This window comes from Ambystoma mexicanum, chromosome 3q (assembly GCF_040938575.1).
Source record: "Ambystoma mexicanum isolate Mex_15411 chromosome 3q, UKY_AmexF1_1, whole genome shotgun sequence".
Taxonomy (NCBI): domain Eukaryota; kingdom Metazoa; phylum Chordata; class Amphibia; order Caudata; family Ambystomatidae; genus Ambystoma; species Ambystoma mexicanum.
This window is the reverse complement of record NC_090926.1, coordinates 1,119,557,080-1,119,678,975: the sequence shown is the minus strand read 5'-3', so window position 1 is coordinate 1,119,678,975 and position 121,896 is coordinate 1,119,557,080. Positions and strand designations below refer to the sequence as shown.

The following is a 121,896-nucleotide window of genomic DNA, read 5'->3' as shown; positions in this document are numbered from 1 at the left end:
GCCGGCTCAATGATGTCTTGTTCAAGCAGCTTGTGCAATTCTTCCACCTGCCTGTGACTATTTACGGGGCTGCCCCTGTAGTGTTGCCCTACCAGGTGTACCTGGGCGTCGATGTGCAGACTAATTTTTCTGTTCCTCATTTTTCCTAGTCATTTAAACAGTTTGTAAAACAACTGTTCCATTTTGTCTGTTGCATCAATGTACTTATCTGCCAGGCGGTGATATAGTATGTGGATGAGGCCCATGTCTAGAGCACCCTGAAGCTTAGGATGTATCCGCTTTCTGATGCAGCTTCGAGCACATGGCTAGGCTGCAGCTTGGATTGTCCTTTGTATGTACATTCAGCAATTAAATACGGTAAAGGTGCTCTGGTTCTGTTTACCTGTGCAGGCTTGAATCTGAGAGCTCTTGGAATCTTGCCATACACTTCTTCCGTGATCACGTTTACGGTTGCCCCCATATGCACTAGGAATTCTGCCAGCAGTCTTTGCATTTGTAGTAACAAAATAGAGCTATGTTCTTTGGCTGTAGGGTTTCCCAGGGCGTATAAGTATCCTTTCCGCTTTGGTTATTTTGAGTCTAGTTGCATGGCTCTGTGGCTTCTCCTGGCTTCTTCAGCCGAGGAACAGCTGGAGTCGCTGTCCGAGGCAAATTGTTCTATCAGGCATCTAACATGGCATTTGGGCCTTCGATGGGGCCTTAAGCTGTAAACACAACGAGTGCACCATTCTGGTACTGGTTTGTTGTGTGGACGGCCATAATTTCCTCTGTCTTTGTGGCGTCTGTGTGGGGGTTCATATGGTGCTGATGCCCCCATCTAGAGCATGGTCAATCTGTCTCTGATTCGGTATGTCCTCACTTGTGTGAATTTTCCTCTTGCCTGGCTGCGGGACATTCGGCATACTGCTTTGAAATTGCCTTCTCAGTTGCATGCCGCAAATTGCTGGCCCAGGTCAGGGCACACACCTTTGTGCGAAAATTCATATCTGCACCTGTAGCAGAAAGGGTCACTGTTCTATTGATGTGTTGAAGTTGTGGTCATCTTGTGAATTAACTCTGACGCTGGGGCCGATACTTTGATGTTACCCATTGCCTCCACCTGATGCTCCAGAGCTGTGTCAGACCTACCCAGCTTCAAGATCTCATCGAGCAACTGTTGCTTTTGAAGGAGGTGTTTTTGGAACATGGGGGACTCACATCGGCAATGATTTGTGATCTCAGGGATTCTTTGTTGGAGTAATTGAGTCACATTACAAGTGTGTCCACTGACTTATCCTTTTTTTGTTTCATCATGTGGAACACGTGGCGGTCATAGTCCACGTTGGTATGAGGGGTAAAGTAAACCATAAGCGTCGCCATGAGGCCCGCGTAGGAGTCTGTGGTGTCAGCAGGGAGCTTGTCCATGATGTCCCTCGCAATTGGTCCCATCATTAGCGACAGCAGGCTGTGTTTCTTGTCATCATACAACGAGCCTATGGCCATAATGTAAACATCAAAGTCTCTGACCCACCTTTTCCACCTAGGCACCATGGTGCTGGTCTCCATGATGTCAAAATGGTCAGGTAATTGCATGGCAAGTTGTCCTGTAATCTCAAAGGTAGGTCTCCCTGCGGCGTGGGTGGTGGTGTGGCAGGTATGTCTATGTGATCTTGATCGGACATAGTGTGGCTGCTGTTTGCCCCCAATTTCCACTAATATCTTGATTGGCTGTTCTGCAGATGGTGTGTTGCTAAAACTTCACAGGCTGTAATGCTGCTGGGCACTTTAAAACAAAATGGTGATGCTGTGCACTGGTGGTCTAGTGATGTCTCCCTGCGAGTATGGTACTGTTAGGCCTCAGCGTGTTCCGTTTTCACCTCTCTCTCAGTATTCAGCAACAAAGGAGGTCCCACCATGAAGAATACAGCATGATTGTCACTCACACGCAGCACTAGCGTGCTCTCCCTGTTCCTGCAGTGCTGTTATTGCCAGAGACTATAAATACGTGTTATAAATGGCATATCATATAATTTTCTTTGGTGAGCGTGTGCACTTCTACTTGCGCGACCTTGAGGGTCACCATACCTGAAGGTGCAGTCCGTGATGACTGCTCCTGCTTTTCTGCTGTCACGCATTTCCGCGCACTTCCGCGCAGCCCATAAATCAGCCACTCGCTGACAGGGCTCTGGCACGTTGCACTCCTGCACACCTCCTCCAGTGCTGTATGAGCGGGTCTGCTGCACTTCAGGCCTTCCTCACTGCGCCATTCACATGAAATACGGCACATACACAGGGCAGGGGAGAAACACTACTTTATTCATCACCTGCTAACTTGAATGCCCCGACCCCTCCCTTTTCCGCCCACCCCACCCTCTGTGCCTTCAGGCTCCCTCCCTGCATCAGGTGATCTCACACGTGATCAATGAGGACACTATAACTTCCTGTATTCACACCGCTCCAGTAGCTCATACAAAGTGTTCCGAGTTTGTGTGACTTCTCCCATACAAATGGAATGGCTCTGCCCGCAAGATACAATGGTAGCTGTGATTTTACCATTGAATCCAATGTCAGGTAAGAGTGTGCATCATCACATTAGGCTCCCAACATCTCTGCTGTTGACACCTGACAAACATGACAACGTTTTCTACAATTAGTTAGAAACAGACCAGATGCTTTAAGATTATCAGCTTTCGACAAACATCAGTGTCATACTTGTTAGCAGTGCTACATAAATGCAAATTATGCCCCACCCTCCCCCACTCTAACGCAAAGTGCAATGTGCATAGATTACAATCATGTGGAAAAACCAAATAGTATTATGAATATAATTTAATATGATTATTACATTGAATTACATATTTATAAAGGTTACATTACAGAAATGTACAAAGGAGGCATTCCATGATTATACATCGTTTCTAAAACTGTAGTAGGACTGTTCTGATCTTAAAGCTGCAGCTTAAATCTAGGCACCTTAGGGCAATGTGTGTGTATGGATCTGATAGGTCTTGCCGATGTGTTTTTAACAAATTTGTCTGCTAAGTATTTGGGGACTGAATTAGAAAGGCATTTGTGGGTGAGAGTTAAGGATTTGAAGTTGATTCTGTCCTTAACTGATAGCCATTTAATGTAGCATCTGACAATTGAGATGTGCTGCGTTCTAGGAATGTTTAGCACAGTTCTTTAGTTACCATCAGGAAATGCACATTTATTTCATAAAGTGCAAAAAAAAAACACACAAGTTAATCTCAGTGTATGATTCTGTGACTTACGTTGCTGTAGAAAGAGTGAACAGAAGTCTAAAGGATGCTGTGCGCACAGCAAGAGAGTCTAGAAAAAGCAATGATGCAAATAGTGGCAGCTAGGAGGTTTTCACTCTGTGGCACTCCTGAAAGACACCAACCACCAGGGTATGCCATGCCTAGTTGGACAGGGCATGGCGTACAGCATAGGATGATGCAACACCGGGCCTCATTACACGGAAGGCGGTGAGCCATGGCGCTATTCGCGCCATGGCTCATGCCGGTAAAATACCGGCACCGCCTTGGCGGAAAGGGGATTTACCGCCCCATTCCAAGGTTGGTGGGCCGGTAAATCCCCCTTCCGCCATTGTCCTTCCCCATTCCCATTTCTGCCCCATAGGGCTCTATGGGAATGGGGAAGGCGCTAATTACGGCACCGCAATTTTGCGTTGCCGTAATTAGCTCCGAGGTCCCTTAGCGGGTTGGTTTTTAACGCCTGCAAAAAGCAGGCGTTAAAGCACCAACCCGCTAAGGGACCTCGTAGTAAGGCGGTAATGGTTAACGGTCACCGTTACTATTAACGGTGGCCGTTAACCATTACCGCCTTCCGTGTAATGAGGCCCCTAGACTGAGGGTGGAAGAGATGTATGAAAAGACCAAAAGAGCTGTGACTAGAGGAAATCTTTAGCAACAACATTTGCAAGTGGGTAATCCTGTATATATAAGCGTAAGCAAACCAATATGGAAAGGAAGAACCTGTACCAGGGGTCCTCCCTATCTTGTACTAAATAATTACCACAGGTAGTCCAAAAAAGAGCACACACCAGGCAAGAAGTAACGCTGTTTATTACAGCTGGGCGAGCACACTTTTAAAAAAAATAATAATTTTTGTTTATTTCTAAAGTAATAGAACAAAGCCCATAGGCATAGAAGCACGGGGACAAAGAGAAACACAAAGAGAACAAATAAGCAAGTCAGACAGTTGAGATCAGGGAGTCAAACAGAAAAGTGGATCGGAACTGATTGATGAGGGCTGACAAACTGGCATACAGTGAACATAATTTTTATACCCTTAATACAATGGTTACAAAGTAAAAAATGGTTGCACTTCAAGCTTTGTGTTTTTGCAGTTCTCACGTATACTACTGGTTATGATATGTCATTCCCTTATAGCTAAACGTACGTTAGTCTAATGTAATTGGAGAAAACATATCTGCCCTCTCTTAGTTCATGTCCTCCCCATGTGGAGCCACATTGCTTTCCCACTCCTCCTGCAAACAGTTTCCAATTAGTAAAAACATTTCTGCTGACCTCCGGTTCTTTAATAGCCTGCCATTGGTCAGCACCACAGTGGATAGAACACGAGACACTCTGAACTAGTGGGAAGGGAGAACTAGTACCTGCATGATAGCAACCTTCATAAGCTTTGTGATGTACTCGAGGACTAGATACTTCCCAGGGACGTCTATTTGGCTCTCTGAGGCTTGGGACTCCAGCCCACCTCCCTGTTCCCATGCCTGCTAGCTAATGGGCAATGTGAAACAATCTGGTGTTTTATGTATGAATTGGGCCAAACTTCCACAGCTCCCGTTTGCAGCCGTGAGACTGGTTTGCCGGCCTTAATCACATCTCTCTTATGCTGTCTCAGCGACTCTGGTCCATCTTACATCCTCCCTTGGCTGTAGTGCACGGGATATATGTGTGGGGCAGGCCTTCAGGACGAAGCCCAACATGGAGTCTTCCATAATGTGTATTTACCTGTGGTTTCCCTTCCCATATGCTGGTACATACAGGTGCCCTCCTTCCGTAGTTGTACACGAGGTATCCCTCTCCAGGTTAAATGCAGGGTGAGAGCGAGAGAGAAAGAGAGTGAGAGAAGGAGAGAGAGGGAGAGAGAGAGAGACAGACAGAGGGAGAGAGAGGTACAGATGGAGAGGGAGAGGGAGAGAGAGAGAGAGAGAGAGAGAGGTACAGATAGAGAGAGAGAGGTACAGATAGAGAAAGAGAGAGAGAGAGAGAGACAGAGAGAGAAAGAAGGAGAGACTATCCCTCATGTTCTCCCCCCTATGAGGTGTCTGCCCGCCCCAGTTATTCCCTCAGTTGGTAGGTGCCCATCCCTGTCTGGTGCTGAATCAGCACCTTCATTACAAACATTATTTTCTGACCCAATGAATCACTGAATGTGGTTCTCATTCTGTAAACAGACAGCAGGAAAATCCTGGACAAAAACAAGTTTGCCAAATGAATGTAGCATTCATGGAATCTTTATGAAGGGCACATTATTATGATTTTTTTGTTTTATTTCAGGAAAAAAGGGGTTTGCTGCATCCTCGTACTGTGTATTCCTTGTGCTAAAACATTCCATATTGCGATATAAGGGTGGTATGTGGCACCCTGATTATGTATATCTTCTCCTAGTGGTTTTAATAGTTTCAATGGATTTCCATTGTATCTTTATGCTTTTTTCCACATTGCTGCATTACATGATATTATGCTCTACTTTTTTAATGCCATGAATTAACAAGACTGATGTGCAAACAGATAAGTCTACTCTGTGAAGGGTGCAGTGAACTAAAACGTGGTTGTAGACCCTCCTGAGTCGAAGAGATTCCATATACCAGGGTATTTGACCCATGTTCATCCTCAGTAGAGGGGCTCCCACACTCCTTTGTAATTTTGTAAAACTTGGGGTTTCATCCTTAGTAACCCAGGGCAATCCAGACGTGGACCCCTTGCTCACTGTGCTTTAGAGAGACTCAGGTTCAGCTCATTGAGGAGGACCAACAAGGCCGAAACACATGTCTGGATTTGTTGATGGTACTCTTGTTCAGAGGAAAATTGCCTAGCATTTTGGTGCTGGACTGCCCTTTTGGGTGGAACAAAGACTGATATGCAAATGGCTATTTCTCCTCTGTGAAGGGTGCAGTGAGCTTAAACATGGTGGAAGACCCTCCTGAGTGGAGGAAATTCCATAGAACAGGGTACTTGACACATGTTTGTTCTCAGCAGAGGGGCGGCTCCCACACTCCTTTGTAATTTTGAAAAACTTGGGGTTTCACTCCAAGTAAAACAGGGTAATCCAGATGTGTCTCTTGCTTACTGTGCTTTAGAGAGGCTCAGTGTCTCAGTTTGCAAAAGCTCCGTGAAAAGCGAGTAAACAAATTTACTTTTGCGGGGCGCTGGCGAGACCAGCCAAGATGGCTGCAAGCCTGAAAGGTCCAGGGCATCCCGATCACTGCGGGCAAAACACTGACGATCCCAGGCCCAACACCACAGCAATCATCGATGCATTTGCTGTAGGAACACTTGCGGGCCATTCTGAGGGAGTTTGGCGTGTTATAGTGGAGGTCGCAGTGACAGCACAGGAGCAGTGCTTTAATTATGGTGGCAGCTTGATAAATACACACCTGTGATGATGAGGGCTCTGGAGGGGCCTTGGAAAGGTGATGCAGTGTACACACCTGCCCAAGCCTCTACCCTTGCTGCCATCTGGTGATGAGCCAGACCTGCATGCCTGGAGAACATAGATCACACTGCTCGAGCAGGGGAGTAGCTGCCTGCGGTAGGGAGCAGCATGGCTGGACTTGGTAGGCCACGGACGAGGAGCTGGTGCCACCTGGGGTGGCGGAGATGCAGCACTGCAGAACGCAGTGGGTGTCTGGGTCGGCAGGCGACATAGGGGCACCAGCTAGTGAGGTGTCACAGCTCGCCCTGAGGTGACGGAAGGTCACAGAGGAGCTCGGAGCCCCCCCCGAGTGCACGTCTGAGTCACGTCTGCAGTATCGTCTAAATAAATATATACCAACACATGAGCCTCTATATTCTTATATTGTCAATATGTTTTACCATTAATGCATGCAACGTCAATTACCTTAAACGGCTTAGTGTGTTCTAAATGTCCCGCGATCTCAGAAAAAATGTTGTCTGCATCCACAGCGGTCAAAAACGACCCAAAATGTGCTACTCAACGCGTTCGATTCCCACTGACTAAACGGAAGAGAGTTAAGACTACGTATTAGCTCTATGCGCCGATTCATGAAGGGCTTAGTCAACCTACTATATTTAAATCCGCATGGTCCAGGTCACTTGAATGGTTCTGTACCTGAAAAACAAAGCAGGCGTTCATTCCTAGTGGCGTCTGTAACTAGAGAACCCAGGGTGTGGGATAGCGGCGCGCCATCTTATGTGTAACCATGGTAATCGTAATGTGCCCGACAGAGAGAAAGGACTAAATTCATAAGCGCCAACCTACCTGGCATCCATCTTGGAGTGTCTAAGCCCGTAATAACATGACTCTCTGCTAAAACAAGCCCAATCACTAGGTGCGAATTGATGAAAATGACACATTTGTTTATATGCAATCTATTAGAAAAATGAATTCTTTCTATATCAAATGAGGAGATAGAATGCAGGGTCGGGATTTCAGCAAAGATAGTTAGAACATTGCAATGATTCAAACAAACATTCTCATCACATGGCAAATGACAGGTGAAACATAACTTCCTACCTCAGGGCTAAACCAGCCAAACCACACACTACTAGCACATCAGCTAGGGACCCTCTTACCTCCACCGTGAAAGACTCCAACCCTAAACTTACTCCACCTGACTCTGGCTCTCCCCCACACATAAAATCAGCTGGCACCCAAGTGCCCAACAACATCAACACAATTAGGCCAGGGATCCAGGGAGCACTCATCAATGGCAGGTCTCTCCCAGCACATGCCCTAGACATTGTGTACATCATTAAGACAAATAATCTTGACTTCATTGCGATAACCGTATCGTGCCTACACACTGCTTCAGACCCCGCCCTTGCGCTAGCAATCCCAGAAAGTTACTATATTTTCCGAACTGATAGACCTACCGCCAAAGGAGGAGGAGTAGTTATCATCGCCAAAAATACTATCCACATTACAGAAATTCCAAACATTCCAACATTAGAGAAGTGCTCGGGCCTTGATTCACGGCGCAGACCATGCACTGTTCTCCCCATAGACAGGGAATGGATGCAAGAACGGCCTGCATAGGGGTCTGGCATAGTACTGCAGAGACGGTGGACAAGAGAACACCATTTGTAAGCCTCAGCTGAATACGTTTACGGATAAGTAGTACATGTGTACTGCTTGGGGTTGGATTGATGGAGCCATGACCCTGGCTGTGAATTAACACACCCCTGTGGGATAGCAGGGGAATCAGGAAAATTCTGCTGTAACCGCTGCAGAGACTGAGATTGCGCAAAACTGTGATGGTCGATATGAAATAATCCATCAGTCGATATCGGTCACTGCTGTGAGACCCGAGGGAGAACCTGTGTGTGGCGCTATTGTCGACTAGGAAAGGGAAACAAGAAGCAGGGCTGCCTGCAATTTACTCAAAAGGAGGGCTGGCGCTGCACATGGGCACAATGACTTCACACAGAATGGCTGAGATTGTTCCCGACTCGCACAAACCTTTGTCTGAAAACGTTGAGCTGAGTCTAGTGCTGGCCGAAATGAAGAACAGATTTGCTGCTGGTAAAACTAAATTGCAAGGTATGGAGTATAAAATGGACCGAATGCAGGAGCGAATAGAAAAAGAGAGCGGCCGCCTTAGAGAAGCTGAGCATAGGGTCGGTGTGCTTGAAGATGCAAGTGGCAAGGTCATGGCTGCGATTCTGGGTCTAGAAAAGGAGGTGAAGGAAATAAGAGATACAGAATGAAGATTTGTAGGTGCGATCTAGACGTAATAATGTCATGGCTACCGTGATTCCAGAGTCAATACCAACACGTTACCCCGAACAGTTTATGAAATCTTTCTTCAAAAAGGTGCTTCAAGATCCTCAGCTATCTCCCCAATTTATAGTGGAAAGAGCACACAGAATATCGGGACAGATGCCGAGACCAGGGTAAAACCCACGCCTGGTTATTGTGAGACTTTTAAACCACAGTGACAGGGATGCCATTCTACTGAGAGCACGGGAGCTGGGTGACTTGCAGTATGAGGGGGCGAGAGTGTCCTTTTATCAAGAATTCACCCCGTCAGTGGAAAGAGCTCAAGTTCTTTTCTGGCAGTGAAGAGACTACTACGAGATCAACAAATACAGTATGCAATGCTATATTCTTCTAAACTACGAGTTGTACATGACAATAAGACCCTCTTCTTCACTGACACAGCTGAGTTTCCAGCTTTTTAGGAATCATTGCCCTAGCGTTGAGGGGTTATGCTCTTATGGTGTGGTCGATCAATACATGGTATGCCTGTAACTTTCTTACGAGATGAGTTGAAATTTCATCCAGGTATATTGGGAATGCTTGGCCCTACAACAGGGTGAGGTGCCATAAAGTAACAAACAGGCCATTTGCTTAATTTCCTTTTGGGATAGGCCTTCTCCTCCCTGAAGGGGGGCTGATGTGGGTGTATTGGAAGTGGTTGCTGTGTCCGATGCCCCCGGGTAGGCACCCTAGTTCAGAAAGTTTGTTGGGGAAGTTGGGGATGGGTGGGAGTTTGCCACTGCTAGTTGGGGTTCAGCAATGGGAGTGGGGATGGTGTCAGTTGATGGGAGGGAACCGATAAGGGAATGGACAGGAGTTTTTATGATGGTGATGTGGTGGTGGAATGTTAACAAGGTTCATGGAAAAAAGGTTCATGTGTCTGGCAAGGAGAGCGTCATGTGCACGAGAAGATTATGCTGCTGTGGGTTATTTCTGAATGATGGCGGGCTTGTCAACAAGACTAATGGTAAGAAATGCGCAAAACTGTTGCATAATGTGAGCAACATAGTGCAAGAATATTGTTTCGCCAAGAAACACACTTGCTGGGAAGCTTGTATGCGGGCCTTGCGAGATCATGGGGAGACACCAGATATTATATATCTTTTTCCACTTACCCGCGAGGAGTGTCAATAATTATTCATAAATCCTTAGGGTTTAAGCTTTTAGAGCAAGACCGTGATCCTGAGGGGAGATATGTTGTAATTTCTGGAGAACTAGATGGGTGTCTGATCACACTAGTTAATGTGTACGGGCCAAACGTGGAAGATCCAGGATTCTATACGGCCTTGTGGTCAAAATGTATGAAGTATGTGCATATCCACTTAGTTGTGGCTGGGAACCTGAATGCAGTGCTGCAAGTGAAGTTGGATAGATTTTATGCGAGTGTGCGATTGGACTTGTCAGTTGCTAAAGCTATTCAAGGGGGATGTCTGAGTTGGGATTGGTTGATGTGTGGAGGGCTTTACATCCAGATGAGAGGGGTTATTCTTTTTATCCCTCTATGCATGACACAAGCACGCGCATTGACTACATCTTAGCTAGACCAGAGCTGGCTTGCAGCAGTTCAGGGTGGCTGAACTAACAATTGTTCGACCACACTGGCATTTTACCGGATGTGGTTCATCACAGTGAAGTACAAGAGATGATCACATCGTATTTCACATGTGGGCTCTGTAACGTCTGCTTGTAGCCTGTGGGAGGCGTTTAAAGTTACTCTGAGGGATCGTCGCATTTTAATCGAATGTGGTGTATTGAAAGGGATTTGTCATAGATTGGATGAGTTAGAGCACACTCTTGCCGATATGGATGGTGGCAGTAGGGAGGGCAGTCCCTCTGAATCCTTAGCGGAAACTTGCCAGGTTCTGAATAAGAATAATAAAAGAATTATTTAAAATATTAAAGCAACACGAAAACAGGCCTGCTCCATTGGGCCTAGCAGAGTCTAATGACAAAGAATGGTGTTGGCTAATACAAAACGGACTCCAAAATAAGCTACTTAATATCCAATTAACAATGCTTGAAAAAAGAAGCAGATTCTGCTACTTTGGATACTGTCCACCCCAAGGTTTTTGTAATGAATACAGACATTCCCATTTTCATCTTTCACTCAATAAGTGAACCGGAATTAGAAAAAATCATTGGACAGATGAAACCATCACATTGCAGAGGAGATGCTTGTGCTTCTATACTAATTAGGACCTGCGCACCTTCTATAGTTAAAGCAGTTTGCACGTTCGTCAACGCCTCACTTTAAAAGGGGATAGTTCCAGCGGAATTAAAGCAAACTATGGTTACCCCAATAATTAAGAAACCTGGGCTACCAAGGGACAATCCATTGAACTTTCGTCCGATTTCGAATATGTCTTTCTTCTTAAAAATATTGGATCGGGTTGTGAATCATCAAATCGCTGAACATTTGAACCAGTTCCCCATCCTGCACTCACATCAATCTAGGTTCACAACATTATTTGGTACCGAGACTTCACTCTTAGAGCTTAAGTCCAGATTATTAACACAAATGGACAAGAGGGGGCTCTCATTGATTTTTTATTTGGATCAATCCGCAGCCTTTGATTTAATAGAACTTTCTATACTAAACACAAGGCTCAAGGAAGTCGCTAACTTCTCAGACCAGGCCGCAGCCTGGATCGCCTTTTTTTTGGAACATAGACATAGAAGTGTCTGCTCGGACATGGCAGAAGCAGCCCCAACTCCAGTTCATTATGGGGTACCACAGGGGCTAGCACCTCGCCATGTATTTATAATCTCTTTATGGCACCTTTCTTTTACATGCTAGAGCATGAGGGGGTGATCTTTTCAAACTACGCTGATGACATCCAATGTGTAATTCCTCTAACAGGCGTTCATGATCAGGATGAGCTTGAAGTTAACAGAGTTTTCAGCTTGATTGAGAAATAGATGCTGGAAAATGATCTTGCATTAAATAGGAGCAAGACAGAGCTAATGATCGTCAGTAGCCCACATGATTTTAAGACTCTAAATGGCTCCTATAGCTCTTCCAAGCTGGAGGACGACATCATAAGTCCACTCCCAAAAACAAAAATTTTGGGTGTAACCCTTAATCAGTCTCTCAATATGAAAGCGCATATTACTTCAGTTGTGTCCTCCTCAATCTACTATGTCAAACTACTGTCATATCTGAGGCCACTTACATCACAGAAAAGCGCAGAAACCATTGCGAGGGCGATAACGAGGGCTAAGTTGGACTATTGTTGTAGTCTATTATTGGGAGCTGGTAGGCGGGTACTACAGAGACTTCAAGTGGTACAGAATTGGGCTGTCAGTGTGGTGGTAGGACTCTCGCGGCGGGAACACATTTCAGAAGCCAGGCAACCACTTCATTGGCTTCCAGTGGAATCAAGAATTATCTTCAGAACCCTGGTGATAACCTTCAAGTGTAGAATGCAGATGATGCCTCCATATCTTCAGTGCTATATTAAAGATAAAGTAAACACTAGGGGCCTCATTACAAGTGAGGCGGAAAGGGTTAACGGGCTCCGCTAATGGTGGCGGGCCTATTAACACCATTCTGCCTCATTAGGAGGTCCCCTCGCGGGACCCGGTAAGGACGCCTGGTAAAACCAGGCGTCCTTACCGGGTCCCGCGAAGGCAAGAGGGAGCTAACAACGAGCCAGTCGTAATCGGCCCATTATTAGCTCCCTCTCCCATTCCCATTGAGCCCTATGGGGGCTCAGATGGGAATGGGGAAGGTACGGGCCCGGGTTCCCAGAGGGAGGAATTACCGGGCCCTCCGAACTCGGAATGGCCCTGTAATTCCACATTCTGGGAACCCAGTAAAGGAGCCCGGTTTGGCGGCAGCAATGGAGCTAATGGCTCCATGGCTACCGCCAAACTCGCAGTGAGACCCTAGATCTCTAAGGTCTGGACGTCAACATTTTCTGGAGCAACTGAGACCAAGGACCTCCAGGGCAGAGAACGGGGCCTTCGCTTTCAAAGCGCCCAGTTTGTGGAACCAACTACCGGAACACTTGCGTAATCACAACATTCTCACTCAGTTTAAGAAAGACCTTAAAACCTTTCTTTTCACATGAGAGTAGCCTTGGGGTTACTGCCACATTGGGCATTTTCCTCTTTTGCCCAGCTCTCTCTTTGGCTTAATGGCTCGCTAGATTAATTTAAGCTGATTTATAGGTTGCACTGTTCCTTGTTCATCTTTTTTCTGTTGTCCACGCCTTTATGCCTGCGGGTCCACAGTGCGCTATATAAATTCTGTGTAGTGTAATGTAATAAATGTAATGCATAGGCAGACAGAGCAGTGCGCTTCTTGGCCATGCCACTGCTGGCACCCAGGTATGGAGAAGAAGGCAGACCAGGCAGGTTTTAGCGAGAATGCTGAGTAGTGTCAAAGGTTAGACTGATATACTAGTTATACGCTGTTCAGACGGATCTCTGGTGACGCACCCGGGAGGTATACTGGTGTAATTCTGTGGTTTTTATAAGAATTTTTATGCCACAAGAGGGCATCTGGATACTCTACGAAACTTTGTGGGAGAAGCCACTCTGAAATTGCTCAGTGAACAGGTGGTGGAGGCTCTGTGCTGTAATAACGGTTGAGGATATCATGGATCAGATGGGCTATTTTCTGATTTTTAAAGGAATTTGGGCCTGGAGTTGCAAAATATCTATTAGAAACGTGGGGTGAAAGCTTAGAGGTGGGATTCTTGCCTCTTACAACACGGGAAGGGATAATAACTTTGATATTGAATTCAGATAAGGACCCCCTGGCTTCTCTTATTAATGTAGATACAAAATGTTTAAAAAAATGTTAGCGGATAGATTGCTGCCATTCCTCCCTTCCATAATACATGTAGACCAGGCTGGTATTATTCCGGGGAGAAGCATGGCCCTTAATTTAAGAAGGCTCTTTGGAGTGCTGGCGCAGGTTGACCCCTCAGTCCAGGAACACTTTTAGATATGGAAAAAGCTTTTGATTCGGTTGCATGGAATTACTTTTTTGCAGTACTTGAGAAGATTGGAGTCCCACCTTATTTTATGTCCTGTGTTAAGACACTGTACTCAGGGGTGACAGCGAGGATTGGGTTATTTGGTAGACACTCTGAGGCTTTTGATCTTGGCGGGGGACGCCATAGGGGTGCCCACTGTCTCCACTTCTATTCGCTATAGCAAAGGAGCCACTGGCCGAGAGACTGAGTCGACTCCATGTGTGGCATTGGGGGGTACCCGCGAACTGATATCACTTTATGCGCATTATATAATTTTATATACTAGAGATCGCGGTAGTAACCTGATCCCCCGTTCTCAGGAAATTGAAGTGTTTGGGGACATATCGAGGCTGAGAGTGAACTGGTCCCAATCAATCCTTTTTCCGTTAAAAGAGAATGCGCAGCATCCTGCTGGTTCGGAAAGATTCAGATGTGAGCAAGTTTCTGCAAAATACATATTAGCAGGTCCAGGACACAACTTTTTGAGGATAACTATGGGGTCTATATTGAGGATCTTGGAAGCCGAGTTGACCCCTGGATATTGCTCCTGATCTCCCTTCTTAGGAAAGTAGCATAATGATGATTATCCTCCCGAAGCTGCTGTATCTATTTCTTAATGTACCAATATGGCTGTGCTCCCAATTGTTTGCAGAATTAAAGTTGTTAATGGTTAAGTTGGTGTGGAGCCTGAACACGCCTAGCATAGGGTGGGAGTACCTTATCAGAACTTGGGATAAGGGAGGAGTCGGTTTCCTGGATTTTGAGTTGTACTATCTGGCAGCGCAGACGTCTTTTGTTTCCTACTGGATGCCGAATTCTGGACAATTCCAGCATATTAAGCTAGAAAGGGGGTCAGCATTTCCATACTCTTTACAGAGCTCTCTGCTCTCGTTTAAGATAAATGATAGATGCCCCTTTGATCCGGATATGTTGTCAGCTGCAGGTGTCCTTTCCTTACACTCAAGAGCTCAGTGTTTGGAGCATTCAGGCACTGACCCCAACATGTGATGATAGAATAAGAGGAGAATGTTTGCAGCATAGAGTACAAACTTTGGCAGATTTTTACCCTGGGGATCATTTGTTTCTTGGGAACAAGTTAAGGTTGAGTTAAAGGACTCATTTGGGTTAGTATTTCAACTTCACAGACTTAAAGAAGCCTTCAGGGTGTGGTCGCCATCATTCCCAGAAGAGCCCCGTACGCTCACACTGTGAAATTCTTAGTAAACTGCGAATTGTAAACGAATAGTGGCTACAATCTATGGTATGGCCTTAGGGTAGAAATGGCTAGCAAATCAAAATTGGAACCTGATATAGGCGAAGAATTGGGGGACGCATGATGCAAATTCATGTGTGTACATACTAAGAAAGTGGCAATTATATCCCGTTTTAAACTGATCCATCTTAAAATCCTTCACCGGGCATATTTTTCTCCAGCGGTCCAAACAAAGTTTGATAGTAAATGTGATGGAAAATGTCATAGATGTAAAATCGTTAATGCTGATTTCATTCATGTTTTATGGAATTGTCTGCATTTTTTCACTTTTTTGAGCCAGGTTGCAGAATCAACAGATAGTATGATTAAATGCAGGGTTCTGTTAAATATTCTATGTTGCATGTTTCGGTGGCTGCCGGGTATCTCAAAGAGCAGAACGAAATTCCTGCCTATTTGTATCTTTTAGGCAAAGCGTTGAATGTTAATCATTTGGTCATTCCCTGGAGCTCCAACAGTGTCCAAATGGTTATGAGACTTAGCTTGGTGCAAGCTGCAAGCGAGAGGAAAGCGGAAAGAGATAGAGAGATGGAACCGCAGAGCGGAACCCAGAGGTAAGCGAAGAGTAATGGCAGAGAGAAAGAGAGAGTCCGTAAACAGGGAAAGAGACAGAACGGACACAGAGAGATAGCAAAAGCGAAACAAGGAGAAAGGGAGGAAATTAAAAGAAAGCGAGGCAGAGGCCGCGCAAAGTCAAAGGCTGAAGAAAAAGTCAGGAAAGGCAGCAAAATGCCCAAGAGGAAAGCCTTGCAGCATGCACAACAAAGCGGAACAAAAACACACACAGTTGCAACGCGGTGGCCGTTGGGAATGGGAGGGCTAAGAGCTACCGGCGGCAGCCATGTTGGAAAAGACTAGACCAGTGACAGATACAAGCTGACAAAAACAATGGAACATTCTAATGGCGCCGGAGCCTCCATCAATCCCAGGTCCTCCAAAGGGGTGAGCGCATGACATTAAGAGAGCAATGCTTCCCAAATTCGAAGAAGAAACAGAGAAGGAAAGCACTGACCGGGGAACTCAGGGATCTGGGGAGGCTGATGAGTCACCTGGTGTGCCTTCCAACCTTGAATCCCAAAAAGATTGGAATGTTATGTTATGTTATGTTATTTGGCATTTATATAGCGCTCTATATATCATTGGTATGACCCCAAAGCGCTGGTAGGTTGAACGCCCTCAGGAACCGTAGTTATGGTCAGTTGAGAGAGGTAGAGACGTAGGGTGCGTGCGTGCACCAGTTATGTGCGCAGCTGATGTAATTGCCTGATGGTAGCTGCATCCTAGCATTAGGTGTGGTGCTGAAGGTATCGGATGAATGTGTGCAGTCTGGTGGTTGGACACCCACACTGGGTTCTGGCTGCGTTAGACCTGAAAGCCGCATATGTGAGCAACAAGGCCGGAATGTGCTCGGCTAGCTGCTTTTTATTAGGGTGATGAGGTGTTCATGGGGTCATATTCATATGTGAACAGCTAGGCTGAATTAGTCAGGGGTATAGCTGTGTTCTAGTTGTATGATGGAGAGTAAGCATAGTGATGTGATAAGATGGTTATCTTTAAAGCGCCCGAGACTAGGCACATGAACAGGATGGCAGCGAGTGCAGCAACACACGGATACATAGAGACAGAGGAAACAGGAAAGCGGGTACACAGTGATACAGGGAGGCGTGTTAGCGTTTACATTCGCATTTCAATCTAGATGCGATTCAGGATAATGTTTGCGACTCCTCCTAACTGTGGGGCATGCTAACACCCACAACTCTTACAAGAATCGACTCAGGACAAAACTCGCGACTACATCCCATTGTGTTACATGTTATCATTTACAATTCTATCCAAGTGAGGGATATGCTACCAATTGTATTTCAATCTAAGTGTGGCACATGTTATCATTTGCAATTCCATCCGAGTGTGGCACATGCTAACACTCACAAATTCATCTAATTGATTGATATGTCACCAATCCTAATTCCATATAAGTGTGGGACATGTTATCATTCACAGTTCATTCCACGAGTGGCACATGCTAACACTCGCATTTCCATTTAAGTGTGGCACATGCTAACATTCGCAATTCCATCCAAGTGAGGCATGTGCTATCATTCACAGTTCCATCTAGGAGTGGCAAATGCTATCATTTACAATTCCAACTAAGTGAGGGATATGCCACCAATCACATTTCTATCTAGATGAGGCACATGCTATCATTCACAACTCGATCTAAGGGTAGCACATGCCACTATTAGGAATTCCATCTATGTGTGGTACATGCTATCATTTACAATTCCATCTAAGTGAATAGCGGCGCATGCCAACATTCACAATTTCATCCAAGTGCGGCCCCTGTCATCAGCCACACCTCCACCCAGATGCGACGCAGGCCGATGATCATGATTCCACTTGAGTGGGGCACATGCTAACACTTGCAATGCTATCAAGATGGGACGCAGGCTAGTTTTCATGATTCCATCTAAGTGTGGCGCATGCCAATGTTTATACTTTCATCCACATGTCATCACTCACATTTCTATTTAGATGCGGCGCAGGCTAATGTGTATGATTCCATCTAAGTGGGGCGCATGCTAACATTCACAATTCCATCGAGATGGGACGCAGGCTAAAGTTCACGCTTCAATCTAAGTGTGGCAGATGTTATCTTTCGCATTTCAGTCTAGGTGTGGCGCGGGCTCAAAGGTCACGGTTCCATCTAAGTGTGGCACAGGTTAAAGTTCATAGTTTCATCTAACTGTGACGCATGGTGCCATTCATTGTTTCATCTAAGTGTGGGACATGCTATCATTCACATTTCCATCTAGATGTGATGCAGGCTAAAGTTCACCCTTCCATCTAAGTGTGGCACATGCTATTATTCACATTTCTTTTCTATCAAGATGTGACACAGGCAAAGTTCACGATTCCGCCTAAGTGTGGCACATGCTATTATTCACATTTCTATCAGGATGCAACGCAGGCTAAAGTTCATGATTCCATCTAAGTGTGGCACATGCTATTATTCACATTTCTATCAATATGCGATGCAGGCTAAAGTTCACGATTCTATCTAAGTGTGGCACATGCTATTATTCGCATTTCTATCAAGATGCGGCGCAGGCTAAAGTTCATGATTCCATCTAAGTGTGGCACATGCTATTATTCACATTTCTATCAAGATGCGACGCTGGCTAAAGTTCATGATTCCATCTAAGTGTGGCACATGCCATTATTCACATTTCTATCAAGATACGACGCAGGTTAAAGTTCTTGATTCCATCTAAGTGTGGCATATGCTAAAGTATACAATTCTCGCTAGGTGTGGCATTTGTTAAGATTGACAAGTATGTTATGTTGTGAAAGGCAACATTTGCAATCTTGTCATGAATAGATTCGGCTGATAGTCACAGATCTTTCTAAGTATGCCTTGTGTAGGTTTTAGCAGTCTATGTTAAGGAAAGGTAAGGTAGAGTGGCGAGGGCTTCAGGAGTAGAGTAATTGCTCTACACCCCACCCATGCCACACTTACAGTTTTTGTTGGTGTCTGTTAGCTGTTGGCTTCAATGGCTTCCCCTGCTGACACCGGCAGACACATCTTGGAGCCACCACTTTAGGAGCTATTCTTTGCCTCTGGGCCCTTAGCCGCAGGGCTGCCGGGCAGATGACTGCCCGTAAGGGGCAGTTATGACCAGGGGAGTGGGGGGGCGGGCGCACAAACAAGGAAGGGGAGCGGGGAAGGGGAACGTGGCACACAGAGCAAAAATGTAAACAAAATGGGGTTGCGGGACCCAGTGGGGCTCCCCTGCTGCATGGATGGAAAGAGGCAGCAGTGGGGGCAATGAGTTGCTTGACTCGAGTAAAGGAGGAACATTAGCCAATAAGAGCAGTGGGTTGGGTGCACAAACCAGGAAGGGGAGCAGGGAAGGGGAACGCGTCACACAGAGTTTGGGGGCTCAAATTTAAACAAAATGGGCCAAGATGGGGTTGCAGGACCCAGTGAGGCTCACCTGCTGCATGGATGGAAAGAGGCAGCAGTTGGGGGCAACCATCTATACTTCTAGATTTAGACGCAGGCCAAAGAAACAACTCCTTTCTGACTAAGGCCGTTTCAGAAACAGAGGGCTGTGAGATAGGGGAACCTTTCTTCCTTCTGAAACAATGGTTTCTCTATAGGGGAGACAATTCTCCAGAGGGTAGAGTAAAACTACAGTTGGTGATCCCAGAAAGTCATAAAAAGGTGATCCTGGAGAGAGCTTGGTGACATTTGACGGGAGATCACCCAGAACATTTGAAACTCCAAACTGATTTGATAGAAAGGTTTTTCTGGTCGGGAATGGACGCCGACATTAAAACTATAATGCAGGCATATATGACTTGCCAGAAAACTAGCACTCCTATACTATTTGCCTGTTCCAGCAATGGACTAAAATCCCAATAAACAGAGGCTGGCCTAAATTATTTTTGTGAGGCAGCTCCACAAAGTAAGAATCCTTGGGAAAACATTAACTTTTCACACCACGTCGATCATCATGTAGGCATAGTCTTTCAGGCTTTGAACTCACAGGCCATCCTCCCCATCAGGAAGTCCATAGAAGGGAATGATTTCCATCTTTTATGTCCCCATGACTGTCAAGTGCCAGAGAGGGACATCATCTCTTTGGGTTTACAGCTTAATTTTCCTTATAGTTTGGGCATCTACATATTACAACCGAAAGGAAAAGGATTAAGAATACAGCCTATACTTTAATGGGGAGAGGAGTTGAAATGTGTTTTTTTAAATTTTTCTGACAACCCCACTGGGATCAAACAGGGTCAGTTGGTAGGAATTTTAAGGTATGCAATATTATGGGAATTTTCTTCCTATGCAGCGTTGAGAGAAAGTTATCGGGAGAAAATGTCTGGTAAGGAGAGGAGTCGAGGTCTTGTCCTTGATCTTTTAGAAACCGAAAGACAATGCTCTCGTGGGGAAGTTATGTTACCAGAATCAGCCACTTCCCCAGAAAGTTTGGGAATCCATAAAGCCAGGGAAAGTGGGAATTAATTTAATATCAGTAAATACTTATGAGGAGACCCCACATAGCCCTGATAAATCGCCATTTGATGTTCTATCTTCCTCGCAAGGTTTACTCGATATCCATATTCCCCAGATAACGACAACCTTAGAACAAGGGGCCACAAGATCCGAAACCCTAGGGGAACAAACAGGAAGGGTGCTACCCTTCAGTAATAAACCCATTTCTTGATCCCTATTGGAAGTGTTACTCCTGTAAAGGGTATGGACATGTTTGCAGATGTTGTCCATTTAACATAGTTGACCTTCCTAATCTTCTATCATCCAGAAAACCTGACAAGACAAAAGAGAACAAAGGAAAAAGGTGGGAACCATCATATAACAATAAGTTATCCTTGTAACCTTGGGATGGGATGTTAGAAAGAAAGAAGAACTTTAAGAAATCTGAAAGAAAGGGAAAGACTATAGGAATTAAAGAAAACCTTATCCCTTTTTATACACTTTAGGTAAAACCTCATTCAAAATCGCAGTTATCTTAGAAGAAAAGCTTGTTTGGGCAGTATTGGATACCGGAAGTAGGGAAAGTGCCATACGAGCAGGGTTACTTCCTCAAGGGTGGAAAGAGGTTGGAAAAGAGAATGTGACCTTTGTACATGGCCATACAAAAAAATACTAATTAACCCAAATCTCTATTACTATTTTGGAAAAGAAAGATATGATGACTAAAGAGTAACCTGTGATAATACTTTGAACAATTAAATAGGCATGACAGTGTATATGTAAATTAGTACTATACTATTGAATATGTGTGGTAAGGCTTCGGGAACTAATGTATATGTATACAATGTTCCTTGAGTGGAAAAATGTTCCACATATAAAAAATGAGTTAGATGTGTATACAGGAATGTATCAATAACTGTCACCACCAACAAATTACCCAGGCTTTATTTTGATCCAGAGTTGTGGATGAACAGCAATGAATGGGTTCTAACCAATCAGGTTCGAAGTAGGAGAGTGATTCCATTCAGGAATATCCATGATATTTTGTTTTAACAGAAAGGAAATAGGTTTAAAAATATGCTGACTCTCGTTCGGTGGTTAGTCATGGTTGACAGGAATAGAGGTGTGTCACTTCTGCTACCCAGGTGTATAATTGTGTGGTGATGAAAACTGATGTCAGGTACTAACCTGGATAAGAGATCAGATAACCTAAGAATGGGCGGGTTTAACATCCGTGTTGGAATCCTTGGAGGTGAATGCTGTAAAATTGGACTTAAAATGCATATGGCAATACTGAGTGAAGGAAGATATACAATATTCTATATGGTATACTATGTTTGGAGAATAGCTCATTTTAGATTGTTCTAAATGAAGTTGGGATTGTATGGCACAAGGGACCTTCATTCACTGTTGGAATAATAAAAAAGGTTTGGCATTCTTAAATGTTTTAACATATCGCATTAATAGTTTCACTTGTATCCATAGAGGATTTTATTAATAGTTTGGCCATTCTGAGGTTTGATAGCGGCAACACACGACGGTGCGTATGCATTGTTGTCAAATGTTAATGAGCTATGACGGCAAAGGCAATGCGTATGATGCATATGACGCAATATGTATACAAATAGTACCGGGAATCAAAATAGCAGTCGTTTGTATACGCAGAACGCCGCGTATAGATTCAGCAGGATCTGACAATCACTAATAAAGTAAGTAGATAATGCGAACAAGGGAAAATAGTGAATTTGAAAACTAGAGCAAATGGTACCAAGTTTTACCTTGAAACAGATTATGACACAATAATGGGAGGTATCTTGTGTTCTAGATTATAGAAAAGGATGGAATAAAGGATAAATTGTCATTAACAAACAAATATGGAATAGGAGGAAACTTTACCTGAAGAGCATGCAATACGTTTATTTACCATCACGGGTGGTATTTTAGTGAAGGGTATGCTAATGAGTGACACAATAGAGTGCTGATTAAAGGTTTTCTTGTTTGTAATTATTTTTGGCTTTAGGCTAATTTGGAGAGAGTTTAGAACCCATAGGAGGACGATATAAGAAGAAGTTTATAAAGACTTTATAAGGAATTATTCGAGCAGCAGAACCTAGTAAGGTACACAAGAGATATAATATAAGATATGGGCGACAATATGAATTGATATGCAGTATTAGTGTCTCCTCAATGGTTATTTCTGCCCACAGGGTGGTGACCCTGTAGGAATGTGTCACCACTTGGAAGCCGCGCTGGGAGGAGAGGGCAGGAGCCTTCCCTCCCCCTACCAACACCCCAGACGAGAGATGACCCCGCCGACACCCACAATCTGCTTATCTAGCAGGATGTGAGTTCCACCTGATTTCTCAGCCTGCGCCACTATTATTATTCTAGTGTGCCACTTTCCACAGGAAAATTATTTTATTTGCCTCCCGGAGCCCAGATCCTGCCCAGGCACCTATCTGGCAACCCACCGCCATTGTCGCCAATGTGGTCAATGGCCGCTCCTCCTGAGCATAGCTGAGCTGCCTGTCGTTCCTCCATTGCAGCCCTTGCCTCGGATTGGCCACCGCCCACTATAACCGCCCCAGCTTCACCGTCAGGCATAAGCCGAAGGGCGAGCCAAAGGGCCTGTCTGCTCCTGTTCGCGGCCGGATGTGCGGCTAACCTGTAAGTACTGTTTGGCCGATTGCCGCCCATACCCACAACCTTGCATATCTCATTGGCTAAGTGGCCCAGCGACCGACTCTTTGTCTCGCCTCCTCACTCTGTCCCAAACTGCTGCTAACTTTTGTTTATTGTCATCCACTCATTACATCTTTGCACGTACTGCCAGCAACATATGCAGCCTACCTCAAACCTCGAGGCAGCCCGCTCCTGCAGTGCTTACTGCCACTTTACCATTACAAATGCATGACTATATCCCTTTACACTAGCCTAAGTGCCCGATTTACGGTCTCAGCTTCTCTTCCTGTGCATTATGTGTGTGTTACCACTGCCTACCACCACTGCCGTACTTCATGTAAATTATGCCCACCTGATTCCCGGCAACCCATTGCTACTGCCTTACCATCTGTGCATTGTGCCTTACCTGTTCCTGCCTAATTAGCCATTATTACTGGCTCACTATTTGAGCCCTGTGCCTGCATTGTGCCTTACCTGAGTCTGCATATCGTCATCCTATTGTTATTGCCTACTATCTGCGCACTGTGCCTACCTGATCCTGCCTAATTACCCTATTGTTACTGCCTTACTATTTGAGCCTTGTGCCTGCATTGTGCCCTACCTGATTCTGTATATCGTAAGCCCATTGTTATCGCCTGACCATCTGTGCATTGTGCCTACCTGATCCTGCCTAATTAGCCTATTGTTACTGGCTTACTATTTGAGCATTGTGCCTGCATTCTGCCCTACCTGATTCTGCATATCGTCAGTCCATTGTTATCGCCTGACTATCTGTGTATTGTGCCTACCTGATCCTGCCTAATTAGCCTGTTGTCACTGCCTTACTATTTGAGCCCTGTGCCTGCATTGTGCCTTACCTGATTCTGCATATCGTCAGCCCATTGTTATCGCCTGACTATCTGTGCATTGTGCCATACCTGATTCGACCTATCTGCAGCCCATTGTTATTGCCTCACTATTTGTAAAGCGTGCCCTAGCTGACCATTGTTATTGCCTCACTATTTGTGCAGCGTGCCCTAGCCGGCTTCAAACACATGGCAGTCCTCTGGAGATCTATCCCAATTGTAGCAACGTTACGTCCCCTTTCTATTACCGCCTCACTACTCCGTCCATCCCTCTCGCTCACTATGACTACTCCCATTAAAAAGCCCAACCAGGCACAGATGCCTTGCCAGCCACTCAACCCTCTAGACTGGATTCAAAAATATGTGGCTCCACCTACACCCTGGAGCCCTTGTCCAGTGAAGGACAGAAACATAAGACTTGGCTCCCGGTTCCTATCCCCTAGGACACTTAACACTAAACACCTCACCTCATCCCTGTCCCAACCTACCACAAGTTAGCCAAAAAAACACCCAGCTTAGTTGATCACATACAGATTAGAGGTGCTTTCATCAATGCTCGGTCGCTGGTCGCCCACGCGATAGACATTGCAGACCTCATCGCCTCTAATTACCTCCACTATCTGGCTATTAATGAAACCTGGCTGCATCAGGCAGCAGGCCCAGCCTTGTCTCTGGCCATCCCTGATGGCTACTCTATATTAAGGAACAACAGAGATTCAGGTAAAGGAGGAGGAGTAGCTTTCATCGCCAAAACCTCCCTTGGCCTTAGAGCAATCCCCTCGTCCAACTTCCGGTCCGCTGAAGTCCTTTCAGTAAAACTCCAACTCTCCCTAACACAAACCATCCTTATGCACCTCATATACAGGCCCCCAGGGCTCACCTCCTCATTTGAGGAAGAAATCTCCGACTTCCTTACCAACAACACCAAAATAGGATCGCAAATCATCCTACTCGGGGACTCCGACGTGATCCCAATGACGCTAATGCGTTATCCCTGGAAAACATGATCTCACAACTAGGATTCAAGCTCAGGGTCACAGCTCCAACCCATATCAAAGGTAGAACCCTGGACTGGCTTGCAGGCTACAACTGCTCCACTTCCATCCTGTATAATGAACCTAATGCCTGGTCAGACCATCATGTCATCACCTTCTCCATCCTGGGGAAGGTGCAGCCAAACACCCCACCGGCCACCATCCCGCAAACCCTTGCCAGGAATAACCGTAATATCACCCTTCAAAACCTTTGCACTCTAATCCAAAACATCCTTGCCCCGGTAAACCTTTCCAACCTAGATGTGGGTAAACTCACCAACATCTATAACAAAACACTTGACGCAGCAGTTGATACTATTCCCCCCCATCAGACTCACTAAAGCCGGCAGCCCACCTGAACAAATGGTTCACGCCGGAGCTTAAAATCTTAAGGCATGCCAAACGGGTGGCAGAAGCCGCTTGGAGAAAAGCGCCCAATCCAACTAATAAAGCACTTTTCAAGGCAGCGGCCTCCACATACAAAACCTCCACCCTCAGGGCTAAGAAAGAGACCTATGACAATAGAATTACCAATGCCAAATCAAGAACAAAAGAGCTTTTCACTATCCTCAGGGAACTCGAGTCCCCCTCTACACCATCAGAAACTTCCGTAAAAGATGCAGACTGGTGTGAGAGAATTCAGAAAGCTCTAGCAGACAAGATCACCATGCTACAGTCTAAAATTGAACTGAAAAAGACCAACCTAGCCAAAAAGGCCAACTCCCCTCCCTCATCCACACCCAAAACCCCTACCCCCACCTCCCCTCCATTCCCCTTCACCCCTGTCACTACAAAAGAAGGGGAAAGCATCAACAAAGGCCTAAGACTTCAAGGTGCCAAGGGGATTCCTGTCCAGCCTCCATCATCCAGGAAGGCGCCAGCGATTTCGCCCCCTTCATAACAACCCTAATTAATGCCTCTTTCCAAACTAGCTCAGTTCCCAGCAGCCTCAAGGAGGTGTGGGTCATGCCCCTTCTAAAAAAACCTAATCTAGACCTCAACAATCCCAGCAATTACAGGCCAATCACAACGGTCCCCTATATCCTTAAGATCCTAGACAGGGTGGCCTACCTACAAATCCAAAAGCATTTGGAAGATAAAACCTCTTAGGCCTCAGACAATCGGGCTTCAGGCCAAGACATCGAATGGAGACAGCACTTCTGGACTTAAAAATCCAGATGGATGAGGCAAAGGACAAAGGCAAGCCCGCCATCCTCCTGCTTCTCGACCTATCAGCAGTGTCTGACCTCGTCGACCATCAGATCCTTTCAGATCATCTGATGACGTCCCCTGCATTCTCCAGTCAAGCGACCGCTTGGGTCCAATCATTCCCCGCCAACCGAACCACTAGAGTCTTCTCATCTAGTGCTTCAGCCCACCCAATCCCCATCCTCTGTGGCATCCCCCAAGGCTTGTGCGTCTCGCCGACCTTATAAAATATCTTCACTAAGCTATTGTTCGACCGCCTAGATAACCTGGGTGTCACATACACAAACTATGCTGACGATACCCAGGTTCTCATCACCTTATCAGGCTGCTATGAAGAGGATTCCACACGGATTAACAACCTCTACCTGGAGATCCAAGCTTGGATGGCAGAACATGGCCTATGCCTCAATGATGAGAAAACTGAGCTCCTTCTCGTCGGCTCCCAGCCACGGCTAAACAAACTGGACCCTTGATACACCGCTATCAATATAGATGGTAACCTAATCACAGTAGCCAAAGAAATCAAAACCCTAGGGGTTTACTATGACTCCACACTCTCACTCAAAAACCAAGTAAAAGCCACAGCCTCCACCACGGCCTACACAAATAAGCTCATTAACGCCTGCAAAGCTTTCCTCTCACCATCCAGCTGCATTACCCTAGCCAGCGAGCTAGTACTTTAAAAAATAGATTACTGCAACACGCTCTTCCTTGGCACCTCAGAACACAACTTGAACAAGTTGCAAGTGCTACAGAATATTGTCCTCAGAGCCACCTTGAGTATCCCGAGGCACTCTCACATTTCCAGCTCCAGACAAGAAGCTCACTGGCTCCCGATATGAGATATCATTTCCCTCTGATCTCTAGTCATCGTCCACAAATGTCTCTCCAACAACGCCCCCAAGTACCTGGCAGACAAGTTTAACAAACACATCTCCGCCAGACCAATCAGAACGCCATACGCTTACTCTCTATCCATTCCTAAATTCTCCCTAATAAAAGCAGTAGGCTCCAGCTTCTCGGTACTAGCTGCCAAACAGTGGAACGCTATTCCTGTGAACCTCAGAGCAGATCCCTCCTTTTGGACCTTCAGGGCAAAAACCAAGGCCTGGCTTGCCAACAAGAATACTACCTTTGCCTGACTTACTAAACTCTCTCCGACCGCTGTATTCCGGTCCTTGCTCTCCCTTTGACCACTTTGTAACCCGGTCATGTGCACTTAATCTTAAACTTTGTATGTCTATGATATTCTCTAAGTCTCCGGCGCTCAGTAACCTCAGGGTTCGGCACGCGGTATAAATAAATAAACTAAACTAAACTATGAGGGGAGGTGTTCGGTGTAAATACGCCAGGTGGGTTGAGTGAAGACTTGACCCACTCCCAGCAAAATTAGATATACGGTAATTAGAGTAATTTCATTTGTCACTAGGGTATTATTCAGCATGGTAGATTTGCACATTTTAGAGGTTTGGTATATGAATGTTCACTAAGGTTTTGGCATATTAATTTTTACTAAGGGATCGGTCCCAGGTGTTTATGTAAGAGATAAGCAGTGGATGACTTGGTGGTGGGTAACATGTATGTAACGATGAAGGTGTTTTTAATGAAAAAAGAGGAATCTTTTGAATCACCGGATGGTGAGGTGGTAAATAATTTGGTGAATACCGATTTGTCCTAGTAGTAATCAGGTTGCATATATTTGTCTTTTTTCTCCTTTAACCCCAACCCAATCATGGTGTGGTGTCTGGTTCGTATTGATTTATTATTTGTTGTAATTTTTGTGTTTATAAAATGATCATGATTATGGTTTATTGCACCTGGTTGTTGTACCATTGAATAATTGTTAATGGTCACACATTTATTTTAGAATTTTGCCATAAATATATATATTGTTGATAACATACAATTTTTCAAAACATATTTTACAATATGTTAATGTTAATGTTAAAGGATATTTGTACGGCGCACTATCACCGCTGAAGTGGTCCCCTGGCACTCTGGCAGATCTGAAAAGGAATGGGGTCTGGGGGTGAGTTAGTGGTAACAAGCGGGATAAGTGCAAGAGAGCAGTGATGTGCTGTTGGCAGCTTCAGTTCGGTTAACACCGTTCGCTGAGCGTGGGCGTGCCCTCCGGTCAATAGCCATCGTGTGCTATTGTGTGGGGCTATGTGTGGTTTGTTTTGTTGTTGCGGTGTAGTGAAGTTTGTGCGGTTTGCTGTGCTTTAGGATTATGGCTGTGTTTGGTTAGAGTATGAGAGGTGTCTGCAGAGGGGTGAAATTGTTAGTGGGTTGGTTGTTGGCCTCGCTATCTAGAAGTGATGTATGCTGAATAGGGCCGGTCTTTGTGTCAGGCAGTGCAGGCAGCTGCCTGACGTGTCAGCCTCTAGGGGGCGCTGCACCGGCAATCCGACAAGATTCTATCAATTTAGTAACTCCTAAAAAAAGAAAGTTTGTGAAAAAATAAATTACTACTTTTCCAAAATCACTTGTTGTTGTATACGTTTTTATTAGTTGACAATGCTGCGTCAGACCCAGTCTGACTGAGCGCAAGTCTCTATATTCCAATTTCGAGCTCGAGGTGCTCCTGCAAAGCCAGGCACCGTGCATCACGTTGATTTCTATTATGCTAGGAGGGAGCAGACTCAGGGCAGCAAATAGCAACATGTGTTGCTTTCACTACCCTGGGTGGCGCCAGCCAGGCCCAGGACTGGCCACACGTGAAATCCTTCAGCGCATGCACTGCACTGACACAGGGGGTTGATTTATGGGCAGCCTGCCCTGCTGTGACCCTGTGTCAGTTGGCGCTGAAATTGCCGAAGGAATCGGGCTGGATCAAGGCCCAGCAGGACGTCTGCAGGGGCCCAGCCAGGAGGAGTCCAGATCCCAGAAGCCACCCTTGAGCCTCGCCGGCTGCCACTGACAGATTGGCCCAACGGTGTTAACCGTTATAATTATGGTATGTAACTGTACCATTAATGTATATCTTTACCATAAATCTGCAGAAACTTCATATGTCTCAGTGAGCGCAGGCAGGGCCGGTCTTACACCAGATTGCACCCAAGGCGGGAAGCATTGTTGGTGCCCCTTTCCCCCGCCCCCAAAAATGACAACCCAAAAAAATGGTATGTTACAAATGTTGTAAATAGGGCACGTGATAAAGAACTAGATGGAAATACAAATGCAATAGAAATTTCAAAGGCATATTTTATTGTCTACCTGATCTCCTCTCACAAACACACCACCACAACCTTTGCGCAATGTATTAGTCGTGAGCACTATCTTCCATCCTATATCCCACAACCTTTGTTGCACAGCAGCTCCCTGATGGGGTCTGTTGACACCTTCCTAGAACTATCCATCCACATACCTTTCACCTTTCTCCGACCCCATAAATGCTCACATCCAAACAGACACACCATTTTCCATCCCCTGACATTACAGAGCTCTGACAGGTCTGTGTTCCCCATACCTTTCCATTCTATCCTCCTCCCTTCCTTCACCCTCCTACCTCCATCCTTTCTCTACTTCACTAATTTGTATCTGTCCCACGTTTACCTACTTCACTGCACAGCCACTCCAATATATCTTTGTTTAAATGCATACTACTTCAGGTGTGTTTTGTGGTGAAATAGGTTAGGCAACCTTTGTCTGGCTGCGCTGCTGTGTAAACATGAATAGAGCCGCTAGAGGAGTTTTGGGATGGGTGCGCCCACTCACAGTAGCGTATAAAGCAATGTTAAAAATGAGTACATATAATGATTGCAGTTTGATGTAGCTTGTTTTATTATTTTAAGTATTGCTTTGCGAAAACGTAACAGCCATTTTCATTCTCGTTTCTGCACATTTTTAGATTCCCCCCTCATTTTTTCACTGCCATTTCCATAGATTTTCTCATATTATTTGGCAAAATTGGCCAGCTTCTAGTAACTTAAGTGTATGGGAAATAAATATTTGTCGCATACAAGGCTGGCATGTGCCAGGAGTGACTCATTTCATTTTGCTCAAACCTTCCTCCATCTCACTTGATCTCCCCTATCCCAAATCCATCTGGTTCAACACATGGAAGGAAAGTCACCTATTCCTTTATACGCTACTGTGGGTGGGAGCACCCATCCCAAAACTCCTCTAGCGGCTCTATTCATGTTTACACAGCAGCACAGCCAGACAAAGGTTGCCTAACCTATTTCACCACAAAACACACCTGAAGTAGTATGCATTTAAACAAAGATATATTGGAGTGGCTGTGCAGTGAAGTAGGTAAACGTGGGACAGATACAAATTAGTGAAGTAGAGAAAGGATTGAGGTAGGAGGGTGAAGGAAGGGAGGAGGATAGGATGGAAAGGTATGGGGAACACAGACCTGTTAGAGCTCTGTAATGTCAGGGGATGGAAAATGGTGCGTCTGTTTGGATGTGAGCATTTATGGGGTCGGGGAAAGGTGAAAGGTATGTGGATGGATAGTTCTAGGAAGGTGTCAACAGACCCCTTCAGGGAGCTGCTGTGCAACAAAGGTTGTGGGATATAGGATGGAAGATAGTGCTCACGACGAATACATTACGCAAAGGTTGTGGTGGTGTGTTTGCGAGAGGAGATCAGGTAGACAATAAAATATGCCTTTGAAATTTCTATTGCATTTGTATTTCCATCTAGTTCTTTATCACGTGCCCTATTTACAACATTTGTAACATACCATTTTTTTGGGTTGTCATTTTTGGGGGCGGGGGAAAGGGGCACCAACAATGCTTCCCGCCTTGGGTGCAATCTGGTGTAAGACCGGCCCTGATGCTGAATTTTGACATTCTTTCTGGATGTGGCGTGTGAATATCTCTGCATTTTAATCTAGATCTGGCACTGGCTAATATTCACAATCCTGTCTGTATATGACGCGTGGCAATATTTACAATTATATCCAAATGTGGCACTGGCCACCTTCAAAATCCTGGTTCGGTGCGAAGCAAGCTAGCTTTCATAATAATATCTAAATGTGGCATTGGTAATATTCCAATACAGTTTAGATGTGGCAATGGCTAATATTCACTATTCTGTCTAGATGTGGCACAGGCCGAGATTCACAGTCCTGTCTAGATGTGATGTATGCTAACGTTCGCATTGCTATATAAGTGTGGCACTTGCTGACATTCGCAGTTTTATCCAAGTGTGGTACTTGCTAACATTTGCAATCCTATCTAGATACGACGCAGGCTCACAGGCTAATGTACACAATTCTAACTGAATGTGGTATTACTATCCTTCACAATTCTGTCTGGATCTGGCGCAACCTCATGTTCACAATTCTATCCTAGCGCGGCACTTGCTAACATTCACAGTTCTAAGTGTGGCAATTGCTGTAATGCTAGTGTGAAAAATGCGAGCCAGAGTAACATGGCTTCGATGCACAGCTATTTTAACCACTCATCTTCCATTACAGAAATAAAGACTGCATTTCCACGGGCTTCACAGAATGAGCAAGTAGCAGGGAAAACGGAGCAAGGAAACGAAAACAGTATTCGAGTGGGTAACTGCGGAGAATAGTTATTGTATGGTCCATTGAAGGACGAATACAGAAAGGGAGTCAGAGTGCACTGCAGGTGCACAATAGGAGGTCTGGGAATTCATGTGAGAGAGAGGGGCGCTGGGTTTTTCCACTTCTACTGGGATTTTTCCGCCCCCTGTCCCCTCGACTTGTGCTCTGCTTTTCGGCCGAGAGCAGAGTGCAGTTGAGAGGGGCGGGGGATGCCCCATAAAGGAGAGGACATTATATGGAGAAATTTGGTTGGATGTTGAAACCCCAGGTGATGCAGTCTCGCTGGAAGGGAGGACGCTCCACTTCAAACCCTGTTGGATGCAGTGATCACTTTGCCAACCAGCTGAGGGACTAAGCAATGTTGCTAGTGGCCAAGATGAAGTTTTCCTCTGCCTCTTCCCTAACGGTGAAGTTCCCCATATTCTAATTTCTATCTATATATATATGTTTAAATGTATAGGTTTATTGGTGTCTATATATTTATATGGTATAAATAAAGGGCCTGTAACGAGCCGTTTCATAACTTCATATAAAGTCCAATTACTTGTTTTTGCGAGAGGGGTTGGGAATACATAAGTATTAGTGATTTCCCCATAGGGCCAAAACAACGCAACACATTTTGGCGCTATGAGCAGGGTCTTTGTGCTGGTATGGATGCCAAAGAATCCTGTAGATAAACTTACATTCAAAGTTTTTGGACTCGGAACGGTAGGAAAAAAAAGGGGGGGGGGGATTTATTTTTCTCTCCCCACTTGGAGATAAAATTATTGATTTATTATTTATTTTTTACTTTGTTGCACAAATGTGTATGGCCCTCATTACGACCCTGGCGGAAAGCGACTGACCGGAGCGCCACAGCGTAAATAGCGTTTCCGCCATTGCACGAAGGAGCAAAGTGCGGCCCATTCCGACCCATCGGGCACGAGCACCATGCCACGGCGGAAGTGCAAAGTCCGCGATGGCGGAAATGACCCCAAAACGGCCCACACCGCCGCCGTACGGCGCCCTAGGTGCAATACCGCCACCCCTCTTAGCGGTCACCGCAGTGTGCGCCTACCGGAAAGTACGGTGACCGGAAATATACGGAAACGGAAGTTAAAACATGGGCCCGGAACGGGAAACATCCCGGCGTACACCTATAAAAACACTAAAACCACACAACCACTAAAATCACTACCCTGAAACACACCCCAACCCGTCAACCACCCTAGCGAAACCAAGAAAAATGGGAAAAGTAGCGAAGAAAGCGTGCGACCGCAAGCGGCAGGTCCACTTCTCCCGTGAGGAACTCACCGTGCTAACAGAGACCCTCCAGGAGAATGCTGCCGTCGTCTTCTGCACGCAAATGACCAGGACGGCACTTGCAAACAAGAAGGCCATATGGGCTCTGGTGGCACAGCGGGTAAGTGCGGTGGGGACCGCACCCCGCACCCCACAGCAATGCCGCAAGCGATGGGACGACCTGCGGATACGCGTCCGCAGCATACTCTCTGCCAACCGCAACATTGCCACAGCCACCGGGGGAGGTCCTGAATCACCCATCAAGTTGACCCCCTGGGAAGAAATCTGTGCCTCCACCATCGGAATGGAGAGCATAGAGGGAGTCGGAGGGATGGAGAAAGGAGTGCAGACATCCGAAGATTCAGGTAGGTGGGCCAGATAAAACAATGCCAAATCCACACAGTCCATCCATGTGAAGTACCATGCGTCCACATAGTGCAACAGAAACACATGTCCAGGCGAACGTCCACACACATCGGCCTGATAGCGCACGTTAAAACCCACAATAAATACATAAATAATTAAAAACCCCTAATACACGCACTACACGTGCAGCAGGCACACCCTAACTGCAGGCTGCCAAACAACTGCACCCTCACTCCACACACAAATCAAAGCACCTCCAAGGCCCCGACCCAAATCACCCTCAGGTACCACCCCAAAGCATGTGATACAATGCCATTCCAATTCCCACAGACCCATCAATAACCCTCGCCCTCCTTTACTCCACCACAGGGTCCGATCCAAACGACGAGCTACAGGACACCCCTACCAGCACACCTGCAAAGAGGGCCAAGACCAACGGCCAGAGACCCTCCACCTCAGCTGCACGCATCAAGACACGGCAGCAGCACAAATCAGGTGGCAGCACAGAGGAGGGAACATCAACAGGCACCCCAGCAGCCAGCATGCCCACAACACCACCACCACAGGTCCCCCCAATGGATGCCACAGAAGGCACTGCCTCTGGTGGCAGCAGCACCATAGGTGACACCCCATTGATGGCAGCATGCTCGGACACAGAAAACGGGGATGCCGAAGTCAGATCCATCCATGACCTGTCCCAATCCCCCTGTCTGTCCCATCCCGTACAACATGAGGATACCACGCAGGGGCACCCACAAGACGACGACTGGCCATCCCCCACAAGCCCTGTGGCAAGGCAACATGAGGACAACAGCCCCTCTGTGACACCCCCGCAAATGGCCATGGCCCAGCAGAGGCAACAGTCCCTCGACCAGTTGATCGAACAACAGCAGCAACTGGCCACACTCCTCAAGGACCATGCCGATGAATGTGGGGGCACTAAGGCAGACATAGAAACATCAACTGAGACACTTAGGGCAGAAATGGAGAGAGGTACAGAGACGCTAAGGGCACAAATTGAGAGAAGCACCGAGAGCCTGAGGGGGGAACTGCATGCGACGTCCAAAGACGTATGTGCCGAACTTGCCGCAGTGCGCCGTGTGCTCACTGAGCTCTCGCAAACCCTTAGGGACATGCATGGACGTGAGCAGGCAGACACATCATCCGTTGCAAGTTCCGTCCAGGGCAGCCCCCAACGTAGATCTGGAAGGAACCTGCGCTCCACAGGCAGGGGTGCCCCTGATACCCGCAGAGGGGGCTTGCAATAGCGACAGCCCACTGACAATGAGCATCTTTGGACACTGGTGTTCGGGGGGGAGGTAGGAGGGTGGAGGGGGTGTGTTGGGCTCACTTGGGTGGCGGGTCGATAGGGTGTTCAACATGACATCACATATGCCATAAAAAGTGCACGATAAACCAATGAGATGTGTGGACATTGATCTTTGTGTACTAGGCCATCATAGGCGTACAGTCCATATTGTGCATGTCCCAGACACACGCAGTGCCACGAGTCCCGTGTCCATGTATCAGCCACCAGGCGTGAGTGCTAGAAGCATACATCAATGAGATGCTGACGAATGTCACGGGCCTCCGGTGCCTCGCAGACTCCATGAGGTGCTGCCACATCCCCACCCTCATCATGACCATCATCAGGTGCTTGCAGTTCTGCGTCAGGGGGCATGGGCACATTTCTACGTACGCACATGTTGTGGAGCATGACACATGCCATGACCATCTTTGCAACCTTCTCATGGCGGTACAGGAGTGCCCCGCCAGACCTGCTGAGGCAGCGGAAACGGCCCTTCAGTAGGCCGAATGCCTGTTCTATGACTACACGGGTACGTGAGTGGGCATGGTTGTAGTCCTCCTCATGCTGGTCCCGTGGGTTCCGGACTGGTGTGAGGAGCCATCTCTTCAGTGGATATCCAGCATCACCTGTATGTGGACGAGAAACGTATGATGTGGAATGCCATTGATACGTACGCACACCCCCCCCCCCTTCCTGCCAGGTCATTGCCAATTTACATACCCCACATCATCATGCATGTAATGAGACTCACCGAGTAGCCAGGATCTGTTCCCTGCGTGTCGCTCCATGTAGCGTGGTATTGTAGAGTTCCTCAAGACCATAGAATCATGGGTTGATCCAGGGAATCGGGCACAACAATGTGTAATGATCCTGTTGGAGTCACACACCATTTGTACATTCAGGGAATGAAATTGTTTTCGGTTGCGGTACTGGGCCTCCATGGCATGTGGGACGACCAATTCCACATGGGTGCAGTCGATGGCACCAATGCAACCCGGTATGCCGGCAAGTGCATGGAATCCCACTTTTGTGTTGGTAATTTCCTGCTCCGAGCGTGGTAGAGAGATGTAGTCGTCTGCGTGCTGCAGGAGGGCATCGAGCACTTGCAATAGTGTCCGTGAGAACAGTGGCTGAGAAATGCCATGCAACTGTCCGACTGTGTGCTGGTAGGTGCCTGTGGCCAGGAAGTGTAGTACAGACACCACCTTCAGTAGGGGTGGGATGGCGGTTGGGCTATCTATCATGCTGACAAGGTCAGCCTGTGTCATGTCCACAATGGCGGCTATGGTGTCCCGGTCCAGACGGTAGAGGGTGTGGATCTGCTCATCAGTGAGGTTGAACGGATGTGCTCGGAGGCGTGGTATTGCGGGCTGCCTGCGTGGTGGTAGTGGCTGTGCTGGTGGGCCTTGCTGGCCCTGCCTTGGCCTCCTCCTCCTCCTGCGTCTCCTCCGTGCGGCTGGTTGTAGTTGGTGTTCGTCTTCTTCTTGGAGTCGGAGCACTTGCAGTGCTATCAGGTCCCCCAGGGCCAACATCGCGAGTCCTGCCGGTAGCATTTCGGTGTGGTTGTGGGAGGAGACTGGCTGTGCAATTTATGTGTTTCCAGGCTGTATGGCCTCCACCTGTGGTGATTAATTCCACCTGTGCAAACTGCTCTCCCCTTTGGCCGAGCACGTCCCGCGCACAACGCTGCAATTCGGGGAATGGTATCTTGCTATTGCAATCATGTATTTGTACCCGATGGCCGTGTAAGATTGGTTTATATGTTCATTCTGCTGTGGTCCCATTGTTTCCCATACTATCTGTGCAGTCGCGAACAGACTTGTGAAGGGTCAGTGGAACGTAGTACTCGAGTAACGGTGGGCCCTCATGCATCACTGTACCGAGTTGCAACGACGGGCGGGGCGTCTCATTTGTGGGTGAAGGCAGTTGCCATTTTCACACACAGCCGCACTCGATGGAATAGTTAGTGATTTCAAACGGCCACAGATGCCTTTTCGACGTGATGTTGCAAATGAGGAATTCGAAGGGCGGCGCTTTCGGTTTCCAGCTAGCGGCGAGGAGATGCCCACAGGTCTGACTGCAAATATAACGTTCTATTGTTCAATGTCCTTGAGACAGGGCCCATGGCGAGGGAGCAATGATTGATATGAATAGTTTGGGATGCGCAATAGCTACGTGGGCGATGAGGCCAGCCGTTCCCAAATACATGTTACTTCACAACACTGGAATTACGGGCTGGGGCACTGTGGATTTAGCAGGCTGCATAACGCACAGACTCAATGGATGTTTCTAATGTTATGTGAGTAATTATTCAGGCGTTTTGATCCCGGGATGAGGGAATGATGAATGGATGCATGGGCAGGTGATTTGATACAGAGTTTGCCATGTACAGGGCTTCTTGGGATCTATCCGCCTCCCCTACGCTATGTGATGCAGGGCTGCCATAGTGGGACCATCGTCTATCTGGCCTTGTTGAGCCCTCCCTGTCTCGAGGCGCCCTCAGACACTTGTGTCCATGCACGTGAACATTCCCATCTGATGGATTCTGTTTTGACAGACGCATGCACAGGTACACTCGTTTGTGATGGTGTTTGCACCTCGATATAGATGGTTATGAGTCGCAAGTGGTTTTGGGGTGGTGATGATCCTTTTGAGTGGGCTAGCATGCATATGGCTGTGGATTTCGTGTGATCATTGAAGTGAGTTGTTCGAATGTAGTTCTGATGGCCATTCTGTTCTTGTTCTTTTCTTTTGGTGACAGGTATCTCCTCCCCTTTTGCCACTGCCATCTGTATGCCACTCCTGCAGATGGATTTTACTCCCGACACCTGCTGCTTCGTGTTAATCAGTGGAGCAGCATTACGATTTTATGGGACGATCGCCAATGGCTCACATGCCCTTACGCAGTACTGGTGGCTCGGAGCAACATTTCGGCCTTTCAGCTGGACTAGTGCCTCCCCATTGGGTCGGCCCTGCGGTTCTGTGCGCTTCCATGTTGCCTTTTCGTACGTGAATGTGGCTCTGTGTACCATGGGGGAACAGGGCGACACACAGGTAGTGGCTGGTCATTTCTTGCGGATGCAGCCCACAATGGTGATTAGTGTTTTGGAGTTCATGGCCTGATGGCTGTATGGGCTTGGTGACTTTGATGTGCATAAAATTTCTATTCTGATTTGGCCCGTGTAGCGTTTTTCTTTGCAAGTGATGTGGCATATGCCTATTTGGGGGGCGATGTATTGTGAGGAGATCTGCATTGGGTTCCAGCTTCGGGGTTTAGTTGCGTGGTACTGTGCTGGGCGCGTTTGCCTACGAAGCCCAGTGAGGTCAGGGATGGGGGCTGCCAATATGAGTGTTTGAATGTTGTCATGCTCAGGGGCGGGGGATTGGGTTTTGTGTAACAGATGCCGGTCAGCCAGGTGGACTGGTGGAATGATGTGATTTTCGGAATATTGCTGGTCACAGGTGCCTGTGTTTGCGTGCGTTTCTTGGTGGGGGACTGTGGTCATGTCCATTGGGATGGCTTCTGTATTCGTGCCATCTGTGCCCTGCAGCTCCCATTGGCCCCTCTTGTGTTTCTTTTGTTCGTTGCCATGCATGGGTGACTTGTACATTTCAATGGTTGCATTGTGACTTCATTGCACCTACGGGGAGTTGTACTTTGTGGGCAGGGAGCGGTGTACAGGCACTCAGTGGGGCCGTTTACGGTTGATTCGCGATGCCGTACTTCTCGCCATGGCGGAATGGTACATTACGCCATGCCTGATGGCGTTAGGTACATGTCCGCTAGGGTCGGAATTGGCGTACCCTTGCGCCATGGTGGTGTTTGCGGTTTGGCATGGCGCGCGCGCGCGTGCTTGGTGCAGTTAGCGTTGGCGTTCACTACGGTGTCGCTAATGGCTTCGTACTTTGCGGTGACGGGTCATAGTCGCACCGAGCGCTATTCGATGGCGGTATTGCATTTCCGCCATCGTTTTTCGATTTCCGCCAGGGTCGTAATGAGGGCCTATGTGTTGTTATTGAGATAGGGGAGTTGACAAATCCATTCTTTTATAATATCTTCCTTATTTAAGTTAGAAGTTGTGCCCAATAGCCTCTCTGAGGAAAGTTGCATTTAGAAGTTGTGCCCAATAGCCTCTCTGAGGAAAAGTTGCATTTAGAAGTTGTGCCCAATAGCCTCTCTGAGGAAAAGTTGCATTTAGAAGTTGTGCCCAATAGCCTCTCTGAGGAAAGTTGCATTTAGAAGTGTACCCTATAGCCTCTCTGAGGAAAAGTTGCATTTTGACGTTGTGCCCAATAGCCTCTCTGAAGAAAGTTGCATTTAGAAGTGTACCCTATAGCCGCTCTGAGGAAAAGCTGCATTCAGAAGTTGTGCCCAATATCCTCTCTGAGGAAAGTTGCATTTAGAAGTGTACCCTTTAGCCTCTCTGAGGAAAAGTTGCATTTAGTAGTGTACCCTATAACATATCTGAGGAAAAGTTGCATTTAAAAGTTTTGCCCGCTCTGCCAGGGGGCGCGGAACATGACGGACCTGTGAGCTCGTGCTCTGTCAGCACCGCGGGGCCTATTGTGCTTCAAGGATCCCCGGCCGGGATTTTAAAGCGGCCCCAGAGGAGACCACTGTCCCCGAATTAAGTGGGAAGCCCCACTCGCCCAGCAGCCCGAGACGCCAGCCTCCCTAGGCGCAACCACAGAGAGAGTCGCTGGGAGCGGGAAAGACACAGCCCGCCAAACGCGAGCGGCGCCTACAGCACGGGAGATACCTCCCAGCTTTCGCCGAGCGGGCCCCTTAGAGGCACACGGGAACCGCCAGCGGGGCGGGGAACTAACCCCCCCCACAATCACCACAATATCAGGGAAGCCGGGGCGCTGGGGGAGGCACCCCCTCGTCCACAGCCCGGAGCGAGACACCAGGGGCCAGCTACCAGAACGGAGGGGGGAGAAAGACGAGGCCGCTCCAGACCCGTCCCTGGCCAGAGAGGACGGGACTCCCCCGCGCCGATCCAGGCGCTCCTCGGCCGCGCCCCGCGTGAAAGCCTGGGTGCCTGGACCACAGAGGACCCGGAGAAAGTTGGGCCCTGAGGGCCGCACACGTGAGGGACCTCGCTCCCGCTGCTCTCGGGCCCCACGGAGGCGCTCGGCCCGAAATCAGCTGCCGATACAAGGTGAGGAGCCGAAGGGGGGAAAGCAGGTTGGCATTGTGGCCGCAGCACCCTACAACAAGAAGGGGCCGTGATCCCCGACCTGAGCTTCTAGAACGTTCCAGAGGGACCCTGCACAGCGGCGCCACCTCCCAGGTGCCCACCCTACCCCCGATCCTGGAGCAGACCCCACTCTCCGGCGCTATCAGTTCTCTCCAGCGGTTTCGCCGCCAGTCCCCAACCCAGCCCGAGGGGCCCGGGGTCATCATGCCGGCTGTGGGGGACCCCCCCCCCCCGCCGACAGCACTGACCAGGAATGACCTCAAGGATAAAGACATACAAGCCTCCATTGTAGACCTCAAGGGGAGAGTGGACACCCTGGAAGAAACAATGGAGGGGATGGAAAACAACCACCTACAGGCGGACCTCCTCGACATGAAATATGAGGCCAGGTTAACAGACTTGGAAATGAGAGAAGAGGACATGATCCTTAAGATGGACGATCTAGAGAACAGGGAACGTCGAAACAACCTGCGCATTATGGGGGTGTCTCAGGAGAGAGGGGAGACGCCCGCGGATGTGGGGAGAAAAGTCCAGGGCCTAATCAATCAACTCTTCGCACTGGAGGGGGGCAAAGAGGTCCAGCTGGAAAGGGCGCACCGAGGTGGAGGCGGTGCGGGGGGAGGCCCAAGATCCATTGTGGTGAGGTTTCTCCGCTGGTTTATAGTGAAAAAACCGAATCACAAAATCTCGAAAACAAAAATATCGAATCCAAAATCTCGAAAACAAAAATCTCGATTTTTTTTTTTTAATACGTTTTTATTTCGAAATGGGGGGGTTCCCCCCCCAACCCCCCTTTTTTCTTTTTTTTTTTATTTTACCCTTTTTTTATACTTACCTGAACCCACAAATACATATAAATAAATAAATAAATAATTCGAGAGATTTTTTTTCGAGATTTTGGTTTCGATATTTTTGTTATTCGAGATTTTGTTTTCGGTTTTTTGACTGACTACCTTCTCCGCTACAGGGAGAAAATGGAAGTACTGGAGAAGGCAAAGAGGCTGGGGAGCTTCATCTTTGAAGGGGACACCATTAAGATTTATCAGGACCTTTCAACCCTCACGCTCACCCGTAGGAGAGAGTGCCGTCCACTCACACAATGGCTGACAAGCCAGGACATGAGATACAGATGGTCCTTCCCGTTCGCCCTATCCTTCGAACGGGCGGGGGTGGACTACAGGGTGATCAGTGGTAAGGAGGCTACGCAAGTTTTACAGGCACTCAAGGGAGACCCTCCGGAGGAGAGAGGAGGAGCGGGAAGTCAGCCAGACCGGAGATGGAGAGGGGACCGTTGGGTCCCTGGTCGACAAAGAAGAAAACAAAGGGCAGGAGGAAATTTAAAAAACCCAACACCCCACCGTCGGAGGCTGGAGGAGACTAATGAAACGACTATGAACTCCTGGGATACATCAGGTCCCTAGTGGCACAACCCCGGCCGGGGACAGGATTTTCTTTTGACCAAGAGAACTGCGGTGCACAATCATGTTTTGGCTTTGGCGGCTTGCCCGTTGGCAGGCGTCACAAACAGGGGAGGGAGGGAGGAGGGGGGAAAACGGGCTAGGGGAGGAAGGAACTCTCGGGATCTCCTCGATCCAGCCATAACGGGGGACAGGGCAGCTCCCGCCGAATCGGAAAGCCGATGAACACCATGCTTGGGAGTAATGGCAGACCATGAGAGAAAGGGCCGGGTCGAGATGATCAGAATTGGCTCACTCAACGTCAAAGGGCTTAACTCCCCAACTAAGCGCTCTCTTCTGGGGCGAGAAATGAAGAACGCGGGGACAGACATCCTCTTCGTGCAGGAGAGCAGATTGGTGAAGGGTGAGGAGAGGCCCATCCCCAGATCGCATGTGGGCCAGGTATTTTGGACGTCCAGCGCCACTAAAAAGGCGGGGGTTGGGATCCTGATCCACAGGCACCAAAAACTAACAGAGGTTTCCCATTGGGAGAGGGAGGATGGGAGGGTCCTGATGGTATCCGGTAATCTCCACAACTCCAGAGTCTCTTTGGTATCCATTTACTGCCCCAATGTAGGCCAGAAGGAATTCATCCACGAGGCCATGGGAGAGGTGATGCGCAGGGCGGAAGGTCTCCTGGTACTGGGTGGGGACCTCAACATGTGGGCGGACCGGGATTTAGACCATAGCGAGGGGGCCACCCAACCAGGCGGCGTGGGGGGAGGCCCGGAATGGGGGCTCAGAGACCTGATGTGGGAAAAGGGGACTTGTGGACATTTGGAGGGAACGTCACCCAAGAGCAAAGCGGTAAACCTTTCACTCAGCAGCCCATGGGACAAGGACAAGAATAGATTATCTGTTCACAGGTCACCAGTTCATGAGTAGAATAGATGCGTGTGATATTTGCCCTGTCAGTTGGTCAGACCATGATATGTTCTGGTCGGATCTAAGCATCTCTGGCTTAAAGGCCAGGGAATCTTTGTGGAAATGCAACGACTTCCTGCTCAGGGACGCAGTCTTTAGAGAAGAAATGTCCTCGGCTATCAGAGAATATTTTGAGCTAAATGACACGGGCGAAGTGGATCGGGATATCGTATGGGAGGCGGCGAAGGCAACTTGGAGGGGTAGGCTGATAAGTGAAGGAGCCTCCAAGAAAAGAGAAAGGACCCTTCTAGCTCACAGTTTGAGGTCAGATATACTCTCCCTAGAAAGATCTGAGGGGAAGGGGGAAGGAGAAAAAGAGAGGGACCTAGGCCTGGCGAGGGAAAAGAGACAGGAACTCAGGGATCTAGAATTGGGCAAAATAGTAGCGGGACTCCAACACCTGCGTCAGAGGTACTACGAGAAGGGGGACAAGGCCGATGCTATGCTGGCGGCCAAACTCAGAGGTCAGAGAGCGGACAAGTGGGTCCAACAAATCGGGGATGATGTAGAGGGGGAATGTACGAATCCGGAAGGCATAGTAGAGAAATTTGCTAGTTTTTACGAGACCCTATATGGAAGAGAGGGCGTAGTGGAGAGGGAAGCACGGGAGGCATACCTCAAAGGGGCTCACTCCCGACCGTTGGAATGCTGGAATCCGCGGCCCTAGATGCCCCAATAACAGAGGAGGAGGTGCTGAAAGCAATTTCAGGGCTGAAGCTGGGTAGGGCCCCGGGGGAGGATGGATTCACTGCAGGCTTCTACAAGGCTTTTTCGGGTTTACTGGCGGGCTTCCTAGCGGGTCTATTTTCAAACATAATGCAGACAGGGAAGGCACCACCGTCATTTGGCAAGGCACTAATCACGGTGATCCCGAAGGAGGGGAAGGACCCTCTGGACTGCCGCTTCTATAGACCTATCTCCCTCCTTAACGTGGACGCGAAGCTGTTCACGAGAATTATTGCCACGAGGCTGGACGGCCATATGCCGAACCTAATTCACTCAGACCAGGTGCGGTTTATACAGGGAAGAAAAGGAGCCGACACCCTGCGTAAAACTATGCATCTCATGCGGGTTGCGGCTCCGATGGGTGAGAACCCAGTCTTTGTGTCCATAGATGCCGAGAAAGCATTTGATCGGGTCGACTGGGGGTTCCTACATGGTGTCCTAGAAAAGCTGGGCTTTGGAATGGGGATGAGACGGGCCGTCAAAGCCCTATATATGTCACCTTCGGCCAGAGTGACTGTCAATGGTCGCCTGTCTCGCATTTTTGGCCTCCAGAGGGGGACGAGGCAGGGCTGTCCCCTTTCCCCCCTTCTCTTTGCCATGACCATGGAGATTCTCGCAGAATACCTCAGAGGTTCTCCCATGGTGCGGGGCATAGCGGTGGGAGACCGTACCTTTAAACTCGGCCTGTACGCGGACGACATCCTGCTCCACCTGAGGGAACCCATGCGTTCAGTCCCGGCGGCCCTTCAGATCATCGACCAGTTTGGCAGGTTCTCAGGTTTTCAAGTTAATGTCGGCAAGTCCATGATCTTCCCATTTGCTTCGGATGCCGATAGGTGCTTACCTGAATTGCCCCTTTTGGGCCTTCAGGTCTGCGTCGATGGGATAAAATACCTGGGGATCAACATTGTAAGACCCAATGAGGATATGAGCCTGGCAAACTACCCCCCTCTGTTTGAGAAATTGTTCAGGGAGATGGAGGGTTGGGGGAAGGGACAAATCTCATGGATGGGTAGAATAAATGCGATTAAAAATGAACCTGCTCCCCAGAGTGCTCTACCTCTTCCAGATGCTCCCACTGGAGGCCCCGGTGGCATACCTCGGAGAGGCCAAGAGGCGCATACTGAAGTTTATATGGCAAGGCCAGAAGCCCAGAATAGGGTATGAGACCCTCACCCTTCCCAAAGAAAGAGGAGGTGTGGCCCTCCCAGATCTCGACACATACCACAGGGCCGCCAAGCTCAGGGTTTTGGCCCCCCACCTTAGAGAAGACCCCAACAAACAGTGGGTCTACATTGAAAACTCCTTCCTGAGACCAGTTACGGTGGGTGAATCGTTGTGGGTCCCACTTAAGAAACTTCTGAGAAGAATTAAAGACCACCCCATTATAGGAACCATGTGGAAGGCACTAGCAGGGAAGGGACATAAGGATGGAGTCACCACATGGCCCTCCCCCCTCAGTCACATATGGTCCACACCAGTACTGGAACAGATTCCGGGACACGAACATTACCAGTCCTGGTTCGAAGCAGGGCTTTGTAGGGTAGGCCAGCTGGTGAGGGTTAACTCTTTCATACCGATCCAGGAACTAGAGGAGGCGCTGGGTATCGGCAGACGTTCGCCACTCCTATAGCTTAGACTGAAGGGCATTCTAATGAACCCAAAACTGAAGGAATTCTTACAGAGGGGGCTCACCCCAGTGGAAAAAATACTGGACTCCCATACGGAAATGAAGGGCCTCATTTCACTCCTGTACACGGCCCTCCTGGCTCCCTGAGAGGGAACCACTGGGAGCCTAAGAAGAAAATGGGAGAGGGATCTAGGCTGCACCATAGGGGATGGTCTCTGGGGGAAACTCTGCACTAGGGCCTTCAAGACGTCGATTTCATGCCAATATAAGTCCCACACGGTCAAGCTCCTCCACAGGTGGCAGTACGACCCGATTACTCTTTCCAGGATGTTCCCAGACGTAGCCCCAGTGTGCTGGCATGGGTGTGGGGAAAAAGCCAGTTACTGGCATATGTGGTGGACCTGTCACAAAGTCCAGACTTATTGGTCCGAGGTGCTTAGTTGGATCAGGGATGCGGGGGAGGGGGACTACCCGTTGGACCCCATACTGGTGATTTGTGGCCTGCAACATAGAGATGAGCACTGGGAAAAGGTACCGGCCTTGACACACGCCCTATTGCTGGCCGCTAGAGCGGCTCGGGCCAGGACCTGGAACAGACAAACACTTCCAACGAAGAGGGAATGGGTGACAGTGGCCAAGGACATTTACTTCATGGATAAACTAATGGCCGCAATACATGGCTCTAGTGTACAGATTGAAACCGACTGGCTGCGTTTCATGGAGGTGGTTGTCAACTCAGAGGACAAGTCTCCAGGGTTATTGGACGTCTCCACCCGACCCATAACTACCTTGTGCATGGATCCCTGTGCATGGGAATCTGGAGAGTCGATTATACATAGTTGGCCCCGGGCCCGGCTGGTGCTGCCCAAAGAGAAGAATCACAAATTGCGGACTCTGAGTTCCCGAGAGGGGGGGGGGCAGAGGGGTGGGGTTAAAAGCGTTAAAGCCTTGTGTTTCTATTAAGTTTTGAAGTCATTATGGGCATGTGCCCAATGTATACTACATGCATAAATTTGCTTTTTCTGGCTCTTGAAAAATGGGTGCCCAATAGCCTCTCTGAGGAAAGTTGCATTTAGAAGTGTACCCTATAGCCACTCTGAGGAAAAGTTGCATTTAGAAGTTGTGCCCAATAACCTCTCTGAGGTAAAGCTGCATTTAGAAGTTGTGCCCAATAGCCTCTCTGAGGAAAAGTTGCATTTAGAAGTTGTGCCCAATAGCCTCTCTGAGGAAAAGCTGCATTTAGAAGTTGTGGCCAATAGCCTCTCTGAGGAAAGTTGCAATTAGAAGTCGTGTCCAAAAGCCTCTCTGAGGAAAAGCTGCATTTAGAAGTGTACCCTATGGCCTATGTATGTATTAAGAAGTTGTGCCTAATAACCTGCTGAGAAAGTGTACCCTATAGCCTATGTGTGTATTAAGAAGTTGTGCCTAATAGCCTTGCTGAGAAAGTGTACCCTGTTGCATATAGAAGTGTACCCTATAGCCTATGTGTGCATCTAGAAGTTGTACCCAATAGCCTCCCTGAGGAAAAGTTGCATTTAGAAGTGTACCCTATAGCCTCTCTGAGGAAAGTTGCATTTAGAAGTTGTGGCCAATAGCCTCTCTGAGGAAAGCTGCATTTAGAAGTTGTGCCCATTAGCCCCTCTGAGGAAAGTTGCATTTAGAAGTTGTGGCCAATAGCCTCTCTGAGGAAAGTTGCAATTAAAAGTCGTGTCCAAAAGCCTCTCTGAGGAAAAGCTGCATTTAGAAGTGTACCCTATGGCCTATGTATGTATTAAGAAGTTGTGCCTAATAACCTGCTGAGAAAGTGTACCCTATAGCCTATGTGTGTATTAAGAAGTTGTGCCTAATAAACTTGTTGAGAAAGTGTACCCTGGTGCATATTGAAGTGTACCCTACAGCCTAGGTATATTAAGAAGTTGTGCCTAATAGCCTTGCTGAGAAAGTGTACCCTGTTGCATATAGAAGTGTACCCTGTAGCCTATGTGTGCATCTAGAAGTTGTACCCAATAGCCTCTCTGAGGAAAAGTTGCATTTAGAAGTGTACCCTATAGCCTCTCTGAGGAAAGTTGCATTTAGAAGTTGTGCCCAATAGCCTCTCTGAGGAAAGCTGCATTTAGAAGTTGTGCCCATTAGCACCTCTGAGGAAAGTTGCATTTAGAAGTCGTGTCCAAAAGCCTCTCTGAGGAAAAGTTGCATTTAGAAGTATACCCTATAGTCTCTCTTAGAGGAAAAACTGCATTTAGAAGTGTACCCTATAGCCTATGTGTGTATTTAGAAGTTGTGCCCAATAGCCTCACTGAGAATGTGTACCCTGTTGCACCTGAAGTGTACCCTATTGCCTCTCTGAGGAAAAGTTGCATTTAAAAGTTGTGCCCAATAGCCTCTCTGAGGAAAAATTGCATTTAGAAGTGTGCCCAATAGCCTCTCTGAGGAAAGCTGCATTTAGAAGTTGTGCCCATTAGCCTCTCTGAGGAAAGTTGCATTTAGAAGTGCGCCCAACAGCCTATCTGTGGAAAGTTGCATTTAGAAATGTGCCCAATAGCCTCTCTGTGAAAGTTGCATTTGAATTGTGCCCAATAACCTCTCTCTGAATTTAGAAATATGCCTGTGAAACGGTGACTAATAATGCATGCTTAACACCCTCCCAGTATAATGGTGAATTGAAGAAGTCCACCAACCAACATGCCCTAATCAATCCTATTAGTATAACTAACAATATAACTGTGTAATGTAGAATCCAAAACGGCGACTAATAATATAATGCCCCCTCTAAGCAAAGTGAATCTAGAGGCTGACTGAATATCTTCTCTCTGGACAGGCGAACTCAGAAGTGCTCCGAATAAACTCCTCTAACCAAACTGAATCTAGAGGCTGACTGAATATCCCCTCTGTGGACAGGCGAAACTAGAAGTGTCCCCAATAAACTAATATCATCCCTGTCTACAATTGTATCTAGAAAGCTCCAAATTGTCTACTATCGTCTTTGAGCAGTTGAACCTGGAATTGTGCCTAAAAGCGTGTCACCTCCTATCTTAGAACTACAATCAGAAAGCCCTCCTAAATCAACCGAAAGCTCACACCAATCATGAGTGCACACACTCCACCAGAGTCTGTCAGGAAGGACCCCCGTGGACCCCTCCACTCTCCGATCTGCCTTCCCTCCCCTCCCCCCTCCCAAACCACCTCACCCTCCTTCGCACTCCCTGCCATTGCCCTCTCCAAACACCAAGCAAGGGGGGCACGATGGCGAGCCACTCACCCAAAGACCACTCATCCCCTGAACCCCTCCCCCGACCCACCAGCATTACCCATCCCCGCTCCCCCCACTATCATACCTGGCACACCCCACCCTGCAATCACCCACCCCCTGCCTTGCCCCCATACCCCTGCCACCTTCCCCCCCGACCCCACCTTTTTCCCTCCCTAAAAGGGACTACCGCCCCATCTCTAACACCAGGTTCCTTGCCAAACTCATTGACCGAACCGCCTATTCTCAACTAAATGCCTTCGTCGAAGCCAACAATCTCCTAGATCCCGTCCAATCAGGTTTCAGAACTCGTCACGGAACTGAAACCACCCTAACCTCGATCTGGGATGAACTTAAAATGACAGCAGATTCCGCGGGATGCGCCGCACCAATCCTTCTCGACCTATCGGCCACCTTTGACACGATCAATCACTCAATCCTCCTTGACCGCCTCCACTCCCTAGGAATTCGTGGAACCGCTCTTAAATGGATAGCTTCATTCCTCAAAGACCAGCACCAAATAACGACACTTTCCAGCTTTACCTCCCAAGCCCGACCAGTCGACACGGGAGTTCCACAAGGAGCATGTCTATCTGCCCTCTTGTTCAATCTCTACCTGATCACCCTCCCACCAATAATTCGTTCACACAACATCCTGTGTTACAACTACGCCGACGACACTCCACTAATCCTAAAGTTCCTGAACTCAAAATCCAACTCTGGACCTGACCTGGCATCCTGCCTCCTTAACATAGAACGCTGGATGACCCAAAGCCACCTCTTGTTAAACCCCTCCAAAACAGAAATCATGTTTTGCGGCAACTCCGATCTTCTTCCGCACCCGCTACCCTGGCCACCCGCCATGGGCAACTCACCGACACCCTCCGACACAGTGAAAAATCTTGGATGCACCCTGGACTTTGACCTAACACTCTCGCGCCAAGTCAACAATGTCTCAAAGTCCTGCCACTACCACCTTAAAAACCTTAGGCGCATCTTTCCGTATCTCTCATTTCCCAACAGACGCTCCGCGGTCCAATCAATCGTTATATCAAGACTTGACTACGCAAACCCCCTATACCTCGAAATACATGCCTACCAACTGAATAAACTCCAAAGGGCACAAAACGCAGCGGCCAAACTGCTACTTGCGCTCGGTCCTAGAGACCACATATCCCCAGCCCTTAAGACACTGCACTGGCTTCCAGTAGCCCATAGGGTGGCCTTCAAAACCTTATGCCTCTCCCATCGAGCACTGCATAAGATCAAGCTCAGCCGGCCTCCTAATAATTCCTAAGACAAACTCAGTCAGGTTAGGCGGTTCCTGTCATGATGCCTACCCCCGGAGCACCAGGCCAGGCCCAGCACCCCCGGGAGCAGGCATCATGCCCCCGGGTAAAAGCCCAGCGGCCCCTTATAGGGGCTCTTTGGACTCTGTTATGTTGGACATCAGTCCTGGCGCCATAGGCGCCAGGCTCATAAAGGAAGGTGTTTTGTGCACTTACCTGATGCAGACCATGCTGCAAGATTCAGGCCTCCCTGAGACCTGAAAGGGACTATTTTTTCATTGGGACTATTTTGCCACTCGGGCGTGGCCAGGGAAGGATACTTACCTGGAACTACTTTGGGGGATATTTAAGCCACGCCCAGACAGTAGCTCACGCTTCGCGTTGTTCTGCATCCAAGCAGCAGAACGCTCACCGTGTCTGCTCCTGCATCGGGTCTCCAGCCACGCCCGCCTCGATCCTGGAAAACCTGTAAGGAAAGAAGAGAAGAGAACGGTGAAAACCAAGAATTTTATCAAACTTCTTACCTGCATCCGGAACCTTCACGCCAGCGTTCCTGTGAAAAGATTTTCATTTAAAAGCACAGCGTTGCTCGCTGCAGCGCCGCGCTTCACTCACCTGTCCTCGGGAATTCTTCTGTCTCCACTGCGACTGTCTGAACCGGGCGCCACATCTCTGCGCCTAGGGGAGAGAAGAAGAGACAAAAGGTGAGCAGAAGGAACATATGAGGAAACCCTAATTTTCCGCCATAACATTTACCGGTCTTCTGTTGGTGGATCATTCCTCATTTCGGGTCGGCGCCGCTTCGTTGGCAGGTACCGCACCCCGGCCCCTATGGGGAAAGGACAAAAGACATTACTGGAGGAATATAAAGACATTAAGAGGGATCGCCCCCATCGCTAACTCACCTGAGTTTACCATCGGCAAGTCAATCCCTCAACGCATCGCCTTCATTCTGCACCTGAAATAAAGGACAGATTACAGGTTAGGAAGGCAACAGAAAAGGAGGCTCAACACTTGAACTTTTGTAATCTTCATACTTACGGCAATCCGCTCGGAAAAGTCAAGTGGATTTTGCCAGCGCCATTTTGAAAACCAGTGAAGTAACTGGACAAACACGCGCCCCTGCACCAGAAGCAGGATGGAGAGTTCATCCTTTCAAACCATAAGGTGAGCTTCAACCGGGGATTTCGGAGGAAGTTAGAGAAGAACGAAGGAGGGAAGGGGGGAGCAAGCACACTATTCCGCAGACTGTTAATCCCCTTTCTCATCTGCAGAAGGATATTCCTACGGGCCAGACAAGCAAGATTTGAGGGTCCTGTTCAGTCGGTGTTCCGAGTTCTGCGCATCACGCTCGAAGAGGCCACAGCAACCCAGACTAGACCATCGCCTCCGTGGGAGTCAGGTGAGCGTTACAGTTCCTCATTCTCAGCCCTAGCCCCAACCCTATGGAACTCGCTCCCACCCCACATCCGCCTAACTGAGGATTTAACGTCCTTCCGCAAACTACTGAAAACCTGGCTCTTCCCCTAAAACCAACCGGTTTCCAAACCAGCATGAGGATTAACATCCTTCCGCAAACTACTGAAAACCTGGCTCCTCCCCTAAATCCAACCGGGTTCCGAACCAGCATCATCACAATAACACCGGCCCAACAAACTACCTGAAGCGAGAAACTGACAGCTAATAAACTCGAATGACAACTAGAAAACAAACAGAACTAAACGAATTATGTAGATCAAAACAGTGAAGTGGATAATAGGAATAAATCATTGTGAAAGTAATGAGATCTAAACTGATGAAATGGACGTAATGAATGAGGAGGGATCGTAGTGAATAAGATAGATGAAATAGTTAGAATGGATAAAGTGTATAGAACAGATGAATGGACTAAGTGTATGAGTGCATGAATGAAAAGACAGACGACTTGATAGATCAAATGAGTATGGAGATTGGATAGAATAGATGAACATGCTAAAGACAATGAGTGTGTAGAGTGATTGGGTGTGTAGAGTGGACGAGCGTGTAGAGTTGATGAGTACGCGTAGAGTCGATAAGTACGTAAGCACAGAGAAGCCAATAGAACGCTAAAGGGCGTTAGTGTGTGGAGCGGACGAGTGTGTGGAGCGGACGGGTGTGGGAGCGGACGGGTGTGGGAGCGGACGAGTGTATGTGGAGCAGACAACTGTATGTAGCAGATGACTGAATGTAGAGCGGATGAGTATATGTGGTGCGGAACGGGGTGTAGAGCAGACGAGTGTGTGGAGCGGATGAGTGTGTGGAGCGGATGAGTGTGTGGAGCGGATGAGTGTGTGGAGCGGATGAGTGTGTGGAGCGGATGAGTGTGTGGAGCGGATGAGTGTGTTGAGCGGATGAGTGTGTGGAGCTGTTGAGTATGTGGACCGGACGAGTGTGTGGAGCGGACGAGTGTATGTGGAGCAGACAACTGTATGTAGCGGATGACTGAATGTAGAGCGGATGAGTATATGTGGTGCGGAACGGGGTGTAGAGCAGACGAGTGTGTGGAGCGGATGAGTGTGCGGACCGGATGAATATGTAGATCGGATGAGCATACAGTGCAGATGAGTGTGTAGGCAGAGATGAGTACATGCACGGGGTAGACTGGAGTGCATGAGCGGGGAGGTCAGGAGTGCATGCGTATGGAATACATGAGAGGATGCGTGGGGCACACTGGAGAATGAGGGATTGTCTAGAGCACGCAAGGTGAACTAGAATGCGTGAGTAGGTCGAGCAGGCAGGAGTGTGTAGGACAATCTTGGACGCCTGAAATGAATAAAATGTATAGAACGGACCAGATTGCTTAAAATTGCGTGACGTACATAATATGCATTAGAATGCAGGGAACAGTTGAAAGAATGTATAACATACCACACCCCACGCCTACTCTCTTCTTTGCACCACCACTCAAATAGAACACAGGGATACTATGACACCATTCGGTATAACTGTTCTCATATCAACATCTACCGCTCACTCCCCATCACTCTAATTAAACACCGCTGGTTTAACACCCCCCAGCCAGGCGTTCTCCTCAGGCCTAATGCAGCCACACTCGATCTGGATAAATTCTGCTAGAGCGAACACATACTCCTGACCTCTCAACCACCACACCTACCGCTAAGAAGCAGCTACCACATGAACACCACACCAGCTGCACACATACCTGGTGCGCACACGCACCTTTTGACTCTCTTCACTCTCTCTACTGACCAGAATTTCGGTTCCCAAAGGCGTTCAACCTACCAGCGCCTTCAGACCATACCAATGGTATATAAGGCGCTATATAAATGCAAGATAACAATAACAATTTAAAAAGAAGGGTGGCTCTGCTGGCAGAGATGCCCAAAAGTAACTATTCTGGGTTTGTCCAAAAGCCCTTACAATAAAATCGCACAGACTTGGGCATGTGGTGCAGGACTAAGTGAAACCTGGGATACTAGCATAGGAGGAGCAAGTCCAGATGAATCGATTAAGGGGTTCATTACGAGGTTGGAGGTAGCCATGGCGCTATTAGCGCCATGGTTACCCCCTTACCGCATACCGGGTCCGGGTTCCCTGAATGGGGAATTAGCGGGCCATTCCAACCTTGGAGGACCCAGTATTTCCCCATTCAGGGAACCCATCTCCATTCCCATTCGAGCCACCATAGGGCTCAAAGGGAATGGGGACCATGCTAACAACGGGCCCGTTGTTAGCATTTAGCGGCTATTACCGGGGCCCACTGCCCAACTCGGAATGACCCCCCTTATTCCCAGTGAAGAAGGGAAAGTATGTTCATCCCTGGGGAGAAGAGGTTGGATCTTATTGCATGCGTTTCCAAAAATGCATCAATTGAATACAGAATTACACAGTTCTGTTCAGAAATTGGAAAAAGAGTTGGCTGCTGAGAAACAAATTGCATTAATGCAACAACTTCAGATGAAACTGTATCACGACAAAGCGAATAGATATCAAGTAGTAGCGGAGCGAGTTGCAATAAGAGTCGCTCGATATAAATATCGAATAAGAAGAGGTAGGGTAATTCACGTAAGGTAGGGACGGTAATTGCTGCCACAGGTGTCGATTGGGATCCTGACCGATGGGATGGCGATGTTTTTGATAGTACTTCCAATGGTAGCAATTCTAATGCATCAGATCCCGTGACTAAACTGAAACCTGCATGTAAAGAAGTGACGGTTGACCCTGTCATTCGCAGGAAATTGGCTCGCCATCCATTAATTCCAGGAGGCAGGGTCGTAGACATGACGGCCCTTGAGGAATATTTACAACAAGAAGTTGGGGAAATAATCAATCGGTTAAAAGAGAGGGCAGGTGAATCTGTACTGGCTTGGATGGTTAGAATGTTTGATGGTGGGGCTGCAGGTCTTCTTGTTGATTTGACGGATGTTGCTAGGTTTCTACCATTATCAAATGATGTTCAAATACAGGAGACCCTGCGTGCTGGTCCTCCTCGTGATGGTAATGGTGATAATGGACAATTGTCCCTCTTTTGTCTGCACAAGGGTGTAATCATAAATATCAATTACGTCAGATTGGCCGACTGATGACAGAATTTGTATACATTGAAGGAGGCGACTCAAAAGATTAGAGAACATGCTATGAAGGAGGCTATTCATTTATTTATTTAGTTAGTTATTTGTTAACATTTATAAAGCGCCCACAGCCCAAGGGCATTATGGCGGTGTTACAGGCATCGTAAAAAACATGAAATACAGAGGAGAGGCACTGCACATACTTGTTGCAAACAGGGAGATGGTGAATGGTGAGGGGATGGGCAGGGTGGACAAAGGAAGCTCTGTTAGTTAAAGAGTGTTTTGTGCTTTTTGCGGAAGGCTGTGAGGGAAGTCTCGGCTCTAAGTGTGTTAGGTAAGGTGCTCCACAGTTTGGGTGCTAAGTGTGGGAAGCCGATTCCGCCTGCTTTAGCTCTTTTGATAGGAGGGATGCACAGTTTATTGGCGTGGTAGGTTCTTTTAGGGCGAGTGGAGGTGTCTCTGCATAATATTTCAGATAGTTATGGAGGGGCCGAGTGGCTTAAACATGTGTTTGTTAGAGTGAGAGTCTTGAAAGTGATTCTCTCCTTTACAGGAAGCCAATGGGCATCTCGTCTGGCCTGCGTGATGTGGTCTCTTTTGGGTATCGTGAGGGCTGCTCTGAGAGCATTATTCTTGACTATTTAGAGTCTATTCAGATTTTTGGCAGTTGTTCCAGCTAGCAGAGCGTTGCAGTAATCTAATTTAGCTCCAATGGTAGCTTTCACGATTGTTAGGCAATGCTGGTCGGAGAGGAAGGGTTTGACTGCGTTTATGAGCTTGGTGGAATGGGCGGATGCAGAGCGATGGCACTGACCTGGCGAGTCATAGACAATGTAGAGTCTAGGAAGACCCCTAGTGTCTTGACTGCTGATGAAACTGAGATGATGGAGCTATCAATAGTGAAGTTGCAATATTGTTGGCTGAGTTTAGCTAGTGTTTCTTTAGGTCCCAAGATGATAATCGCGGTTTTATCGCCGTTGACACAGCCCATTTGCTGCCATTCAAGCCTGGATGGTAGTGTAGATTTGGAGAAGGGTTGCGGCACTGCCTGCGAGTGGGAGGAGGACCTGTGTATCATCAGCATAGTTGGTATAAGCTATGCCGAGCGAGTCTAGTCTATCAAAGAGCGGTTTTGTGAACAGATTGTATAAAATAGGGGCTGTGCATGAACCTTGGGGAACTCTACATGGTAGAGGGAGCTGCATTTGCCCGGTCTGAGAAGACCTTCATGACTCTGCCTTTCATGAAGGATGTGATCCATGAAGAGGCTTTGTTGGAGAAATGAACAGCATGGGTGAGGCGGGAGGTGAGGGTTTTGTGATGCACAAAGTCGAAAGTGGCCGAGAGGTCCAGGAGTAGGAGGAGTGTTGGTTTGCCTTTGTCCGTGATAGTGGTTATTTGATTTTTAAGGTCCAGAAGGGCAGTTTCTGTGCCGTGGCCTTTACGGAACCCTGATTGCCTTTTACCGAGGATGGTGTTGGGTTCTAGGAAGTGTTGGATCTGATTGTAGGTTGCTTTATCAAGGATTTTGAGGAGAAATGGAACAGTGGTAATGGGGCGGTAGTTGTTGGGGGGGCCGGATCTAGGGAGTTCTTTTTAAAAGAGGGCGGACCTAGGCTACTTTGAGGTTAGAGGGAACAGTACAGGTTTTGAAGGAGGCATTAATGAATGCCGTAATGAGAGAAGCCAGGGAGTCGGCACATTCTTTGATGATGTTGGGGAGACAAATGTCTCCTTTGCACGTCAATGGTCTGAGCTGTTGAAGGAGCGCTAGGACTTCAGATTCTGAGACGTCACGAAATGAGAAGAGAGGGTAGAGGGGAATTTGGGATGGGGAGCTGAGCTGTGGGGTGGTCAATCTTAGGTAGGGCTTTGAATTGAGCTTGTATTTTCTCTTGGAGTAATTCAATGTTATTAAGCATAGCAGCCTGTATGCTGGTGCACCATGCTTCATTCTTAATGATTTCATTGGGGGTGGCGGATGGGGTGATGAGGTCTTTAAAGATTGAGAACATTTCCTTAGATTGTGAGGTGGTCTTGGAGATCCTAAGGTTGAGGGATTTGGACTTGGCTTTGTATATGGCTTCTTTGTATTCCAAGGATAGTTTTTAAATTATTCCTTGGAGGAAACGTTGGGCTTGGATTGCCAATTAGTTAGAGCGTAACTTTTACATGTACATAGGGCAAGTAGTTCATCCGTGAAGCAAGAGTTGGTGTGTATGGATAATTTTTCTTTTTTGGATTCGATTGGGGATATGGTGTTGATAGCTCTGGTGAGGGTGTTGGTCTAGATGTCTGCAAGTGTGTTCGGGTCACTCGAGAATGGGGGCTTAAATTCAGAAACTTCCAGGAAGGGAAAAAGGTTGTCTTTTGTTAGTTTTTTGAGCTTCTGACCCGTGTTAGGTGGGGGGGCGTAGGTGAGAGCTTTAGTGATGGGATAGGTGGGAATGGTGAATTGGATGCCGTTATGGTCTGTCCATGGCTAGGTAGAGTTGGAGGTGAGGGAGATTGAGCAGTTGTGGTCTGCCACCCAGTCAAGGGTACGACCTTTGCAGTGGGTAGGGCTGGTAATTTTTTGTAGGAATCCTAGATCTTTTAGTTCTTTGGATAAGGCTGAGGCTGTTTTGGCCTTCGGATCATTCAAGCCTAGATTGGGGTTGCACAGTGGAATGGATTTGGAGGAGCCTTTGAGGTCGTTTCCAAGTACGTGTAGGAGTTATCCTTGGAACTCTGGTGGTGGGCCAGAGGGCCGGTACAATAGGTGGATATTGATGGTACAGTTAGGGGACAGTGATTGTTTGGCTGAGAGTAGGTCAGTGTTACCTTCCCAAGGGTGGTTTCAGAGTCTGATAGACAATGCGTCCTTAGTGATGAGGACTACGCCTCCTCCTTTAGACATCAGTCTATCTTGATATCTATCTTGATTTAGATACTCCTGAGCATATGGGAATGGTAAATGTATCTCTTTCCGCTAGGAACACATTAGTTCGTACAGCCCCTCCCGCATATAAAAACATCATAATGACCTTATTTATGGGAATGACCAGAAAAGTCACTGATGAAGTTGTCGATGCAATTAGACAACTAGCAGATTTGGGTGAATGGGAATAAGCCTCAGGAACAATTGCGAGAAAGGGAGGGGTGAAATGAAAAACACACTCCTGGCAAAAGATTTGATAGTCGAGATTCCAACGTATCCAGAAAGGTTATGTTCCTAGCTTTGCTAAAAGATGGTGTCCCACGGGAAGAAATTGATGGGATTGCAATGCGTGATATGTATTTCGTTGTATAGAAAACGAGGTTTGGATGGTAAAGAGCGATATAAACAGGTGAAACGGCAGGATTTGCATAAACCAAAAAACGAGGTGGATCCTTTTGGATTATCCCCGGATGGGGTTGATGAGGAATCTTCTACTATATCAATACCCTCTCAGCTGACTTATTCTGATTTGAGAAAAATGGTTAGTGCCATGGTGGAGAGTGAGTCAAAAGGTATACGCTCTAAAGATTAATAGGATATTGATCAAACTCTGGAAACTACAGCTCATGTTAAGGTAGACAGACCCCATGTAAAAGTGAAGTTATTTTGGCATTCAGGTAACTGTAATAACTAGTAATATCTTCGTCTTGACAAGGTTCAAACCATAATCCAGATTCACCCACCTGTATTCTTCTCCTATGCAGATGTCTTTGAAGCCAGAAGAAAATGGGGAAATACCTGAAAATCCCTCCGCTGACCCGAACCAAAGGATTCAGCCTGCGGTGAGACCTCCAGGGAAAACCCCCTGAAAGGGGAAAAACCGTGTGCAGGGAAGAGCTGCTAGAGTTCGAGGAATCCAGTCAATCTCCCTTTTCTTCTGATCTGAAATGTTTTGCTCTCCAGAAGGACTGGTTGGTATGTGCTACGTAGGAGTCAAAGAACAAGATTATAAGTGAGTAATAGAAATCACTAAAGAGGGCTATTCCCGGACGAAGAAGGAATGGTGATGGTTTAAACTAAGACTCGTAGCTTACCCTGAAATGCTATTCAAAATGCTCCAAATGACGGAGGATATGGTCAGGGAAAAAGGTGCAAGAAGAAATATGGCACCAGACTGCAATAAGAAATAATGAACCGATAGCTTATAGACACAGAATAAAAGAAAGGCACAGAGATGAAAATCTATCGGGATTAGTTAGAAACACTTTTTACCCTGAGAGAGAGAAGGAGGTAAGGTAGTGTTGTTCCAGAAGTCTGCCGGAGCTTGAAATGAAGAGGGCACTATTCTTATAGACTGGACGTAGCTCTGACAGCTGGAAGCATAAAGGAAATGAGAATCAGAACGAAATATCCCAACTGCCCTGAATACTAAGAGAGAGAGCTTGGCTCCTGAACTCCCAGAGGTACCTACCCGATTACTGTGCGCTGATTGCCAAACGCGGCGTCTCCGTGACACGGAGAAAATGAAAGGGAAAACAGTCGTGATTGATCCTTTGTTTCCCCGGGCTCGTACTAAGGAGAGAATAGAATTCACAATAGATGAGGGCTGGAAATTCAGAATCCCTACCTATTCCCCAAGTAGCTCTGAAAAGTAATTCAGGAAGAGTAGAGACAAACTCACGGAGCGTGGCTGGAGAGTAGCAACGATTTGAAGGACTTTCCGTGTATCCAGATAAGCGGTGTGCATGGCGGGGGGCAGGACTCCCGGCACATCAATGGACGTCGAGAACACTAGACTGCTGCGGTCAGACTGAGCCTCCTCCATGTTGTAGGGAGGATGAAAAGGACCAGTTTCCGTGTTATCCTCGTGTTGCACTCTTGGATAAATTCCATTTATCACAGTATGCCCCCTTCCAAGAACACCCCCCCCCCCCCTGGTTTAGTCGGATGCTTTAAATGAAGCTTTCAAACTAACCGTGGGGCATGGACTGCATTGTGCGATTCCCAAGTGCGATCGGAAGGGGAGTATCCCTTCCAGTCCACCAGATATTGGACTCTCCCATGGTGGAGTCTGGAATCACAAATACCAGACACCTCGTATTCAGATCCTGAAGGTCCTTGTACTGGAGGAGGACGTAATGAAACCTTGGGATGAAATGTATTTCGCACATCTGGTTTTAATTGAGAGATGTGGAACACAGGATGAATTTGGGACCATGTCATGGGGAGTTTGATTTTGAAAGATGCTGGACCAATGGGTGCAATTACTCGAAACGGGCACAGATATCTCGGGGATAGCTTAGAAGGTCGGAGATGTCTAGGGAGGAATCGAGAAGACAACCATACCCAATCCCCGGGATTAATGGATGGAGCGGTTGTACGCTGCCGATCTGCAAATCTTTTCACTCTTTCCTGGGATTCAGTAAGAGCCTTCGTGGCTGCTACATGCCCAAGATGTAACTGTCTCATCAGCTGCTCCATGTCCGGAAATTTGACCTCAGAGTGTTTACTCGTGGGAAAGATGGTAGGATGGAAGCCGTAGGAACAAAAAAACGGAGATGTTTTGAGTGAGGAATGGTAAGAGTTATTGTATGCAAATTCTGCCAGTGGTAACAAATCGGACCAGTTATCATGTGCTGCTGAAATGTAATTCCTTAAGTACCCTTCCAGGGTCTGGTTAAGCCTTTCCATTTGCCCATTGGTTTGGGGATAATAACCCGAACTTAAGGCTTGTGAGATTCCCAACATTTTACAGATTTGCAGTTTGTAGGTACCGGCCAACCTTTGACCACGGAAACCTTCTCAGGGTCGATCGAAATCCCTTGAGCCGATAAAATGTACCCCAAATAGGTTACTTGGGGCTGGTGAAATGAACATTTCTCCACGTTACAATATAAATGGTTTTGATGTAATCGGCTCAAAACTTCTTGGACATGGATCCTGTGTTCCGAGAGATTGAAGGAGAATACTAGAATGTCATCTAAATAGATTACTGAATGAAGAAGGAGGTTCGAGAAAAGATGGTCCATGAACCTCTGAAATATGGCGGGGGCCTTAGATAATCCAAAAGGCATCACTTGATATTGGAAGTGGCCGAAAGGAGTTCTAAATGCCGTCTTCCATTCACCTCCTTGTCTGATTCGTATCAGATGATACGCCCCCTTAAGATCCAATTTGGTGTAAAGGTTAGCCCCTTTGACGGCTTCCAAAATATCAGGGATTAGTGGCATTGGGTACTTGTCTGAAACTGTGATTTTATGTAGGCCCCTGTAATCTATACAGGGTCTAAGCTCCAAGGAATTATTTTTAAGAATAAAAAACAATGAGGCAGCTGCCGGGGATGTTGACTCCGTAATCAGGCCGTTCTTTAAATGAGTGTTCAAATACTCCCGGAGAACCTCTCTCTCGGATTTCGAAGGAATGTACATTCTGCCGAAAGGTAGAGGCTGTGCCGGAATTAGTTCTATTGCACAGTCATCCCAATGATGTGGCGGGAGATGCAGATATTCCGAAGTAGAGAAAACCTCTTCACAATCCTTATATTCTTTGGGGAGTCCTGGGACATAATTCACCATTCTTGGGACTCGGGTTTCCTGGATGGAGCCTTCAGGAGCCTCAATATTCTGTTCTGGGCCCCCAATACAGTGATCCACACACTACTCTGACCCCAAAAATAGTGATCCGGCTCTCCAATTAATAAAAAGATTGTGCCTTTGTAACCATGGCAGCCCCAGAATAATAGGATAATGGGCTGTCCGGATTATGTCCATCGTGATTACCTCATGATGTGAATCTATTGACAGGGTTAGAAGGTCTGTTTGGCTCATAATTGGACCAGATATCAACGGACTCCCGTCCACACTTTCGATTGGGATAGCTACTGGCTTTGATGAGCGTGGAATATTCTTTTGTCTGGCCCAAAGATCGTCTACGAAATTGCCAGCCACTCCACAGTCGACCAATGCCGAAACCTCGGTAACCAGATGTTCTCCAAATCTTAAGGTAACCCTCAAAACCAACATAAAAGTCTGAGGGGAATTAAGACACAGAGAATTTTGCAATTTATGTGAGGAACATGAAACTAAAGAGGGTTCCCGAACCGTGGTTCCTCCTACGGTCGGGCGCTTGCGTTTCCCAATTTTCTTGGTGGGGCGATCGGACATTCTTGCACAGAATGTGTATGTGCCCCGCAATACATGCATAAATTATTGGTTCTCCTTCGGGTACGCTCTTCAGTAGACAGAGGACCTCGGGGGGGTCGTAGTCTCTAGTTGCATAGGGTTCCTCCATACTGGACTTAGATGTAGAGGGTAAGGATGGAGACGGAAAAGGACGTAGAACTCTTCCCTTTCTTCTTTCACTGTTTCGTTCTCGGATACGATAGTCCAACTGCATAACTAGTGTTACTAATTCTGCTAAGGATGAAGAACGAGGTACCCTGGAGACCTCATCTTTTAACTCTTCAGAAAGACCTCTATGAAATAATGTAACCTGGGCATCGTCCGACCAAGTGGTCTCACTAGCCATTTGTTTAAATCGGGTGATATAGGTTAAAATGTCTTGATTCCCCTGTTTTAGATCCAGCAAATGCTCTTGAGAGGCTATCCTTATCTCTTGTCTAGCAAACATCGTGCGAATGCTATTACTGAATGCCGTATACGAATCAAGGATAGGGTCATTGGATGTGACTAAAGGTGTGGCCCAAGCTAACACAGGTCCTGACATTTGAGAGATCATGTAACCAACACAGTCTCTATCCGTATGAAAATACGCCTGCTTGAAAGAAAACTGCACAGTGCAAGCATCTAGAAATTCCTTCACCCAATGAGGATTTCCATCAAACTGCCCTCTGGGTAATACCCCGGGAGGAACTTCCGAGAATCGAGGAATCCTGACACCTGCTACCTGTTGTGCAGCCTGCTGTTGAGCCGCTTGTAGTTGAGCGGTTTCTGTTGAGCATTTTGTTGTTGGGCAGCTTGATGTTGTGCAGCCTGCTGCTGATTCTGTAAAAGTGCTGCATTCTCTTGCTTGAGAGTTTGTACTTCTGACGTTAGAGATTGGACGGCAGCTATAAGCTGCTGAATTTGTTGATCCATCCTATCCTACCAGGTGAACCTAAACTGTTTGTTTGAACCCAGCAAAAACGACCTATCAGAATTCTCTTCTTTTTTGGCCGTTGCTATCTGTAATAACTAGTAATATCTTCGTCTTGACAAGGCTCAAACAACAATCCAGATTCACCCACCTGTATTCTTCTCCTGCGCAGATCTCTTCGAACCCAGAAGAAAATGGGGAAATACCTGAAAATCCCTCCGCTGACCCGAACCAAAGGATTCAGCCCGCGGTGAGACCTCTACGGAAAACCCCACGAAAGGGGAAAAACCCTGGGCAGGGAAGAGAGAGTTTGAGGAATCCAGTCAATCTCCCTCTTCTTCTGATCTGAAATGTTCTGCTCTCCAGTAGGACTGGTTGGTATGTGCTACGTAGGAGTCAAAGAACAAGATTATAAGTGAGTAATAGAAATCACTAAAGAGGGCTATTCCCGGACGAAGAAGGAATAGTGATGGTTTAAACTAAGACTCGTAGCTTACCCTGAAATGCTACTCAAAATGCTCCAAACGACAGAGGATGTGGTCAGGGGAAAAGATGCAAGAAGAAATATGGCACCAGACTGCAATAAGAAATAATGAACCGATAGCTTATAGACACAGAATAAAAAAAAGGCACAGAGATGAAAATCTATCGGGATTAGTTAGAAACACTTGTTACCCTTAGAGAGAGAAGGAGGTAAGGTAGTGTTGTTCCAGAAGTCTGCTGGAACTTGAAATGAAGAGGGCACTATTCTTATAGACTGGACGTAGCTCTGACAGCTGGAAGCATAAAGGAAATGAGAATCAGAACGAAATATCCCAACTGCCCTGAATACTAAGAGAGAGAGCTTGGCTCCTGAACTCCCAGAAGCACCTACCCGATTACTGTGCGCTGATTGCCAAATGCGGCGTCTCTGTGACATGGAGAAAATGAAAGGGAAAACAGTCGTGATTGATCCTTCGTTTCCCCGGGCTCGTACTAAGGAGAGAATCGAATTCACAATAGAGGAGGGCTGGAAATTCAGAATCCCTACCTATTCCCCAAGTAGCTCTGAAAAGTAATTCAGGAAGAGTAGAGAGGAACTCACGGAGCGTGGTTGGAGAGTAGTAACGCAATGAAGGACGTTCCGTGTATCCAGATAAGCGTTGTGCATGGCCGGGGGCGGGGCTCCCGGTACGTCAATGGACGTCGGGAACACTAGACTGCTGCGGTGAGACTGAGCCTCCTCCATGTTGTAGGGAGCATGAAAAGGACCAGTTTCCGTGTTATCCTTGTGTTGCACTCTTGGATAAATTCCATTTATCACAGTAACACACAGGAGGTTCGAGCCTTAATAGATACCAGGGCGGAGGACGCTTTAATTCATGGTGTCCCTTCCAGATTTAAAGGTAAACATTTTATGATTTCTGGATTGGGTGGCAAGGAAACTTCCGCTGTACAAACAGAAATTGACATAAAGATTGGGCAATTAAAAAGAAACACTTACCAGGTATTGATTTTTCCCTTAGCTGAATACATTATTGGATTTGATATTTTTAGAAGGAGTGACCCTTGGAGTGGGGAGTAAAACGGATCCGTTTGGTGTCTGTGCTTTCACTTGTACACCAGTGGTGGTTGGTCAACTAAAAATGCCCCCTGTACAGGTTCCAATTGCTACAAAGAGAGTCTCCATGAAACAATATCAGATACCCGGTGGACAAAAAGACATTTCGGAAACGATTAAGGGATATGTTGAGGCAGGTGTATTATGTTCTGTTACTACGGCTTGGAAAAAAGTAAACCCAACTGGCCTGTCAAAAAACCGGATGGTATTTTCATAATGACTATTGATTATCGTGAATTTGAATATACTCCCCCTTTAGTACCAGCGGTACCTGATGCCATAACGTTGATTGAGAATATACAGAAATTAGAAGGCAGCTAGTATGCTGTGTTGGATTTGGATAACGCCTTTTTTACCATGCCTGTTGCGGCTGAATGTCAAGAACAATTTGCATTTTCTTGGAATGGGTGGCAGTATGATAAGAAATGATTTGATATGATAGTTTATTTATATAGCGCCTATACACAATGTGTTTCAAAGCGCTCCAAGACAAGGGAAAATACAATGACATTCGTACAGGCCATGAACAGTAAGGATGTGAAATTAGCTATCGTACTTGGCCTGACGAAATTTCAGATAGTGCAAGAGCTAAGTAGAAAAAGTAGATAAAGAAAGGGAGGGGCAGAGTGGAAAGGAAATGGAAACAGACAGGCGACTACCATACTAGGCCTGACGACATTTCTGGTAGAGCCGGAGAAAACAAAAGGTGAGGGAGAGGGGTGCAGAAACGGATGGGAGGAACAAAACAAGCGACTATCATACTAGGCATGACAACATTTCAGATAGTGCTGGAGTGGGGGGTGGGTAGGAAAAAAAACAGTAATGGGAGGTTGGAGGAAACAGACGAAGTTGCTATCATAATAGGTCCAGGGACAATTCTGATAGAGTAAGTGCATAAAAGAAAGTAAGGGAGGAGATAGGAAAAGGGTGGGTGGGGCTTGCTAAGTGGTGAAAAAGAGCGGCAGGCAGAAGGCATCAGGTGCGCAGGAGTTAGGCCAGGTGACCTAGATCCACTTGCACATGCTCCCCATCTGCAAAGGAAAAGAGGCTGGAGGGCTACGATTAATCGTCTGCCTATGGGCTATATGCATAGTCCAACGATTTGTCACCGGGTGGTGGCTGTGCATTTGGATATAATTCTGTGTAAACCTGATGTGCAAATTGTACATTACATTGATGACATTTTAATTCAAGGCAAAACTGAACAGAGTGTACAAATGCATTTAGACCTCATTACTGAAGGTTTGCCTAGGGAAGGATATAAATGATGCTAAAACACAGGGTCCAGCAGAAACGGTTAATTTTCTAGTAATTCAAAGGCACAATGGACATTGTGAGATGGTGCCTAAAGCTAAACAAAAGAGTCTTGAATTTCAGACTCAGAAAACTAAAAAGCAAGCACAACAATTTATTTGTTTATTCGGATTCTGGAGACAGCACATCCCACATTTGGGACAGATTTTAGCACCCCTTTACAAGATTACACATAAGAAGTTTGAATTCCTATTGGGTGAAGAACAAGAAATGTCATTTCAATTGGATAAGAGTACCATCCAAAGAGTGCTTGATTTATGGCCCCTGAGGGATGGTGACGTTGAGTTGAATGTATCTACTCAAGATGCATATGCAAATTAATAGACTGTGGCAAAAACAGGACCGAAAACGTGTTCCATTGGGGTTTTGGAGTAGGAAGCTGATTGATGCAGGTGATAGATACACCCCTTTTGAGAAACAATTGCTGTCCTGTTTTTGGGCCCTAGTAGATACTGAACAGATGACTATCGGCCATGATATGATAATTCGACCAGACATACCTATCATGCAGGGGGTGCTTAATTCCCCTAAAACGCACAGGATTGGACATGCTCAAGAAGCCAGTATTATTAAATGGAAATCGTACATACAAGATCGTGCTAAACGTGGCGTAGCAAAACTGCATGAACACGGATAGTGAGAGAACCATGGAGAATTCTCTGGTTACGTGGGGGATCCCATGTGGAGAATTGACTAATGAACAAGCAGTACATGCTTGGTTTACAGATGGCGCAGCAAAATATGTATGGATTGAATGTTATTGGAAAGCAGTTGCATACAATCCCAAGACAAAGAAGGTGCTTACTACTTCAGGTAAAGGGAGAAGCAGCCAGTTTGCTGAATTATATGCTGTATATCAAGCATTCAAACAGAAATCTCCTGGTACATGTCATATTTATACAGATTCATGGTCTGTTTCTAATGGTTTGGTTGTTTGGCTACCAACTTGGAAAAAGAATGAATGGATGGAAAATTAATTCTAAGGAAGTGTGGGGAAAGAAAATATGGTACGATATTGCTGACATGCTGATGCATACTTCTGTGACTGTGTATCACGTGAATGTGCATTGTGCGACAGACTAATTTGAACAGTGGTTCAATTCTTTTGCAGATGAACATGCAACGATTGAAGTTATGGACTCCAGGGCTGAAGAAGATGAGTTGGAGGGGATTGCTAAATGGGCCCACCAAAAGTGTGGTCATCTTGGAGAGATGGAGAGAAGGCTACTATCAGGTGGGCACAAGACAGAGGTATTTGTATTTATTGAGTTTTATATAGCGCTTTTAACTAAAGCGCTTTACAGAGAACAATATGCAATACATAACATAAGCAATGTGAGTTCATTTTTAGAATCATGTATCAAAGAACAATTTGCAGAACAATGTTCAGAATCAGCTGTTGACAGGCAGGTGACTGAAGTAGGTGCGTTTTCAAAGAAGAGGTGAAGGAGGAGTAGGAAGTAATGGAGCGAAGAGAGAGAGGGAGCGGGTTCCAATGAAGAGGAGCAAGAAGTTGGAAGGATTGAAAACGGGATTGTGCACAAAGGGCGCGCAGTACAGTAAGTCGGAAGTGATCAGCAGAGCGGAGAGAACGAGAGGGAGAATAGAAGGAGAGGAGAGAAGCAAGATAGGAGGGGGCGAGTCCGTAGAGAGATTTGAAGACAAGACAGAGGAAGTTGTACTTGAGTTGAGAATGAAAGGGGAGCCATCCCAGTGAGGTAAGGGATGAAGAGATAGAGTCATGAAGGAAAAGAAGACAGAGAGAACGGATGGAAGAATGGTAGATTGATTTAAGAGGGGCTAGGCATGAGGAAGGAAGGCAAAAGAAGAGAACGGAGCAATAGAAACATCGACAGAAGATTAAGGAAGATATTAGAAGTTTAGTGGCGTGGAAATTAAGGAAGGGGCGAATTGTGCATAAATTGTACAGATGGAAGCGACAGGCCCGGGAAGTAAGAGAGATGTGGTGAGCGAAGGAGATATTAGTGTAAAAATGGGGACCAAGATTGCGGGTAGAGGAGAAGATAGGGAGATGGGAGGGAGGAAAGAGAATGGAAGGAGGAGGAGAAGGAGGGGGGAGGACATCAGCGGGGAAAAATAGAACTTCTGTTTCCCCGGCGTTCAGGGTAAGAAAGTGGGAGGTCATACAGGATTTGATGGCAGTGAGGCAGGATGAGATTTTGTGATGAATGTCGGGGTGAAGGATGAGAAAGAGAGGAAAAGTTGAGTGTCGTCAGCACAGAAGTGGTGAGATACTCCAAAGGAAGAGATGATGGGAGCAAGAAGGGAGGTGTACAAAGAGAAGAGAAATGGGGCCAAGTATGGAGCCTTGGGTGACGTCGTGGGCGAGAGGGAAGGAAGGGGAGGAGCAGTCGCCCCAAGAAACAGCAAAGGTGCGGTTAGATAGATAGGAAGTGAACCAGGCAAGGACGGAACCACTGAAGCCAAAGGAGGAGAGAGCCAAGAAGTAAAGAGTGATCTACTGTGTCAAAGGCAACAGATAAGTCAATTAGAATAAGGACAGAAGAGTGTTTAGTGTACCAGGCTGTGAGGAGGGAGTTAAGGACGGAGATAAGAGCTGTTTCAGTGGAGTGGTGGAATCCTCATTGAGTAGGAGGGAGAAGAGATAGATTAGAGATGTGTGCTGAGAGTTGGCCGTAAACAAGGCGTTCAAGGAGCTTGGATAGGAAGGGTAGGAGGGAAATGGGGTGAACGTTTGATACCAGGAAGGGGTTTGCTGTGGGTTTTTTCAAGATGGGAATAATGTTTGCCTGCTTGAAGGCAGATGGAAAGGTAGAGGTGGCAAGATATATGTTGAAAAAGGAGGTAAGGAAAGGGACCAGGAGTGGATAGACTTTAAGAATGAGAGAGGTGGGAAGAGGATCGGCAGGGGCAGCGGTAGGGTGAGTTTTGGACAGGAGAAGGGAGACTTCAGAGGCTGAGACAAGAGCGAAGTTAGAAACGGTGGTGGAGGGTGCTGGGAAAGATGGAGAGGGGGAATATATGAGGGTGATTGTAGAATGTCTTGACATAGAGAGTGTACCTTAGATGAGAAGAAGTTAGCGAGATCAGTAGCTAATAGAGGTGAAGCAATAGAAGGGTCAGGAGTGGGAGGAGAGAGAAGGCGAGTCAGGGTTTGAAAGATGCAACGAGGGTGAGTAGATTGAGTGTGGAGAAGGTCTGAAAAGTATGTTTTTTTGGCAGATTTAATACAGTTGTCACAGAGAGTTTGGTAGGAGAGCGGTGCTTGTTCTAGCGTCTTTCAAGGCGGCGGTCAAGGCGGCGCATAGAAGAGAGATGAGGAGAGAGCCAGAGTTGGGCGGGTTTGTGGGTGGGGCAGAAGGTGGTGAGAGGGTAGAGTTGGTCAAGACTACAGGTGTGGGATGAGGAAAGAGTGGATGTAGCCTCATTCGCGGAGAGAGTGGAAAAATGAGTGAGAGGGGGGGGAGTTGGCGCAGATGTCGTAGAAAAGTGAAGAATTAAAGTCTGGTAGAGGTACTGGACTGGAACAGATAGGTTATTTGGGTGATATAGTAGTCCAATGCCGCTGCCACGTCTGGTGGTACAGGGACATGGGCGAATGAAGAAAGGGAGGAAGTAAGTGATGCAGGAACTGTAGTATTGTGGGGAGGAATCCATGTTTCAGTAACGAAGAGGAAGTGAAGATTTAGACGTAGAAATAGGTCCAAAACAGCAGCGGTCGTGTTGCATAGAGACCTAGCGTTCCATACGGCAAGGGCAATGATGTTGGAAGTGTCAACAAGCTGGGGGATAGATGAGGTTGTAGTGACGAGTTGGAGCGGTGGGGCGGTGGACTGACTGGGGGCTGGGGGTTGTAGGACTGTTGAGTGTGGAGACGATCATGGTGATTAAGCATAGTACCTTGAGGGAAGGCCAAGCGGCGGGACGGTTTACTGTGGAGGAAAACAGAAGGAGCAGGCCAGTGGGACGCCGCATGCCTGAGAGCCCTTTAGGTGCAGAACTGCCGCAGACAGCTGCAGACAGCTATGTCACACTTTGCCTCACTTCAGTGTGGGTCACTTCAAGGTGGACCTTACAAGCCGCAGCGAGCGGGATGACAGCGAGACTGGTGGGTGTGGCCTCCAACTGTCAGGCGTTGCTTGCCGATCTGATGCTGCTCCTAGTGGTGGGCGGGCAGTAGGGCGTCAGGTGGTGTGGGGGCCTGGATTGAAATGGCCCAAGGGCAGCTAGGGAGGAGCTGGAACACTCCCCAGCTGCGGGCTGGTATCTCCACACTTGTTCCCCTTCACTGCAGCTTCACTTGGAGGCGGATCTTAAAAGCCGCAGCGAGTGGGATGACAGTGAGGCTGGTGGGTGTGGCCTTCAACTGTCAGGCGTTGCCTGGTGATCTGATGCTGCTCTTGGTGGTGGGCAGGCAGAAGGGCGTCAGGTGGTGTGGGGGCCTGGATTGAAATGGCCCAAGGGCATTAGTATTACTATTACTATTAAAGAAACATAGTAACAAAGGTAATAGTATCCCAGTGGAAATGGTGAAAACTGTTATATTGCAATGACCTATATGTCAACATCAGAAACATCGAGCAGTGCCACATATAATTCATGGTACATTAAAACGAGGAAAGTTGACTGGTCAGATGTGGCAAATTGACTCTATTAGTCCTATGCCCACAAGTAAAGGTTGTCAATATGCATGCACTATTGTAGACACATATTCCGGCTAGCTAATGGTTCTGCTGTGCAAGAGAGCTTCTCAACTGAACACAATTAAATTACTGGACCAAGTAGCCGTGTACTATAGTGTCCCATTGCAAATTCATTTTAAAGGCAAAATGGTTAATGATTACTGTAATGATAAGGGAATAGAATGGATCTTTCATGTCCCTTATCACCCGGAAGCATCTGGTCTTATTGAACACATGAATGGTTCATTGAAGCAACAGTTACGCAAAATTGGAGATGGTACTTTGCAAAGCTGGCGAGAACACATATTTGAGGCTGTTTGAATAACCGTCCCATTGCGAATGGTGACACACTATTGATGCGTATGTTATCGCCAGCCTTGCAAATGAAACCAAACGTGCAAGTGAAACTCTGTTATATTGGTTAATTTCTCTTGGTGCCTTAGCTCCTTACTGAGCCACTCAGGAATCTGCAGGGGTGGATATACATGGAAGAGAGGAGATTCGGCTACAGCCAAAAGGCACAGTTGTAATTGACACTGGGATTGGTGTACATATTCCTTCTGCACATATGGGTTTGATTGCACCAAGATCGGGCCTGACCCTTAAAGGCATACAAATATTAGGTGGTATTGTTGACGCTGACTATCAAGGCGTCATTAAAGTAATTGGGCTTCATTACAAGTTTGGTGCCAATTACCAATTACCGGGTCATTACAGGCTTGCCGGACCCAGTAATCGCCCTGGGCGCTGGAAAATATGCTTCCCCATTCCCATTGAGCCCAACATGGCTCAATGGGATTGGGGAAGCCGGATGCACCGGCACCATTCGTGTATGGTGCCGGTGCATCCGTCATGCACTGCTCGCGGGTACCAGAAAGCCCGCCAGGTCAGTCCTGGCGGGTGCAAAGGCACCCGTGAGCAGAACTCATAGTTTGCTGGTCCAGTAACTACGGTACCGGCAAGCTTACCAGTACCGTAGTTATCGGACCGGCAAACTTGTAATGAGGGTCATTCTCTTAAATAGCGGTGAAAAAGTACTGCCTATTCATAACGGTGACAGAGTTGCACAATTAATTTTGCTACCTGTTAAAATATCCACTGTAATGAAGGGTGAGCCTACCACAGTGTTAACTATTTGTGGGGGTAAAATATATGGCTCATCGGATACAATGGTCCCCGGTGCAAAGGTATGGATTGAAAAGCCTACTGGTCCGCCTGTGCTGGCTGATGTAATTGCGACAGGAGATTATGAAATTATATTGGTGATGGAACCTGGAAAGAAGAAATGGGTGCATATCCCAGCTGACAAATGTTATTTGCATGAGTGACGTACCTCACTGATATTTTCTTTTTTTGAAATGTTGTCTTAGATCCTGAGTGTGTTGAGTGCCTGTGTCACGTTGGAGTCCATTCGGGAGAGTCCGGTTCATATCCGAGGATGTGGCATACTTCTCATTCTTCAAGTGGAGCAGGGCATATGGATGAAGACTAACGCTCCACCCGTTACTTTTGCGCCTGAGGATGCATCTGTTGCTGCCTATCATGTTGCATTTAGGAAACGGTGCAAACACAAAAATAAAGTACTGCCTTTATCTCCTCCTGGAATTACAGCTTATTTTTCCCCATCATGGATATTCAGCGTTAGTTAGGCAAACTGAAAATGTTTGGGTCTTTTTTGCCCAACAAGTTTTGAACATTTTGCATTTCAGTTTGACGGATGTCCACAGTTCTGCAGATTTGATCTCTACTTGTCTGGTGTGGATTCCAACGCCTACTCTAACTTTGAAGAATCTATTTGGTATTTTACACAATGATTCTATGGTACAGCATTGGGATATTCAAAGTTCATTCTCTGTATATGAATACTGCAGGATCTACGATGACAGTGCTAACAAATGGAAAAATATGACCCGCACTATGACACATGATATTGCTCCTGCTGATGTCTGCTACCGCATGACGTGCAATCTTGTTTATATCTAAAAGTGTCAACAATTGAATCTCGATAAACACCTCAAGAGGACTGATTTTGAGAACCAACTATGTACTAGAGCTGTAAAAGTATGTGCTGATGTTTCAAACAGTATGATGTGCAATTTTACAATTGTCACTGCTAGCCACCTGAACCATATAAAACTTCCACCTGGTTGCTTATTTTCTTGTGGTAATTTTACTTATTCCTATATTCCTGCTAATATTTGGTTTGATGATGTATCCATTGAAATCTGCTATTTCGCGTTCTACACGTGCTGCTTCATATACTACTTTGACTCCATATTGTAATTCTGAGGTGCATTTGCTTTTTGAAGCTGAAGTAATAGCCTTTGCTGTTTCTATTATTGGAGTTTGGGGTTTATCTGCTGGTGGTTATAAAACCATGATTAAGCTTGTTTGTTTAGTGGTTAAAGGGCTTAATGAAACCTCTCAAGCATTAACAGAATTATTATTAGACAGTAGAAATTTTGAAAGGCTATTTTGCAGAACAGGGTAGCTATTGATTATTTGTTCTTGAAACATAATTTGGGTTTTGAAGGAATGGAAGGTGGGTGTTGTTTTGACTTAGGTGATCATTCCCTCTCTATTGAAAAGCATATTAAAAACATTAAAGGCCTTGTAGCACAAGTAATGCAAGATTGATATGAAAATTAGTGGGAATACTTATTATCATGGATTCTTGAAGCACTGCGTTCTGCTTTGCTTTGGCTTTTTGGTATCGCTATAGTTTTAATTGGTCTTTGCTGTTGTGCTTCTTGTATTCCTAATGTATGGAGATTGATTCGTAGATTTTGGACTTCATCTGAACGACCTTCTGGGTATGGAAGTTGAGTGTTCAAGGGGTGGAGTGTAATGCTAGTGTGGAAAATGCGAGCCAGAATAACATGGCGTCGATGCGCAGCCATTTTGAACACACATCTCCCATTACAGTAATAAAGTCTGCGTTTCCGCGGGCTTCACAGAATGAGCAAGTAGCAGGGAAAACAGAGCAAGGTCACGAAAACAGTATTTGAGTGGGCTAACTGTGGAGAATAGTAATTGTATTGTCCATTGTAGGACGAATACAGAAAGGGAGTCGGAGTGCACTGCAGGTGCATGATAAGGGGGTCTGGGAATGCATGTGAGAGAGAGGGGCGCTGGGTTTTTCCACTTCTAACAGGATTTTTCCACCCCCTGTCTCCTCGACTTGTGAGACTTGCCGAGAGCAGAGTGCAGTTGGGAGGGGCAAGGGGATGCCCCCATAAAGGAGAGAGCATTATATGGAAAACGTTGGTTGGATGTTGAAACACCGGGTGATGCAGTCTCGCTGAAAGGGAGGACTCATGCTTCAGACCCCGGTGGATGCAGTGATCTCTTTGCCTACCTGCTGAGGGACTAAGCAATGTTGCTAGTGGCCATGATGAAGTTTTCCTCTGCCTCTTTCCTAACGCTGAAGTTCCCCATATTCTAATTTCTATCTACATATATGTGTGTGTAAATGTGTAGGTTTATTGTTGTCTATATATTTACATGGTATAAATAAAGGGCCTGTAACAAGCCATTTAATAACTTCATTTGATGTATGTGTGTGTTTTCTGCTAGGCTGAGTCCAATTACTTGTTTTTGCGAGAGGGGCTAGAGAGGCATAAGTATTAGTGTTTTCCCCATAGGGCCAAAACGATGCAGAACAATTACTAAGATTCACAATCCCATCTAGATGCGGTGCAGGCTAATGTTCACATTTCTATCCAAGTGTGCAAATTGCTAACATTCACAATCCTATCCAGATGCGACACAGGCCAATTTACACAATTCTAACCAAATGTGGTACTTGCTATCCTTCACAATTCTGTCTTGGTCCGGCGCAGGCAAATGTTTACAATTGTATCTAAGTGTGGCACTTGCTAACATTCACAGGTCTAAGTGTGGCAATTGCTAGCATTCACAATCCTATCTAGATGCGACGCAGGCTAATGTTCACAATTCTATCTAAGTGTGGTAATTGCTAACATTCACAATCCCATCTAGATGCAACGCAGGCTAATGTTCACAATTCTATCTAAGTGTAGCACTTGCTAAAGTTTATAATTCTGTTCGGTGTGATGCAGAGAAAGTGGTGTATTAACCAGGTATAGAGGCGGAGGTTATGGCTAGATTGAGAGTCATGTACGAGGGAAGTCCCAAGTTTCTCAATGCAGCAGGTTTCAGGATATGGTATAGTAAGTTTAGTTTATAGCAGACACAGAGGGTTTGATATACCTATGCTTGAGAGTAGGGTTGTAATGGGAGATTGCTAGTTTTGTGTGTTCCCTAAGAGAGTGATGCGGGTGACATTTGTCTGTCAATCTGTATTGTGAGGTATGGTAATGAAGCATGGCAGGGCTTTCGGGAGTAGAGTAATTGCTCTACTCCCAACCCATGCCACACTTACTTTTGGTGGTTGCTGCTGGTTGATGGCTGGTCGCTGGCTACACTGGCTTCCCATGCGGACACCTGCAGACACGACATGGAGCCGCCACAGTTGGAGCCGCCCTTCACCGCAGGGCTGCATGGGCAGAGGGCTGCCCTGGGATGGTGAGTTATGAACAGTGATATGACCAATCAGGGACCGGGGGGAGGGCTGGGAGGCAGGTGGAGGAAGGAAAGGGAAGCAAGGAAGCAGAGGTGCAGGCCGGGGCAGGGGACCCCAACCACGTGCAAAAATGGTGTGCACAGGGGTCCAAGAGGGTCTTCTGTTGCCCCAACTAACCTGCAGTACCTGGTGGAATGGCGGCTGCAGAGAGTGGAGCTCGATACAGTCCTTGCAAAAGGCTGATATTTGTTAGCCAATCAGTGACCGAGGTGCGGGCTGGGAGGCGGGTGGACGGAGGAAAGGGAAGTGAGGAAGCAGGGTTGCAGGCCCGGGGCAGAGGGCCTCAACCACGCATAGAATGGTGCACACAGAGTCCCAAGAGGGTCTTCTGTTGCCCCAACTCAACCTGCAGCGCCTGGTGGAATGGCTGCTGCAGGGAGTTGGGCTTCATACATGCCTTGCAAAAGGCTGATCTTTGTTACCAATCAGGGATCGAGTGGGCGGGCTGGGAGGTGGGTGGAGGGAGGAAAGGGAAGCAAAGAAGCAGGGGTGAAGGTCGGGGCAGGAGGCCCCAACCACACGCAAAAATGGTGCGCACAGAGGCCCAAGAGGGTCTTCTGTTGCCCCAACTCACCTGCAGCACCTAGTGGAATGGCGGCTGCAGGGAGTGGGGTTCGCTACATGCCTTGCAAAAGGCTGCTCTTTGTTAGCCAATCAGGGACGGGGGGGCAGGCTGGGAGGTGGGTGGAGGGAGGGAAGGGAAGTGAGGAAGCAGGGGTGCAGGCCGGGACAGGGGGGCCCAACCACATGCAAAAATGATGCGCACAGAGGCCCAAGAGGGTCTTCTGTTGCCCGAACAGACCTGCAGCGTCTGGTGGAATGGCGGCTGGCGGGAGTGGGGCTTGATACATGCCTTTCAAAAGGCGGATCTTTGTTAGCCAATCAGGCACCGAGGGGCGGGGGCTGGGAGGTGGGTGGAGGGAGGAAAGGGAAGCGAGGAAGCAGGGGTGCAGGCTGGGGCAGGGGGCCTCAAGCAGACACAAAAATGGTGCGCACAGAGGCCCAAGAGGGTCTTCTGTTACCCTAACTCACCTGCAGCGCCTGATGGAATGGCGTCTGTAGGGTGTGGGGCTCGATACACACCTTGAAAAAAGGCTGCTCTTTGTTAGCCAATCAGGGACGGGGGGCAGGCTGGGAGGTGGGTGGAGGGAGGAAAGGGAAGCAAAGAAGCAGGGGTGCAGGTCGGGGCAGGAGGCCCCAACCACACGCAAAAATGGTGCGCACAGAGGCCCAAGAGGGTCTTCTGTTGCCCCAACTCACCTGCAGCGCCTGGTGGAATGGCGGCTGCAGGGAGTGCGGTTCGATAAATGTCTTGTAAAAGGCTGATCTTTGTAAGCCAAATATGTTCAAAAATGGTGTGCACAGAGGCCCAAGAGGGTCTTCTGTTACCCCAACTCGCACTTGGCACTGTAGCCCTGCAGAAGACTTCCGTGAAGAGATGAAACACGTGTTGTCGAGACCAGTAAAAGAATATATGCAAAAACATAATTATTTTATTAGTATGCATTTATAATACAATGGTAATTTAATAGGGTTTGGCACAACTGGTCTGGAGTCTTATATAAACCCCAATTTGATCAATAGGTTTCACGAGTAGCCCAAATAAACTCCAAGACCCCTATCGTTGGACCTCCTCGCCTAATGAAACTAGACCCCCCCCCCAATTTAAAACAAGAGCTAGTGTGGAGAAAAGTGGTCATTTTTTGGAAATAAACCCAATATTCCAACAAAGAGCTTCCAACTTTGAGTTGAACACTATTTCTTTTGACTTTGACAGGCCTACATATTTGTTAGTTGTAATTGTAAGGGCAAGGATAGGTCTTGGACACAGACAGACGTTTCCATTCTACTATTTGACTCAGACTTTCCTTAGTTTTGTTCAGGTTGGGAAATCCTACCTTACTATAGGGCAAGTCAGGCCTTTAACCATCCTGACATTTAAGTTAATAAATATCTTTCATTTGAATTTTAAGTCTGTTATCTGTGTCTTACTTTGTGATGCTTTCACAATATGCATAAGTGTCTTCTACATGATGTTTACATTCTGATAATTAGTGGTTTGAGCTGGAGTAGGGTCACACCCTATCAGCTGTCAGACTTAGCTGCCCTGCCTTCAAAGGTATTGTGATTGCCACTTAACCCAACACGAATTCCCAAGAGACTGGATTAGGTATGATCCAGTGGGACTCAGTGGGACTCAGTCGGATTAGCTTGATTGAACCCTTGAATTGGGGGGCAAGACTACTCCTGCTGGTACATTCAAACCTCTCAGTCCGGCTGCATGGAATGTTATCTGAATGGAGTGGAGAATCTCTATTAGTTCTGAAAACTGTGTGTAACCCTAGTCCCCTGTCCCTGTTAGAACCTTGTTGTGTCTTAATGGTATCCAGGAAGTAGTTGGCAGCAGTCATCCAAGAGGTCTTGAGTTGTTGGTAAGAACGCTTGTGGACAGAAGAATTAAAGCAGTAGTTAAATAATTATCAAGAATGTTCCAAAAAATGGCCAGAGGTTAATAGTCCAAACAATGTCTCTTCTCCTTTAGAGTGTTTTCTCTATATGTCCCTTTTTAATGCACAAGCGGGTCAGATGATGCCTCTTTCCTCATGTGACTTAGAGCAGTGTATCTTGTTACTGTATAAGCGGATACAAAAATAATTATCTTTCCTCACGTTCAGATCTGAGTAAGACTCTGGCCTTTTGGCACTATGGCTGTGGTGGGTTTGATGGTGGGTGTATGGTGAGTTTGCACCACTGATGGGGCAGTTGTAAGCAGTAGCGTAAGAGCTTTGCAGGTGCAAGCGAGCTGCGTTCTCACCAGTGACATTCTTTCTCTTCTTTTCTTTACAGGAGAAGGCGTATAGAAGTGGAAGTGGAAGATAGTCCAGAAGTCGCACAGGGGTATTTAAAGTCCAGTAATGCAGCGGGCAAACAGGATCCAGATGGATCTAGGACATTTACTTGGAGAAATTTACTTGAAGCCCATTTCCTCACATTTCTCTAACACATTTTACCAGAGAAAATGCAGGTGGAGACCCCCGCAAACTCTCCAACCCTCCCAAATCCCCACCTTTCTAAATACCTAAACTCAACTCACATCTGCATTTTGCGGTAAAATCTGGTAACAAGCAAATTGGCTTCGAGAAAACTGGCCTGCGAGGAAGCGAGAATAGCCTTGACTGCTCTCCACTGCTATATTGATTGGGTTTTGGCTAACCTCTCAGAGGTCCCCTGTTCACTATAACTTGGGTGGCCTTCTAAAATGTATTCACCATCCAGATTCTAGAAATCCATCTTAACAAGTTGGTGGCAGCATTGGGATCTGACAGTGTCTGACATCCTATAGCTCCTACATTTAGTAGGCACACTGTCTCCTGTGTTAATGTTATGCTTGCACCAAGGTGTCAAGCCTGGAGTGAGTGAGAACAAGGGGGAAAACTGCCTCAGCAAAGTCTTTACCTCACCTTGTTGTGGTGGAGTCAGTTGAGGGGACAATTTGACATCCTCAATTGAGGAGGAGGAATCTGAACCTCTCCCTGACCTTTTCCATGATAACCCTTTAAGGTAGCAATGGAGAGCAGCCACAGCTATTCTCATGAGAGTGTGAGTGGGGTGAGGGGTCCTCAATTAGTCCAGAGTGAAGCACACTATCATTCAATTTAGAAAAGAATGTACAAAAATAGTATATTTATTCTAGGTGCAAAACACACACAAAAAAATAAAAGAAGCAGATGATAATATCACACAGCACTCAATATAAACATATTTACAGTCACAATAGGTTCTAAAATGCATTCAATAATACCATCCAGATTAGATAAGTAGAGTGGAAATAGACGACAAGTAACGTGCCCAAGTGGCAGGGCTATTTATAGGCTTCTGACTAGCTCTGATTCCGACATTTTGAGGAAGTACCACGTTACTTTAGTGCTTTATGGGAGATGTGGTCCTGCAACAATAAATTATTCATTTTAGTGGTCTGTGTACCCACAACAAGGTGCCCTTTTAGTCTAGCCCTGTGGTCAGCCTTTCTATGGATGTACATATGCTGGAGTGTATGGGTGCTTACAGCCAGGTTTAGTTGAGAGAGGTAGTCTTGGGTTGGGGCCATGACTTCTGCTGGCATATAGACTTTATGATACCTATTTTCTGTCTATAAAAGTTTGTGTTTTTGACGTTTGTAATTAATAGGAAACATTGCAGTAAACACAGAGAGATGAACACAATCATTTGGGGGATTATTTACATTACAATACATTCTTCTTTTGTGGGATCTTCTTGTTTGGATACTTTGTCTAAAACATGGTTGTATACCTTGTTGAAGATTGTGCACTAGGACTGCTACTGATGCCAATTAAGTTGTGCCAGGCCTGGCGAAATATGCAATCTTTGGGAATCTTCAAGAAGATACCAGCTGCTGTACTTTGCATCATTTACAGTTTTCTTAGATGTTTCTGAAGTAATCTTAGGAAAGTAGAAGTACAATAGCCTAATCTAGCAGTGATAAAAGCATTCATAATATCATCCTGTTGCTTGAATGAATGCAAATTTAAGAAACACATGACCGGGTGAACTTAGGGTAGCACTGGAAGTGGATCAGGCTCTCTAAGCCCTTGACGATTAGGATTTGTTAGAATCCTTCTAAGGTGACAATTGAGTATTCACTTTGCTTGCATAATTACTTTATCTAACCAATTACTTCATCAAATCAGGTCCTGATCTGGGTTGCTGTGCTGGCTGCCTCTCTATGGAGAAAGCCAGCACAGAACAGAAGGGGAACACACTTCTGGGCTGACGCCACAGGACCAACATTATGAGAACATCTGGCCAGGGCTGACCACCGCCGCACCAAGTGGCTTGTTTGGGAGGGGGTGTTCGGTGTTGCCATGGCCTGGATGGTGTGGGGTTTCTGTTGTGTGGAGTGGGAGGAAAGGGCCAGGTATAGGGCTTCTGATCTGGCTGTTGGGGGGCAGGCTGATAGTTATGGGGCTTGTAATCTTGGTGGTGAGGCAGGATGCCAGGTATGGGGCTTCCGCTCTGGGTGGCGGTGGTGTTTGGTCATTTGTATTTGGACTTGTGGGACTCTAATCTGAATATAGTGACTCTAGAAACTATAAAATTGTATTATTGGGGCATTTGAACCTGTACCTACATCAGAACATGTAATACAGGGGCATGCTGGGGCAATGCTGGCATGGCACTGTTAGAACTGACATTATGCTTACTGTGATTTAGTAGAGTTTTTGAAATTGTCAAAGCTTTGCTCAACTGGCAGCTGGCACAGTGTGCTGAACATTGCCCTGTTTAAGAGAACCATGACGTAACATTGCCCTGCTTAAGAGAACCGTAGCGTATTTAAACATTACAAGAAATCTGGGGAGATTCACCACATAAATCACAGCGAATAAACTGAGGCACAGCAAATGGCAAATATCTTGCAATTCTACTCTAAGCCAAAATAGGCAATTTTCATTATTTCAAAAATATTTCAAAGAACAACGACAAAAGTTCTTCTCAATTTGTTGATAATATATTTACAACATCATGTGTATATCTACAATAAGAATTAATGCTAATGTTTAAACAAAAATTACTTTCTTCATAAAGTACAATACATACACTTTGTCATCAAAAAAACAATTATTGCACAACTTTATGTTTTAGATTCATGAGCTCTTCCAATATTTGAGGAGGAAATAATCAATGGATTTTTGCGTCATGATACTCCTCTCGTTTAACTACGCGTTTCGGGTGTTTTACGCCCTTCTTCAGGTTTAAATATTGGAAATATTCCTAAGGGTACTCCTGCAATAAATAGTAAGGAAACTGAATCAATATTCAGGAGTAAATAATTAAATGAATTAATGTGATGTACTGAAAATGACTATGGCCTCCGATGTACTGACCTTCAGTATGAACTTGGCGTTCAGTCATGGAATCTCTATTCCATCTTTGAAGATCCTACAGAGAAAGTCAGAAGTATAATAAACAAGACTCTGGACGAAGCAATTGACTCAGACATTATTACCCACAAAACCAGAAAATCTCTGACTAACGCATATCCAATTAAGCCTGTGATTTATATATTACCAAAAATTCACAAGAATTTGTCAAATCCTCCAGGATGACCAATTATTGCAGCAAACAATAGCCTGCTTGAACCAATCGCACAGTATGTAGATAAGATTATCCAGCCTCTTACACAAGCTTGCAGTACGTACATTCAAGATACTAATGACTTTTTTAGAAGACTAAAAACGGTTACCTTCAATCCTGAAACAGACTTGTTATTCACCATGGATGTAACCAGTCTGTAGACCAACATCACTCACCAAGCAGGATTGGAAGCGATGGAATGGATGCTATTGAAAAGTGGGGAACTGGTGAAGAGTGATCATCTCTTCATTATGAAGTTACTAAGCATAGTACTTGAAAACAACTTTTTTTTCTTTGAAGAGAGATACTTCATTCAAATATCAGGGACATGAATGGGTGCAGCTATGGCACCAAGCTATGCCAACATATATATGGCATATCTAGAAGAAACAAAGGTGATCAACAATCCAAGATGGAAGAGCAAATTGAAATGCTTTACAAGGTTTATTGATGACCTTTTTGATATTTGGGAAGGCACGGAGAATGAATTGAATGAATTTTTTGAGTTCGTATAAAACAAGTAAACTTAACATCGAATTCCTGGATGTGAAATTGTATTTGAAGACTGACAAATTGGCTACAACGATCTATTCTAAAGAAACGGACAGGAATAGTTTACTTCTGGCGACAAGTTTTCATCCAAAGAAAACAATAACAAGCATCCCCTTGAGTCAATTTTTATGATACAGGAGGATAATATCTGAAGAATAAGATTTTGTGGCCAAATCCATTGAATTAAAAGGCAAATTCATCAACAGAGGCTATAGTGATCAAGTCTTAACTGAACATCTGTCCACAGTTAGCAACATCTCCAGGATAGAAGCCCTTAAACCGAAAGAAAAAATTAAGGACAATGACCTGGTATATGTGACAACTTATTCGCAATAGAGTGGTAAAATTAAAAACATCATCAAAAAGAATTGGAGTATATTAGCACTGGATCCGACCTTAGAAAAACTCTTTCCAGAATTACCCCTATTTGCACACAGTAAAAGCAGGTCTCTTAGAGATCATTTGATCAAGTCCGACTTCACGCATAAAACCACTCTAAAGAAACTATATAAGGGCACAATACTGTGTAATAACTGTAATTGTTGCAATAATATCCTGAGAGGTGACTACATTTGTCACCCACATAATGGACGTAAAATCGCATTAAAACACACATCTACGTGTGACAGTGAGAACGTAATTTATGGGTTCAAATGTCCATGTGGTTTATATTATGGTGGACTAACAAGCAGAAAAGCAAAAATCAGATGGGGTGAACATAAGTCTAACATAAGGAACTTATCCACTAAGTCACCAGTAGCACAGCATTTTATGGCAGAAAAACGCACTATTTCACAAATTAAATTTGTGATCTTGGAATCAGTAAAACTTCCAAGGAGGGGAGGCAATCTGACCCAATTGCTACAACAGAGAGAGATATTTTGGATTGAGAAATTGGACACGATGTACCCTTGTGGCATGAATATTGATTGGGACCTGAGTTACTATTTATGAGGTTTAGAACAGACAAAGAGTTGAGGGATGAAACTCTGTATATATCAGTTGAAATACAACTAACCGTGCCCTCAAGAACATGTTAATACACTAAAACTGTGGCATTGACTGGTCAAATATGCAATAGAACCCTTTATTTTCCAGGAGTCAAGTACTCGGTCACGAGGGAATTTTCAGTGGCATATCATATGTAGAATGAATCTAGGGTAGCAAAACGAATATGTGTGAATACAATTTCTAAAAATACACTGGTACTTTGGTGAATTAAAGATCACGGTTAACTAATCCAGGACATGTTATCAGTTGTACATAAAATTTCAGATTGTGAGTCTAATATTTGAGTAGGAACCATTCGTCATAAAAGTGTGGTAAAATACCCAAATTATACAACAAGAGAGGGCAGTCCATGCGGACCACACAATACATTCAGTTAACAGGGGAACCACTCTATAATGGCTCCCATGTCATAGACGCCAAATAGGGAGCCACTAACATAGTAGACCCCCATCGCCGTGGAGAGGGCAGGATCCCCCCACCACCGTCCAGGACCTCAGCGGAGACCCCGACTCGACAGAGGCGGCGTGGATCCCCTCTAAGGATCAGCAGCAGACCTCAACTGCATCTGGCCATCTGCCCCCCCTGGGCACCCCACCTCATCACAGGAGCCCCCTGCGCCTCCAGAGCCCCCAGATCCGCTCGCGCCGACATTTTTTCCAAAAAACAAAATGTCGGGCGCGATGCGGCCCGAAAGCGAGGCTGGGCATTGCACGTTGCCTAGCAACGCTGTGTAGGCAGCTCTTAAGGCCACACATCTGCCGGCAGGCGGAAGCCGGCGGCCACCCAAGGCCAACATAAGGCCGATTGCCCTGTTTGCCCCCCTCAGACACCCATCGCCGTGGAGAGGGCAGGAGCCCCCCACCACCGTCCAGGACCTCAGCGGAGACCCCGACTCGACGGAGGTGGCGTGGATCCCCTCTAAGGATCAGCAGCAGACCTCAACTGCATCTGGCCATCTGCCCCCCCTGGGCACCCCACCTCATCACAGGAGCCCCCTGCGCCTCCAGAGCCCCCAGATCCGCTCGCGCCGACATTTTTCCAAAAAACAAAATGTCGGGCGCGATGCGGCCCGAAAGCGAGGCTGGGCGTTGCACGTTGCCTAGCAACGCTGTGTAGGCAGCTCTTAAGGCCACACATCCGCCGGCAGGCGGAAGCCGGCGGCCACCCAAGGCCAACATAAGGCCGATTGCCCTGTTTGTCCCCCTCAGACCCCCATCGCCGTGGAGAGGGCAGGAGCCCCCCACCACCGTCCAGGACCTCAGTGGAGACCCCGACTCGACGGAGGCGGCGTGGATCCCCTCTAAGGATCAGCAGCAGACCTCAACTGCATCTGGCCATCTGCCCCCCCTGGGCACCCCACCTCATCACAGGAGCCCCCTGCGCCTCCAGAGCCCCCAGATCCGCTCGCGCCGACATTTTTCCAAAAAACAAAATGTCGGGCGCGATGGGGCCTGAAAGCGAGGCTGGGTGTTGCACGTTGCCTAGCAACGCTGTGTAGGCAGCTCTTAAGGCCACACATCCGCCGGCAGGCGGAAGCCGGCGGCCACCCAAGGCCAACATAAGGCCAATTGCCCTGTTTACCCCTGTTCGCACCGGGAAGTTACCGTTACCGTTGGACCTCCAAGATCACACACATTCTCCTCATTAAGGTATCATTCGTTCATGGATGGACGTGGATGATCAAATTCTTACTAGGACATAAACAACGTGAGTACTGTCACTAGCTGTTCAATTGCTATTATATACTAGTTACAATAGTGCTCTCCTGTTACCCATATCACTTGCTATGCCCTTTGGCCAAGCTCAGCCACCCATTGTCCGATGCTGTGCTTTTTGATCGTTATACGGGTCTGGCTCATGCTGTGCCTGGTGTTGTGTCCTATGGTCGCCTACAGACCACTTCTGAAGTTGTGTTGTGCCCTATGGTCGCCTACAGACCACTTTTGAAGCTGTGTGTTGAGTCCCCCCACTCACAGCACCACCAAGTACACAATCATGCCCATAGCGTCCTGCAAGCTCACCGCTGCCGCCACCACGCTGCTCACCCTCCTCTCCACACTCACTACTCTCAAACTCTATCCTCCCATCCATCCCCTCATCCACACACCACCCAGCCCACTCTTCTGCCACAAGCATCTCGCTATTAAGGATATCACACCAACCATGACAGATCGTACACCCTGTGTAGTAACTCTGCACAGACTAGAAAGACTTAGAGTGCGCACACAGACCCCAGAACTTAGCACACTAGCCCTTCCCACTGAATTCAGAAACTCTAGACTGAGTTCCCTCACCACCTCCACACGCTGCCCCGCACGGAATACCCACACACCCACAGTCCACCACCCACTAACCTAGCCACACCCTGCAATACCACCTCACAGAACATACCAGACACGACCATCACTCACACCTCCACAAGCAAACATCACACACCTCACATCAAATGTGCCCTCCTCAATGTCCGATCACTCCCAGCTCATGCCTCTGATATTCATGACATTATAACCAGTAATAACATTGACCTGTTAGCCATCACCGAAACATGGTTACATGAAGCATCAGGCCCTGCCGTTACACTTGCACTACCACCGGGCTTCTCCATACTCAGACAAGATAGGCCAGATCGAATAGGAGGCGGAGTAGCCCTCATCTACAAAGAGAACCTACAGCTCCGACCTGTCAGTCACCCCTCGACCAACAACTCTGACCTCTTATCGGCCAAACTCACATTGTCACCCAACAGCACCATCAACATTCACCTACTATACCGCCCCCCAGGCAACTCCCCAGACTCCCAGGACAACATCTTACACATCCTTAGCAACAATATCAAAAGCTCCACCAATACCATTCTACTAGGGGACCTCAACCTCGGATTTAATGATCCCAAGGAAGAATCTGCAGCCACTCTCACCAAGGAACTTAATGACCTGGGCTTCATCCAAAAAGTAGAAAGTCCTACTCACATCAAAGGCTGCATACTTGACTGGATCGCAGACCATAACTGCCTCTCCTCTATCACCTCCAACTCCTCACTGCCTTGGACTGACCACAACTGCATAGAGTTCTCTATTCCTATCACCAAAAACCTTAAGACTCTGACCCCTGCCAGCGCTGCACAAGTCAGAAGCTCTAAAAAACTCACAGAGGAGAACCTACGCCCATACCTCAATACCCCAGTGTTAGCCCCCCCATTCGCTAGCGACCCCAATATCCTAGCAGACATCTACAAAGATGTCCTCACCAAAGCTATCAATGTAATAGCGCCACTTGAATGGAAAAAAGAGAAGAAATCCTTACACTCCAACTCCTGGTTTACTGAAGAACTGCACTCAATGCGATCCCACAAAAGAGCAGCACTAAAAAACTGGCAATCTGATCCCTGCACCAACACCAAAAACATATTCAATTTAATCTCCCACCAATACAAGAGAGCTATCTCCAATGCCAAAGCCAACGCCTTCAACACTCGTATCGCCAATGCCAAGTCACACTCCAAAGAGATTTTCGCAATCTTTAATGAGCTCATCTCCCCCCCTAATACTCCAGATGAAATAATCAAAGATGAAGCGTGGTGTATCAGCATTCAAGCTGCCATGCTTCACAAAATTGACCTTCTCCAAAAGAAAATCAAAGACCACTGCAAAGCGCTTCCTCACCAGACAGGAACCAAACCGACCAACACCCCACCCACTTACTCCAAGCCCACCATACCAGACTTCTCCTTCAGAGATGTCACTGAAACAGAGGTTATCAACCTTCTAATAAACCTCAAACCCTCCCCATGCAAAGGCGACATTTGCCCACCTAAACTAGTCAAAGACTGCACAGACTGCCTTGCGCCGCTCCTCACGGCATTTATCAATGCGTCCTTTAAAACAGGCATCATCCCAGCCAACCTCAAAGAGGCTTGGGTCCGGCCTCTCCTAAAAAAAACGACTCTTGACCCCTCACAACCCAACAACTATAGACCAATAACCACTGTGCCATTCTTGCTGAAATTACTTGACAAAGCCGCACACTGCCAAATCCAACACTTTCTGGAAACCCACTCCATCCTCGGGACGAGGCAATCGGGCTTCCGGAAAGGACATGGCACAGAAACAGCCCTGGTAGATCTGAAGAGCCAGATCACCCAAATCATGGACAAAGGCATGCCGGCTCTTCTGCTTCTTCTAGATCTCTCAGCCGCGTTTGATCTGGTTGATCACAAGATTCTCACTTCCCACCTCACGCACTCAGCCAACTTCTCCAAAGAAGCAGCCGCCTGGATCACTTCCTTCCTCGAAGGTAGGGCCATGAAAGTCTTCTCGGGCATCGCCAACGCCACTCCCACGACAATCCACTGCGGAGTCCCTCAAGGTTCCTGCACTGCACCTACACTCTATAACTTGTTCACCAAGCCACTCTTTGACAAACTTGACTCATACGGCATCACCTACACGAACTACGCGGACGACACACAAGTACTTCTACCCCTCTCAGGCTCATACAACGAAGACGCAAAGGCACTCCACACTATCTACTCCATCATCAAGGCATGGATGGCAATTAATGGCCTCTGCCTCAATGGTGACAAGACTGAAATCTTGATATTAGGTCAACAGAACACCTTAGACAAACTGGACAAACTGTACACTAACTTCTCCATTGACAACTCCATCATCCCCGTGTCCACAGCCGTCAAGACACTGGGAGTATACCTTGACTCTTCGCTATCAATGACTAGACAAGTCAGCGCAATCACTTCCGCATCCGCACACACCACCAAACTTATAAACGCCATCAAGCCCTACCTCTCTAAACCTAACAGCCTCTCCATAGCGAGGGCAACCATTGGAGCCAAATTGGACTACTGCAATGCTCTCCTAGCAGGCACATCAGCCAAAAACATAAATAGACTACAAATCACGCAGAACAACGCTCTCCGGGCCGCTCTTAATATCCCAAGAAGAGAGCATATCACCCAGGCCAGGCTCTCAGCCCAATGGCTCCCAGTCAAAGAACGGATCACCCTCAAAATCCTCACCCTCACTCACAAATGCCTCTCCTTCTCCGCCCCGTCCTATCTTTCAGATACCATCCTCAAACCTTCCTCCACATGTCCCACTAGGACGCAATACGCTAACCTACTCTGCACCCCACGCATCAAAAAAGCCAAAGCCGGAGGTCTAGGTTTTCCCTACATTGCAGCACAGACATGGAACGCTCTCCCTTCAGACATCCGAACGGAAAACTCACTTCCCATCTTTCGCAGGAAACTGAAAACCTCGTTCCATGCAAAATAATTAGCAAACTCTCAGGAAGCCATGTAAATATACTGCCTTGCTATTGTATATATTTCCTCTGTAATTTATGTACTGCTTGTAACTATGGTTTCCTTTGCAACTAAGATGTCTGTAACAAGCGCCACGATGCTTCTGGGCTGATGTGCGCTCAACAAATTTGAATAAATAAATAAATAGAAGGCCAACACGGTCTTAACATGGTTCCCTGTTGCCTAGCAACAGAAACCCGGAACTAGTGAGAGGAGCTGCTCAACCGAGTGTCCACATTACAGCGCTAGGATTACTTAATACAGGTAATCTACACAACTACTTAATTATATTAATAGTACCAGATGACGGATACACATAGTTATTACATTGTATTCATGTAACTTTAATACATAGGGAGCGTCTGTGAATCGAACCGAGAAGCGATTTTTCTTACCGATAGCTAACAACTACATATACAGGTCGCCGCGGTCACTGGATTCAGGCATACAGGTAGGAAGCGAGTATGGCTATAAATACAAGTATTGCTCACACATAAGAAACTACATAACCACTAATAGAAATATATTGCATACTCGCAGGTCAACAGTTGGGAAACGCTTAATAAACACGGGAATCCACTTCCCTTTTGAGTACTATCTGTTCCAGTGTAATCCACATGACAAGATGAGGGCGACCATATCTATAACTCCAAAGATATAGCATGTTAGTCCATGTTGGAAATGTTTGTGACGTCAGGGGGACCCAGCACTATTTTTGAGCGCTTGGTCCCCCTGCGCCACATATAGAATAACTTTGATAGACATTGATACAAATATGTATATATTTTACAGTGATTGGCTCTAACTCTATGAATAGAGATTCCATGACTGAACGCCAAGTCCATACTGAAGGTTAGTACATCGGAGTACATAGTCATTTTCAGTACATCACATTAATTAATTTAATTATTTACTCTTGAATATTGATTCAGTTTCCTTACTATTTATTGCAGGAGTACCCTTAGGAATATTTCCAATATTTAAACCTGAAGAAGGGCGTAAAACGCCCGAAACGTGTAGTTAAACGAGAAGAGTATCATGACACAAAAATCCATTGATTATTCCTCCTCAAATATTGGAAGAGGTTGTGAATCTAAAACATAAAGTTGTGCAATAATTGATGATAAAGTTTATGTATTGTACTTAATGAAGAAAGTAATTTTTGTTTAAAAATGAGCATGAATTCTTATTGTAGATATACACACATGATGTTGTAAATATATTATCAACAAATTGATAAGAACTTTTGTCGTTGTTCTTTGAAATATTTTTGAAATAATGAAAATTGCCTATTTTGGCTTAGAGTAGAATTGCAAGATATTTGCCATTTGCTGTGCCTCAGTTTATTCGCCGTGATTTATGAGTAGGTGGTTAACACCTTCAAACTAATTCCGTTATATTCTTGCACTTCCGAAACCCAGCACTGTGAACTGCATGACATCCTGGCACAATATTAAAACTGGGTTCATTTATACTGACATGCATAGTTGGTATTGTACTTACAGTTGACACTTGGCATCATAAGTATTAGAATATTTAATTTGTCCACCAGAATTGTTTGTTAATTCTTATTTTGTATCCAACTTTCCTGCAAAATGATTACCTCCCCTGGGTCTCTTTGGGCTGCTTCGTCCATGTCAATTTGGGAAAAGCATTCACATCGCCTATTTGTAGGTGCCCCCCCTACTTTAGCCTATTGCCCCTTCTGTGCCCACCTAAATTTGATTCTTGGTGACGCCACTGGAGATATGTCATCCCTTTCATTCTTCTAAAGACCAATTAGAGATTTCAGTCATTGCAACCACCTGCATTTTCTTCTAACACCACATCTGGGCTGTGTACATATGGTTTTGTTCCCATCCCCCAAAAACACCAGCCTGAATGTCACTAAGAATGAGTGTCATAAAAGTGGGAGTCCACCTCCTCGGTTCCCCTCTTTAAAGTTCTGGGGGCTTCCGTGGTGCTGGGACAGTTCTCCAGCAGATCCTAGCCTGGTAAGATGTAATTGCATGGTGCTGGGATCTGCTTCTGTTCAAGTTACGACAGACTGGGAAGCCTACACCCTCACTGATGCAACAGGTATGGAGGCAGTTTCTGATCCAATTTCAGCTCCCATGCATGCTATTGCCACTCTGCTTGCTGATATAACATGCGCGCAGGCTGCATTAAATGAACAGCTGGATGCAATTCAGAACCACGCTCATCCTCTGCCTCCATATGATGGATTTATGGATAATCCTGCTGCAGCACCTCCATCCATTACCAGCACCTGGCCCGGAGCAAGCTGCTGTTCTGGCGCCTTGTGTATCATCACCCTCTTCAGCTTAGCAATAGACGCTGGTTCTGTTGTCCCCTTACCCTTTGGTGCCCCCACAGAGGTTGCATGGTGACCACAATGTAAACTCAATGTTTATGTCCACCCGCAGATTTTTCCATTCAATTTCAAAGGAAGCTTTTTTTCTCTGTCACTTTGGCCGGCCTGCAGGCCACATAGGCAAACCCTCCACTTTAAGTGAACAACCCTGATTCATACGATTTTGACGCCTTAACCACCGCTTCCAAGCAAGTAATTGACACTCAGTACAAGGTGCAGGACACTCACCTGGAACCTCTGGAACTGCGTAGGGCAAGAAAGGGTTACTAGCATACAGAGCATACTTTAATCTACTGGCAGCAGAAACTGCTTGGCCTGAGAATAAGAAAGCCATCATAGTTTTATAGATGCCTTATATCCATCCCACTAGTAACTGAATCCCTGTTAAAGGTGTAGGCCACAGAGTTAGTGGATATAGAGGCTTCAGGCCAGTTTGACAGAAAATATCTCTGACTAGAAAACAGCAGAGAAGGGTGTAGGTGCCTTTCCCCGGCTTACTACGTGTGAGAGAAAATAAAATAGCCGACACCACCCCTTGTCAGGGAAAGAGGCACTGAGACCCGGCTGCAAGAGTTCAAAGGATGGTTTATTTACCCAGCTAGGAAATAACCCAAAAAAACTGCCACTAACATTTTACATCAGTGCTTGTACATATATTGATTAAAGTAACTTTAACAAAAAATGCTAAATGGACCCGATTGGCCAGGCGGTGTGGTGCTTTAGGTGTGGGTGGCATCTCTTCCTTCTGGTTGGCTGAGTGGCTGACGAGATGACGGACGTCAAATATCTTGCGCTCCACGCAGGTCAGGGTCCGGTCACTGTGGTAACTACCTAAGCTAATATGTTGCATTCGAAAAACACTAAATAACAAATTATCTAAAACATTGTATGCTACTTTTCATATTTCTACACAAGTTACACATAACAATTATTGTCAGTACAATTGGGTCATTTGTGGCTTTAATTGGAGGCCTTGACCTTATTGTGCATGTAAAAGAATCAAGCTGAGTTTCACATATCTGCTAAGTTTTTAGACCTATTAGTATAAGTAAAAACATATATTGTGGGAAGATGCTTAAGGTTAGCAGTGGGTGTGTTGGGTGGGTTTCGCAGCACAGGCGAGGGTCTGGCACTTGAAAGAAAATATCTTACAGGGAGCGCAGGGTCAAGATGGCAATACATTGTTCTTAATGGGGATGGGTGGCTGGCACGTTTATGGGAATGAATCGAGCAGAAAGTGCTTAGCTCATTCTGGTTCACATGCTGGTTCTCAGGCGAGCAGTGATCTCAGAGGAAGAAAACTGTATCATATTGTTTGTTGCAACTTTCTCCGGCTTCGGCGTGAGAAATGGAAGCGCAGAACTTTCCTTCGCAGGGGGAGTGCAAGGGTGGGGGCCAGCCAGCTGCCTGTGCGCCTTGTGTGTGTGTCTCTGTCCTTGGCTGCTGCGGTGGAAGGGGAGCTGAGCATTGCTGTACTATCGCAGTGAGGCCTGTTTACCCAAGATGGAGCCGAAAGGGGGCACAAAAGATGGATGCCCCATGTCCTGCTCAGTAGTCCCATCTATGCAGCAGTCAACCGTGGTTAACTTTACATAAGGGCAAGGGGCAATCCCACTACCGGAGGCACATGGTCCAAGCTCTGTACTGAGGAGCGTACGACGCGAGGGGGCCTGAGGACCCCTCGCTCCCATACATTCCCCCCTTTCGTTACATCGAAAGTAACAAATTACTTATCTCGTTCTTTCCATTCTCCCCTCAGTAGCGCTCAGCTTCAGCCACAGCCTCATCCCAAGCAGGTGTACCCTTTATTGGCATCCATGCTTTATACACACTTCTTAAGCTGTTACCTCTTCTTGCGTATTCTTCTGGGGTGACCATTAAGTATATTCCACCATCCCCATCTAAATCTATCCAAACCTCATTATACCACAGCAAGTTCTTTGGTTCTTTAATGGTAGTGTAATGCAGATTATCGACCACGTCCCCATACTGCCTATAGATGGCAGTCATCCTATACTGCGGTGTGGTGTATTCTCCAGTTTGTACTTGGGCATCTATCATGGTAGCCACCGTTGTCTGTCGGCCCACTGTTACCATCATCATTGCTGAATTAGGCATATTATTTTCACATCATCTTAGTCCCAGTTGGCACACACAGAATATTAGGAGAAGAAAGACAATAATGGGAATGAGTATCTTCGCTGCTTTGTACACCCATGATGGTATTCAGCTGAACAGATCGTCGAACCACGTGTTGTTGTCTGCTCACCTTCTGCTCTCATTTTTTCTCCTAAATTATGCAATGCTGTTATCACGTGTGACAGTGTCTCGTTATCAGCATCTGATGTTGTTACGATCGTGCAACACGCCCCCCGAATTTTTTTGCAAACACCACCGTCCATCGCCGTGATAAGTTTTAAGACATATCTGTTTTGCATCGTCATCAGGCGCAATGCAAGGAGCTCTATTTTTATGAAGTTGAATCCTTCTTCAGTGTCGTTAGCCAACTGGATGAGCTCCCAGCGTGTTATCTGCAGCCATTTCGCGTTTGCCCTTGCTTGAACGCAGGGGCGTTGCTAGGGGGGGGCTAAGGGGGATATAGCCCCTGATCTTTTGGTTGTAGCCCCGGATAGAATCTCAGGAGCTACAGCCAAAAGACTAGCTAGCCCCGAGTCCCAACAGTGCCAACATCAGCATAGCCCCGGGTCTTTTCCAGACCTAGCAACTCCCCTGCTTGAACGCCTGGTGCTAGAAATGATGCAAAGAATGTTTCTGCAGATGAGAAAAGCTTGTACTGCTGTGGGATTTCAGCAAGGAGTTCTGACGATTTGGACGAAATATAATTGGATCTTTTGCTGCGTGACAACTTGATTCTTAATGTTTCTTCTGACAATAGTTCGTATGCTGGGGGCTCAGTGATTGTCTCATCGGGCACTGTCGATGGTTCAGCCGATTGCCCTGCTGCCGATGTGTCAGCCGATTGGCCTGCTGCTGATGTGTCAGCCGATTGGCCTGCTGTCGAACTGTCAGCCGAAGGCCTTGCTGTAAACTGAACGGGGCTCTCTGGTATCACCATTAATGCTGAGTGAAGTGTGGCTAGGGCACAAGTGCCCCTCCAGGATGCTGGGAGATGCAGGTAGGCGTGTTTGCCACAGATCCAGTATATGTCCATTAATGCAGCGGTGCCTTTTTTCATATCTGGCATTATTAAAGTCTTATTGCACTGGTGCACGGTTCCCATATTCACCTTCCCTTCTCCATGGAAGCAAAGTTTGCGCGGTATTTCTTTTTGAATCTTTATGGGCCTCTCCAGGGGTGTGACCCATGTCACCTTGGTGATATGCTGTGACCAGATGGGGATGCACGTTTCTTTTGCCCACTCGTATGTTTCATCTGGCAGCCCTCAAAGCCCCTCAGCTTTGCATTAAATTGTTTCATCATGCCACTTGTCGTCTGCATACCTTGTCCCTTTTATGATGAAAAATGGTTCGTGGAGGCAGATTACTCCTTGTCGTCTGCTGGTGCAAGTTTGTTCGTTTTCCAATTTTTCCATGGCGACTGTGTGTGCCTGAAATGTCTTTTTTATTCTACACAGCATCAGATGAATCAAACATTGGGCCTCAGACAAGGGTACTTCCTGTGGGATTAACATTTTTGGGGTTCCAGTTGCATGAGGAATAAGTGAGCACACGTAGCAACTTTCATTACTTTCTTGCTTTGCTGCGGCGCTCATGTCTGAATACCATTTATTTAATTGGTCAGGGTGTCGGGGGTCCTCCATTTCATCTAACCCCAGGTTATGATAAATATCATATCTGTTTTTTCCCACCCCCTTTTTCTCCTCCTTTTGTTTTTTAATTGGGTACCAACTCGTTGATATTGCAGTGGGAATATTCGGGACCATGCATCATCTATGTTGTTCATGGTAACATGTGTGTGTTCAGTAGTGGTTTCTGGTGCCATGTGTGGGTGTATGCTTACTTCTGGAGTTAGTCAACCAATAGTAATCATCATTTACATTCCACCCAAGCTCTATTTCCTTGACCATAGTATTACTCAACAATGGAATAGCAGTTTTGTTTACATGCAATTGTTCATAGGGTGACGTTGTCTTTATACTATTCGCTTCAGTGTTATAAGTGTCCTTCAAAATAGTTGTTGCTCCAGTCCATATTAGTTTAGACCCTGGTTTTGTCATTTTAGCCCCGTTCTCCCCTTTGTTCATTTCATTTGCCACAAATAGAACAACGTTATACCAAATAAAATAAAACATCATTATTGCAAATAGTATGGCAGCATATTTTATAACACATTCTACATTATTTAATCTACTGGCCCTAGTGGCATCTCTATTTCTATCTAACATCTCAGCCTGCTCAGCCGTTTCGTCGCATTGGCTCATGTTGAACCTATGTGGGCGAGACAAATTTGTTAAGTCATCATGAAAAGATTTATATGAGATTTAAAAAGAAAAAAGAGAGAGAGGAAGACAGAATATATAAAAAAACATTTAGCTTTTTCGCTATTCTTTCCCTGTCTTAGTTGCAGTTTTCATCATTTCAGACCGTGTTAGCAATGGCATCCACACAGTCTGTTCCATTTTGGGGGAGTGCGACACCGCACGCCCTTCTCACATCTGAGAGGTGCACCCAGTATTTCAACCCCTTCACTTTAACTGCAGTTGGGGTGCTGTACACCACTGTGTATGGACCATGAAATCTTGGAGAATTCCACCTTCGTACAAAATTTCGAACATAGATGTATTCCCCTGGCATTAATGGCCCCTCCGGGCTATCTGCTGCTGGCATGGAGGTGTCTGTTGCTACATCTTCAGTAAATGGTGGAACAATTTGTTTAGCTATGCTGCGTACTGCGTGCGTTAGCTGTGCTAGGTATTCCTTAAACTCTTCCCCTAGCACTGTGGCAGCCCTGTGTGCATCAGACGCCCTCCTAACAGGAGAGAGCGGCGTGTGCATTCTTCTCCCCGTCACGATTTCGTGCGGGCTTAAATGATGATCCTTGCATGGTTGATTTCTGAGTTGGAACAGTGCTAGGGGCAGACAATATACCCAATTCTTTTTTAACGTGCTGCATAATTTCTATAATTTGCTTTTGGGCAGCCCGTTGATCCTCTCCACAACTCCATTGGCCATTGGATGATAAATCGAACATAGTTTATGTTTCACCCCCAGAAGGGAGGTTACTTCTTTGAAGAGGTCATCCACAAAGTGCGTGCCGGTGTATGAACGGATCACGTCACAGATTCCCCACCGCGAGAATACTTCTCGCACAAGGAACTTGCCAGCACATTTTGCATCAGGATGGGGACAAGGGCCCGCTTCCACCCACCGTGAAAAAGGGCATACCACCACAATCAAGTATCTCGCTCCATTACATCTTTCTCCCATATCGGCGTAGTCGTTATGTAGTTCTCTGAATGGACCTGTAGGGCGTGGCAAAGTGCCACGCACAGTTCGTAATGTCATTCCTGAATTGTAAGTTTGGCATGTGGTACATTCAATCACAAATTTAGACAAGTATTAGTGCAAACTGCAAACAAACCAATCCTCCTGAATGTCTGAGGCGATGTGTTTTGCAACATGAGCTGGGAAACGCAGTTGTTGGAAAGCCACTTCTAATAATTCTACAGGCATCACTACCTTGCCTGTCGTTTCCTGTCTCCAAATGAGTTCTGTGGCTGATTGTTTACATCCTCGCTTGCCCCACAACTCCTGCTCTTCCGGTGGGGCCCTTCTCTGGAGTTCTATCAATTGTGCTATGGCGTGTTACTGTATGCTTCTGCTGGTGATTCTGCTGTGGTTGTTTTTACAATGTACTCTGATGTTGGTGTCTTATTGAAGTACGATGCTTCCTTCGCTGCTGCGTCGGCTGCTGCGTCCCCCATATGACACGGCGTCTGTGTTATTGGTATGGGCTTGGCATTTAACCACTGCTACTATCGATGGCTCTGCTAAGGCTTCTATTAGTTCATTTAGTAACGTGGCATGTTGTACGGGGGACCCCTCTGCTCTTCTGAACCCTCTCCTTCGCCAGCGTGATAGCCCTGAATGAACTGTGGTGGTGACATAAACTGAATCTGAATATATAGTTACGACACAATCTTTGGCTGTGTGTAACGCGCTGATTAGTGCTGTCAGTTCGGCTGCTTGCGCAGAGTAATGTGAGGGGAGGCGCTTTTGAACAATCACTTCGTATGTGTTTTCTTCCATGCACACTACTGCCATCCCCACATGTTTCTCTCCTGTTTCTCAGTTTATGGATGCTGACCCGTCTATGAAATAGATTTCTCCTTCTGTAAGGGCATTTTCTCTTGCTTTGGGAATGTCATCGCCCTCTCCCTCATACGTGCTACAATCGTGTTCCTGTAAATCCTCAGTTGTGCATGCCTCTGTAATGAATGTCGCTGGGTTCACTGTCTTGCATCTGACCACATGTACATTTGGACTTAATTTTATTATTTCATAAGCAGAGGCTCTCTGTGTTGTGAGAGTAGATTTTGATCTTTCCAAGATAGGAAATAATGAGTGTTCCGCATATAGCGTCACTGAACATCCCATTACGATCGTGGCACTTTTTCCAATGGCGAAGGCCGCTGCAGCGAGGGCCTGTCCGCAAGCGAAATGTCCCTGCATTACTGGGTCTAATATTCCACTGTAGTACGCTAATGGTTTGTGGCCTAGCGATGTCTTTTGTGTCAATACTGCTGTCATTAGTGCGCCATTGCTGTGTGAAAACAGGAAAACTTCCCTTTCATAATCTGGATTTGCAAGGACTGGGGCGTCTGAACTAAGGTCTTTTAATCGAGTGAATTGGGCAATTGTCTCCTGTGTCCATTTTATTGGGGCTCTGTTCTTTTGTGCTTCTTTCAGTGCTTGTAGCATTGGCCGTGTGTATGCTGCGTAATCGAGGATCCACGCTCGGCAATAGTTACATATGCCAAGAAATTTCTGCATGTCCTTCACTGTTTTTGGTATGATAATGTGTCGAATGGCAGCAGCTCTGTCTGGTAGTATTCTCTTTCCATCTTTAGATATTTGCTGACCGAGATATACAACGTCTGCAAGGCAGTATTGTAACTTTCCTTTGTCCACCTTGTATCCGTTGGCAGCCAATACGTTAAGCAGTGTTATTGAGTCTTCTCTACACTCTTCTTCTGTTTTGCTGCAGACGAGTAAATTGTCTACATACTGTATAATGGTGCTCCCTACATCTATGTTGCAGATGTCTTCTCGCAGTACTCTGTTAAAAATGCTTGGGCTCTCGCAATACCCCTGTGGGAGTCTGCGGTGTTCATATCTGCTATTTCCTAATGTAAAAGCTGTGAGGTACTGCGATTCTGGTGCAAGTGGCACAGAGAAAAAGGCATTTTTCAGATCAATGACAGTGAAGCAAGTTGCCTCTTTTGGTATACTGCACAATATTGATGCCGAGTTAGGCACTAATGGGAACTCTTTTTGGATGATGTCATTGAGTGGGCGGAGGTCCTGGACCATTCTCCACGCCCATCCTTTTGCTTTTTGAATCGGAAAAATCGCTGTGTTGCATGGGGAAGTTGATGGCATTAAGATACCTTGGTTTAGGAGTGCATTCACTGTTTCTCTAATACCTTCCTCTGCTTCTTTGGATATTGGGTATTGTTTCACTCTGGGTGGGAGGGCACCTGGTTTCAGTTTTATCTTTATGGGAGCCACCTCATGCAACAATCCCACATCGTGTGGTCCTGTAGTCCAAATTTCAGGTATTACCCTGGCTATGTCTTCCTCAAATATTGTCAGTGGGGCCTTTATGTTAGCCATGAGTGGGTTGTATATTTCTCTGTATTGGATCATAATGTCACATGGTATGCTTATTTCCATTATTATTTCTCCACCCCCCCTCGTAATCAGTAAAGAATTCTTCATCAGTTATATCTTTCAGCATTATGTTTGGCTCTATGCATAGCACACTTCTCCACTCGCGTCCCTGCGTGTCCAGGCCTATGACCACAATGCGTTTGTTGGAAACGTGAACTGCCTCAATGTCTATAGATATAATTGTGCCTGGCACTACATCTGTTTGTGTGATTGGGCGGAATATGAAGTCTGATGGTATTCTCCACTCTTTTTGTGTTATTTCAGGCACTACTCGGGCTAATACCTGTATTCCATAGACGAACATGTCCATGTCAATGGGGATCCCTCTTACTGCAACTTCCTTTGTAATCGTGCTTATTATCAGGAGTGCTCGTACGGGACATACTCCTGGCATCGAGCACACTATTCCTCTTTCAGTAAAGGCTATGGTCATGTTTAACTTACTGAGCAAGTCTCGTCCCATCAAATTGATTGGCGCGTCTTCGTAATACAATAAGGGTGCGCGCACTGTTTTTCCCCCTACTGTTACATCAAGATCTTTTGTATAAGGAACTTTTAAAATAGCCCCAGAGAACCCCTGCGTCTCCAAATTTCTTCCCGAGAGCTGAAACTGCCCTTCTGTGAGGCATGATTTTTCTGCTCCAGAGTCTCCATAAAGATAAACTGCTTGTTTCCTATCTCTGCTGCCACTAGTGGTTCCTCATTTGCACTTTGTGTGGTGGATAGGACTGGTGGGCTGTCCTAGTCTTGGTATCTTTGCTGACCTGGCACTGAAAAAACGTTGTCACCTACGACCGTTACGCCACGGAATGGTGCAGGGGCACCATTTGCGGCCGCTGCAAAAGGGTTATTGTTTATGTTCCCTACTGGGTTTTGTCTTGCCATGGGCTGTAGCGCATTTTGCTGTTGTGGCTGCTGCTGTTGCTGCTGTTGTGGGGCTGGCTGTCTTTGTTGCATTTGGGGGTCATAGCAGTACTGATCTTGTTGTCCCCCCCTCCCCATTGGAACTCCACAAGGGCTACCTGGGTGTTGGCAGGCCCATTCCTGTTCATTGTTCATGGGCTGTTGCTGCTGCCCTTGAAAATACCCTGATGGTCGCATTCTACAATCTGGTCCCCATCTTCCACAATTCCAACTCGACCCCTGTTGTCCTCCTCTTGGACCTTGCCCACCATACCCTCTGTTTCCCATTCCTCCATATCCTCCCCTCTGGCCACGGTACCCACCTCTTCCTTGGGCCGGCCTGTTCTGCCACTGTGATCCTTGGCATAGCTGTTTCTCTCCATTCCACTGTCCTTGGTCCTCTCCAACCCACTGCGCTGCTATCACAACGGGCCTTCCTCCCGCGTTTTCCTCTCCTTCGTTTCCTCTGTCTGCGGTTACGCTGGCAGTAATGGTGGCAACCTTCACTAATTTCGTCTGTACCAATTTTGCTTCGCCGGTCAGTCTCTTTTGCGTGACCTCCTTTTCCTTCTCTTTGATCCTCCTCCAGTGGTGTACAATTATGCTCTGAATTTCAGGCCACCCTTTGGCTTCGATCCCAGCTATTTTGTCCAAGGCCTTCTGCACCTCTTTCGGCAACCCCTTTTTAATGATAAAATAGAATAAAAGCTGTTGATTGATTCCATGCCATACCAGTTTCGCTTCTCCATAAGTCTTGCACTCGCAAAATGAATTGCGCAGGATCCTCGTTCTCCTCCATCGTGCACTGCATCACTGCATGTAAATCTGGAACGTCTGGAAATGCACGACGCAATGCATCCCACACTTGTGCTCGAACATTGTTGAATGGTGATCCATCCTGTCGATCACAGCTCATTGTTACTCCCGGGAACCCTGCTCTTTCCCAGATTGTGTCTGCTTGGTCCCCGATTGCTGATACTAATAAGCTTTTTACATCACATATAGCTAATGGCACGCCTGCCGTGTTCTTCTCAAATACATGTATCCACTTACCTGCCCCTCCCGTCAGCGGGGGGAGGAGTTTTAACAGGTTGGTTTTGTCCATTTGAGCCCACGAGATATAGTTTGGCCTACCTGCTCCTTTATGTATCAGTGGCATTTGTAGTTTCTGTTTCTTTCCCGTTTTGCTCGTTCTCCCTTTTTTCGTTTTACTTACCAGTATGTTCCCTGTCCTCCCTGTTCGTTGTCTTAATCTACCTTGCCATAATGGTGGTGATAGTGTGTCTGGGTAACGGCAGTTTGGCAGTGGAGAACCCTCTGCAGCAGCTGCCTTTTCGTATTCATCTAAATCATCCCATATTTATTCTATTTCTGACTCTAGCTCGTTATTATCCTCCCAGTTTTCCTTGGGTTCACTTCCTTGTCTTTCACACTGATCTCCACTTTGTTGACTCTCCGGTGTATCTGGGCATATAATTCTCACTGGTTTGTTATTCAATTGGAACAGGAACTGTCCTGACTGCCACTCTTGTTCTTGTCTCTGCTGCAATGACGTCCCTTGTGATGCTATAGACTGCCCTGATACCGAGGCTGCTGGGGTTGCATTGCTTGCTGCCCCTATCGGGGGTGTGAGATCTGCCAGTGACAGCGGGGGTACCTCCCCTCCCCCTGGCAGCATTTGCCCTTTGTCACATAAAGCTCTTAACCGTGTTATTTCCATTTGTACGTGTGCTAACTAGCGTTCTAAATCACCTCTTAATCGTGCTATGTCCACAGGAGGTGCACTCGTGGGGCCATACAGGATTCCTTTGTCATATGGTGTGGTGGAGGTTCGGGGGCTGTTGCCCCGCCCTGATCAGTGGCGGTGGGTGGTATATACAGGGGTTCACTAAACCCTACTGATGGCCTAGTCATTAAGGGATAGATTTTTGTAACTTCGTTTTTGGTTGTAGTTGTTGAGCATTCCCCTTTTGGTGTCCCGCCTACTTCTTCAGGTTTCTTCTGCTTTTCTGTCATTCGGCTTGTACCTACCTCTGCCCTGGGGGCAACTTCTTCGAACATTCGCCATAAATCTAATACTTCTCTTCGGTTCTGTAACTGTTTCCCTTTGTATCGTGCTAGTAAATGTGTTGATAATAGGTCCAACACTCTTTTGTCAAATGACCCTCCTTCTGGCCAAATTGGTGTAACCCCGTCTCCTTTAATCTCAGTGATCCACTGATCGTGATACTTCTGTATCCTGTCGCTATATAGTGGAAGGTGCTGGCAAATATGTGCCAGTGGTGTTACTCCCCCCATGGCAATGTTTCTTTTCCTTTCTTGTGTATTCTAGTACCCTTGAATTTCTTCCCACCTCTCACTTGGTATGTCAGTTACAATATGTAGAAATAATACGTTCTTTATCAATGCTCACAATTACCATATGTCGCATTAGCTTTCTTGAGAGGTGTTACCTGGTCACCTCTCACAATTTATTTCTTTGCTTTGTCTTATATCAATTACAAATTACTTGTACTGAAAATACGTTAGCGTGTTCAACAAGAAATATACACAAAAGCAGACCGACAAAAATATAATCATGCAACATACACATGCACTGCCTGCGCGTTTGTTCTTTCCCTATCCCCGTTACTGTCCCTGGCTTTTCTTCTTCCCTATTCTACCTACTATTTCGCATTCACTCCCCACCTCTTTCACCTTTATTATGTCTCAAGATTTCTTACCTCCACGGAAAAAGAATATTCTAAAACTACTCCGAGCCTACTCGAGACCCCTACTATTTTTCTCTTTATCTCTATTCTGCACTTTGTCGGGACAAATGCTATGCGGCGCCGCCTTCTACCCCGTACGGGCTAGGATACCACTTCTCTTCTTCTCACTTCTTACAACACCTAATGGCCATATAAAGGATAGATCACAAAAGCCTCACCGTCTCTCACGCAGACCCTATTCTTAACTACCTTTCCTTTGTCGCTAATTCCCTTCTTCCCGTATTTCCCCTTACCTTCCTTTGGGGTCTTTGCAACCGGGACTCCACGTGTTCAGTCAGGTACTCCGAGGGTCGCCGCTCATGGCCGGACCTCGCTCAGGTCCGTCCCCCAACCAAGCCGTGGCCTGCCTTGGCGAGCAACCTTCTCGATCGGGTATTTGTCAACCGGGAACCCTTGATCCTTTCTTCTTGGTGTGCACAGTCTGGTCAACCGCGGAGGCGATGGTTTTGCTGGGGGGCGCCCTGGATCTCGCTGCCGGGCGGTGCAGGCCTCAAGTCACCTCTCTAAATCACGTTGCGGGGGTCACCAAAAATGTAGGTGCCTTTCCCCGGCTTACTACGTGTGAGAGAAAATAAAATAGCCGACACAACCCCTTGTCGGGGAAAGAGGCACTGAGACCCAGCTGCAAGAGTTCAAAGGATGGTTTGTTTCTCCAGCTAGGAAATAACCCAAAAAAACTCCCACCAACATTTTACATCAGTGCTTGTATATATATTGATTAAAGTAACTCTAACAAAAAATGCTAAATGGACCCGATTGGCCAGGCGGTGTGGTGCTGTAGGTGTGGGTGGCATCTCTTCCTTCTGGTTGGCTGAGTGGCTGACGAGATGACGGACGTCAAATATCTTGCGCTCCACGCAGGTCAGGGTCCGGTCACTGTGGTCACTACCTAAGCTAAGATGTTGCATTCGAAAAACCCGAAATAACAAATTATCTAAAACATTTTATGCTACTTTTCATATTTCTACACAAGTTACACATAACAATTATTGTCAGTACAATTGGGTCATTCGTGGCTTTAATTGGAGGCCTTGACCTTATTGTGCATGTAAAAGAATCAAGCTGAGTTTCACATATCTGCTAAGTTTTTAGACCTATTAGTATAAGTAAAAACATATATTGTGGTAAGATGCTTAAGGTTAGTAGTGGGTGTGTTGGGTGGGTTTCGCAGCACAGGCGAGGGTCTGGCACTTGAAAGAAAATACCTTACAGGGAGTGCAGGGTCAAGATGGAAATAAATTGTTCTTAATGGGGATGGGTGGCTGGCACCTTTATGGGAATGAATCGAGCAGAAAGTGCCTAGCTCATTCTGGTTCACATGCTGGTTCTCAGGCGAGCAGTGATCTCAGAGGAAGAAAACTGTATCATATTGTTTGTTGCAACTTTCTCCGGCTTCGGCGTGAGAAATGGAAGCGCAGAACTTTCCTTCGCAGGGGGAGTGCAAGGGTGGGGGCCAGCCAGCTGCCTGCATGCCTTGTGTGTGTGTCTCTGTCCTTGGCTGCTGTGGTGGAAGTGGAGCTGAGCATTGCTGTACTAGCGCAGTGAGGCCTGTTGACCCAAGATGGAGTCGAAAGGGGGCACAAAAGATGGATGCCCCGTGTCCTGCTCAGTAGTCCCATCTATGCAGCAGTCAACTGTGGTTAACTTTACATAAGGGCAAGGGGCAATCCCACTACCGGAGGCACATGGTCCAAGCTCTGTACTGAGGAGCGTACGACGCGAGGGGGCCTGAGGACCGCTCGCTCCCATACAAGGGCTAAAAGAAAAGGCATGAGGGAGGCAAAGGCAAAAAAAGTCATGCTGCTGACGCAAGTGGATCCCTTAAATTCTACTTATATTTCAGAGTCAACCAAGATCACTAGAAAAATAAAGCAAAGGCAACCATGACTAGCGGGTTGGACAAGGACAGTGCACCAGTGGTCCGTGTTAGAAACACAGTGGAGATGGCCCCACGCATTGAAGCCAGCGATGATTCTATACAATCCTTAGATGATACACATAAAGCTAACATCAAGACCAACTTCTCACCCGGCTTTCCCACAGCCCTTGAGGCTACGACTAAAAAGTGCATACCATTGCCCACCAATCATCTAAGTAATATAAATGGTTAAACCGTTCAGACTTACTCAAGCTAATTCACCAAATTCTACCTCTGAGGGTGTTGACTTCTGATTATTTTGATTTTGTTGAGCCGTTGATGATGGGTGGGGAATATACTGTCTTACGTATTCATTGCCACATGACTGCTACTGTTGTACTTATGCAATCTCAGTTGACCGCCCTAAAGAGGTTGGGATTGAGTACTACAGGGCTCCAGTCCCCCCGCCCAGTACCCCCCACCTGCATTCCCTGGCACTTGCCTGCTGGCCTCCCCTTAGCACTTGCACCTCGCCTCTTCACCATTTTCCCTTTCCTCCTTAGCACTTGTTTTTGCAGAGACTGGCACTTCCCCCTCTCTCTACCTCCCCTCCCACTTCTTTTTCAGTACTTGCACGTTCTGAATGTCACATGGCTTAGTAGGTTTGGTATTGTATCTTTCTCCCTTGTCCCCATTCACCTCTTTTTTGTGTTGTCGCGCCTTGAAACACCATTTGTTGTATATGTGTCTTACAAATATCCAATAAATAAATAAATAAATAAACTTCGGGGGACATTTCTGTTGAGGCTACTTGGACCAATGGCAAGGCCCTTGCTACATTATACTACTGGTTATCATCTGAATGTCTGTTAAATAAAGTAAGGAATCTAACTGTGACCTCTTTTTGATTGGAGCAACCGCACTAGGGTCTATTTAATTCTTCTCTTGGAGACAAAGCCTTCCCCAAAAATTGGATAAAATCTCTTGGGAAATCATGTGTCCTGGTCAGAGGCTAACCTGGTTAAGTTCTCCAACTATTAGTCAAATATTGACATGGAAATTACATCTGAATTGTTCCAGCTATCGCGGGACGAGCTTGAAAACTGGCTCTGTCAGTTGTCTGCCAAATTTGGCTCACTTGTGGGCTACTTTGATGCTCCTCCGGCCAATTCCAAAGGTAGGTTCTTTGATAAAAAACATTAGGGACACCACAAGATGGAAGCATAGAGATATTAGAATGGTAATATGTAATGAATCCACTAAGACCCTTATGGCTAAAACTGTTATTAAGATAAGGTCTTGCTACAGAAATTGGATCAAATGGTGGAACCTCTCAGAAAAAAATGCCCAGTGGCAGTAAATGTATAGGATACTCAAGAGCAGTTCTACTAGGTCTATTTGGCAGGTCGTTAGAGCAGAGAGGGGGCAGAAGGACTTGCAGTTACTTAATCCAATCAATGTAGAGTGCTGGTCCGAGCATATCTGCACCTCTTATTATGAGGACACAAAGTCTTGGTGCCTGAATGCTACATCTGAAGTGGATTGAGCTTTGGACTGGGATCGAGATTGCATCCTGACTGCTATTGAGAAGTTAAAAAGATCTAAGGCACCTAGCCCTAACGGGCTGGCAAACATTGTTCTCATGCAAGACTGCGAAATGTGGGCCTTCATTCTACAGATACTATTTAGGAGAGTTGGCCAGTCACGTATTATACCCAAGTCTTGGTGAATTGCAATCTTGGTTCCAGTCTACAAGAAGGGTTTGTGTACCTTTCCCTCAAACTATTGTATACTGTCCATGTAAGATGTGACAGGGAAGTCTTCCTCATCCTTTGTCCTCCGCAAACTCCAAAAATGGGTTGAGGGTTCTCACCTCCTCTATGATTTTCAAACAGGTTTTTGCCAAGAATGCTCCACCTCCCACAACTTGTGCCTGGTTGATAGCCTTATAAGAAAAGGAAATGACAGACACGGCTCAGGCCTTTATGTTATTTACATTGACTGTCTTGTAGCCTTCAACAAAGTAAATGGGGCTCAACTTTGGCGCATGCTTGAGGGGATGGGTTGCCAGCCTATCTGCTCTGGATCTTGACATAACTGCATACACGTACAAGGGTGCAGGTCCGATTGGATGGCCTCGGCTATTGGGCACGGTCCGCCTGACCACTCTCATGTATGTAGATGATCTGGTAATTTTTTATCATGCATTCACAGGGATGTTAAGACAATTAAAAGCTTTGGGTACATATGCTTGTGAGAATCATTTTGAGATAAATGATGACAAATCTAAAGCCATGTTTTACTCTCCTTGCCTGGGAAATAAGCTATTTCTGGTTATGGACTACAATGTCATAGAATATGTCACTAGTTACACTTATTTGGGTCTGGAACTAGGGTTGTCAGGACGTTACCCTGAATTACTCTCTGTGAAGTCTATGAGGGCTGCTCAGCTAGCAGTTTGATTCATAGGTTTGCGCAGCAGACAGTAGGTTATAGTCTTGCTGGTCTTAGGAAACGTTACATCCAGTGCTTCTGCCCAGCAGTTCTATATGGGTTAGAATCACTGGCGGTACCTGATTATGACTGACTCAATGTTCTCAGAGGCCGTTTATGTAAGCGTATGCTAAACCGTCCCCAGGCAGTGAGCCCTGATACCGAGACGTAGAGGGGATTTGTACCAGAAATCTAGGTACTTTGGCAAGGTACAAATGTGTGTACAAGCAACCTTGATTTGAGGGAGTCTGGACAGCTTTTCCGAGAGTTTGTCTGTTAACCGAGATAATAATGCGAGAAAACCAGAGGTATCTAAGCCAAAAAGCCCAAGCCTTAAAAAAAGTTTAGACTGCACAGAGACAAAGTTGCAAGGAACCTGCTGACTGCTATAATCCAGAAACTGACAGGATCCAGAGACTACTGAGAAGAACACGTTACTTTCTTTCGACTGGGTGTTCCTCCCACGTATTCCTCATCTTTGATATGTTCAAGACTGCTTGCAGCCTGCTTCGGAATTCTTTTTTCATAGGGTCGAGCGGCACGCACAGTCGAGTCATGGCCCTCGACGGCCTCCGTATCATCCCTCGCTGTGATGTCGAAGCTGGTATATGAAGCAGGCGCTTTGAACATTTTTTCCCCTTTAATTTGCATGCTCTGCCATAGGAGGAGACATTCTTGACGTTGCGAAAAAAGGTAGGTGTAAGGCATGGAAATTCTAGGCAAGTAAAAGGGGAAGGATGGGAGGGTGATGATAAATACGTGGGAGGAACATCCAGTCGAAACAAGGTTACCACGAGTAAATAAATTGTTCTTTGAATGGATTGTGTCTGTTAGGGAGGAATTCTCCATAATGGCTAATTTCCCTCACCTAGTGAGTCCCTCAGCAGCTTTGCTGGAATTCAGGGGTTTATTTATTCCCTGTTAAGAGTGTGACCCTTTTTATTCCCACTCTTACCTACATTTTTGTGGTAAGTGTTGTTCTTTTATGTGTTTCATGGACGCAGAGTCTAACCAACTCTGGGGGCATCATCTTTTGCAGTGTGTCGCACAGCACCCTCAGTGCAGTGACACTGGGCTGTCTTTTCAACTTCCCAAGACTCCATTGCTGGGGCTGACTACAGTCCCCCAGCAAAGGTGAAGTTACCATTAACTTTATCAGGCTTTTTACAAATTGGCAGACTCAGCACACGCTATCTTTTATAAAGGGCTGAAGGGGTCACTTTGTGCCTCCTTTGTCTGAAGTTCTTTTTGACTTGCATTTGGCACCCATAAATTAAAGAATTGGCTGGTGGCAGTGGTACTACTACTTTTCTTTTTGATTACCGTATTACATTTATACGCTGTAACGGTAAAAGCTACATGTTAGCTCTAACCCTAAACCCCGCCCGGTTATATTGTAAATAACTTTACTCTGGTTTGGTTTTTCGCATTTTCTTTACTAGGGGTTCCTTCTCGAGTCTCCCTTCGTGAGTTTCACTCACTTTGGTTTTCTTTGTTTGCCGTTTTTGGCAGGCTTCTGAACAGAAGCCCTGCCAAAGGCGCCTGGAAGTCTAGAGTAGGCAGGATATGAGGGAGGGGTTTGAGACCCCCTGCCCTTGGTTCCGTTAGGAACCAAGTCGCACTTTGGTGTGATTGGTTGGGGCACTGTCCGGCCTGGACAGTGACCCCCTGCTGAATGATTGAGAGCCAGGCTGTCTGAATGGGGGAATTTAGCATAAATACCCACCATTTGGGATTGGAACGAGAGAGTCGCCACAGGATCAAAAGACCCGACGAGGACAGCTGCAGACGACATCAACACAGGTGGAGCCCTGCTGCAGGTTCGAATTCCTGATCTCCAACGACCGAAGCTCTTTACCCGAATCTTCAAACTTTTAAGTTGGTGGGACCAACCAGCTTACTCAGTGCCTGGACCCTCTTCACCCTGTTCGAACTTTGGTAACATCTTGCCATCGCCGGATAGCCAGTGGGAGAGACCCCAGACCGCACTTAGAGGACCAGAGCCTTTTTCCGATGCTTAACTCTGCTCCTATCTACCGTCCCGTGTGGCGCAGGACCCTCCAGTCTGCCTCCTCTCGTAAAAGTGAGTTGAGTGGTGGACACCAGAGCCTGCAGGAAACCCACCTGACCAAAGACGCAGTGGGAATCTTCGTTTTGTGCATAAGGTACTGTGTCCTGCCTGGCCTCCCTTTCTACAGATTGCTAAAGGTGACCCTTAAATCCTTGGCTTTCTACACTGGGTTGGCCCCCGACCTTCTAACTTGGTTTCTTGAACTAAACCAACCTCTTTTGAACAATCTGCAAATACTTTTAGTGCAACTTAAACTGTGATCTCAGGCACATTTCGCTTTGCTCCATTTAAAGTGGGCCTGGCCTATGAACTTTGGCTCTACAGTATAACCTGCCTTTTCTCCCTTGCTCTGAACTCTTAAAAGTGTTGGGAACTGTTTTATTCTATGCTCTGTCTTTTCTCTCCCTTTTAATCTTAACTATTAGAGTGCCATCTAGGCTAAGCGCTCACTTCTGTCTTAACAAAAGAAGTGCTTTAACCCTGACTTGTCTGATAGTTATCAAGGGAGGTCTGTATACTTTACCTGACTGTGTTTTAACTTACATTTCATTGAGAGTGCTAGTGTATTGCTTGAAGTGTGTTTTTAATAAATAACTCTATACTTTTGATACAAAGCTCTGGTCAGTGTTTGTTTGCTCTACTGTGTTTTTAGCCCTATTGTGTATACTCTACATACTGCCCTACTCTTCTTGAGAGAGGTCTGACTGCTCAGCCACAGCTACCAGGTAAATCTGGGTGGTGCAGACTGCTACCAATTGGGTTTACTGCTTACTCCTGTAGTCTTAATCTTTTTGCAGTGCTCCCCAAGGGAACTGCATAGGATTCTGCCTAACAGTGTCCTCCCACGTATTCCTCATCTTTGATACACTTGAAGGACGGCTTTGCCGAATTTGGCCTCTCCTTCTGATAAAGAGTCTATACAGTAAAATGTACTGAATGTATGAAGGGACGACCAGGTTGCCACTCTGCAGATGTCCTGCACTGGCACTCCTCTTTCTAGAGCCCAGGAAGCAGCCACCCTGGAATGCACCTTCAAACCTTCATGCAAATCATTTCCTGCCAAAAGAGTAGTCTGTTATACACATGACAATCCATCTGGGAATTGTTTGTTTTGTGACAGCTAATCCTAATCTCTTTCCAGCGTTTCCGACGAAAAACTGGTCAGCCTGGTGAGCATTTGCTGTCCGTGAAAAATATGGTAACTTAGTACATTTCTAGGGTGCACACGATGGAGTCTGTCCTCCTCTTTTGATGTGTAAGGAGGAGGATAAAAGGTTGGTAATACTATATGTTGTGAAAGGTGGAACTCCGACACAACTTTCAGAAGAAAAGAATATCAAAATACTTTGTCCTTGAAAAAGGATGTGAAAGGAGGCTTTGAAGACAGGGCTTGTAGCTCACTTACCCTGCAGGCATACACGATAGCTACTAAAAAGGCTGTCTTTAATGTAAGCATCCTCACTGGACACAAATGTAAGGGCAATGATTTGGCTGCGACTCATGGGAGATCATACTCGCCTGCTCAGAGCATCCGCTGCTGTGTTTTCTTCTCCGGCTAGATGAACTTCCAGAAGAGACATTCTTTCTCTCAGTGCCCAAAAGCAGAGCTGCATTGCCTCTCTGGACAAGAGCAGCGACCCTACAACCCCTCTCTTGTTGAGGTAGTGCATGCCGCTGTGTTGTCCGTCATTATCAAGCCACCATTGCCCAGTATTGAGGGCAGGAAGTCCACCAGGGCGAGTCTGATTGCCCTCAGCTCCAAAAGGTCGATATGGAGTCTGGACTCCAACTAAGACCAGTGTCTGCTTACTGAAAGATCTTTCATGTGCACTCCACATCCTGTGAGGGAGGCATCGGTCACAACTGTCATCTCCGGCCATGGTTGCCAAAAAGGTTCTCCTCTCATCACATTCTCTTGGGTGGCCTAACATAGAAGATTCTGGGTGACCTTTGTCGTCACCTGAAAAAGGTCCATCATTCTGCCAGAGAATAACCAGGTTACTCACCGTAGTGACCACCTTACTCCTAGTCCATAGTCCCCTTTCCTCCATACTTATGGGACATCTCTCCGTCCTGTGGGCGGGGACCGGAGCACTTTGTAAAAAGCATCCAAAAATTGTTTTAAAAAATGTGTCCTTCCTCTCTTTCTTGCGCGGGGACCGGCATGTGGCCGTAACCCCGCCCACCTTGGCTCCACCCCGCGCATCGCCCATCAGTCCTTTTCTATCACCAGGTCAGAGACCTATTAGTAATGACAGAGGAACCTTATTAGAGGGGACGGCGGGCGGGCGTATGGCGGAAAGGGGACTATGGACTAGGAGTAAGGTGGTCACTACGGTGAGTAACCTGGTTATACTCCTACGTCCCGTCCCCTTTCCTCCATACTTATGGGAGATTCCCAAGCACTCCTAACAGGAACTAAGGGTGGATGGAAATACCCCTTACTGAAAAAAGGTTCTTCAGCACAGCCTGACCAAACTGAGCATCAGCTCTTGAGTTCATGTCAAGACAATAATGCTTACAAAACACAGATGGGGAGGCCCAAGTAGCTGCCCTAGCGATGGACTCCCAGAGGACATATTTCTGAAAAGCAACCGCAGCTGCCTTGCCCCGCACGAGGTGTGCATGAATACCCTTAGGAGGTTTCAGCCTTTGAACGGTGAAAGACTCCGTAATGCAGGCAGCAATCCACCGAGAAATAGTCGCCTTAGATGCCTGCTTACCCTGAGGGTTACCAAAAGTCAGAAACAGTTGAGAGGAACTCCTAAGATCGGAAGTTCTGTCCAGATAGAACTTAAGAGCCCTTCTTACATCGAGACAATGCAGAACCCTTTCTGCCTCTGAGGTAGGGTTCAGAAAAAAAAGACAGGCAGGGAGATCGACTGATTCAGATGGAATTCAGTTAACCACCTTTGGCAGGTAGGCAGGATTCGTCTGTAGGACTACCTTATTCTTGTGAAAGACCAAAAAGGGATGCTCCACCGACAAGGCCTGGAGCTCACTGACCCGCCTTGCTGTCGTAACGGCAACCACAAAGGACACGTTCCAGGATAGGTACTTAAGGTCCACCGTGGCCATTGGTTCAAAAGGCTTATGGCACAACTCCGTCAGGACTACATTTAGGTCCCACGGCGGGTGCGGACTACGAATTGGAGGATAGAGGCATTTCAAGCCTGCAAAATGCCTCTTAACCACTGGGTTACACAGAGAGTAAGAACATTGGTCCGTCGATAAGCGGAGACCGCTGAAAGGTAAGTTCTGCATGACAGAACGTGAACACCCGACTCTGCTAGGAAGGATACGAAGGACAGCACCGTGGCAATCATAGCCCCCCTTGGGTCCAACCGTTTTTCCAAACACCAATGACAGAACCTAAGCCATTTATTTTTGTATTGGGATCTAGTCAAGGGTTTCCTGGTTGCCTGGATAATACGCATGTTATCCGCAGACAAGTTAAAATGTTCTAAAGACTTAAACTCAGGCACCATGCCGCCAAGCTGAGTGATTGTGGGGAGGGGTGCCACATCCGCTGTTCCCCCTGATGAAGAAGATCGGGGGTCACTGGTAACCTGATCGGCGGATACACCGACAGGTGTTGAAGTTCTGAGAACCAAAACCTGGCCGGCCACCATGGGGCTATGAGTAGACGGGAACAGTTCACCGAGTTCCTCAGCTTCCAAATTGCTCGATGGACTAGAGGCAGAGGCGGGAAGGCGTAAGCTCTCATGTTGTGCCATGGAATCTCGAGAGCGTCCCCCAGAGAGGAGGCTCCCAGCCCCTCTCGAGGCATACTGAGGAAGCTTCTTGTTTACCGCCGTAGCGAAGAGGTCCACCTCTGGCATGCCCGAACACAAGAAAATCCATGAGAGGACCTCCGCCTTCAACTCCCACTCATAGCTGACCACTGTCTGCTAGCTGAGGGCATCTGCTGTGACATTCAGCTGGCCCTGAATGTGCACTGGAAACAGCCAAACGCCATGAAGCACAGCCCACTCCCAAATCTGGATAGACAGGTCCACGAGGGGGGGGGACTTGGTTCCCCCTTGCTTGTTGATGTAATACATCGACACCACATTGTCTGTGCGTATGTGGACCACCTTGTTGGCTATGATCGGTCTGAACGCCCTGAGCGCTAGGAAGATCGCCAGAAGCTCTAAATGATTTATGTGGAGGTGCTTGTTCTGAGGCGACCAGAGATCCGAGACCTGAAGAAGATTTAGCGTCGCACCCCACCCCTGGAGGAGGAGTCTGTCGTGATCGTCACCGTAGGGGCTGGGTCCTGAAACCCCGCACCCACCAACAGGTTGCTGAGAGATGACCACCATTCCAGGTCCGTGTTCCAGCAAAAACCCAGGAAAATCAAGTCCTGCGAGACTGTCATGGAAGATTTCCGCCAGCTCACCGACAGCCCAAGATGGAACAGGAGCTGAAGGAGGGACTGAAGATTGCCCGCTGCTTCCAAACGAACAAGGGCTGCGTAAGAGCCAGTCGTCCAAATACGGATATACATGGATACCCTGCAGGCGAAGATAGGCTGCAATCACCGTCATCATCTTCGTGAAGACACGCAGCGCTGAGCTGAGGCAAAAAGGAAGCACTCGAAACTGGAAGTGCTCCTCTCCTAAAGAGAAACAAAGATATCTCCTGTGTGGATTCCAAATCAGAATATGCATGTACGCATCCTGAAGATCCACCACACTGAGCCAATCGCCCATCTACAAGGAGGACCGTATCTGGCTGGGCGTGATCATCTTGAATTTCTCTTGGGGTAGGAAAAGATTGAACTGGGAAAGGTCTAGGATCGTGCACAGGCCAGCCTGGTTCGGGTTTGGGCACCGTAAACATCCAGGAGTAGAAACCCTTCCCTCGCTCCCCTTGGGGAATGGGTTCCACAGCTCTAAGGTCCATAAGTTTCTGAACCACGGCTTTGAGGGAGGGCGAGCCCGACAGCTGAAAAGGAGGGTTGAAGGGTGGGGTAGGGGGTAGAGGTAAGCGGAAGCCCACCCGAGCGACAGACAAGACCCATCTGTCTTCGGTGATGGTCTGCCACGCCTCCCAATGAGACGCAATACGTCCTCCCACCGAGGTCTCGTGTGAGCGCGGAGAACCCTCATTTATTAGGCTTTTCGGTGGTGTTGCCACCTGAACCTGAGGAGGAGGTTGAGGAGCGGGAGAAAAACCGGGTCCGTTGTTGCCTACAGCGGTTATTCCCCGAAGGGGTGTCCACTTTGCGAGATTTCCGGTCGAGGAAGCCCCTAAAGCCAGAGGAGGGTCGACTTTGCGACAACGGTCTCTGGGTTTTGAAAGGGGTCTTAACAAGGACCGACAAGGACTTAGCTGTCTGAGTGCTATCCTTTGTCTTGGTGAGCTCTAGCTCTGTTGTAGAATGAAAGAGCTCCTTACCATCGAACGGAAGGTCCAACACCTTTGAGAATTTAGTGGCATGCAGCCATGCCTGCCGTGAGGTATCAACCCCCAGCATAAGGCCCCAAGCCGAGGTGTCTACGTGATGAGCCACAGCCTCCAGGAGATCCTGGGCCAAGACCCTGGCGTCGGATAATCCCCCCTTAAAGTCTTCCAGCTTCTTGACCGGGATGAACTCCTCAAACGCCGACAGACCTTTGCACATCCGCATATTACCCCCGCTAACACCAGTTCGGCATTGGCCTGCCTGAGCTGCAAGGCCGAGTTGGCGAAGATTTTTCTCCCAAGGGAGTCAAGGAGCTTGTCCTCCTTTCCCAGGGCCTGAGTAGCCGTCGTGGAAGAGGATGCTGCAGGCCTGGACTGCAAAGTGGCCGCAGCCACCACTGTGGAGGAGGGGGGCGGACAAGACGACAGGGCCACCTCTTCCGAAGAATGCAGCCTGTATCTCGTGTCAATTTTCTTATTGATGAAAAGTCCAGAGTGTGGCTTTTCGCAGACCCTGTGGACCTCAGGCAGAACGTCCTTCTGCAAGAACAGGCCGGTATGCTCCAAAGGAGACAGGGTGAACGCCCCAGAAAGCACGCCCTCCTGCAGAGCGGGTGCCTCGGGCACCGGAACATCTAAGAAGCACATCATGTCCAGTACCCGGTCATGAAAAGCTCTAATAGAGCGGGGCAGGTCCTCGTTGTCCTGATCGTCTTGCGCGTCATCCGACAGGTCAGGATCCTGCTGACCCGTGTCGGGCACTGCCTTGTCCACAGGGGACAATGGGGGCAAAGGCGGCAGAGTCGGGGAAGGCACCATAGGCAAGGGAGGCACCGGCGGAACCACCGGAGGAACGGGTGGAGCCGGAGACATGGGTGGACATATCTCCCTAAAAGCCCTTCGAAATATTCCCTCTTGGGGTCGGTACGCATAAGCGTCTGAAATTTGCAGACAAAGGCGTCCTCCGGGGACTGTTTTGGAACCGGAGGAGGCCTCTCATGATGAGGATAATTCCAGGGACGTAACGGGGAAGGTTACCACACGGGGCCATCTCCCGATGTATCGACAAAAATCAAAGGTGCCGACCCCACAGGCAACAAAACATTGTGCGGAAGGGGCATCCGGGCGTTCCAATCATAAACTGGCCGATAAGGATGCGCACAAGGAACTCTATGTTCACCCACGGAACCAAGCCCTACACCTGAGGCCGATGGTGTAGTTGTAGGGGTAGCACCCAAAATGGCTGCCGCAGTCGTGGCGGAAACGGGTGCCATTTTGTCATCACCTGAGGGGAACTGCAGCACGTGAGGAAGTGAGGCAGAGGTCCCCGTCGATGGATCAGGGGTCTTAACTTTAGCCTTAACACAAGGAACCTCGGCCGAGCCGGTACTATGAGGCCTGGAATGTTTCTGCGACATACCAACTGCCAAATTAGCCTTCACAGGAAGGACCTCAGCACTGCCGGTAAAAGAAGAACTTTCCTTCTTTACCCCCTCAACAGATCTGGTGTCGCCGCAAGAGCGGGAACGGTGAGAAACAGCCTTCACCGATAAGGACTTGTCAGGCCTCTCAGAAATGTTGGTAGCTTTAGCCGCTATACGAGGGAACTCGGACTCACGTCCGGTAACAGCCTTATCTGCGCGGGCCTCGAACATCCGTTCGGTGACACCAAGCCCCACCAAGGCCTCGGGGCGCACCCCGGTCTTATTCTTGAGGGAAGCCGAAAGAGAGGCCTCAGAGTGAGCTCCGGTACCCCACGACTCAGTAGAACTGGGTCTACAAACAGCCCCCATAGGTGGGGCCTCGGAGCATGCTGCAGTATTCACAGGCCCCTTACGGAGACCCTCGGAGAAAACTCTGGTAAAGTTATTAGGCCCAACGGGCACCTCAGGGCAGTCCCCAGTGACAAAGCGATCAACGCTTCTCCCAGCCCGAGATGAACCTGGAAAGGTATCCCCCGGCCGGGGTGCTCTGAAAAGTAAAGAACTTACCGGGCGTTTTTTCTTCTCATCGATGAACGCCTGAAAATGCGAAGGAGGAGTTTGTCGGAACACCTCCTCCCTCCGCTCCAACTAAAGTTGAAGTGCCCAGACCAAAAGGGAGTCGCAGTAACAACAGGAGTCCCAACGGTGATCCGGACCCAAACAAAGAGGATGGGGATCCGCCCTTGTGAAGCGACAGTGACACGATGAACAATTAGGAAAGTCTAGTTTGACCGACATAGAGTCTTTTTTCGCAAGAGTGCTGTGATGGGATGTACGACGTGAAAAATCTGGGATGAATCTGCAGTAGAAATTGGCAAAGCCGAGCATGCTTTGTACTCCTTTAGCTGAACTTGGTGATGGCCACTTAAGTCCATTCGGACTCCCTTTGGGGTCAGGATAAACCCAAGAAATTCAACTTCTGTGGCATGAAAAACACATTTTTCTAGTTTTGCATATAGTTTGTGCTGGCGCAATTTCTCAAGGACTGCTCGGACATGCTTCACATGGTCAGATACTGAAGAGGAGTATACTAGAATATCATCGATATACACGACAACAGAAACGTCAATGAGTTCACGAAGGACATCGTTCATGAAGTATTGGAAGGCTGCTGGTGCATTGCACAACCCGAAAGGCATCACCTGGTATTCGAATAACCCATACTTAGTGCGGAAAGCAGTTTTCCATTCGTCGCCCTCTTTTACACGTACCAGATGGTATGTCTCCCGGAGATCTAATTTAGTGTATATACAAGCGTCCTTCACTTGGTCTAGTAGTTCAGGGATCAGAGGCAACGGGTATCGGTTCTTAACAGTTATCTGCTTCAATGCGCGGTAGTCTATGCACGTTCTGAGGTCTCCTTCCTTTTTGGGTACGAAGAACAAAGCTGAAGATGCAGGGGACTTGGATGGGCGAATAAAGCCATTGGCAAGGTACTGGTCTAAGTATTGTCGTAGGTGAAGGTTCTCAGGTTCTGTAAGGGCATAGATCCTGCTACAAGGGGTTGTGCACCGAGTATGAGATCGATTTGACAATCGTACGATCTGTGAGGAGGTAAGGTGTTCGCCTGCTCCTTTTGGAAGACATCCTGGAATTCTTGGTATTCTGGAGGTAGTTGCTTGACTGCTGTGGTTACTGTGGCCAGGCCTGCGTTCTGATTTTTCTTTGGGTAACAGGTTTGTGCACAATCCGGGAAGGTTATTCTCTTCTCTCGCCAATCAATACAAGGATTATGTGTTTCCAACCTAGGTATCCCCAGTATTATTTGGAACTGTGGGGCTTTGATTAGATCAAACACAATAGTCTCTCGATGCCCATCCTGACCCAATAGTGTCATCTCTGCGGTGGAATGAGTTACAGGCCCAGAGGCAATTTCAGTTCCATCGACTGTGGTAATGACATCTGAGGTGGTTTTTCGGCAGAGAGGTAGATTCATCCTGGAAGCCAATTCATAGTCCACATAGTTTCCTATGGCCCGCTATCAATGTATGCCCTCACTGCGTGCATACGCGATGGCTGCCCTGGATATACGAGGACCATTGGTAAGATGAAATGCGAGGTCTGAGTATCCTTCTTCAAGCTTGGCAAGCGGACCTCTACGCTTGTTGGGCGTGGTTGTTTCCCGAGTCTGACTCCATATGGCTTTTATCAGCAGCTCCTACCACCTTCTTGGGTGGTTTTACAGGGCAATCCGTAGAAAATGTCCAGAAGTTCCACAATATAGACACAGTTGTATTTGCTGTCTCCTTTCTCTTTCCTTCTGGGTTAAGGGTCCTTTAACCCCTCCGATTTCCATGGGTTCTGAAGCATCTGCTCCTTTGGGGTTAGCGTGGGTTTTGACCAACACCCGATTCTCAAACTTGGCTCGATCAGCCTTTCTGTTCTGTAGTCTGTGATCTAACTGGACCACTAAGTCTATATATTCAGCGCAGTCTTGAGGTGGGTTCACGACTTGAGCCAAGACATCCTTGAGTTCTCCTCAAAGCCCTCGATGAAATAACGTGATTCGTTTTTACCTCAGGCCATCCAGTTTCCACTATTAACCTATTAAAGGTCGCGATGTAGGATAGAAGGTCCTGGTTACCCTGTCGTAGGGACAAAAGTTTGTTATCCAGGGCCTGTCCTTGGGAGTGCCGGGCAAATAGTCTTTCCATGCTTGTTTCAAAGCCCTGAAAATCCCGAAGAATTGGGTCATCCTGAGTAACTAGTGGAATTGACCAATCAGCTGCACTGCCGCTGAGATATGACAATACAAAGGCTACCTTGGCTTGATCGTTTGGGAAGGCTCCAGGTCTGCATAAAAAGTGCAAGCGGCATTGGTTATAAACACGGCAAACCTTTTGGGATCTCCGGCAAAGCGTTCGGGTGGGGCTAATGGAATATGTCCTGGTAGGTTTATTTGCACAGGGTTACTCGATAACACAGGAGCTGGATTTCCCCCGGAACCAGTTAGGAGTGCTTGTCCAGCTTGGCTTTGCAATAATTGCCTAGCAAGATAATCAGTTCGCTCCTTGTACAAAATCAGTTCTCTCCTAAGAGCATTGGTTTCTTGAAGGGCGGTATGCACTTCAGCCCTCAGTTCCCCTAGTAATTGGGCTAATTGGTCAGTCTCTGAGGTATCCATAACACCCGGGTGGGAATTTGTGGGTAGGCTTCGCGTTCTGTTACTCTCACCTGGCTCCCACAGAGGCGTCGATCTGGACTGGACTGCTGCGGTCTCCACCAATGTGACGCGTAGGGCCGAGATGACGGACTGGACTGGCCCACCTAGCTTCGTTTGCTTGGCCCGTAGGAATATTCTTCTGCAAGTGGAGAAAGGGAATTAACCACCCGTGGAGTTGAGCGTAAATCCCCCCACCCCGCTGTTCTCCCCACTGATCACCTTGGATGTTCCCTCTTATAGTCTCACCTGATGATTTGAAAAGATGAGCTCTCCATCCTGCATTGAGCGCAGGGGCGCGTAGATAACCAGTTGCTTCACTGGCTCGAAGGAATTGGTGAGTTCCAGGACAATATTGACTCTGATATTACCGGAAAGACGCTGTAAGTATGTAGTTGGTAAGAGTTCAAATGCCTGACTTTCACTCTTGTCCAATTCCTTGCAGGTTGCAGCTTGACCCTACTGAAGAGTTCCTCGTGGCAACCGGTAATTTTCTGGTAAGGATTTGTATTATCCAACACAGTTCGATAAAATAATGTCCATATGTAACCTGTTGCTTTCTCCCTTATTCAGGCGCTGAGAGAAAGTATGAAGTCTCGGGGAATAATGCCTCCGGCGGTAAAATCAGGTAAGTCTTTTGTGGTGAGGAGGGTTCCCCTTGTTAGTCCCTTGTTTCACCTTGCTGTCCTTTTGTTTCCCCTTAGGGGCTGGGGTTCGGCTAGGATGCAGTGGAAGCTACGCCGACCCATGAAGAAGAATAGTACCCCTGGTGGTAAAATCAGGTAAATCTATGGGGGGTATTCCTCTGTGTATTCCCTTGGCTCACCTTGCTGTACTTGTCTTCTCCTTAGGTGCCGGAGTGCGGCGGTAACATGCAGGAGAATGCGGTGAAATGTGAAGATGCTGCGAAGACTGGTGAGTTCAGCGCGGCGCTGCAGCAGGTGAGGCGACGTGCATAAAATAACTTCTTTCTTCCAGCTCGAAGGCGCGATGGATCGGGAATTCAGGTAAGGATCAAAGGTATTGCTCTTGTTCTAACCTTTTCTCCTTCTTTCTCCCTTTTTCTAGGAGCTCCAAACTCGAGGCGGGCATGGCAGAAGACTGGATGCAGACTTGCAGGCACGGTGTGCGTTATGCTGCTGGATGCAGAATAACGCGAAGCGTGTGCTGCTCTTCGGGCGTGGTTTAAATAGCCTCCAAAGTAGTCCCAGGTAAGTATTTCTTCCCAGCCCCACCCGAGTAAAAAAATAGTCTCTAGGTAAAATAGTCCCTTCCAAGCCTCGTTTGGCTTGGAGCTCTTGCAGCATGGTCTGCATCAGGTAAGTTTGCAGCATGGTCTGCATCAGGTAAGTTTTAATCTATGAGCCTGGCGCCTATGGCGCCTGGACTGCACCCAAATAGCCACTAGCGGGGGTTGTTGGGCTTGCTTGGGGTAACTTGATGCCTGCTTCCGGGGTTGCTGGACTTGGTCTGGGTCCCCGGGGGTAGGCATCATGACGGGGACGTAGAAGTATTGAGATAGAGATAACTGGGATCTGAGAGCCCACTTAAGGGGTCTCATTCTCAGATGGGCTTCTGGCACCAGAAAAATGCAGTATGCCATGGGGCCGGGCAGCCTTAGGAAGTCGAAGGCCAGGAGATGTTGGGCACTTTGAAATGTTTGGACCATCTGTGAGAGATGTTGAGCCCTTAACTCGAGTGGCAAAGCTTTTCCCGAGACTGAATCCAGGACTGCTCCAATAAATTGAAGCTTCTGTGAAAGTGTCAAGTGGGATTTTTTTAATTTCAGGGAGACGCCCAGTTCGTGGAGGAAATAGCAAGTCCAATTCGTATGATTCTGTGCTTACTCCGAAGAACAAGCTCTAATCAACCAGTCGTTCACGTAGGGGTAGATAAAAAACCCTCCCTCCTTAGACTTGGTGTCATCACTGCCATAAGTTTGGTGAAGACCCTCGGGGCTGAGGTGAGCCCGAATGGCAGAACCCAAAACTGATAATGAGAACTGCCAACCGAGAACCTCAGGTACTTTCTGTGCTTCAGATGAATGGGCACATGAAAGTAAGTATCCTGAAGGTCCAATGACACCAACCAATACTGGAGTCGAAGGGCCTGAAGGATCTTCGAAAAAGTTACCATCTTGAATTTGTCCTTCCTGAGTAGCTTGTTCAAGCATCTCAAGTCCAAGATGGGTCGCACTCCTCCGTCCTTCTTGGGATTAGGAAGTAGGGAGAATACCAATCCTGGTTTCTCTCTGCTGTAGGTACCAGCTCTTTTGCACCTTTCTTCAACAGGATGAAAATCTCCAAGGTAGATCTGGCTTTCTGGAAGCAATCTAGGGGTTTCTTTAAACCCATCGGCTACCTTTTGTAGCACCCATTCATCTGAAGTTATGCTTTGCAAACTCCAGAGATGCTGCAACAGTCTGCCTCCTACCCCAGACTTGTGTGTGAGAGAGTAATTTTGCTGCTCCACTTGCAGCTGAGGGTAATTAAGCGGGTGTTGCACGAGGAGCCCTCCTCTGGCCCCTTTATGAGAACGGTCCTCTTCCATTAAAGATGGAAGAATAGAAACGAAAAAAAGGGCTTCCTCTCCATCCTTGTCATGAGGGTTGCCTAGGTTGTCTGCTTGCTGCCCCTACGGATTTAGCTGCTGCCCTTAAAGCCTGCAGCTTCTCCTGGCTCTATTAGCCTTTTAGTAAAAAAGATAAGTACCATTAAAGGGTACGTCTAGCAAACGTGCTTGGACATTCGCAGAAAATCCTGACTTTCTGAGCCATGACATACGTCTTAGCACAGTACTGGCAGACAAAGATCTACTTATTGAATCTACAGTATCCAGACTAAACTGTAAAGATTGCCTCATGATATCCTTCTCGTCTTGGATTAGGTTTAAAAACCAATCCCTTTATTCTCCCTCCGCTATATGGTCTGCTGCAAGGGCAGCTACACCCCAAAGGGTTTGTGTGTACTTCGTCAAGGCACTTGTAGCATTGGCTGATTTCAGTGCCATGCTTCCTGCACTAAATATTCTCGTTCCCAATGAATCAACCTTCTTATCGTCCTTGTCGGCAGGAGTTAAGGATAAGCCGCAGACTTAGAGAATACTGTTGCGGCCTGAACCACCATGCTCCCTGGTGTTGGATGTCTGCTGAGGAAGGGAGGATCTACTGAAGCTGTTCTATTCTTTATAGTCAACAACTTATTAACAGGGGGAATGGAACTGGCTTCTGCCAATTTTCCATTACCATCACCCTTAAAGCAGCATCACAAGGTATCACAACTTCCTTTACTGGACCACAATCTGAAATATCAGTAAGGCCATCAGTTTCCACATTGCAGATGGTTTTGACCACCCTAAATATTCAGAAATGTTACCTATTACTGACCTACAGGAAGGATTAGAATATCCAGCCACCTCTGGGTTCCCAAAGTCAGGTTTGGGAAATGTCCTCCAACTGCTGGTCTCTTTTAGTGTTTCTACCAGATTTTGTATTTTAGAATCTGGAGATATAAGCTCTTCTGGGACACTGAGTGTTCCAAACTCATATCCAAATTGAGCTTGGTCTTCCTACTCATCCTCCCCGAAGATGGAACCCACAGACCTGAAGAAATCTGTCCGAGGTAGAGGTTTGTAAGACTTGGTCGAGTCAACTACAGGTTTCAAAGTCTACAAAGGCAAAGAATGCCCCAATGGTGTTGAAGGCGCGAAGGGTCTAGACAAGTTTGCAGAAGCGGTGGGTGAATGAGCCGATGGCTTTGAATGCTTCAATGGTTTCAATATGATTATGTGCCTCGATGGTTCAGGCGACATACTCGAAGGCTTCGATAACTGTAATGCAAGCTTTGATACCAGAGATGAAGGCCCTGATTCTTTTTCCTTCAAGGAGGAAGATGTTGGTTTCTTCTTATGTGTCGATGAAAACTCCTTCGACTTGTGTTGAGGAGCCTCTTTTCCCGGGCTCTTAGGCGGACGGGAATGAGACATATGAGGCTCCCTACTGGTCTTCGTAGACGTGGAGGGGTGGCTTGATTTCCCTGACTCCTTGAGAGGGGCACTCCGTGGAGCCTGTCTCTGAAAAATGTCAAGCATTTTTACACGGAAATCTTCCCATTTTGCAGGAGTCGAAGATTCTTTAGGGAAAGACAATCTATCAGGAGAGGAGGAAGAAGTCGACGAGAATTTGTGATATTTACCGTATGGCCTAGCCCCAAACACCACAGACAGACACAGTGCTGGTCTCCAATGAACATTTCTGCCCCACAGTCTGCACAACGTTTAAATCCAGCCTTTGGTGTCGAGGTGTGGGGTACATTTTCCGGCCCAGCAGAACTCCCCTGTACAGCCAAACTGTATTTTCAGCAGTTACAAGAAGATTGGCCATGCTGGCTCAGCTGAGCACATATTCCCTTGCATCAAAACTGTATTTTTAGTAGATAACAAAAATAATGGCTGCGCTGGCTCTGTTGAGCACATATGGGGCGAGATGAAACATAGAACACCTCGAGAATGGCTACAGTTATTTTATTCATGTGCAGCATAAAGAAGAATTCAAAAGCAGTCTGGTGCAGCGCTGCTATGCAGCCAGCTCAAGACTTCTAATTGAAAGAGAAAACGTTCTGTGTTTAAAATGACTGTGCACTTATGCTATTTCCATCTTTTCAACATTACACAGTTAGGTTCCAGTAAGGCACATCCATGCCCATCTATCTTCAGGTTGTACACCAGCCAAGGAGGGCATTCTCACTGAATGGGATGTGTACCAAG

At 47.0% G+C, this 121,896-nt stretch overlaps 1 long non-coding RNA gene across 1 annotated transcript; it reads left to right on the top strand.

Moving 5' to 3' along the window:
* The first annotated feature begins 2,433 nt into the window (after positions 1–2,433).
* Positions 2,434–72,641, top strand: LOC138447659 (uncharacterized). The gene is made up of 3 exons (XR_011259924.1): positions 2,434–2,550; positions 65,541–65,663; positions 70,464–72,641. It is a non-coding gene; the product is annotated as an uncharacterized lncRNA (long non-coding RNA).
* The last annotated feature ends 49,255 nt before the right edge of the window (positions 72,642–121,896 follow it).